The sequence below is a fragment of the Salarias fasciatus genome, chromosome 11 (genome assembly GCF_902148845.1).
Source record: "Salarias fasciatus chromosome 11, fSalaFa1.1, whole genome shotgun sequence".
NCBI classification, from domain to species: domain Eukaryota; kingdom Metazoa; phylum Chordata; class Actinopteri; order Blenniiformes; family Blenniidae; genus Salarias; species Salarias fasciatus.
This window is the reverse complement of record NC_043755.1, coordinates 20,221,009-20,365,187: the sequence shown is the minus strand read 5'-3', so window position 1 is coordinate 20,365,187 and position 144,179 is coordinate 20,221,009. Positions and strand designations below refer to the sequence as shown.

Sequence of the window (144,179 nt, the reverse complement as noted above, 5' to 3'; positions counted from 1 at the left end):
CCGCATGTGTGTGTGTGTGTGTGTGTGTGTGAGGGATTTGCATGCAAGGAAGGAATGTAAGGAATTAAAAGAAATGGCTGCATATTTGATGGAAGTTTAGGAAGAATAAGAATAAAAACAGATGAAGAAAAACCTTTTGTTTGTGGATCACGCCGTCGTTATGACAGGTCATGTGATCCCACCTGTAAGGGAGCCGTCCAAGCGTGCCGAATGGGGCCGGCGCGCGACGACCTTTTGTGCCGCGGGGCCTATAGATATCGGCGCATCTCAAAACCCAAGCCGCCACGGAAGGCCTCACTGTACGATAAGCCTCGTCAATTGAATCAACTATTCATAAGTCGGCTGTAACAGGAGATTGGCTGACAGATTTAATAATTCAGTTTTGCCGAGGCTTAACCGGTATTAGTTTGTAGCTAATGGTCGTCTTTGTAAAAAATTCATTTGAGACAATGCCGGAGTGAGAAGATACACATAATTATGTCTACTTCATTTACTTTAGCCCTCCGTGGCAATTTGAAAAAGCGTCTCCTAAAGAGTCCTCGACTGTTTAAGCATGCAAGAGGCAAAAGGTACTGTAATTTGATTTATGAATTTGATCCCACCCACCCTCTAATTTAATTCATCAATGTTTCAGAAGGAGCAATTATGCATTGTGCTACAGCTCTTCATAGCTCCATTATCCGGCCTGAATATCTTTGTCAGAGGGTGTGTAATGGTATTGCTAAATATTCCATAATGGCGAGACGGGGCCTTGTCCCTCACAGCCATTATTAGTGTGTCCTTCTCCTCAAATTGAGCTACTTTTTTCTGAATAATGGCTTTTGACAATAGCAGACAACAAGGACATAACTGAAGTTTAAGAGGCTGCGCCGAGCATGTGTGCGTTTTCTGATCTTTTGTTTCATGTTAAGAATAAATATCCCATTTGCCAAACTAAAAGCCCCGTTTGATGTGGCCTCTGCCTGCTGGTGCACGGGCTCTGGTGAGTGTGCATCCATTTCACATAGACTTTTAATTTGCACACAGCGGAATAATGGCAGGCAAAGTGTTTTTAATCTAATTAAAAATAAATTCCCGCGTATAAATTCTTGAGAGCAGAATTAAAACATTTTTTTCGTGACAATGGCTCCACTCATTCGTTGGCTCATTTCCATTTATTTGCGAGTCTTTGTGCGTTTGTTTGGGCTCCTCGATTGTGAGGGGGGGAAAAAAAGAAAACACACACACACACAAAAAAAAAAAACAAAAACGTGAGTTTAATGATGAGGAAAAACACTGTTTTGTTTTGGCTGCATGATGTGAATTAGCTGGGCATGAAGAAGTAGCCACCAGACCCTCTGAGAGCCCCCCCCACCCCACCCCTTCCCCCGACTGCCCCCACCAACCCCTCGACAAATGCTCAGCGGTCGTGAACTACATTGATCTGGGGTATAATTCTCTATGAAATTGATGGATGAGGGCAGCCATTGACAGAAAGGGTAAAGACCACTTTGAGATGTCCCCTGTGAATAAGTATGATGGAAAATAGATTGTTGAAGAAGATTTATGTTTGTTCTCCACTGCCACCAGAAGCCAGACCCCCCCCCCCCCCCACCTCCACCCTCCTCCACCTCCTTACCACCACCACCACCACCACCCTGTGCACCCAGCCTCGATCTGACCAATCACACACGTCACTGTGGTCAGATTAAACTCCACTCAGCCGGCAGCTCAGTGACGATTAGCTCATTCTCAAGAGCGCAGAGAGGCCGAAGCTGTCGAATTAAAACAAACAGAACTGCAGAAAAATTTAACCAATGAACCGTGAAGTAAATATAGCATTAAAAGCAAATACGGCGACCAGTGCTTTGCAGACAGTTGCAAAGTGGAGGGCTGATCGTACCGAGGGAGCGCCACAGCGAACATAGCAGGAGCAAAAATTCAGTGGGTCCCAGCGGAATGCTTCTTATTGGCATTTTTTTTTTCATTATTATTATTTTTAGAAATGAAGAATATTACCTAATGTTTACCATGTGTTTCTCCTCCTATGAATACATGCCTCTGGAGGAAATTATAAAGACGACATGACAATGTTTTTAAATGAAAATACAAAACTTTTATTGCGATTTGAGTGTCCGTTTACACAACAACGTTGCTCGGAGAGACTAAAAAAAGCTGATTTTTGAAAATGGCTCCTCAAGTGAAACTTTCTGGAAAAGTCAATACGAGCTACATCATTTTCAGTGTTTGCTGTTGCAGTGTAAACTGACATCTTTCGAAAAAGTTACTGTGTAAATAAGAAACATTTCTGACATGAAAACATAAAAACTGTTTTGACTTGAAACGTCATGCATAGGGGCCTAAGTGGAAGACAATGCTATCATAGCTTTTATCAAAGCAGTTTTAGAACCATATATTGTGCAATGGAGAGAAACTGAAGCAAAATCATAAATGTAAATCATGAATGTAATCAGTTATTGTGATAGTTACTGCTTTTCCGTCAGCTGACCTACTCACAGGGCCAGCTCTAGGCACAGGCGAACTAGGCTGCTGCCTAGGGCGCAGCATACGGGATGGGGGAGGGGGGGAACTGAGTCAGAAAACCTGACAAACTGAGCGAAACTGAGTCCAGTTGAGTTGTGCTAGGTAAAATCACCATTACACACTATTACCTATAAAATAAAGGCTTTCAGGTATAAATCAGGTGCAAACCTGATGCTGCATGCACACTCACACACATGGAAACTGGGGAAAAACAACAAGCATGTTTGTATGAACATGGTGTTCGGTTAATGTTGATGTTCAACACAAACGTCTGAAAAAGTTTACTTTGTTTTGTGATTACATTTGTTTTTACCAGCTCAGTATTTAGCAGAGACATTGCTGTTAGACCAGCGAGAGGCATTTCCTCAACTGGCCCCCCATGACTTTACTGTGCAGATTTTGTCATGACATCTTGGTTTATTGTTTTAAAATTGTTGATTTTCTTTTTTTCTTCCTTAGTTTGAACTTTGAGACAGATTATCTGTCATATTATGATTTTTTTCTTCTCGTGATATTCAATTTAGTTTGCATGTTTCCATGGTTTCAGATTTCGGTTTGTGTTTGTCGAGGATCATCGCTCCATCTTATGGCGAAGTTAAGAAAGTGAAGACAGATGTGATGCTGTTTCCGGTGATTGTTCAAGTCTAAACAGTTCCCAATGAGTGTGAAGGCTTCATTTGAATACATGTGGTTATCCGTAATGTCACTCATGGCGTTAGTCTTAGTTCATTACCTGCGAAATGCACTCAAACTGTGTGCAATCTATTTGCATGAGCCTGCAATTTCACATGCTTTCTGCAAGATCTTATTAAATCTTGCCCACTATGTAAAGACTTAAGTACCTGACATTTCTAATAAAAAGAGCTAATTTGCAAAAAAGTGCTATGTTTCAACACAGCAAATCCTAAACCCCTGTTCCTAAAAGAGAGAATTATATAATAATGAGCATCAATGGAGAACTTTTCACTTTCTAGAATGGAAACATACACTCGGATCATTGTCTCAGACTTCATGTCATTCTTTTAAAAGTAAGTTTTAAAGTTTCCCAAAAGACAAAGAAAGAGCGCAGAGCTCACACATTTCAGATAATCAAACAAAGGTTTCAAAGAATCAAGTGGGCCATGTCCTGTTTCCATTTGCAGGACTTTACATGTTAGTTCATATTCGTATGTTCATTCCTGCACAGGTGAGACCTTTTCATGTGTTTAATCTCCTCCACAGCATCTCGCTGAGCTGAGCGCCATTCACCAGCTGAGCTGGCTGAATGTGTGTACAGTATGTCTCGCTCCTGTCCTGGCTCCTCTGTGGTGTAGTATTGTTCGGCTGCCAGCAGTGTAATCAGATAATACCACTGAGAGGTCAAAAGCACTGCAAGCTTTAGCTTCAGATTTCTGTCACCTTTTACAAAAACAACCCAAAGAGTCATTTCAAATAGTAAATCTACCCCACTGCAGGTACACTCAGGAACTCAACTCTGAAAATTGTTTTGCAACTTTGCACATAAACTAAGCGCAAACTTTATTATAGCTGAACATGAGTGCAGGAATTCATTGAGAAAGATTATAATAGAAGGAATGTTCTGGACGGGTTTTGTAACTAATGAGAAACGAGGAAACTCTGGATGAATACACTTTAACAGTTCAAGTGAGGAAATGAATCTGGAAAAACATTGACTGATGGAATCTGACGTCAGTTTCTTTAACTTGCTTCGATATATAATTATGTAATCAGGTCCCTCGTCATTCGGTTTAAAGATAAATATCATGCTACCTTACAATTTGAAGATGGTATCCGTTAAAAAAAAAAACAAAAAAACATAAGTTTAACATTCAGCCTATTTCTTCCAATCAGTGTTCCAGACATCTCGATATTTTAACGCCACTGCGTTCTGCAGTGACCTGCTAGCAGATGATTGCTAATATGAAACTACGGACACAGTGAACTTTACTGTTCATCGTATGCTGTGTGATAAGACTTGTCGTTGTAGAGCTGCTGTCTCTGTCTTTCCTGACCACTGGGGCATCGGTTAGCTTTAGCCTATTTCAACTTAGCGAAATCCCTCATTACTGTGTGGGAGTGTCTCACTAAATCCTAACTTGGCAACAATTGTACAACAACGTTTCAAGTGAAAATGTATCATTGTTGTGTTTTCTTTACAGTTACGACAGTGTGTGCGCAGTATTTTCAGAGTTTCTGAAAAGTTGCGTTTTCCCCCATTTCTCCATTTTGGGGATAGAGTCACAGCATTTTCAAAAAGTTGCATTTCCAGTGGTTCTGAATGCCGCTGTCACCTAAAAGGACACCACAAGAAAAGTTTTCCATTTTCATGTGAGGGGGACCTCAGTCTTCCTCCAGATGTCCACCTGCTTCTTCTCATTGTCATAAGTTCATCAATCTGTTTCTTTCAAGATGTGCAAACATTCAGATTTTAGACAAGTTTCTGCAACACAGCAAACCCATCCCTCAGTCTGTTTGAAAAAATCGTAGGGTCTCAGTCTACTGTACCACTATGGCCTTTAAAGGGTTTTTAAAAGACCTTCTGTCCTTGTCTTATGTCTTTTTAAAGCAGTGTGTATTCCTTAATCCCATCTGTCATTTCGCCTTGTTCTGTCGTACCAAACTGAACTGAGGTGAAACCAAATAAACCTAACTATGACTTACACTTGGTAAACACGAGACCTGAAAAGTCCTGCATTAAAAAAATCAAAGTGTGTGCACTGGAAGGGCTTGAACACCGTGCTTCTCCATGAAAGAGGTGATTTGGGAGACATTTACTGGAAGCCTCAGCAGAGAGAAACCAGCAGGGCACGTTTCTAAACTCGTCTTTCTATAATCAAAATGTAATCACAGGATCAGAGGGAAGTCCAGCTCAAGCACGATGTCCATGTTTAACCTTTTGGTGTCGGGATCAGCATCTTGTGTGGGCTCTGTCTGTAGCCCCCTTCCCATGATGCTCTGCTAGCAGGGGTCCTCTCCCTGTGTAGCCTTTATTTACATGATCCTCCAATGAAAACATCACCTTTGGCTTCCCCGAGGGTTGCAACAGGATAAAACTAGTATCAATTAGGCCGGGGGAAGAAAAAAAAAAAAGAAAAAGAAAGGAAACCCTCCTCAGAAATGATGAATCCAAAAGTTGAGACCCCGCTTTCATCGGGTTGCCAGAGGGTAAGGAGGTCTCCGCTTTGTTTATGTTTGACTTGGCAGTCGTCGCCAAGCTCCATTTATTGTCAGGAGAATATGGGGACAGTGAGGTGTTTACCCTCCCTTTCCCTTGGCGTGCTTGGCTCCTCCCTCCATCAGCAGGAGCTACCGCCAAACGCATGATCAAACATCAGAAATATTGACCCGTCAGACACACAAACAAACCTCATCTCCATAATGCCTGACCTGTAATCACTGATGGGGTCAGGGCGGATGTTGTATCTGGGTGACCTGGACCAGTCATAAAGTGTTCAGCAAATTGGAGTGCGAGTAGGAATCTGTCTTTGATTTCCTGTTTGAAATATGCTTTTGGATCAGTTTGAGAAGGGACACAAAGTATTGACCTCCTGACTCGGAGGTCACTCCATAGGAAGATCAAACACATTAATGCCTATTTTCAGTCTTTTGAAGGAAGTTTGTGTTTTTTGTCGGTCCGCTGTAAACTTACAGTAAGACGGTATGAATAGCACAGATCAGGTCAGTAATTATCACATCATCCTTCCCTGAAAAGACAAAAACAACAAGGGTCAGAACTTGTTTTATTTTCCTTTTTGGTATTTTTGCATCGTGAATCTCATTCCTTGGTTTTAGACTGAACTCTTTGCTATCGTAATTCATCTGCACTTCCCCGTTCCACAGTAGCAAAGGCAGCAGGGAAGATATACTTCTGCTGCACCCGCTGTACAGCAGCCGCACCAGACGAAATGGAGCAAGAGGAGAATGAGTCAACAGAACGTTGGATGCATAGAATGATAAAGAAATAAACTCCAGTTTGTACTTCTGTTGTTCTTCATGACTCTGATCGTCACTTTGTTGATACTCTGCTAGCAGGTTTCGTGGATATATCCCAATTCAATTTTAGGCTTGGAAGCGTTTTCTCTGTGCGTACAGACATTTTCCTCCAGGTTGTCCTCTTTCCTCTGACAGACTGTACAGGACGTCTTCTGCTTTCACCCAAACAGCTGGAATCACTTGGATAAAGCAGTATTTAATGTTAATTAATTGATCAAGTTGTCTCTCAATATTTTAATACTCTCTCTTTAAAAAAAGACCTGAGTGGTTAAAAATCTGAAACATTTCTTTGAATTAATTAAAAACTCACTGGAGCACTGTTTCATGGCACCGTTCATTGTTTTAATTTAGATTCACATCTGTTTTTTTTTTTTTTTTTTACTGGTTTCAGGAAAATGTAATGTACAGATAAAATAAAGTGTGAATTGAAACGATCTAAAAAAAAGACCAAAAAGAGAATCAAATCAAAGTCCTGTTTACATGGCAGTATTTTCCAGTGAAAATGAAAAACTTTGATTGTCCTTTCAGTGTCCGTTTATGCAACAACGGTGCTCGTTCCCGCCGAAAACGTAACATATTGATAACTGCTCACAAGGTTGACCCTTTTCAAGATGCTCTGACTCCGTGTAAAACTGGGGAAAACACAACTTTTCTGCTACTGCACATGCACACCATGAATGTACGAAACAGTTCGTCTTCACATATGCAAGTGGAGAGACAACCACATCCATGGCTCCATGTTCTCCTGGGATTCGGAAGTTTTAGAATAAGAGTCATCTGCACATCCAAATGTCCGTGTACTCGTGCTTTTTAATGTTGTTCTCTGTCCACGTGTGTCTGTGCTTTCGTTACAAAAGTAATTAACAGCATCAACTCGTGAAGTGGCTTTCAGTTTTTGAGAAATTTCTCTCATATGAGTTTAATTTCTTAACATCAACAGCAGAATGTTGAGTTATTTAGCTTGAATTACTGAATCACACCTTTTAATCGCACCATGTTGTAGGAATCTGAAGTTCATAATTTGACTAATGGCAGTAAGAACTGAGCTTGACTCACTGTGACAGAAACCAGCGACACTCTCTCCGTGGCGACCCGCCGCTCGTTTGATTTCATGCCGCTAAGAGACGCGGCGGACAGTGAGGATGTCCGGGTGGTGAAACGATCTGTCACACGCACGCCCGTCATCTTATGCAAAGGTGTAACCCGAGCCTTCATAAGACACCGCCGCTGGAAAGAAAAAAAAAAAGGAGCGGCGTCCTCATACCGGAGGACCTTTTATATCCCTCCTCGCGAAGAGATGACACCGCCAAGATCTGTGCCGCCGAGGTTGTTGTCTTCCACAAGCACTTAATCTGATCAGAGAATTAAAATTTCAGCGAGTCATTTAATGATAGCCGGGGCCAAAGGGCCCGCAACGCCGAGCTAGGGTTTCCTGCGGTTCTGCAGTCATATCTCTGGCATGCGGAGCCCTCTCATTTTCTTACATTACCTCCTGAACGCCTCCCCGGCTCTCCTCGCGGTGATCACATAGATTTATTATGGGCCATGAGGTCATTGGGATTTTCTGTAATTGGAGTCGGGCTGAATTGCATTAACAGGTCCCCAACACTGTAAAGCACCAGCATTTACATTTAATTATCTTTACAGAAGCCTTTGTTCATTTAATTTGTAATGAAGCTCATGCTGCGATTGGGAGCAGATTGGAATTACTTCCAAATATGAAGAGCAAATGTTGCCCTTGAACTGCGGCGGTGGGTTCATGATGTCTCATTTTTAATGTCTTTTTATGAACTGCGATGGTGAGAGCGCTGCGGGAGCGCTGTAAATATGGAAATACGGACATTAGACACATTTTCTTACTGGATATTTTAACAGCTTACGGCCAGGGATTAGCTGGCATCGCGAGTCGTTCTTATCCCGTCTTTTTTGTTCTTTGAAAAATTATCTGCGGCTGGAGAGAGCGAGGGGCTTCTCAGTTACACTTCAATGAATGGAGCGTATCAGAGGAGCAACACTTTGATGAGCGTTTTATGTATTCTCAGGGATTAGTGTTGAGAGACTTGTATTACTTAAAAACAACTCCAGAATGGGATAATTTGGCAGTTTCACGCTCATTTATCCCCCCCGTCCTTTGTAATCCTGTGCAGTGGGTGTGTTCGTGCTGGACGGGGTCCAACGTGCGCGTGCAGCGACGAGATATCAATGTCAGCAGCACTTTGGGCAAACACGTCCTCGTGTGTGTGTGTGTGTGTGTGGGAATTTCTCCACCGGCGTGCGCGCTCTGTAAATTCGCCTGTACCCGTGTGTCTGGGCTGTAGACGCTTTGTCCCGTTAATGAGAGGCGTTCAGGGCCTCCACGGGGGCCTGTGGAAGATAATCTTCTCCTGTTTTGCTATGAAAGCTCTTCTGAACGTAACCGAAGAAACTCACTCAAATGGCGCGGGGGCTCGGCTGAATAATTCAGCGTTTACAATCAATTTCGGCCCCCCGCCGCTTCATCTCGACACCTCCACTGGACCGCCGGGCCTTCAGGCTCATCATGGGAATGTTGACAATTCCCCGCACAATGCATTCCCCGGCTCTGGCGGCAACATGAGAGGCTGCGGGAGCGCAGACGTTTGTGTGAGTTTGCAACTTCAGCGTGTTGAATTATTAAGCCCTTTTATTGCAGAGAAAGAGAGACTGGTGGGTTTTTCTTCTTCTTCTTCTTCTTCTTCTTCTGAGAGGCTTGAAAAGAATTGGCTGACTGCTCATTTCCTGAAAGTGAACAATTTGGATCAGTGTCAGTTTGAAGAAAAGTAAAACAATCTCAATACACAGGTAATCGCTGTTCGTTCAGTCGAACACTGTAGAAATGACTGAATAGTTAACAAATTTCAATCATCCCACTGAGGTTTCAGAGTCACTTAGTACTTTTAATCGAACTATTACTTGTTATCGAATGTAAAATTTTAATCTAACCACACAGTAAATTATAAAGGCAAAATGTAATTATAGCACTGATCATCCAGGAAATAAGTAATGAGGCAGTTTGAAGGATGTACAGAGAAAATAGTGTCAAATGAAGGGACTGAAGGTAATAAGCCATCAGCATAATTAGTAAACCATATTTGATGTCTTTGTCCCATTGTTGTCATTGAAAAAAGAATCACGCTTCCAGTCATCTGTCATTAAATTTGCTGGTATTCTTCAGTTTCAAAGTTTTGTACGTCTTCATGACGCCTGCAGAGGAATCCTAATGCTCGGATCCTCTCCTCGAGGTGATAGAAGCAGGCAGAAGCGGGCTATACACACTCAACAGGCCATGTCCAGAGCGTGCTGAGAGTGAATTGGTCTGGCAGGTGTCGGCTTTCCGCAGGTATGATTCAGTGTGAGGGGAGGGGAGGGGGCCGTCGGGGGTGGGAGGAGGAGGAGGAGGAGGAGGAGGAGGTGGTGACGGTGGAGGTGGTGCAGCAGCTATATTCTCCTGTACAATACGCTGCACTATAATAGTCCCGCGGATTACTTCAATTGCAGGCGATAACAGACAGGCAGCGGAGCGGACAGGCCGATACAGGACACCCACTCCTGTGTGGGAAGCCGTATGAATTATTTCTTGTGTGCCCACAGAGCCGTCCACAGGGGCCGGGGGGTGGGGGTTGGGGGTGGGGGTAGGGGGGTGGAGGCTGCGAGCTATGACTCAGTTTGAATGTGCAGGTAGTGAGCAGCTGGACCATAAAGAAGAGATTATATTAGAGAGGCATGAGTTCAGTGTATGAATGAGTCAAATGGATATACATGAATAATGTCGTACTGTCTGATCAGTAATCCATCGACGATGAGTCGTGATGATCTGTGAGGCTGTTCAGCTAATCGTACTTTATTAATCCTCTTGGGGAAATTCTTTTTTGTTGTTCGAGTTGCTTGTTTTTCTTTTGGTTTGCTTGTTTATTTTTTTTTCTTTCACTTTTCTTGTTGATGAAATTTGCAGTGGATCCACAGAGCTGCTGAATCCCTCTATCCTGCTCTTAACCTTTAGCATAAGCTATGTGTTCTTAATGGCTACGATTACACTAAACTCCTGTTTACTGGACGAGGTCTGTCTCAAACCAGTATCGCCTGAAAAACAACTTGAGAGACGTACAACTGTAAACAACACACATTGGTATTTTATCTCAGCTGTTATTATTTATTCCACATATTATTAGAAACAGTGGAAACAGACAGACCCTGATTTTAGAGCATCTTCCTCCAAAAAAACTGCTTCAACTTCAGATAAAACTTCATCAGCCACTGCACACAAATCCTATTTGCACACATGAGCCAGCATAGAGCCACAACCAGCACATCACCATCCATCAACTCCTGGGGAAGTGCTGTGTGTAAGTGTGTGTGTGTGTGTGTGTGTGCGCGTGTGAGTGTGTGTCAGTCACAGATACCGTATCAAGCCATCGGGAGGCCGTCTCTCCGCTCGGTGCAACGCAGTATGCGAGATTCTTTGTCAATGGCCGAATCATTGAGGAAGGTGATACCCGGTTTAGGCATGATTAAATTGACACCCCATAGAGTGTCTCAGATACGTTTTTGTGCTCTTGATACTCGGACGGCAGCTTATTCAACGTTGTCTCGCGTTCGAGTCTCACCTGTCCGGCTGACATCACCGCAGCGCAATTACAGTGAGTGAGAGAGAGAGAGAGAGAATGCGTGAGGCGGGAGGAGGAGCGAGGCGGCGTTATCAGCTCATTGCTGTTTCCCTGAAGCTACAGTCTGAGGAACTCTGGTATCACATCAGGCAGAGCCTTCCTCTGTGTGTGTCCTTGTGGTTTGTTTTGGCCTGATACCATTAGAAATCCTCAGCTCAGTGATCCCCTTCACTACTTCACTGATTGCTTGACTGAGTGAAAATAATTTCTTCCACTTCTACTAATTACAGTGATAGCCGGACGAGTCGGTGGCACACATCAGATTTGATTTACGGCCATCCTGAGTGAAGCGTGCTAAATTGCACGCTCGCACAAATAGATTTCCCTTTCATTTCGCATGTGATTTGCAAGCGATCAACAAACACCAACACCAGCAGGAGAGTGAGACTGAGGGATCCAGGGGCTGAGCTAGCATGTTTCAGTCAAGACCCCCGAACACAAGAAAGAGTCAAGATGAAGACCGGAGCATCCCAGGACCAGGACGAGACCAAGAGCCGCTTCAGGCCATCGTGGAGCATTTTCTAGTTGAACTGCTATAGGTTTAGATTTCTGGTAGAACTGAACTGTAAAAGAGCCTTGAGTTCTATATATTTAAAATCACATTACACCGAACTGAAAAGTTAAAGCTCTGGGAAAAAGGAAGAAACAAAAACATTCTGAAAATATTGCAAAATCTAAAAAAAACACACTGTAAATTATAATCCACAGACAGAAGTGGCAAAAACCCTCACACCACCACAATACCAGCAGCACCTCCACTTTAGACCGAGACCGCGAGCACCACATTCTGAAACACATTAAAAAACAGAAACAATCATACACAAGTGGTGGTAGAGAGAGCCGCTGGTATGAACCCCTCCCCCGCCGCAGGCTTTAACCTTTACTGTCATATGTGGACCTCAAAAAGAGAAACTTCCTGAACATCTGCTCCCAAGATCAGAGCTCACTCGGACTATTTCGGTGTGTGCAGTTACTCAGAGGTTTCGGAGTTCATGCTCTGTGGTGTATTTATTATTTACATAATTTAGATACAGACACTATTTATTTTCTCTTTGCTCTCTCAAATGTCCCACATATCTGAAGAGGCACGTGGTTCCCCCTCCCGTGAGACTCCACTCCGAGGGACTTTTTTTCTTCTTCTTCTTCTTCTTGAAGAACACCTGCACGTGTTGTAAATTTTATTGTAGGCTTTTTTTTTTTTTTCTCAAGCAGATTAACATTTGGGGTTCAGATGATGTGTGGGCGGAAAGAGACGGAGAAAGAGAGGAGGAGTCACAAAGACGAGCTTTGTTTATGGCCGTCTCTCTCGGCCACACGCAGGGCTTAGCAAGAGAGCATTTCCTGTCCTGATTCATCCTCCGATCCATCACTGGTGCAAGTCACATCTCTGCTGACAAAAGAAATCAAACACACCCGCCGCAGCGTGGCTCACGCCGTTCTGCGCTGACATTCTCGTGTTGCCAGATTAGTGCTGCTATCTCTTTAAATCCAACCACTTTACCGAGTTAATCAGCAGCACCAAACCCTGCTGGACATTTACTGAAAACTACACCTCGTGTGCTCAAACACTGCAAAAAAAGTTCAAAATGACTTGTAGCTGGATCAAAACCATGATCAGCGTATGTTAAAACAGCACAAATGTGACAAGTGGGACAATTTAAAACTATGTTTAAAGGGAGAAAAGTGAAAGTTGGATGTTTATAGATTTAAAATCTGGGCTGAGCTGGGACTATACGACCCTAAATCGCTCGTAGGTGTGAATGTGAGTGTGTGAGAATGCCTGTCTCGCTGTATTTGGCCTGTTTTGGACTGGAAAGAAAGGGATATTATCACTTCTACTAATGACTATTTACTGGTCTGGAAGGAAAGCGTGTGTGGTGAGTGCCACCAGATCCTCCGCGAGGTGGGTGGAAATCATACTTGCTTCTCGAAATGGATCATATCAATAATTATCTTCATAAATAAACTCACTATCTTAAGTGAAGAGCCAGCAAATAAAATGAAAATGTGCATTTCTGTAATTGGACTGTTGTTTCTAATTTACACTCGGTCCATTAATTGTGATTGAGACACTATTTGTCTTTGCCTTGCCTTTCTCACAGTTTTATATATATTGAGATAAGTCCACTATGTTTAAGTAAGGCTGACAGTGCAACCCGGGAGTGCAGTAAATTGCACGGAGACGTTCACATGGCATCTTTGCAGCCTCTGACGACGTCAGTTTCACTTTTCCCAACTTCAAAATGATCGCTCTGACTCAAGTTGATGGCCCCTCTCAGCTATGAGCCTCTATTTTTATGAAGCCGGCCACTTTTTCTTGTATTTGACAGGCTGTATTACTGCTTACAAATCCACAGAATTGGCGACTGGGTCATAATGAGTGACTGCCGCCGGAGTGTGATGGACAGTGTGGGCAGGATGTCCCGGCCCCGCCGCTCATTTCCAGGACATGCGAACGCGCTCGTTTTGCCGCGGGTAGAAGTGTAATAAAACATGTGGCGGGCTGCGAGCTGCAGCCGGCTGCGCCTCGGTGTTTGGGCCCAGCAGGCAGCGTGTCTCTGTGTGTGGCCTCCGTGTTTTGTCATCATCTCTTATGTGTTTAGGAATTGTCTGCAGCGATCTGACCGCGGCGTGTCGTCTTGTCTCGTTGAATACGGAGAGAGCGCGCCGCCGGGGCGCCCTGTTTGGGTGTAAACGCCACGCTAAAGTGCAAATAGAAAGATACGCATGTATGTAAACACGTACACAGGCGCTCCGGGCCGCTGCTTCCTCGGCTGATTTATGAAAGCCATAAAGATATAATTGCTTTGGTTACATATGGAGGATCAGAGGCTGAGCTGCCCTACCTGAGCTGTTTTCCATAGGATGGCAGCGTGGGTGGGGAGGGGATGGGGGGGTGCAGCGCGCCGGGACACGGGCGGCTGTCTTGGCTAATGGGACACTTAGACGTCTGGGCTTATGTCATTGGGTCCCTGCGCGCTGCCTCCAGTTCGCCCCCCCCTATCGCAGGGATCCAGCTCCGCCGCGATCGATCTGCGGCCAGCCTCCTCCACCCCGGCGGTCGCGGCTCAGGCAACCGGAGCCGTCAGGGTCCTGAGGCGTCCCTCTCGCCGTCTACCTCCCCCGGCCCCAGCACACACACACTCACACACGCTCGGAGTGCTGTCCCACTGCCCCTGACCTTGATCCGCCTCTGGAGCACTTTGTAGGTACATTTTGAAAATTCAGACAAGAGCTGATACTCAGATTCTCTCAGCGCAGTGCAGTTTTATGCTTACTGCAAAATAAATAAATAAATAAATAAAGGTGACAGCTATCGGAGCCAGCTCAGCAATACTAATATCACTGAAAAAGTACAAAGACAAGCATTTATAGCTCTTAACTTTGCTCTAAAACCTTCAAACAAATATTGAAAGTGATTATTTTTCTCTGAAGAATCCATGTTTTAGTAATCTTTAGCTGCTCTGTGTCTTGATTTCATCAAAAATACATATATATCAACATGTCAAACGAAGATGTTGAACATAAAAGACATCACCTCCTAAAAATACACTTGTTGACATTGTTCCAGCAGTGAGTGTCCTATAGCGCTATCTGTACCGTCATCTGCTTTCATCTGTATTTAGTCTGAGGATGAGCTGTGGAGTTTGTGTCACTGTGCTGGAGACTCACTGAGCTGACTTCATTTCTGACAAATGGCTTCTGGAAATGAGTAAATACCAAAACTAAAACATATTTTGAAGGATCTGCACATGAGAATAAGATGACTGCAGAGTTGATCCGTCACGCAGAAGACTTGCTCGTCTTGCCAATAAGAACTTATGCAGCATTTTTCAAGAACTGAAGTAAAACTCTCTGCTAGCATCAAATTAAATGAATTAAGAAAAGTTTCATGAATTTACACAATGAATGAATCTTACAAGAAGCTACTTGAGGCTACGTTTACATGACAGTGAAAACAGGAAACTATCTTTGCATTTTGGGTGTCTGCCTACGGTACAACTTTTTGAAATTGGTCTGGCTTTATCTCTATGGAAACGGAGGCAAACACAACGCTGCTAATGTGCACCACGGTCATAGTGAATACTTCTTCTGCACATACAGGAGTAGATGGACAATGACAACAATGGCAGCCTCCAGACTCTGGGTCCGTCTTCTTCTGGGACTTGGTAATTTACAAGTGAGAGGAATCCAACTTCTTCATCTGTCCATACAAACGTCCGTGTTCTTGCCGTCGTGAATGTTTGCAGTGTATTGTTAACAGTGTGCACGTGTGTGTGTGTGTGTGTGTGGGTTCATTACAAAAACAACCAACAGGACCACCTCATGATCTGGCATGTTAACTAAATAGTTTTCAGCGTTTCAGCCCTTCCCGTGTAAACAGATGAAATTTTCAAAACGATGCAAACACAAAACGTTTCTGAAATAAAAATGCTAAAATGCTGCATTTTCACTTAAAACGTGGATCTAATATTTGGACTGATTCTTTTACTGCAGTAAATGGAAAAAAGGGAAAATCCAGGAGGATCCAGGAGGACACAGTGAGTTTGGTCTGAACACACTCTTTAGTTTTCACTGCTCACAGAGTGAGTTTAATGCATCAAGAGCAAAAGAAAGTTAATTTGGGAAAGTTAAAACAGCAAAAAAAAATGCAAAAAAGTTTCCTATTCTTCAGTTCAATCATTTTATCTTCCTCTCCATCCTCTCATATCTCCTCTTTGAATTATTTGAATCATGAAAGAGGATAAAGCACATCTCCTGACAGCGATTAAACTTATGTCGCCAACAAAACACAACACATGAATGTATGTTTTGGCCTGACGGCACAAACTTTCACACTTTTTGTTACTTTAGTGCGTATAAATCACATTTACATTACATTCAAGTCTAAAATTAAGTCAACCACTTTATCCAAAGTAGGGTCACAGTGTTCAGGAGCGGATTCCAGCTGAGGTGAAAGCAATCACATTACACACACACTCGCAAGAAAGATACTTAAATCTAGGCCCCATTTACACAACATTGTTTCACGTGAAAACATGGTTTTTAGTGATTTGATTTTGGAAAACTTTACGTATAAATGGAAAACGATTTAGTTTTCAAGTAGAACCACTAGTGGGTGCTGCTGTTGTCATGAAAACAATACAAACATCAACAATCTTCACCATTTACCAGACAACGCCGTGTGGAGACCAGACAACGCCGAGGCGTTTCCGCAAAGCGCCGATCATCGCGTTGCCGACACATCTGCGTAATAAACTGCTGCAGGTGATTAAACTTTCCATGTGTGTTCCCCGCATTGCCATGAACACAAAGGTCATCTGTCATGACTCATGCCTTCTCACATTGCCGTCTGCCCCGCTGTGAACAATGTGCAGCGAGGAGGAGGAGGAGGAGGAGGAGGAGGAGGGGTGGAGGTACGAGCTTATGAGTGGCCCTCCACCTTTTCCCATCATTGTCATCTAATATTGATGCTGTGTCTTCTTAGCTAAGCTCCGGTAATGAGAGGGCTGATTTGAGATCAGGACGCTGATAGAGATGATAATCTGCATATGCTCGCTCATGAAAATGGAGAAGGGCCGTCTTGAGGTAACCCTGCATGTCTGGCCGCATAAACCCTCAGCATAAACAGACGAGAGGCAGATATCTGAAGAGCGACTGGACAAGCGAGGCGGCTCCACGTATCAGACCGACCCTCAGGTTATGGGATGCAGCAAGAAGGAAAGTAAAGCAATTGCATTATTTTTTTTTGCAGTATTCATCACTTAAGATATATTCAAATAGGTCTCTCTAAATATTTAGAATATTTGACTCTCTCTCTCTCGCACACACAAACACAGACAGCACTCGACAGGATGTGATCCTTCTGATGTTTCACAAACTCCAAAGTTTGTTTTTGTCTACATGCAGCAGCGAAAACCCATATTCCAAAAGAAAAAAGCATTTGTAATGACGCCGTTGTTTAGAGGAGTCGAAACACGCACTGAAGATGCTGCTTGTGGCAGCGGGGGGAAGGCGGCGGCGGCGCGGGGGCTCGCGCTGCAGCTTGCCTGTATTCTAATATCTGGTCTACGAGAAGCTGAACCAAGGCTCTGTGTGTGGTCCACTCTGGGTCCGGACGGCCCGGCGGATGGCCGCGGTGGCCGTCCACGTTGTTGTCTTTTCACTTCACTTTTTTCAACACCGGCCGGTGTTGCTTATAATAAAACCAGATTATGAAAACATTTCGGAGTCCTGACATGCACTGACAAATTCAAATGTCAACAAGGAGATATGACAGCGAAGGGCACCCGCAGAACTCTGCCAATACTGCGAGTAAACGGCTTCAGGAGAAGAACCGAGAGTTATTGTGACATTATTTGTCTATATTTCATCATTCTATTTTCAGGTTTGGTGCATAAACTGTTTGAATGAAGTTTCCAAGTTATTTTTCTGTCTTCATGTTTCTGCAAAGCACATCAACAGCTCCAAATATCTTGATTATAACTTCACAAACAACTCATGCTATCTTCTCAGGAACTGGCCGATGAGTTCAACTAGTTCTTGGTAGTGATGAGTCACATGATGTTCGCATTGTGGAGCACAAAAATAGAGTACAGTGCATTTTTACTATGAAGGTAGTGCAATAGAGCCAAAAGTGCCAAATCATTTGGAAACAACAAATAATATAAATTACATGGCAGAGTTCTTTATATTTTATACTGAGTTAAATCAGGTATCATGATGAACCATGACTTTTTGAGAAAGACGTGGGGATGAGAAAACAGACACAGGTGACGGATGTTTTTAACGGGTGGAACAAAAGCTTCAAAACGCTGCATCTCGCAGGCAGAGTCGGAGCATGAGAACAATGGCAGCTTCAAGAGAAATCTACAACATCAGTGTGAGGTCTGTAGAGAATGTACCGAGAACTTCTAAGAAGTTCACCAGTGTCTGACTGTTGAATATGTGCATATTAATATAGTCACATCCTGTTAGGGTTATAGCTCATATCATTTTCTATTTGATAAAACAAAATGTGTTTATAAAAAACAGTATTTGTGCAGATCTCAAGTCAGTACAGCTGATTAGCATCGCATCCTACCTGCGTCTCCCGAGTTCATCCTGGACGGATCAACAGTCCGTCACAGGAATAACTACCAGAGACAGACGACTACACACACTCACCTTCACACTTAGGGGCAGTTTAGGGTCACTAATTAACCTGACATGCAGGTTTTTTGACTTTGGGAGGAAACACTCACTCACACAGAGAGAGAGAGAGAGAGAGAGAGAGAGAGAGAGAGAGAGAGAGAGAGAGAGAGAGAGAGAGAGAGAGAGAGAGAGAGAGAGAGAGAGAGAGAGAGAGAGAGAGAGAGAGAGAGAACATGCAAACTCCACATAGAAAGGCCCTGGCTGGTATTTGAACACAGACCATTTCTTTGTGAGGCACAAGTGCTAATCACTGCACCATCGTGCAGCCCTCTAAATGAATAAAATACTTCTTTAATGATTTTGTTGTTTAAATTAAATATATCACTGTCACAGAAATGCTGATTAAAAAATGTAACTAAAAGCATCAGTCAGACAGTTTTAAATCAAAATATCTTTAACGTAAATTCTTTAATGAAACTCTGCAACTGTTAAACTCTTACTTTTTTGACAAATACCAATGTTGTCATCACTACAAAATTCTTAAGTACATTTTGTTTTCACAATGTGGTTTTAATGACAATTTATTCATTTTTAGTTATACTCACCTCTAGTTTTTCTACTACAAATAAAATCGAACACACTAATAAAGAGAAGCTGTCCCTCTGATCCCAGGATGTTCCCTGCTGTCCACAATTTAAAAATCACAGTTTGAGTACTGGTACTGACCCTAACCATAACCATTGTGTCTCCAGGCTCACGTTTTTCCTGGGGATCCCAGCGAAGGTGCAGGTCTGGGCCTGTGCGTTGCCCACGTCCGCCCCTCTGCAGAAACATCACACTGTTGTGGGTGCTAATCACGCTGAGCGGTTTAGTCTTTCATAAACAAAGCGTAAAAATTAGGCCACACTAACAATCTGGTAATTCAGTAGCGGTCGGCGGACGTCGCTGCTATTCCATTTCGGGGTGGATTATGAATGCGTGTGCGAAAGCCGTTGCCCTCTTAATGACGGCCCTGTGATATTACAGCTGCTCACAATTAGCCAAGACTCCCCCCGGCCGCCAGAGCTCCCCAACGTAAATAAACGGTGGGACCGGGGAGGTTGAGCACAGTAAGCGCTGAAACAACACGGCTGATTTGGACATCTGGTGCGGTAATAGAAATGTCTCTTCCACACTTTGACGTAATGAATAGGGATCAGAGTCCCGCTTTAACGGCGACTTGTATGGAAGACGGAGACGCTTCATGCATCACTGTTTACCCTCATGAAGGAGGTGTGGATGGGATGACTGTCACAGGCCGGAAAGGGTGATACGGGGGAACCAAAGAAAACACCATTTTCTTCATGTTTCACTGACGCAGTCCTGTAAAAAGTGATGAAGAAATTACACCAAGTGCATCAAGATTCAAAACTGAAAAATGAGAAAGACAATGACAGACATCAACTGATCTGAAACTGAAAACATGTCTCCCTCAGCTCAAACTTACAAGACCCCTCACAGCCTTGTCTCATGGTTTTAACAAAGCCCCCTTTTCACCTGAATCAACAGAGCTGACCACTGCACCACCATGCCATTTGAAAATACTGCAAAGAAAAAAGTCCTTTTCTAACTTTTTTAAAGAGCAAGGGAGTAAAGAATGTGGACTGATTTGGTCCTTCTGAGTGATAAAGTTTTACAAGATTAAATACAGGCCGGTATGTGATAAAGCTGTATGCCGATGACACACTGGTTTTCAAAAGATGTCCAATAACTACAAGTCAGAAGTTAGCTGCCTCATTTTTAAAAAATTTTCCTACTTTTAGGAAAAGTGAAACATGCCTCTGGAAATTTAATTTAATCTAACAGTGAAGAGTGCCTAAAATCCCTTCCTATGAAGTATTCACGAAACAACACTGTTGTGAATTGTTGGACAAAAGATAATATAATTATTGGAAACATTGTTCCTAGTTCAAATCAAATCAAATCTGGTCAAACCCGAGATTTAACAGATAATGCACCACTACAGGTGCCTTTAAATTCAGACTGATGGAGGAGCATTTGGGTAGTCTGGTGCATTGAAAACACACCCGGATCTGCAGTGAAGCAGCCTCTTCAGGATCATCCAGTGCAGCTTTTTTAGTTCAAATCTGTGTCCAGTTATCATGTTCACACCAGTCCTGCTTGATAGATTGTTTAGCACTCTGGTCTCAATTTGTTGGAGTCTTTCTGTGTTTGCATGCTCTTCCTAAAGGTGAGGGATTTCACACACACTCCAAAAACATCACTTTGAGTTAAACTGGAGATGCTAATTCTATGTAGGAGTGAGTATGCGTGTGTGTCTGTCTGTTTCTGTGGCTTTGCCACAAATTGGACTAGTGATCTGTCCACAGAGCACATGCCTTTACCTAATGTGAGCTGGGATGAACTCCCACAATCCCTTCAAATTGTGACGATATTAATAATCACAAATGTTCAATCAAGTAATATCCCTTTGCTTACAAGGCTTAAAGGTTCATACGGATAATCTGCTCTTTCTTTAAAGCATTTGCTTGTTTTTTATGTCTTCAAAGTGTAGCCACAACTCAAAAAATTCCTTCTCTTTTCAAACTCCTGCAACATTCATAACACAGGGCTGTGGATACAGATCGAGAGTCCAGTCCCTCTCAGGCCGAACAATAAGGCTCTTGAGAGGAACTGCGCACGCCTCTGTGACACCGGTGCTTCTTGTGACAAGTAAGCTGATCTCCATGTGTAAAATCAGCAGAGTGCCTCTTTGAGAAACCAAACAGGATTACAAAGACGCCACAATGTTGGACACTTCTGGCGCAACAGCCAGAACAAACTGGGAAACCCAAGAAGTTCTCCGTTTACATTTTTCCTCTGTCTGTAAGTGTTCAGCGTGGAAGTGGATGTGTAATGTAATGTACTGGTGTTCATTAGGTCTGATGAGTGCTCTTCTGCAGCATAATGGCCGTATAATGACAGGGGAGCGTGAGTCCATTCTGCAGGAACAAGAGCACCCAAGAGTGCAACCAGTGTTCCCTCATGCTGTGGTCGCAGATGATTATGGCCTGACATATGCTGCAAAAATAATGCCGCCATTTACCCAGAAACGATAATTGTGCATCACTGATTCAGAGCATATTTTTTCTGGATTTTAGTGGTGTCTGGATTTAGAGCTTTTCTTAAATAACATTGTTAAGTCATTTTTTTCTCATTAATTCTCTCGCATTGGGCTGACCCTCACCTGGGTCACTGGAGCCGGAGCGGCTCGCCAAAGCCTCCCTCCTTCGGCCCAGTGATCAGTAATCAGCCTGCTTTGATACATAGTTTTGTAACCTTGACTTTCAAGATAAAGTTGCACCCATCCATTGGAAAGGTCAGGAGCAGATGTTAATTAACCAAGAGGGAAATGAACTAATGGGGGTTTTCGAGTGGCATTTAACGAGACACCTAATCCCACGGAAAGAACGGTCACAGTATCACATTTTTTATTCGGTGTACAGTTCCAATGAGCCGCGATGGCGTCCGCACAGGTGTTGGACATTTACAGACACACTTATGAAGTAGGCAATGTTTATAGGTTTTTTGTGTTATGGAACAGATCTTAGAGGTGAAGACGTGTGGGTTATTAGTGTCTTCTGACCAGTTTTACAGGTTTGAACTAAACAAGAAAAGGAAAGTTGATGAAACCTGTTAAGAAGTCACAGTTCAGATCTTCAGTTGAAATGATTTATAACAGAGAATCAAGTTAAATTTGAAAAGCAATCGAGTCCATGATGCCATGAATGAAATCGGATGCAAACAATATCAGTGTTCTACCCATCCGGACAGGGTCCCTCTAGACCTCGGGAGACTCACAACCAGACAGTTAAGTTGAAAGCGTCACATGGCCTCCCACCTTCTGGCATCATCTGTCCATACAACTGTATTTATTCTGTCCAAAAACCCAGAGCAGTTCTGTTGACCTGTTCAAAAGGACACGGTCAGTGACAGTCCCAGAAAACCTATAAAACCTGAATTCACTTCCAATGACATAGAAAAGTTCCCTCACACCCATCACCAATCACTTTAAAGCACAGTGAGCAACAATTCATTGAACCAGTTAAGCTAGATTTCTCCCATATGCAGACAATCTGATGCATGCTGATCTTTTATATCTGCACACAAAACGGAAGCGACGCAGTCACTATGTGAGAGGAAGAAAGAAAGGTGAAGGGGTGAGGCGGAGATTCATTTCATGATTAAAGAAATCTCAAAACAGATTGTAGGTGTTGCTTCTTCAACAAGATGATGTGTTTTTCTAGAAAGTTTGTGTATATACGCACTTAGAGTGCATTTATTAACTCCAATTTGATTATTATGATTATCTGGTTGCTCCCAGTTATCAGATTTCTAATGCCAGAGAATGGGAAGACAGTTGAGTGAATAACAGAGGGTATAACTGTAAACGGTTTGTCTCAGGAAGGTAGAATTAGTCTGATTTAACCAGCCACAACATGCAACGAGTAGATAAATGCTTTACCCTCTTGAGGAATCAAGAACATTTACTCTTGATTGAATTTATATTACATTCAGTTCTACAATTATATTTTCAGAGAAGACATATGGCACTTCCTTCTCATGATTTCTTTCCAGAAAGAAGGCATGCTGTGCATGCAGCTAGTGTCAATAACAATAAGAAGTAAAATCTCTTCCTATTAATGTCCATCTGTGGAGTAGATCTTTAGTTGACAGGCTCTTTTGTTTTATCTGTGCAGCCTCAGCTTATAAACTGAAGACGTGTTTGTGTTTTCATGGATAAAGCATATCATGAATGTTTCGCTTTTTATTTTATTGACTCAGAGGCCCGGATAATGCAACCAGAGACTCCTTCATACGGTCTATCTGCTTCTTCAACTGGCCGAGCAGCCTGCCACATCCTTTGTTGATCACAAGGCAAGCAAACACAGACAAAACTCTTAAGTTCATATTTATACCATTTCTGAGTTCAGCTAATTAGAAAAGGAAGCAATGGAGAGCTACAACCAAACATACACACACACACACACACACATGCACGCACGCACACCCAATCTTCCTGTTATTTGTGTCAGCAGCTGTTAATGTTCCTTCCACCGCCTCGCAGCCCTCCTCCTTCCCATTGACCTCACAGATTGCCCACTTTGTGCGGTTCTGACGGCGTATCTGCCTGAGTGGCCATGACCGTCCCCACGTACACATTTGCATATGTGTTTGTGTATGTGAGCATTTAACCCCAAAGAATAAAGTTTACACACCGTGTGCACAGGGCTTTTGAGAGCTAACGTGGCGTGCAGGGCACATGTCCTCGACAGGAAGCCGCCAATTTTACAACCGCAAACTCTCCCAGTGAGCCCGGCGTCCCGCTGCTGCGAGCATCACCTGTAGTCTCAGGGAAAAAGGCAACGTTTCAATAATAAGTCTGTACTTTTTTCCCCCTCCATCCGCTGTTCTCTTGTGCTTTTCTTTTCTTGTCTCTTCCCACCTCCGCCCCCTCGGCGGCTCCACACGCACGACCCTTGTGTCGCCATCTGGTCCACATTGGGGGCTGCCACTGTCATCTGCTGATAATTACTGTCACCTGCACGTTGCGCAGCGCGGTAAACACTTGGCGTTACCAGTGGCGAGCCGCAGCGCCGTGAAGCTTGTTTAGGCTGGTGGGAGTGAAAAAGGGGGCCTTTGTGATGCGCCTTCCGCTGATCTCCCGCCGTATCGGACCAGATTTGCCATCGGAGCCATGTTCCTCATGTCGAGGGTTTCGCATGTTTACGCATCTAAATCACTGACCTTCGCTTGCACAGGAAATCCATCTGTGCTGATATACAGTATCTCAGTGATAAATACTTCCCTTCAAATATTTATAATGGGATCAGGAAGCCACGAGTGCATAATAGTTTAAATTAACATCATCAAATGCGAGAGGCTTGAAAGGCCAATTTTTCTACGCTGTGTGGGTTTGGAAAAAAAGAAGAAGAAGAAGAAGAAGAAGAAGAGAAAAAAAAGGGGAAAAAAAAACAACCTTGGAGTCAAGGGTTGCAATCATAATGATTTAATGATGGGCTTATCCTCGCTGCAGTACAGTGTAAATCCTCCCAGCCAGGGAATATAGCTTTGTCCCTTTTGGCGGTTTATCCTCCGGTGCTTCACTCACTAAATCTGCTGTTGACACTGACAATTATTTGAACCCTCGTGAGGAAGTTGAACACTCAACTGCTAAAAACACACAAAGGTTGAGAAGTTTGGAAACAATGCAGTTCTGTGGTGGAAGCCTTCAACGGGAAGACATTTTCTGGCAAGCTTAGCTGACTGGTCTCATTTTGTCACTTTGCAAAGTAAAATTTGCAAATATGATGCATATATCAGGTGGATTTTCACAATTTTAACCCTCCTGCTCATTATTTTTTACCTCTTTATCAAACTTTCTGTTTTTTACAGTGTACTGGAAGTGTCGGTATTTGAAGACAGTCTAAGAGCAGAGCCTCGGGCTGCAGGTTTCTCATGGCTGCACTTGACTGGCGTTTGAGAGAAATAGCAAGAAGATGTACTGCCAATTTCAGCAGGATGCCATGAAGTAATATCATATAATAAGCTGGACTGCTGTTACAAGTGATTCACAGCTATAAAAGCACCAAGTCCCAGGAGAATATGGACCGGGAGTCATGAGAGTCTGGAGGAAAACGTTACTGTCCACTGTGGTGCACGTGCACAGTAGCAGCATTTCAGAAAAGTTGCGGGTTTTTTTCTCTCTCTCATTTCCACAGTGACAGTCTGAGCATTTTCAAAAAGTTCTGTTTTCAGGAGCTCTGAGCACCTCTGTTGTGTAAATGAAACCCAAAAAACGACAAAAGTTTTCTATTTTCACTTGAAAATGTTTTAAAAATATAGGATGACTTTTTTTTCTAAATGCCTGTGAATGCCAAAAAAAAAAATAAATAAAAAAATAAAAAATTACGTAACGCGGCCCTAATTTCTGACTCGCCCATTAAATCCTGAACACAGAAGCGGTGAAAAAAGTCTGTGAAGTCTACCTCCAAAATTAAATCATAAATAGAGGAATGGCTTTTATATGTTGTAAAGAAACACATTTATGACTTATTTAAGGTGTTTAGAAGAAAATGGCTGATTTTGGTTAACTCGGACTTTAAAGCTAGGGTAGACGATGTTGTCCAAAAGCACTTTTTGTCATACTGATTGAAATGCTCCTTGCCCCCTGGGAGAAGTCAATACATTATCTGTACAGAAAAAGGTGCGGAAAAATCTGACAACTGTAGCGGCCACAGGACAGTAAAAACTCCGACCAATAGTATCGCGCAGACCGCTCTTAAGAAACCAATCAAATCCCTTCGCCGTTCTACCAGCCCCCCTGCGCGTACATTTCAATGGCGTGCACTGGCCCTGGTTCAGTGCACGCGCGTGTTGCCAAGGCGCTCTCGGCGCTCGCGTGAAAACTAGAACGAAGTGGCGCGGGGGCGCTGCGCTCCTATGCGCGTTGTGTGCGGGGAGTCAGAAAGGTTAATAACATTGGAGGCGATCACAAACTCCGCGCGTGTGGCGCTTCCGCGTCCAGTGCGTTTGCTCCCAACGGGAGCTCCTCCAATGGGGTGGGAGCTGGGCGGAGCCTTGGGGAGATGCTACATTCGTGCTACATGCTAGTTTTCCAAGATCGCCGACCCTAGCTTTAAAGGCTTCTAAGTCAAAAGGCTGTTCTGCTACAAAAATATGTGTCGAAATGTGTCTTAGTTACTGACTCAGTCTCTGTAGTTCCAACTGCTTGCAAAAAAATGAACTCAACGCTCCTGTTGGTAGAAAAGGAGTGTGTAGCAAGACACTTTGGAACATTCAAAAGCAATGACAACACAATTTGACATTTCTTATACTGAAGCTGTATCAAGGTGAAAAGACTCCAAAACTCAATATTGTTACACTTCTTAGATGTGTGTTTTCACTGACGAAGGAAAGGAAGTCTTCTTCGGCTCCATTTACACAACATTTTCAAGTGAAAATGCTGAATTTTCGTTGCGTTCTGTGGATCTGTTTACACTGTCACGGTGCTGGAGCCACAGCCAACGATACTTTTTGAAAACACACCAACTGGGTGGGTGGGAGATGGCGCCAATTTTCCTGGGACTTGGCTTTATAGTTGAGAGTCACTTGTAAAAGCAGTCCAACTTTGTTATCCCTCCGTACGAATGTCGGTTTTCTCGCCACTGTTAATGTTTATAGCGTATTGTCCAAAGAGTGCATGTGTGTGCAGTTCTACTACAAAAACAACTGAAAAAAACGTCTTGAAACAATGAGGCATAAACTGGGCCTTGGGTTTGTCTTTTAACCCCCTGAATTCCTCTAAAGGTTAAAGTTTGCGTTGAGGCTACAGGACTTAGAACTGGTGCTAAAGAAGTTCTCCCTGAAACAACAGGAGGAACCTTTGAGGCTACCGAGGTTAGCCTGGATGCTACACGAGTTAGCCTTGAGGCTAAAAGGAGCTAAATAAGTTCAACTAGAAGTTATTTGGACTAACGACATCGTTTTCTGCGTTTCTACCATTGTACACGTAAACGTGAAATTTTTCTGAAATGAAAATGTGAATGCGTTTTTCCGTTATCTGTCGTTCATCTTCCCAATTAGTAGAATCAACTGGATAAACATGGGTGAAAACATTAACACTTTAAACATGATTTATGAAAACACCTAAAAGAGACTGAGGTGGTGGGTTTTCAACATGTTAATACATTAACTTCAGTGAGCAGACTGTTTTCATTCACGTCATTACAGTCACCTGCTGAGCGACGGGCGATCTCACACACCCTGGGCGGCGTTTTCTTCTTAATATCAAACCAAAGGAGCTGGCGGTCGTTAGCCATCTTCATTTCATGGATCCAGTTGTGGAAATGGCAAAAACTCAGAAATCTCACCGCAACAGGTAGCCCTGTAAGCTGAGCGCCGTCTCTTCACACACGCAGGATTTCCCATCATACCTGCTGTTTTACTCGATGTGCCAGCGCACTTACCCCCATGACGTAATGGCTTTATCATATTTCCCATTGCTCTCGGATGTCGGGCGCGTTAAGAACACCGGGCATAACTCAGGCAGCCCTCCGATGCCCTCGTCTTGGAAAGTGAGTAGCTGGGAGAAAAAGTCCCTGATTGGAGTTCCTAAACTGTCCCCAGTGGCCTGAGAGCAGCTGATAATTGTGAGAGGGATAAATGTGTATATCAAATAGTTTACAAAATGAAGCCAGCTGTGTTTCCCCTGCATACTGTGGCTTCCTGACACGCACCATTAAACCTTATTAGCTACTTCCTTTAACTGAGATCCTCCTCACCCCATCTTCCACCCCTCATATTAACGTTTTTTCTGTTCCTCCAACTGGAAATTATTTGCTTTATTGTAGAGTGTCAACCTCGCGCTGTAGTTTTCTGACACGACATAATTGGCACTTTGGAATATAATCACGGACGAGAGCTGTGTTGATTGTGGTCTTTTATGCGCAAATTTCAGCAGATTGTTGATCACTTTGTTCTGCCTTCGCCCCCTCGGTGTCGCCGCGAACACGACTCATCTCTGATCCCCTCTGTCAGTCTGGGTACCTTCTCCCAAAGGTCCCCTCTTCAGCGCCACGCTCACAAGCCATTAGCTTCGAAATGACTCATAAAGAATCAATTGAAAATGATCACAATAGGAAGCGCATATCAGGAGGGGCCGCCGAACAGATGTCGGCATACACGCCGCACGTCAGACACATTATTGCTTTATGCTGACATTACCAGCGCAGCCAAATGGGGGAGATAATTACAGAAACGTTTAGATATGACAATAATTTCTTGGGATTCAATGGAAGGCAAAGAAAAAAAAGCTCGAAAAGCTGAGCTGAAAGGATCGTGAGGACAGGTTGGTGCTTGACACAGTCTCCCAGTTATAAATGGAAATACACAGAAGAGTGAATGACATAACATTTACTGAGGGTTACCATACAAAACCTAATGAAAATGATGTATAACGGAGGACTGGGAATGTTGATGTAACCCCAAGTGGTTGAAGTCATTATTTTTTGGTACCTGGGTGGTCCCAGTGAGAATAGACGGCATGATATGTGGATGGGTGGGGGTGGGGGTGCTGTCAGATTTTTGTAATTGATAGCTTCCTACGTGGACAGATTTAGCAACGGTAGAAAAAAAAGTGCAGTTGTTTGATAATATAAAATTAGAGCAGTTAACCCCTGCAGCGCTGGGCGGATTGATGGAAGCCTCGTACAATGGGGCCCTTCATGCAGGGCAGGAAGTTCTCCTGATAATTGTGGGAACCTGGGATGAAAAGTGACGGCACGCCAAATGATTAGTTATCGGGCTATTAAAGGACTGCGTTTCTCATGATAAATGTAAACCTTGCGCACAATCTGTCACAACCTATTCAAATAATTCATTCCAGCCTTTATATTTTCATCCACTGGTTTGTGTAATTTTTATAATTTTGCCGATCTAACCAAGATTGTTTTAATGGACACTAAAAAAAAATGCCAATGCTCGTGGGAAAGAAAACAATCAAGCAAGCAATGTCTGAGTTATCGATGTGTGAGATTATTTTCTTAGGATTAGGGCAAAGAGAAATAGTATTGAGAGTCAGTTTGAACATTTGTGAATACGTTCCATAAATATTTCTGTGTAAACAGACATATTTCTATATATAAGTGACATATTTCTGAAAAGAAAATACAAAAATGATTGATTGTTTGCAACACTGTTGTGTAAAAGAGGCCTAAGTTTGTTGGCCCTCAGACTCATAGATAGCGTTTTCGGACGTCACCGTTTAAAGGGCTGTCATTGAAATTCTTGGAAAATGAAAGGATTTCTTTGCGACTTTAAACAATTTCTATTGATATGAATGTTACTACAAATTAGAATGTGAAATTGTCCTTGTGAATTCCTATGTAAGGCCATAGTCTACATTTATTTTTAACTAATTCTGCATGATTTACTTGTTATTTGAAAGCCTTGTCATTATGACTTATTCAGTTCATTGAGTATAACTTTCAAAAAAGGACATATAGTCGCTTGCAGTGTTTGAGCACAATGCATATGATAGCATTGGTGTCAAACTGGCCAAACAAGCATGCTGACATGAAAAAAAACGTTTTACCATTTTAATATTGTCATTGTAAGCTTTGATTTTTCACAAGGAAATGCAAAAATCTTAAAGATTTATACTTAAGGAGGTGACGTTTGTAAATCAGCCTGCTTTACTTTTGTCATCATGACAACAATCAGCATTCAGTTGTTTGATTGTCCTTTGGTAACATTACAATTTAAAGTATTCAAGTTATTTGCTTCCTGTCAAAACATTAAAGGCATAATTTCTGTTTGGTTATTTTTAAGCACCAAAACCACTGAGTGAAGTTCTGAAAACCTTTCTATCTTCACAGTAGTGTAGAGGGACGGGATCCGGGCTGTGTGTGTGGGGTTTGCATTTTGTTCCAAGGTGAGTTTCAAATTTCTTTCACAAAAAACAAACGTGTATGAGAAGTTAAATTACGTCTCCATTGAAGACACTTTCACCCTAAACATAACAAATCTCTATCAAACATCCAAAAGTAGCAGGTTTTGAGCCACTGTTTCCCCCTCATGGCCACCAGGAGGCAGTGCTGCATCTGTCCTCAAGGATGCATGAAGAAGAATTCAGACAGGAAGTTGAGCCAAGCCGTCCTCCTCGTAGGACGCCATGAATGTTTCATTCCTGTCTTCACCTGTGAATCAGTCTCAAACCTGGACTCCATTCTGCTGCTCTGATCTTTATATTCCTGCTTCACTTCCTTTCTTCCTACGTTGCGTCTGAAATAACGTGTATCTTTCTGTCATTAAAGCTTATCAAATTATTAGTCCCAGTATGTTAATCTGAACATCTTATTATTTTTCTAACCTAACAGCCTTTGGTCTCGATGCTCCATAATGCAGTTTTCTATTGCAGGAAGATTAATGTGACCCTATCTGAGGTTAGGAAGAGATATTTCTTCCCTCTTTGTCTTAGAGGAGCCTCACATGTCCTTGAAGCCCTGCAACGTGTGATTTGTAAATGAGATAGGCGAGTATTACAGACCCTTGGTATTTCTCTCGTTGCCCTGCGATCAATTAAAGCGCGACAATAATAAATGTATACATTTAGAGGGATTTGGCCGCGGTGACAAATGATTTTACCCTTGAGCTATTGACATTGTCTGGGAATAAGCCGTCTCTGTCCCTGTTGTGTATTCTATCTGAGGGTCCCTTCCCTGCTCAGGGAGTCTGAGGACATGGCAGACACATATTCATCATTAACATGTGAGCCTGGATGCACACACACACACACACACACACACACACGCACATTTTTCCCATGCATGCACAAGCACCCCCTGTCTTAATGAGTGCAAAGTATCAGCCTCTCCGTGCACCTCTTGACTCGCAGGTCACACGAAAAAAGTTAGATTTAATCATTGTTCCTACTTATAATGGGGTTTAGAGAGAAATATTTGCGCGGCTGCTCTCCTCCCTGATACCATCTTCGGATGGAGGTAATTGGATCCCCTGTAGTCAAATGAATGATGATTGTGAGCTCTCTTATTAAGTGGGACGAGAAAATTGAAGACCCAATGTGGTTACATGTTCTTTGTTGCGCGGCTGACATTTTCTTTGCTCATTAATTTTACAGCTCTCTTTTCAAATGTTTGCTCTCTCCCTCTATTTTTTTTTTCTCCACCGTGAGCAGATTGGCCCTTGAGCGCTCCCATCTTGCTTTCCACACTTCTTTCGGTGCTGCTCATAAAAAAATTGGAAAATATATCTTTTAATCCCCCCTCTTTTGATTTTATTCATGGCTTTGATATGTTACCTAGTTCATATGATTGATTGGTGGAGGGCGCTTGATGGAATTGTAGTAATAGAAGTCATTAAGCTGGTGGGGATCTAATATTACCAATCTGCCGGCCCCTGAAAGATCCATCAATAGGTGAGATATTTTCTCTGGGAGAGGAGGGGGGTGACACATTTAACATATTTCAATAACGTAATTTTCATGTGGGGCAGGTCAGGCTGCGAGTACAAAGGGCAATAGTGTTGGAGAGTGCGAGTTGAATCGGGGCGTATGCTAAGCAAATCAATAAAACATTAAAGGCAGCATGCAGAGAGCAGCCCATTTGGTACCTGTCTGCCAAGGGCAATGGTCTAGCCACTCAGAAAAGAGAGAAGGATTGGAGTTGCTGGGCTTGAGGAATGCTCTGGCACTAACATAATTGGAAGGTAGTTGCCTTATGACTGCAAATTGGGTTTTTTGCGCTTCATCAATAGGCATTTTGACAAGCAGCGTCCATCACGGCGCATCTCACTCTTGCCACGCCGAGCCGAGAACGAAGTATCTCAATAATTACATTAAATCTCTGCCTCTCGCCCACCCCCAGCAGCTCTCTTATTGTTGAACAAGAAAAGCAATATGGTATAATTAGGTTTGATTGGGACGGCGCTGGTGGAAGGGGAAGGTAGGGGGGCCGAGGGTGGGCGAGCGGGGGGTTAAATACGTTTCCGGTGAGATTTGCAGATGAATGAAGTTACCATGGCGACGTGCATCCGTGTCCACTAGTGCGTGAAGCAGGAGGCGAGGAGGCGCCGGGCACACAGGACAACACACAACATCTGTTAAGTGAGAGCATGCCAGGAGTATTGACACTGACCCGCTGTGACACATGAACTAATGCCGCCCAAATGCAGATGTGCTCAGAGCCGCCGCAGAGACGCGGCGCAGTGTTTCACCGGGTAAGATTCAGGCTGCGCAGAGGTTTGCACGTGTGGAGTTTAACCATCTGCACAATGCATTGATCAGCGGGACACGTACCAGTCTGTAGGGTTATTTATTTATTTTTTTTTTTGTTCAACGTAAAATCACCTGACCTCTGCTTTATCTGAAAATCTTGCAAATATATCATTAAAATAATGTTTTGTTTTGTTTTTCAATATAGAGAAAAGCTTGAAAATACATATGTGTATAAAGTAGTTATTATTTTAATGCATTTGGATGCTGAAAGCCTGGAGCTCATTATGAATAAACAAAATGAATTTGAGTGAAAAGCTCAGTAAAAGGTTGAAATGGATTTGAATTAGTTCAGGCTACGAAAAAGAATGATAGATCAAACATTTTGTAGTGACTATGCCTCAGTCCTCTTCTCCCTAAGTTGAACTGAAACTGATTTAAAAGTGAAATTATTCAATCAAAGAGAAAGCAGGAGTGACACCTTTTTCAAGAGGTTGTCCTCTCACTCTCTCGACTGTCTGATACTGTTGTTCCATTTTGTCTGGTACTTTATGTAATATGTTCTGAGTTTGTCTTATATGTTTGAACAGATTAAAACGAGAACTTGTGCCTCAATGAGAGACATATTTTAAAAACATATTCGAAGACTCATGCACAATGCGAAACTATTTCATAAGGCTGTAAGATGAGTTAATCCACTGAAAATCTAATAAATTTACCACACAACGCAAAAAAAGTTGGGATTTAATCAAAGATGATGATGAAATACATACTTTGATTAAAAGGTGTATGATGATAGGTTTTCATTTGACTTACTGTAAAACAGATTTTACTTAGATTCAGAGAGGTGTGGGACACAAAAAGCACAGACACAAAAAAAGATTCAGGCTAATAATGTATTTGTTGCAAGATGTGGATGTTTTTTGTTTTTATTTTTTGTCAGCAACTTCTATGCACTCCATACAGTCATGATCACTTGTCCATATTGAATTGTGAGATCGTGTGTCAGGTATTACTGCCTGAGCCGCAGAAGGTTTCATGATTTTCAGGTGGGCCCTGGAATTCTGGGGTTTGGGAATAGCTGCTTTAGTGTGTTTTCGTGGCCAGAAGCTTATATAGTTGGGAAATTCTCACTTCTGAGTTGGAACATTTTCACATGAAAACAAGACAAGATGAAAGTAATTTCAGTAAGTAATATAAATCTCCCTGTTAAAGAAGAAGATAAAAATATGCGCATGCAAAGCTACAATCTGAATTTCTGTTGTGTGTATGATTTCAGATTTTTTTTCTCCTCAAAAAATGGTTGAAATACAATATGAATATTGACTTTTTGTCTGTAGCTTCCCTGTGAATATGAACCACGGAGTTATCACTGAGATATAAATCAGCGTGGTAAACTGCTCTCTGAATTGCGCGTCCTCCACCTCCAGCAGACCAGCAGGCCCTCCACTCCACTCAGTCATGTACAAACCAGACCTGTTGCTCCTCTATCATCATCATTACTGCTTCATGCACCCACATGTGAGAGCTCACAGCTGAACCCGGCACGTTAACGCAGCGGGGCGAGGAAAAGTGCCATCATCAGAGTAAATTATAACGCGTGAACATGAAAGTTAAACCTGCACAGATCATCGGGGAAAAGATGGACACCACTGTTCAGCTTATCCAATCTTCACATTAGTGTTAAACAACTGACCTGTAAGGAGATGGGATTTTTTTTCAAAATATTTTTCTAACTTTACACAGATTAAATAAGATTTTTGATCTACTTTTTGCTGTATACTTGTTAGAAAATTGACCAGATCAGAAAAAAAAAAAAGTAAAAAAAAAAAAAGTAAAAATATTAGGGGTGTCCTCAGATAGTCGACGATTCGACGATTCGTTCGAAGGGGCCTGATTCGACTGCCAATCACGCAGTCGAAGCATCGAAAAAATGTGATTATTAAAAGAGGACCATTCCATTACAGCTGTATGGGGGTGCTGAATGACTGATTTTACATAGAATTGCTTGGTTTTTTTCCCCAAATAAACATGATATAAAGCCTATTTGATATACATGTTAGCCTATCAAATATACTGTGGAAAAATTTACTTAACTTGTAGTTTTATTCAATATTCTATCTATTTAGTGTCTGTGAATCAACCACCATGGTGAGTGGCACAATCCCATTTTGCGCAGAGCTCATCACAGAGCAGCATCTCGGTGGTGATTTGGCTGAACTTCAAAAGTCTTACAATGTCGGAAAAAAACAGAACTTCAGACCAAGTCAAAGATGATCCAAAAAAAGTCAAATGCAAGTTGTGTCCTTTCATATCACTTCACAACAACATGGCTTTCCACCTTAAACGGGTCAGTAGCCAGATAATTGGGCTATTAAAAGACGGTTCTGTTACTCAATTCTCATTTTTAATGCTGACTTTTATTTCGTTTAATTGTAATATTTTAGGTTATTATTATATTATTATTTTTATTTATCTAAAAGGCTAATTCTATTTAATTTAGTGTTTGTTTTTGCATGGATGTCGCGCTGCGAAACGGACCGAGACAGTGCAATTAAGCCTATTTCATTTAATTTGAGCAGATAATGTGAGAAACTGTTTAGCGAAAAAATGTGAGCTTATCTGCAGAGATTATAGATACAAATAAATAACATGCTTTAGCCCGTTTGTTAGAAGTGGGTTTGGTTCTGGTCATTTGAACTATACTTCATTTGTTTGATGTTTAGAGTTACCGACACTTTGTTCCAGTCTGTGTTTCAGTGTGTAGGAAAAAAATAAGTGTTGTTTTACCTGCCTGCGCTGTTTTTTTTTTTTTTTTTAATTATTTGTATTTTTTATTATTATTAGTGCAATCAGGGCCGGCTGTGGGTATAGGCACCCTGACGCTCCGTGTGCTGTGTGAGCACCGCTCTGCACTGTGCTGCGCTGCTCCGACTCCCTGTGTAGGCACGCTCTGCAGCCCCCCCCCCCCCCCCCCCCCCCCCCCCGCTCCGCCAAACAAGATGATAGATTCGACTATCAGTCGACTATTGGCAGAATCGGACAAATCAGATTAGACTATTGAAATTCTTAGTCGGGGACACCTCTAATATATATATATATATATATATATATATATATATATATATATATATATATATATATATATATATATATATATATATATATATATATAAAGTAGTGACTTAATTTTTCTTACTTTTCCCTTTGTTCCTGATTGTTCCTTTCAGTTTTTAGTTTTTTAAACACACTGTTATGAATGAATGAATATACAGCACAATCGTGTGTTAAATAAATGGATTTTCACTAATTCAGTATAGAGCAATTTAAATTCCAACAATTTGTGTGCATGAAATCCATAATTTGAGTCTTTTTGACAAACTCTGCTTTCACTTCATTACAATCCCTGCACTTTGAAAACGGTCATCTCGGGGAGAACACACTAAAACTGATACCTGATATATGACTTTTGACATTTCCTTTATTCTGAAGGGCAACTTTAGGATCATCTCCCTCCTGCTGTCACAGATCTGTGCCTCTGATACGTGCAGCCTCAAGGCATGTGCACAGCGAGAGCCTCGGTTTGTGGATCCAGATCTCCAGGAAACTATCTCAGCAGAAATCCACAATCAGGATCCAGCTTATATTTACACACATTCTTAAGTATAAGTACAAGTTGATAAATCCCATACCTAGCGTGGGAATGTTTGTACGCACTCACCGAGCACGAGTCTGTGTACAAACTGATGATAAATGAAACTCTTCCCACACTTCCTTCCACTCCTCACGTGTGTGTTGGGCTGCATTATCAATCCCGAATCAACTCACTTTTCAGCCTCGCTGTGGGGAGAGCATTAGTGAGCTGCATCAGCAAGTGGCTTCCTCCTCCTAACTGTGGAGGTATAAGGTGCAAGACTCCTATGAGGATATATGGTGCCCTGAAAACTCCCGTTAATGGATTTACCACTGAATGTAACAAAATTAAAGGTAAGATGGGAAAAAAGAAAAGGAGGGCACGGTCAAGAGAGAAACCAAGAGACCCTGGGATGTATTCGCATATTGTCCGGAGTGCTAGAAAACCTCCTCGTCTTTGTGTCTGCTTCTTGTAAACACGGAGGAGGACAAATAAAACAACAGGAAGTGTATGACAGAACAACTCTGCTGGCTGTCCGGTTTGATGTGTCATCACAGTCGGTTTATGGATGTCTCTGTTTTTGTTTTGGAGCGGAGTAAACACTTTTAGCGGGAGATGTACACAGATAAGTGAGTGTTTGGATTGCTGCTTGTTTAGTCATCCCGCCGTCTGTTATTGCAGTTATAACGGCAGGCAATAATTGCAAATATCATTTTCATGATTTGGCTGCACACACACGATGTTGTCATGGGGTCACGTGGGGCAGCAACACGTGCGACGGCGCTCTCAGAAGAAGCTCGGGTCCCAGTCATTGATAGAAAAAACAAAGAGCCGCTCAGGTTTCATAAACTCTCCCCTCGTTGTCGTGTTTGATTTTCCTGCAGAAAAGAAGCAAAAACAAGTATCCTGCTATTTTGGAGGCATATTTCTTTAAAATTGGACAGTCTGGGGATCTGTAATAAACCTAAGTGCTGGAATGAAGAAAAAGCTCCTTTTAAAGGCGTCCACCTTGGGGAGCGTGCCACTGGAAATCCTCTGGCTCTTTTTAATACATCAAAGCAGCAAATTAATCCTGAATACAGCACATGTACAGGCAGGTAAATGAAGACAAAGCCACGGTGGAGCCCGGCCGCACGCCTCTTATTACACACCCCTTTGATAAACTTCACCTCCAGCCTTACAAATGGCTTATTGGGGAAGTGTGGGATAAACTTCTTCTTAATAAGCCTGTCACTTTACCAGGGAAGTGTAAGCAAGAGAAAAATGGAGGCAGGGGACACAGAGACAGTCTAGGTACATGCTGCTGCTGCTGCTGCTGCTGGGTTAGCTTTAGTTTTTTCTTTCTTCTTTCACTGGAACCTCCTCAATCAAAAACCTATTTTAATTTGAAAACTTTTCAATTTCACCATATATTATCAAAAGAAAACAGTTTAAAGTGAATAAAAGCATGTCCTACCACTGAATTCTCCCAAACTTCAACAATATATTCCGATCATCCTTTTAACTGTGGCTTTTTCTTTAATTTTTTATTTTTTTTTTTAAATCAGTCGTGACAATGAGAGGCGACCTATTAAGTGTTGTGGAAGATTATGGTTTGGGGCCGTGACTCAGGATGATGTGGAGCTCCGAGACGTCAGAATTGTCACCGAGCGCCTAATTGCTGTTATTATTCAGTTTTAATTGTTGCATGATGTGGATCGCTGGTTAGTTCTCTAATAAGGGATAAGCAACCCACATTTTAGGCCACCACAAACAAAGGAGTCTGGATTTATCATCTGTGCTGCGAATAAGAGACGCATCAAGTCACTGTGGCAGATGCAGAGGGTACGGGCAAAAAATATCAATCAGTCTGAAATCAGTTTGAAACTTGCTGGTCAGTACTTTTCCAATCTGAAATCACAAGGCAGACACAGATTTTTCACCTACATTCATCGTGGTTTTCTGGTTCATTTCTGCAGAATGCATGGTGTTTTTTTTTTTTTTTTCAACACACTGAAGGGTTAACAGGTGTAATGTAGCTACACTCATATTTTCCTTCAGTAATCCAATTCCTGAATGAAAAGCTCTTTTCGTTTCATCTGTGTCTGACCCGATTATTAATATTTCCTCATATGTTGTTTCATTGAGACTGAATCCCCCTCTGGGCAGCAGTAATAGCATTTCATATAGTTTTTTTTTTTTTTTTTTTTTTGAACCTTTTTTTCCACGGGGGTAAACAGAGTATGTCATACCTGGGGTTCTTTAATGCAGTATTTTAGAGTTTATGAGCCTCTATTGATACGGCTTTACAGCCGAGGTGACATATTTTATTCCCTGAAGGGCCAGAAGACAGTATAATCCCCCAGAGATGACTTCCTCGCGATAGCGCGCTCTGAAAGCTTCCTGTCACTTAGTGCGCCTCGACAGCATCGTCGCAGCGGCCATTGATCTGTTTGCTTGACTCTGCATTATTAAGATGACAATTGTGAGCGTGGGTGTGCCGCCGCGCTTGTGTCCCAACTGTAATGCATGTCTCAGATCCATTATAACCCGATTAGATGCCCCCCCCCCTCCTCCTCTCTCCTGGAAGCGCCGCTCTGTGACAGAGAGCATAATCTTTAATGGAATTTGTGTGAAATTAAATTATACGAGCATCGATAAACATAACATAATTCAGAAGAGTAAATGGGTTTAATTTATTGGATGGGCAGGCGTAATGGCACCGGTGTGTGGAGAATGGAGATGTCAGGGAGACAGGTTTAAAAGAAAAAAAAAAAAAAAACACAGAAAAGAACAGGGGTCCTTGAATGCATCATCGGGCTGTGCGTTATACGTCCGCATGCCTGACACTTTAAGTGAGAAAGATAAATGTTAACGGCGAGGCTCAGTCGTCACTGTTCTTACTGTTCTCTGTGCATTTCTGTGTGTGTGTGTGTGTGTGTGTGTGTGTGTGTGTGTGTGTGTGTGTTCAATATTCTCGAGGCAGGAATTTGGAACAGCAGGAAACTGGCAGATTCTTCATCCACATGAGTGGGTAAAGAAAGTTCAACCTTTTATTAGAGAGGACTGTAATTTAATGGGCAGGGTGCACACATGGGCCGAGCAAGTGGAGAGGGAGATGAAGACAGAGGGTGGCGAGGGGGAGGTGGAGGGGAGGGTGGAGGGGAGAGAGAGTGAGAGAGGAAGACAAAGATTAGATTGAAAGACATGAAAAGATGGTAGAAAAGCGACGGAGACAGAGAGGGAGTCAAACGGGGTAAAAAAGGTGATAGACCTGGGTGAAAACACATTACGGGATGGGGAGCGAGAGGGAGACCTGCAGTGTGTGTGTGTGTGTGTGTGTGTGTGTGTGTGTGTGTGTGTGTGTGTGTGTGTGTGTGTGTGATTTGATGGAGTGGCTCTGCAGCTGTAACAGTCAAGTGTTTGATTGCCCAGACGGGGATCGTGTGAGGTTGTCATTTTGCGTCTTAACCTTTTCCAGGGAGGATTTTTTTTTCCCCCTCCTTATTTTTTTTTTTTTGGAAGGGTGGGGGTGTGGGAGGTTAATAATCAAAAATGATCTGCTTCACTAGAGCAGATAAATAGTGTCAAACACAGCTGGGACAGAGAGGGGCTGACTGGCCACCACAGAGCTAAATTGATGGTTGTAGCTGCAGAGGAGACGTGGAAAAAGCCCCCTCGCTCCTACTGTATGACATGAATAGACTTCTAGGTGTCGTCGGGGTTTCTTTTTTTTCACCCCCCCCCTCTTTTTTTTTCTGCTCTGCCGTCTTCGTCAGGAGCCAGGCGGCGCAGATGTAAAGTCCGCGACAGTACACTGGCGCCTTTACATCGGGGGCCTTTTTCTTTTTGAGGCTGACATTTTTATTCATTATTCCCCCTTCGCCTCCCTCCTTCCCCCAGTCAGGTTGTATTTAAGGATCCCTGGCCGCGGCGTTGACTCCCAGTAAGGGATTATGTCATAGTCAGACACGCACTCGCGCGCAATACGGCCCGAAAGAGGCGCAAGCTGTCGGGGACATGTGTCATTGTCACATTTTTTTTTTTTTCCCTCCTCCTCCCAGAAGACTGTTTTTGAAAGATATACCGTTCACAAAGGCCTCTTCTTCTTTATCCCATAAATCTGTTTGTGCGCTGGATAAAAGAAGATGGACCGAGCGGGGAAGAAAAGCAAGCTAGTTTACTTCATCATCTTTCACTCTCCCTCCACCTCCACCTCCACCTCCGCGCCGCTCCTGCTGGAGCAGCAGATTTGTGGCCATAATCGAGGATAACTTACAGTATAATCTTGTTTGTTCCTTTCTTAAATGGAGCGATAACATCTCTCCGGATCGTGAAGGGAACGGAGGGAGTTAGGGGGGTATGGGGGTGGAGGGGCGGGGGGGGCGGCGGTGGAGGTCTCACAGTGGATGAAAAAGAGGGGCGGAGGAGGAGGGGGGGCATCGGGGGAGGTGGGGAAAGGGGAGAAAGGCTGTTGCACTTCTTTTCTTTATGTGGAAATCCTATAGCGCTGGCGTTTATGACCAGCTGCTTGACTGCTTCCTCCCCAGAATTTACTACACACACACACACTGACAAACACACACACACACACACACAGATGCACACGTGGTGTTATCGGAAGGAAGGACTGTAATAAATATCAGCAATATAAGAGGTCAGCAAAGGTCGATGGCGGAGGAAGATCCCCTGTCATAATTTGTTTAAGGACCCTCGTCCCGGAGCCGTTTGGAGGACTGTCGACGTTGCAGCAGAGGGTGGGGTGTTGGTGGTGGGGGGGGGAGAGTCGAATGCAAACAGTTCATTATTCAGCGAGGCGAAATGGGCTTTTGTTTAGATCAGTCACAGCCGTAAGAGCTTCCAGTGACACCGCCGTATAAACCGGGTTTAAAAATCCTTCCTGGGAGCACCGTGTTTGTGATGATTGGTGATGTTTATCTTATTAAATGCAACTGACAATCGATAGTGGAGCCCGTAAACTCAGTTTACTTCAACTTTTGACTTGTGCACTTTGGTGGAAAAGGCATTATCGGGTTTCTCAGGTCAGGGTTTATCCCCCGGGATGATTTAGAGTTTTGATTTTTGCCTTTGTTTTGCTTTTTCAGCTCAATAAGAAAAAAAAGCACGTATTGACTGGAAAAGGTGTTAGCAAAGGCTATTTTTGTATTTTTAATTACTTTCTTACAAGACAAAGTTAACAAAACAAGCTGAAGTAATCCAGTACAACAGCTTCACCATGAATTCTGCTTTACAGAGTGTGTAACTGTAACACAGCCTGTGTGTGTTATTGACAGAGGTGTGGATAACGGCGTTGGGATAGAGGCCAGATCATGCTCCAGTCACTTTATGCTGCTATTTAAAGTTATTTTACTGGCGGTCATTCCATGCTTGCCTTCCCATCCCAGCAGTTATTTATTTGTTTGATTTACGAAACAGCTTCTTTCAAACTCAGCTACTTTGTTTCATTTTAAGTTGATACACGGCCTCACTGAGCCCCAACCGGTTTAAAATGAAATGTGATCCCTCGGAATCGGATGTGTTGGTGGAAAATGTTATAATATGTATTGATGTGTTACAGTAAACAAACTGGAATCGAATCTAAAAGAAAATAAATTGTATTACAGGAGATGTTGCTGTTGAAAAAAGAACAGCAGCAGAGTAGCAACACTGAAAATGTCTCATAATAAAATATGAAAATAAAACCTGTGGTGAGCCAGTAGAGGAAACGACTCCGCTCATAACAGCTGATAAAAGAAGATGTTTTATCTGTTTTTGTCTTGAATGTTCATAGAATCATCAAGCTAAGAGTAACGCTGTGATATTTCAGTCTCTATTGAGTTTTCAAGGCATGACGAGTAGCGGTTCACGATACAATGCTAAACGTAGCTCATCCATCATCCATCCATCAATCCATCCATCCATCAAAAATTCTTTCAAATTCAGCCTTCTATGAAGTTAACAGTATTATCTTGGCCGAGTGGCAGGAAATATGTACCTCAAAATTCTGTGCTTTCATAAGTGACTGCCAATTTCAAAGACTCAAAATAACGTAGTCTGAAAAGTGGAACCTTAGCCTTCTGTCACTTCTTCAAAGTCATGTTCTCACAGAACGGTAAGCATATTGTTACACCATTAAATTCTTGTTGCTGTGATCAGAAATATATGGTGTTACACTATATATGAGCCATTTGTAAGCTGGTGATGAAAGTCGTAGAATATTGCGGACGTCACATTTCACGTGACGTTTAGTCATTCTTGCTTCTTCTTGTCTGTAATTTTAAACAGAGAAAACCTCCAATGAGCCAAACTCAACGTTTTGTCTGAGGACGTAAACTGTTATTTTCTCTAAAGTACTGTAAAGATCTGGCTGGAAGCCGCACACTTATTAAAGCCTGTTGTTTCTGCCCCTTTCCCTGACAGAAGAGGACAGCTCTGCCTGCAGATCCCTCATCGGGAGAGCTATAGAAATGTACTCCTTGTTAATTATTTAAAGGCCCGCGCAGCCTCAGAAGCTTTGCCGATAAAGCCCATCGGAGATGAGGGGTTGTTTGCTCACTGTCAGGGAATGAGACACGATAAAGAAGACGGTCTGCCAGCGCCGAGACCTTCCCAGCCTCGGAAACCTTTCCCATGCCCGTGGTGTGTCCTGATGGATGGTCCTGCACTTCCCAGGCTCGAAAACTTCCACCCCCACCACCTTCCTGAGCACACACCCCCACCCATCCCCCAGACCGTACCGCTGCCACGCCGCCGCAGCTTGGACAGGTGATACAAGTGTATATTTATTTATTTCCTTTAATACTCTTCTTTATCTCCTTCATTGTTACTAGGCCAGTGAGATTGATCAATATTTAATTTTCTGGGAGAAGGAGTGGGGAGGAATCGGGGCTGCAGTGACACTCAGGAAATCTCGGGCCACATATTGGCTTGGCTCGCTCTCATCCTCTCCCTTTTCTTCATCATTCCCTCATCTCCCATCTGGCCCCGTCCCTCTATCTCGCCGACATCTTCCCATTCAAACTTTCCTCCTGTAACTGTTCAATTTACTCCGCTGATGGAAAAAAAAAAAAAAAAAAAAGAAAAAAGAAAAAGGCAGAGGTTAACCTTTAATGTAATGAATGATCATAAAGGGAGTTTCCGTGCCTGAACAGGGCCCTTTGGTGACCTTCGCCCCCTTATGCTCATTGCCCAGTGCTTGGATATGCCCTTTAATGACTGAGCAGCCTAATCAATGGATCATTTTTCACTTTGGAGGCTGGGAGGTCTTCCTTTGTGCCCTGACAGGAAGGGAAGCGAGTCAAGAATAGACCGTATTTCCCCGTTTGTCATTTTCCACGTGTCCGCCTCTGCAGCACAGGATGTCTGCACTTTAGCGTCAGTGCCTTAATGTGGAAATCTCACACGTCAAAATAAAGAATGAGCAGTGACAATGCAAAAAAAAAAAAAAAAACCTGCATTGCTGTGGTTCCGAAATGAGGAATCGGCAGCCCGGACCTGCCAATAAAGCCTTGAGACAACTGCTTAGTCAGGTTCAACTAATCATGTCTTTTGGTCAATGGATTTGAAACGAGCGAATTGTTGTCAATGACATAAGCCATTATTGTCTTGACCCTAAAGCCCTCTTTAATTAACCCATACGTTTGATTTAATACTGACAAACTGACCCTTTTTTAACATGCACAAGTTACACGCTGAACAGATTAGGAGCCCAGATCTATGTTTTAAGTGAAATGTCTTCTAATGTTTTGATACTAATCTGAGCCTAAGCTCACTTTAGGCATCAAAGGACCACGTGTTGTGGAAAATCAGTTTTCTCTCTCCCTCTCCTTCTCTCTCTCTCTCCCTCTCTCTCTCTCAGATGCCATTTTACAAAGGAATGTTAAATTACTTTGTGGGTGAACAAATTTGAAGCATCCCTGTTTCGCTGTGTGTATTATCAGTGCCGCTGTAGATGATCATGAAAGGGTCCTGATAGTTTTGACTGCAGGCCATACGTCCCCTCCCTCTCCCTCGCTCTAGATAGAGGGCATTGGTGCTGTGGCACTCATTACACCCTCCCTCCTCCTCTCCTTTGCCCTGGCCTGGTAATCGCCACCAGAAGGGGGTAAGGAATTTCTCCGCACATGCTGGTGGTTTCTGGCTCGTTGCAACCTCTGCTTTCCATTGAGCGGAGCAGGAATTCAAACTTTTTAGAAAAAGGAGAGAAGAAATTACTCGATCCCTTCTCAGCGTGCCTCGCCGACTTCCAAATACGCTCCCTAAAGACTTTTGAGAGCAAGTGATAAAGTGTTATCAGGAGGGAAAAAGGAAAGTGAAAAAAAAAAAAAGCAAGTGCCATTCTTTCATAGCGCTCTCCCTCTCTGTGAAGTTGCACCGGCCAGTTTTAGTCAGTCTATCTGTGATCCACATAGCTGACTAATAGCGCTGCGCAGCCTGCTGTGTCCAGGGGGCTTTCAGGCCAGGTGTTGGGAGCTCTCACACCACCTGTCAGGGCCAGCTTCAGCCGCCGCACAAAGGCCTGGTCCAGCTGCCCTGCTTAACCAAGCTGATGTACGATCCCTCACAAGTGTCAAAACAGGACCAGAAGTGAGGAAATGTGTGTTTGGGATAGGGATGAGCCGAATACTCGTTTTAAACGAGTACTCGTTACGGATAATGCATTTTTTTCGAATCCGAGTACAGCCCGAGCATTGTCTGTCATTATTCGTCCTCGTGCTGATGGGAGATCCTCATTGGTCCTTCATTCTGCTCCGTGCTCCACCGAGACGACAGGATCGTTGTCAGAGAAGCCAATCGGACCTGATAAATTAAAAATGCGGTATTTTATTTCTTTGTAGTGTGCATTGTGCCTGAGGAAAACCCTATAAGGTCGAAACGTCGGGCGATTGTGCACGCTCAGGTTTTTTTTTCGGGGGTTTTTAAGTTTCGTTTTCCCTCGCGTTTTTTTTTCTTTCCTTTTTTCTCTTCTTTTTTTATAATAATTTGGACTTGTGCTCCACTGGGAGGCTGTGGTCTGTGGGAGAGAGATGATAACTGGACCGAGATCTACTATGATCGGCGCTGCAGCCGCGGACATGACCAGGAAGCTCAGCAGGGGCGTATGAGAGGTTTCCCTGGACGCCGGGGAGATTCCGGTGGGGATCGTGGGGGGAGGCATTCATACAATTAAAATATCCATGTTCTGACTCAATAAAAAATACTTTTTCTGTAAATAGTTCCTTTACTATTGTGACCAAAAATATTCAAATTTTATTTCTGAGGGTTTTGTGTGAATAAATAATCATTTATATAACTTTAAAAATATTCATGTTCTGACTAAAATAAAAAAAAAAAATCTGTACATTGTATCATTGAGACTGTTCTGTAAATAGTTTTCAAATGAAGAATCAATATAGCAACTTCTGAGCAATCCATATCAATTTCAGACTTAAAATAGTGCACCAATTTCTGCCCCAACCCGTTTCCAGTTAAACCACGCCCACTTCCGGTTTAGACCACGCCCCCTCCGAGTACAGATACGGATACAGATAATTTGGATGGGTAAACAGATACAGATACAGATAGTGGTGTACTCGCTCATCCCTAGTTTGGGAGATAGTTTCTTTGTTGTGAGAATGCATTTTGGCAATAAAGCCTGTTTTTTCAGATGTCAAAGAGCTTATTAAGCTGTGACGACTGGAGGATTTTAAAATCAAAAACCTGTTTGCAATAAGAGCTTGAGGGGCAAAAACCTGAGCTGCCTTTACACGTCAACGGTGCTCGGAGCCACTGAGAACAACTTTCTGAATACAATGTCTCCATTGAAAACAGGGAAAAAGGCTTCTGCTAGTATGTACATACATCATGACTGCATTGATAGTCTCTTTAATAGGCTTTGTCTGCTGCTTGGTGATGGCAGAATCAGTAGATTCAGGTGTGTTGAAGGACGAGCAGATGACTATGACCATGACTACAAGAGCTCAGTAATATTCTGAAAACGATGTTCGTTTACACAGAAACGACAGAAACACTGGAAAAGATGGGGTTTTCATGTTGGGGAAGTGGCGGATGCTGTAACTTGTTTTTGGTGGGTAGTGTAGCATTGAAACGCAGTAGCAGTGTACACTTAGACAAGCCCGAGTGCTTTCCAAAATTTCAACCTTGGCAGCCATTTTCAAAAAGCTGCATTTTCAGTGGCTCCAAGCACCGTTGTTGAACAAACAGACACTGAAAATGCAACAAGAGTTTGGTGCTTTCACTTGAAAATGTTGTCATGTAGACAGGACCTTTGGCATCACAGCAGTTTTTTTTCATGCATAAAACCGATATCCTCAGCTCTGCTGCTCATCCCACTAATGCATGTTCTTTACAATGTGGCAGTTTAAAGAGGAAATAAAGTATTTTTTTCTTTTTCAACAGGACAAGATCTATTGTCAAAAAGCAATGCAGCAAAAACAGGAAATAACTACGCAAATTACCCAGTTTCTCTGCTATGTTTGGACGTCTTTCCACATTAAAACATATTCACACACGTCACTTCTATTACACCCAGTGGGAAAATATTTCTTGGTGGCAACAAAGACCTTTAAGGGTTATGCAGCCTGATGAGATGCTCCTTGCTTGCCGCAGGGTCTTACATCTGCAAGATATTGTTATAGCTTTTCAAAAGGTGAGTCAACTAGACGGTTCATTCACCACAGAGCAAGTTCTTATTTAGCTTCGCCAAAACTATCCCCATGACAACTGAGCAATCTCCGCTGCTCAGGGGGGCCGAGAGATGCAGCGGCAAGATCACAACTATTCCTGAAAAACTGCGAACAAAGTCAGGGAAAAAAATGATTGTCATGTTTGAAGAAACCAGCGTTTCCTGCTAACTGGAGTCTTGATCCAAACGTGAAATTTAGATGCTCCATACATCCGACCTGGACTCCCCAAAAGTGTGATCAGACAGCGTATGAGGCTAATTTAAGATGTGGCACGCTCGTGGACGATATCAAGGCATGAACACGAGTGAGGGAGGAATTGGTGGAGTTAGAAAAGGTGCCACAAAATGAGCTGAATATATTTTTTAAAAGAGTGCTTTGTGCTGAATGTCAAGAGATTTTGAAGCCATGGATCTGACGTGTGTGTCATTTCAACAGAGAACAGCGGCAACGATACAATACAGTCCTCACTAGGAAACAGCAGCACCGGTTAATAATTAATAGCTTAATTATTTGCACAAGCACAGGAGGCAGGTTGTCTAGAAAATGACTTTATGCCATTTTAAATATTTAAATAAGGCGGCACTGCTGCAATCTTACCTGATTCCCCAAACTCCGCTTGGTGACATTAGCAAGCTGTCACTTGTCCTGTTGATAAGTTGTGTTGCAGCGTCTTGGCTGGCCTCTCCTGGTGTGAAACAGAAACAAGGCAAACGTTTAGAGGGAGAGGACAAGTGAACGGAGAGAACAGAGCGCTCCGAACAGCAAGACTGTGTATCAGAAAAGAATAGCAATGACCTGGTTTGAGCATTAAATCAAGGCAATCATGTTGATTACTTTGATTTTCAACGATGCATTTAACTTTCAATTACTTTGATATTCATAGGACAAATTCTCTTTTTATTTATTAAAAAAAAAATTGCTAAAATTCTGAGATGGATGCAAATTATTTGGACAGAGCCAACTAAGTTCCCCTGAACAGGTGTGTAAACTTTGTTCAGGAGGTAAAATAACAGTAACTATGGCCTTGTTTACACAACAGCATTTTCAAGTGAAAACTCAAAAATGGTGGTGTGTTTCAGGTGTCGACAGGACCTCAGTGCTCCAAGCCAATGAAAACGGCTTACAAGGTGGAACACTCACAAAATGCTTTTTGAAACAGTAAAGGTGATAGAAACGTTGCTACTGCGCATCTGCAGCAGGACCAAATAATTCTCCAGCATGCGTGCCAGTAGACAACGTTTGATTTCAGAGTGTCATGAATCCCAGTCCATATTCTCCTGGGACTTGTTAGATTTATAGTTGGGAGTCACTGTAATAGTAGCGCAACACTGTCGTCTGTCCATACGCCATTGTTAATATTTGTAACGTATCTGCACGTGCATGTGATTTCGTTAAGTGTGGCAAGTGCTCCCTTGAAACAAGATTTGTTGGTGTAAAAATCCTGTTCCAAAACAGAATGTTACAATTTTATATTTCATAGAACATAGACAACAGGCTCATGGAGCAGATTCCAGCTGATGATGGGTGAAAGCAGGGTGACCTGAACAGACGGAGGCAAACATTCAGATATAGAAAATAAAAATAAAAGATCAGAAGATAATCAAAATGGAAATCTGAGTAAATTAAAGCCAAAATAGCTGAGCCAGACTCAATAAGACTGAAAGTCAATCATTCACAGTGAGAGGAAGGTGGCAGCGTCTGTTAGGTGGAGGACTTTCTCAGCTGGAAATGCTCCATTAGCTAATATCTGCTGCTTTTAAAAGTGGCCCTCTCTCTGCATGTTCTCCGGGAGACTCTGTGGTCACCACACACCGTTTTACAAGACGTTATGACCTCTTAAACAGTGGCACTTTAAAGTATTCCTCTCCTGTTCAGTGGTCCACTGAGGCCAAGTTCTTGCCAGGGATTATCAAAGTTAACAGGATTTTAATGGGTCCAGAGAGACCGGTAAAGACCCTAGCAGGGCCAGGTAGGGCCGCTGCCCCCCCCCACTCCCTAATGCAGTCAGGCTGACATCCCACAACCGGCTAAATAATAAACAGATGGCCAATACCAAATATAGCCGGGCCCGGTTCAAAGTACAAAGGGACCCCAAAATGAAATGAGAGGGTATTACAGGGGAGATGCGATTTTCAGGTCAACATGTAATGTTAACCCCTCACTGGGCAAATTGAAATTTAACCTTTGGTGTTAGTCAATCATTCACAGCTGATGCTGCATGTGAACGGCTGCGGCTGGAAAAAGCTGTGAGGGGACGACAGGCGGAGGTGAGGATGGAGGTGAAGAAGTTAAATCATATTGACGAGATCTTTTTCCTCTCATATCTGGAAACCTGGAAAGGTCATCTTCAGGAATACAATAAGTTTTAAAATGGATTTCTTAAAAATGTAAAAGAACCAATTCATATAAAAACTCAACTTTAGCTTAAAAGGTTTTAGGAGCTCTTTCATGAGGAGGAACACCTTAGTTTTGAACCAGATTCCAGAGGCTTTTGGAGGACAATTTGAAGTGTCTGAAAAAAAATCTTCTTGTAAATGACAGTGTCATCCTCGTAAAGATGGACCAAACTGTGCTACGCGTGGAAAAAGGCAGGTTCATGAGAAAGTGAGCATAAAGAACTCAGTGTGGCGTTAGAGCTCTAAGGTTTGTCCTGAAAGATGAGGCCAGATAGTAGAAAGACTCCAGCAATCGACAGTAATGTGGCAGCAAGTCCTCAAAGACACATTCATCTTGGAATTAAAACCTACATTTTTTTTGTTCAGCACTTGGATACGGTGAATGCTTTAAGATAAAAACCTGGATATTTATTCTGTGCTGTAATCTGAGCACTTCAAAAATTGCAAAGGTTTACAACAGCGCTGTATACAGAACTGTGTCGTCGGCATAAAGTGGATGAAAACATGCTAGATGTCAAACTACAATTTGTCTCCTCCAAAAAAATCAGGACGGATGTATCAATTTTGACTTGGTTTATTTATCAATGCTACTTTTCCTTGTGTTATTCATCGTTCCTGTGCAACTTATAAAATGATCACCGTTGCCCTTCTAGCTCCAGTTCAAGCCTGCCTGGAAAACAAAATACCGCTCATTTTTCATAGAATTATGAAATCCAACAACAAATGAGTCAATGTCCAGTATTTGTTTGTTTTTTTTTCCTCTCTCCTCCCCACACTGGATTAATGCATTTATTCAAATAGGCTGGCCTCTTTTTCACTGTTCCTGGAGCAATAATCCATGCCCTAAACCCCCTCTGCAAGAAAAGGCTTATGATGCTAACCTTGTCATATTCAGCAGCTGTCAGCGAAACGGCCACTGTACCGGGCCAAGCCGGTAAAGTGGCCTATTCATTATCCTAATCTCATTAGTTAAGATCTGTTAAGTAGAGACTGGTTTTAATGCATGCTTTTCCCTTTTAATTATTGACCATAAATACATTGGAGTGCATTAGGGTCCGAGGGCGAAGAGCAGAGCGGCTCCTAATAGATTAGGGGACAAGCACATTATCTAAATGTACATATCTAACTAATCATGCATCGGCTATGGCCATGTGAGCACTCCGACATCAATTGCAGTTTGACATCTGACCCCGGCGGTGGCCTCTCCGAGATTGGGCCTCGTTAAGGGTCTGACGCTGTCCGGCAAGCAGCGGGAGAGGAAACAAAGCCTGACGTCACCATCGCCGCAGAGTCCAGAACCTCAGCGCTCACCTCCCCAACTCTACTTCCCATAAAGATTAAGACCTGGGTGTTATTTCTGAATGCTAACAGATTATTTCTAAATTGCTCCACGGTTAATCACGCTACAGATTAAATCATTGTGGGATCAGGTTTGAATACGTGAATAAGCGCTGCACTGTGCTGCACGTCGAGCTGCATGGTGAGATCATGGTGAAGAGGAGGCGGAGCGGGAGGTCCGCCTCGGCTCGCTTCACCCTTTCTTTTTCTCACTTTTACTGTCTGTCAGTCCTCCATGGAGCAGGTTTCAATCCAGCAACACACACACACACACACACACACACACACACACACACACACACACACACAAACACACACATGCTCATTCTCTCGGTGACGAGGGAGAGGAGTGCGCCATCCGCCACACAGAGGGGCTCTTGTACAGTTGTGAGAGGCTATTGTGTAAAACAAGAGCAAGGGCATGCTCCTTCAGAAGTATCACCCCAGCTGAGGATCATCACTGTGTGTGTGTGTGTGTGTGTGTGTGTGTGTGTGTGTGTGTGTGTGTTTCGTGAACTGTATGAGAAATATTCAATAAATGTAACACTTCTAATACAGGATCAGATCCAGTGTGTAGAGTGAAGATGTGTGTGACTCTCTGGACTCTACATGTTACTTTATACTTACTTTATAGTGAGGTTATAGCAGTAACAGTAACATTAACATTAACTAGTACTACGTTTGCTGCTAGTATTTGATGCATATTTTCAGTTACTATTTAATCACCAGTGACCAGTGACAGATGTCTCTCATTAGTTTAACTGCGTATCACTTGTATGTGGAGGATGAATGAATTAATTAATTATTAAGCACTCGTATTGGTACCCAGTATCAGCAAGTACATACATGCCATTAGAAGACTGGTATAGTGCGAATGGCAACCGTGAATAAATTGTTGGTATTGCTTCTTTAGTGCTTCATTCAATCTGCATAAAGTGCAAGTAAAATAAATAAGTTAAGTAATAAACGTTAAATGTGAATAGATTGTTATCAATGAAATAGGTGTAATCTGTGTATACACTGTGTATTTGCACACAACACCCCAAACAAAGAAAAATAAGTTTGAGATGCCTCACTGAAGTTAGATTTTGCAACTTGTCTACTTTTTAGAAAACTGCACTTTTTGGTATTTACATTATTTAAATAGAGGCGTTGCCTTTCACTGCTGAGAGGAATGTTATGATTTTTTTTTTTTTAGTCAGTCTTGGTGCTCCCATCTGGGTTAAATGCATAAAGGATGATTATTTTTGGAGAATTGTATCTATTCAGTCCGTCTTGGTTTCTGTGACTGCGGCATGAGGCTGCAGAGCAGCTGCTGAACTCCGGCAACACAATCATCCCCTCAACTGCTCGTCCAGCCAGACGCCGCTCAGAATGACGACTATTGTCTTGTCTTGCAGATATCCGGCACGGCATACTGTGTGTGTGAGTGTGTGTGTGTGTGTGTGTGTGTGTGTGTGTGTGTGTGTGTGTGTGTGTGTTTGCAGGAGAAATAAGAGCCTCAGTGTTGCTCAGCCTTAATGACCGGCCGCAGCACCATCACCAGTCAGTAAAAGCACACACGCACTGTAAGACGCTTCGCTAACGTCCAGCTCTGGAGTGCTGGACTGTCCTGAGGGGAAGATAAGATGAGATGCTACAACAGAGGTGTGAAACATAAGGCTTGTGAACTGAAAACGGTCCGTACGAGTCTCTAATGTGGCCCGCCAAAGCACCAAGGAAATTGTAGAAAATGCAAAGGAAACATTGATTTTTTAAAAACATTTTTTAAGACATTTCTTTAAGGTAGCAAACACAACTCAACACAGAGAGCTGAGCTGAGATATCAGTAACGCCACCATGAAGTTTAAGTTTAAAGATTCTGATTGCAGTATTTCACCGGTCGGCCCACTCAAGACGAAACTGAACCGTGTTTGGCGCCGCGGTGCTCGTCTTGCGCCGAGACCTTCTGGACGGACTTGAAACGCGGAGCGCGTATCACTGTCTTGTTTTACAGGGGACGCATCCCTCGCCTCTGATCCGTTTAATTACCGCAGGTGCACGGCCACATGCACGCAGGTCTCAATCACGGCCTCCATCATTACCGCGCGTCACGCGGTCTAATTCCGCCGGTGCCGATTATTGCCGGGCTCAACGTGTATGAATGGATGTCTGGGAGCAGCAGGTCATAACAGTCATATCGGCCGCATTAGCGAGTCAATACGGGCCCGGGGCCGGCCGATTTAATTACAGTATTAAACCCGGGGCTGATCGGAGGGCCCCCCCCCACCCTCGAGTGATTACAGACTATATGTCATAATTATAACAACGGCGCAAACGATGAAGGGTTCAAAGTTGTTCCCGCTCGAGGTCTGTCGCCGTTAATCACGCTGGTAAATGACTGTGAGGCGACCCGCTTTCATTACTGAGTTTCCATACAAAGACTGTAAGTGAATTAAAATAAAAAAAACAGGAGCACGCTGACATATTGTGTGGAAACAGAAAAACACAGTTTTACTCTGAAATCCGTGTCGACGTGAGGCTGTTTATAGCGGCGTGCTGGAACGACACCCCGGAGCTCACATATTCATATCTCAGGAAACCACACTGAGTGGAGGAGCGGCGAGAAAAATTAAATGATTTGCTCTTTGTTATGTTCACAGGCTTAATGAGCTGCTGCAATCACAGCAAACTTGACATTTTACTCATTTTCTTAAAACAACAAATAAATAGATGATTAAGGTTCATGTTTGTGTTGTTTTTTTTGCTTTAAATAAAGGATTACACCACAAAATGATGCGCCTACCACGTCGCCAAATAATTAATTTGGAAATTGTTATTTAGACACAATTTACATATAAATGTGTTTTTGCGTTAAAATGAAGAAATAATAGAAATACACAACAGCGATAAGTTACACCCTCAAGACTGCAATTTACAATTAAAATGTTAAACGCGCTGATTCTATTCAAGAATTATTCCTTTTTGACCTTTCTTCATTCACACAGAGAAATTCAGCTTATGGCAGCATCAGTGTTCTCACTTTTTCAGATCATACAACATAAATATTAGACACTGGAGAGCTGTGAATACTGAAACATATGAAGGCTCTTATTGATCGTAATCACAGAAGGAAAAGAATCACACAAGTAACTTTAACATGCAGTTCATTAAGATTTATTACATTTCAGCTACTTACTTACTTACTTATTATTCATACATTTGTCGGGCAAATGCTCAAGATTTGGTTGTACAAAGTACAATGTCATCTGCTCTGTGAATTCAATCTACACAAAACACATTGGAAAGTCTTTTTTAATTATCTTTGGGATTTTTTTCATTGTTTAAAACTGTTTATATCTGTTGTATTTGATTGTGAATTGGTTCTCCAAAGTTTGAGGTGGCAACTAAAAACTCTGTGCCAAATATTTCCATTAAAAACACATTTTCTGAGCTACATTAAGGTGAAACATTAAGGGTTTTTATAGTAATTTCATTTCTCTGCAAGCAAATTTCGTCCACTTTTTTCTAAAGAAGTTCAATTATAAAATTCCCAAATATTTTTCTTATCAGATTATTGAACAATAATGCATCAAAAAACTGTCAAAATTGATCCATAAAGGCTCATTTTGTAATGCTGATTGATTAAATCAGAATATGAAATAAAAAAAGAAACACTTCTTCTCCTTTTTCAATGTAATAAAGCACATAAAATAATAATTCGCCAACAGTGCGATGAGATATTTGACCATCCACTGTTATTAGCAATACTGAAAAATATATAACTGCTGTCATTAATGTGATAATAAATGAATCAGACTACATTTGATGTAAATATAACACTTTTTCGCACACTGGGATAATTGTCATATTTAACCATTGAGGATCCATATTTGGTAACACTTTCTAAATTTTGCAAAGATAAATTCTATATTTAGTAAAATAGTTAAAAAAAAATAGCTATTTTATCACAATATTGAGTTTATTATATTCACAATGCCCAAAGTTATGACATCAACTCAGTAAACCTCAGATCATCCACATGATGGCAGCAGAGTTACACCCGTGTGGGCATGTGGATGTGTTCACATACATCCACGTGTCCCTCTGTGTGTGTGTGTGTGTGTGTGTGTGTGTGTGTGTGTGTGTGTGTGTGTGTGTGTGTGTGTGTGTGTGTGTGTGTGTGTGTGAGAGTGTGTGTGCACACATGTGTACACTAACAGACGTTTGACAGCGCTGATGTGACCCGGGCTAATGAACGCTGCCGACGCGTCTGACACGGCCTGACACGGGGGACAGGAAAAAGACCCTCTTCCAGCCGGCAGGGCCGTAAATAGCCGCGCGCCGCCCCCCGCATCTTTATTAGTTGTGTATGAGCGCGGCGGCTGATGGACGCGGATGCTCATTACCAGTTAGTGTTGCTTGAGGAGAGCCAGCGATCCGGCGCCCTGTGAGGGTCGTCACTCAGAGGCCGAGCGGCCTGACAGGCAGCGCCTGCCTTACATGATATTTAACCGGATGAAAAGAGCTTCCAGTGGAGGAGTTCAGATAAATCGGAGCTGATCAGTGGAGTCAGCGGGCAGGAAAGTCATTCCTACTGTCAGATCACTTCACGAACTTTACAGAGCATCAAAACTTTGTGTGATGAAAATCACAGCAGTTATACACGAAAAAAGTCACATTCATTCCGCCCTTCGAAGGGATTTTCTTGTATATTGTTAGTATTATAAGTGACTTGCTCATTGCTCCATTAAAATGAGTTTTCAGAGGGTAAATCTTAATGCTGCTTGTTTTCCAGAGCCAGACGTGAGAGGATGTAACAAGGTGGACAACAGACCAGTCAGAAGCACCTCAGATTCTTAAACTGTAAATACTGTTGTTTGAATATGCTCTAGAAAGCAGCATTCTCCAAAACCATTTACAGTGTGCTTTTCTTTTGTTTGTATTTGTTATTTTTGTGAGGCTGTTTTTAAAAAAAATTCTTAACTTTCTCAATATGCAGTATTGAAATCATAGACGTACATCAAAATGACAAAAACTACATATATGAAAAAGATCCTCAGAGCAGTAACCAAAGGTCATGCTTCAACACACTGAAAGTATTTAAAGTTACTAAAGTAAAAAGTACACTATTGTTCATAAGTACACTTAAAAAAGTCCAAAATTAAAAAAAAAAAAAGTTTAATTACATCATTAGGGAAAAAGTATGAAATGAAAATGAGGCTAACAGATATTTCTTCTGCATTGAAGTAGCCCAAAAACTTCTTTAAAGGCTTTCTTTTATTGTAGATATATCAGAATGGGCCATTTTCACAGCTCCACTACTTCCTGAAATTAACTGTGCACATTCATTTCCTGTCTTGCATTATTGGCCAAAATGATTAATCCAGGTGTGTCTTGTTGCAGCAGTCTAATCCAGACACACCTGGATTAATCAGTTTGGCCAATAATGTAAGACAGGAAATGAATGTGCACAGCTATTTTCAGGAAGTAGTGAAGCTGTGAAAATACCCCATAGGACAAGACTGCAGACAATAAACGCAGCTTGCTTTCTCGGTTCATATTGAATAAAATATATTTTCACAAAAGGTGAACAACCTGAAAACTTTCAGAAAACAAATTTAATTTCAAAACTACTACTACTAATTACTTTTGTTTTGTTTTTTTTAGTTTTAGGAAGATAATGTGTTTTTCTCTTTTTACAGATTCCCCCAGACAGCATAACTTTGATGTTGTTAAGATAACTACCTCATCTGTTTCAGTTTCATCAAACAGTACAAAGCCCCGCTGATAAATCAGAGATAAAAACTGAAATAAAACATCTCAAAAGTGAAACCTCACCTGTTCCTTGAAGCCGTTTTCCCTCCAAATCAGGGTTTCCTGCTTCCTGTGAGTCACGTGACCAGAAGAAAACTCATGGGGATGAGAGGAGACTATCATATTTATATAAACACATCACAAAATAACATTTTTCCATTTTCATCACTGACATTTCAGTTTTTATACAGATCTTTTTTTTTTTTTTGAGACATACAGTTGTTTGATGGAAACCAATAAAAACGAGGGTGTAGTGAAGATAAAGGACAAATACAGGCTATATTTGATATTTGTCACCAATAATTTAATTTCAAGAAACACAAATATGAACATGGAAATACATCCTACTCAAAATGAGATAAATTGATTTACATTACTTAGCTCTGTTATTTTTCTGGTAAGATAACCACAATAAAATATTTTTGAAATACATATTAGCCCGATATAACAGCCACTAATTGCCAATAACATAGTGATGCAGGCCATGCTGAATGCAATAAACCCATTATTGTACTAAAATTGTAACACAATTAAAAAAAAAATCAAATTTGGTTTATCTGCAGAGTTTATATCCTTATTGAATGAACATGGCTACTATCCCATCCAGTATATCTTTTTCATCAGTAAAATGCACAAGAACTGAAGGAAAAGACTTTGATTTTCAAGGAATGCAGCTCTATTTATATATATTTAGATTGATTTCAGTTATTTCGTTTAGGATAGATGTTCCAGTCATATACTAACTTAGATTTTTGGGAAAATGTTATTATAATAATGGCTTAAATATCTTATTCCAGTATTGGCAGGCATTTCATGATGAAGAAACTGCACAGATATCTCTTAAAACTGATGAAATGATGCCCTGTTATGAGTAAAAAGACGATTTTAAAATTAAGATAAAGTATTATTTATAATGTCAAATACTTACAAAAAAAATCACACTGATAGCAATTGATGTTTTTCTTCACTTCACCTGCTTAAAATAAAGTTCATGTTAACTACAAGATGTGTGTTTTGAACTCAGGCCCCTTGTCTGTGCTCTCTCCCACCATGTCCTCAGTGGATCAGGTCACTGTTCCTCTATTCTCCCTCCTCCCTCCACGCATGACGTCACCACGCCTGCTTTTAATTAAAGGACAGTGAAGGAAATATGAGCAAAATATTTGAATTTCAATCACGATCACGTTTCTCCTCATTTCACAGGCGCTGCGCCCCAGGAATGTGCCGCTCTGCAGGCGGGGCGCTGATGGGGTCAGTCCCTGAGCAGCAGGCCTGGGGAGGGAGGGGGGTGGAGACTGAGGCCTGTCCTGAAGGACTCCAGCTCAGACTCTCTGCTGCCAGCAGGTGTTTTTAACAAAGCGGGACTCAGTGTGATCTGATCGGGACTTCTTCACTATATTCAACCAAGTCGGCGCAACAACAGCAGACATTTGAAACAGAAGAACGAAAGAAATGCATAATTCTGTGACTGTTAATCTTTGTTAAACATACTTACTTGATGCAACAGGTTAAGTGTTTCTTCTCCACCAGATGGTGCAAGAACTCCTTCAGTCAAGTCATTTAATATATTTTATAATGTATAAGTTCCACAAAAGTGAATACATACTCAAAATACAAAAAAGGAAGAAAAAACCCTTTACACATTATGAATTTATCAATATTGTAGATAATATTGTAGATACACTTTTCAGCTTTCCAATTATTACAAATAAATTATTAAATCTATCATGTACACAAGCTTGTCTATCAATGTAGCCACTCATAATCACAATATAAATACAGATATAACACGTCTAGTTTACTAATCGATGTTTGTTTTGCTATTTTTTTTTCTCTATTGATAAAGCAAAAAGCACAGCGCATTTTTAGAAGTTAAAGTGCAGTGTTGCAGTAAACCAGCAGATGGCAGCAGCAACTCACAAACCAACACAAACGAGCCCCAAAGAGCAAATCCAATCTTTTTCAGTTTGCTCAGTACTTTTTAATATCATCACTGAATGATTCTCAAAGAAGGATAAATTACAGTGAAAATGACAAAGATCTACATTTTCAGTTGTGCACATCTGACATTAAAGCCTTGGAAAAAAAAAAGGAACCCCTTTCTGTGTGTAGTTTGCATGTTCCCTCTTTGTGAGGATTTTTGCTGGGTGCTCACAAATTTCCATCTAATTTACAGTCCAAAGTCATGCACTGGAGGTCACTCTGTCATTCCACTTTGACCCCTTTATCAAACTCAGTCACATCTCCACCTCTGCCCATAACGTAACATAAAGTTGCTGCCTGAAATATCCCGCCCACCGCCGTGATTATTCACCTCACTCGTCAGTGGACATAATGTTCTGGCTCATCACAGCAGCATCATGACAGCAGCTCACCGTCACATGTGTGCAACACTTTTAGATCAACTCAATCAGAGAGAACTAGTGATATAGTGGCCTTTGCTATGCGCAGGTACAGTTTACGCCACTAATTTGCAGTAAGTTGAGGGTTTTGGGGATGTTAAAGGTGTGTTTTCCTCAGTCTGTGTGAACCAGCTTACAGCTGGTCAGCGTTCCTCGCGCCGGTACTGAGAAAGGTTGGGACGTCCACGTGAATTAAACAGTGTGGTTTGGTTTGAGAAAGTTTTTCCTCGCATGCTGGAAATGTGAAAGACCCGCAGATATTCAGACGGTGAGCCTCGGAAGATATGAACATCACAGTTAAACCAAACTCGTATGATTCAGCGAACGTTTGGGTAATCCTGAATGTTTCTCTTAAAAGATTCATAACGGAATCTTCCAAAGTCCCAGCATGCATTTCAGCAGGATCGGTGCAGTTTATTTCAGCCACTTTAATCTGATCGAGCGCCCGCAAACAATGACACTGACTGTCTGCAGCTTAGACTGATCGCATTATTTTTCATTAAGTGATCAGATTGTTATGAACACTTAATAGCAGTCGGTGGATCAGTCCATGACGCGCACGTGATCCCAGATCCAGCTTTACCTGGAAGTCTGTCATGATTTAAGAGGGATTTGTTGACTCAACTAATCGAACTTAACACTAGAGAAACATTCACCACGTTCAGAGTCTGACCAGGAAAATTATATTTTCCACCTTGAGGATTCTGCAGCTCCGAACCGTCAGACGGCGTTCTCATGTGTTCCGATGGGACAGCGTTCCGGAGCTGGACAAAGAGAAAGTGGGGAATCTGTCTGGAGGCCTCCTCGCTCGGGACCCGGCTCGGCTTTCTGGGAAGTTCTGGACGCCGAGGCACTGAGTCACTCCAGACGGTGGGTCGGCGTGGTCGGAGGAGGATTATGTCAGAGGGGGCCGGTGTGGAGTGCGTATTCTCAGCCGGGCTCGCTGGGATTCCCTCTGACAAGACCTTCGCTTTATTTTCTTAGGGAGCAGGACGCCGGGGGCAGCTTGTGCCGAGGTGATGATGTGTTAAATTATATTGTCCAGATGTATTTACACACGCCGCCACAATTACTCCAGAAGACAGAGCCATTATATTTGGCAACAAACCTTTCTTGACATGTGTGCACAGGTGCGTAGCTTGCATTGCTTACATTCGATTCGCTTGTGCACGTGCGCGTTTCTCGGCATGCTCATCTATTTTTTTTTTTCCTCTTTTTTTTCTCTCTCTCTCTTCTTGGCAGCATGGCCCCTCAGATCTCTCTTTACTGGAGGATGATGATGGGTCCAGACGGTTTCCCAGAAGCCGTGGCAGTGGACCGTACGTAGATGGCGGTGAGGCCGTGACACATGGGAGCCGCTGAGTAACGCCGCCTCCTGCCGCCAGGGCCGCCGAGCAAACACACCGCCGAGGCACGCAGGGTTTCACAATCTCATATCTTCACCGGTGGGAATGCGTCACAAACCCGAAACCCTACAAGCATCTAAACAGTGAGGCTTTCTTTCACCATATGTTCCAGTAAATACGATTCCACGTGCGAGGACGGCGCGTCCTCACAACCTGAGCAGCCAAAATATTCATCATCTGTACCCACTTTGTCCAAGCGTGGGACATTATGGTCTGTAAAATCTCACGAATTGAGGGAGGCATGTAGATTACCCATATTTTTAGGAAATGAATTTCATATTTTATATCCCACTTTTCCAAAAGGGATGAACAATATCAGTCTCATGCACTCCAAAGGTGACGGATCCATCCATTGGGAATAACTTGTGGTTCAATGTCTTGCTCGAGGACAATTTGACTAATGGACAGCAAGAGATGTGGGTTTAAAACCTGCAACCCTGTGATGGAAAGACTTTCTTTCTGTTGTGAAACAAGACGACTCCAGCTTCAACACAACATAGTGCGAAGAAAAGTTCGTCACGAAAAAAAATCTCAGTTTAAACATCTGATGTGTTGTGTGTGTACCGCATATTAAATGATGCAGTCTGGGTTTAAATACATTTTAACCAACTTTCCTGTGAGCTGGGAAAGAGATGCAGAAACAACTTATCAGCTCTCCTTGACTGAACATGCACAATCCAGCAATTAAACACAGTTCTGTAGCTTTGAGTTGTCAGAACTTACCACTACACCACCATGCCGGGTTTTTGTGCATCTCAAGATGTTTTTCTTTTTGCTTTTCGTGGGAACAGCAGTGCTTGAAAAAGGGTTAGTTGTTAGTTCAGGTTAGCTGGACAGACCGTCTCAAGCAGTGCAGCAGTTGGAGAAATCAGGTGATTCCACAGAACGAAAGAAGCAGCATTTTTTTCCCAGCAGGAAAAAAATCATAAAAAGAAATTATTTGGAGAATAAAACTATGAATAAGTTGCTTAGAAGACACACTGTTATTAGTATGAATACTGGCTTTGTTGTAGTGGTTATGGAAATTAATTAAAATTTCAACGTGTCTCAAAACTACTGATTTAACACCCATGACAGTCAAATTCATTCAAAATGCCAGACTTAACAGACTCTTTGTGTGTGTGTGTGTGAGAGTGTGTGTGAGAGTGTGTGTATTGGTCACAGTTCGAAGGCCTTACCTCGACCACTTGCACCTGGATAAAACTGACAGCATTTTCAGACCAGACTAATTAATTTCAGTTTACTCAGATTTATTTGAATCTCTCATTTGGCGAAAACAATGTTTCTTCTGAAGATGTTCGGATGGCTCAAACAACCAAACAACACAGCCGAAATGTCAGCGGCTTATATGAGACAGCTGCTACTGTGACCGTCTGACCTGGCTTCAGTTATCTGCACCTGATATGAAACCTCGGCTTATAATTCGATCCATTTGTAGATCTCAGAATAAGAAAACTGAACTCTATAGAATAACAAAATCCTTGAAGTGTGCTAACTTTTGTGAATGACTCTGAGCGTCCTCGTTCTAAACTGCACATCCCGTCTGCTGCTCTTGATAAATGGGGTAAAGCCGGTCTGTACACCCGCTGATCTCTATGTACACACGTATGACTTCAGCTGCAGCCAAGCCCAGTTCGAAAACACCGCAGTCCGCATCGCTACCTGCGTTAACGTCTGGATGTCAATAAAAACCCGCCCACAGCAGGCCGGTGGGAGCAAGACGCTGATCTGTCCCTTCAGTTCAGTTCAGTCCAGTTCACACACGCTGCCGTAGCATCGAAATACTCCACCGCTCCTCCTGCAGTGCTTTATCAATTACACAACATCCGCACCGCCGCATCGAGCTCGGGATTCTCAGACGGCGGTCAGTGTTTTCTTTAAAGGACTTTGTGAACCATTACGTTTTGAGTCACCAAAAAAGAAAAAGAAGAAGAAGAAGAAGAAAATTATGACAATGTTTTAACTGAAAACGCTGATTTGTTCTGTGGCTAGCAAATATGACTGTAGCGTTGGCAGACGCAACCAAACACCGAAATGAATCCCAGATCCCCTCCAGTCCCGAATGCATCATGGCGATTTGCAAATTGAGACTATTACTTACTGAAATTTTTTGCTTTTACAATAAACCAAGCGAGTTATCAGCAGGAACGGGAGCCAGTTTTCCTACTGGAGGATGTTTCCTGGAGAGGGATCCCTCATTACACAATTATGCTATTCGGTTTCGGCGCAGAGGGTCCAGACTGCCGCATCAGGGTATTCCTCCTTGATTGGGAAGACTGTCTGAGGTCGGGAACGCCGCTGCAGGACTCCAGTGAAAAACATACCACCGGGTCGGGTTTCCAGAGCTGCGCGGTGGAAGGGAACGACTTCAAATGGATCCTTCAGCAGGGCGGCACGTTCCCTCCCCGAGGAACGGCACTTTATTTGGTCTGGTTTGATCCCAACAGTGTTTTAATGGTGTAAAAACGACTGAGTGGGAAGAAAAACAATTTCTCCTCTTGACTCGACATGTGTATGAATATGGCGCGTTTGTGGAATCCAGCCACCCGTGAGTCATTCTGACCTGATGAGTTTTTCATCCGGACACACATTCTAATTTGGCCTGCGTGTGTGAGCGTGTGCGTGTGTGTGTGTGTGTGTGGTAGCTGCTAAACCTTGTAAAGACCTTAAAAAGCAGAACACAGCCCGATGTAAAAGCTGAGCGGTGCGATCAGGTGAAGGTCAGGCCTCGGCCTCGGTGTGGTCGCCGGGCTCCTGAGCGCCGTGCGGTTCACTCCTCATGTGATGCGTTCCCGGCCCAGTCGTACCGCAGCCAGATGGGGCTGAATCAAAGGAGGAGGCTGACTAATAACACAGTGTGAATCACAACAGTTTTTAACAAGGCTCTTTGTGCTTTGCCGCAGCAGGCACGTGTGCATGTGTGGAACGAACCGGCGCGGAGCGGATAGTCACCAAAATACTCACTTATAAATGCCTTCGCCTCAGCAGCTGGGAACACGGACACAAATAATACAAGCGGACACATTTTACACCACTGGTGGGTTTTCTCAGAAAGAAATTTCATTTTAGGAAAAATGCCAAAGTTAAAGCGTGACTGGTGGCTTCAGATCATCTATTCCTGATCAGACACTTGCAATGGTCTATCGCATAGAAACACAATAAGATTGAATATTACAGCTGATGAATCTCTGATTAATACTGGTGGCATCCGTTTGATGGATGGAGGATCATGTGTGAATGCACCAAAGGCCAGAAGTCACAGTGGGATTGATCCTGTGATCGGATAGGATGATATTCTTGGTGTAAATTAACCTGCACATCAATCTGACTACTTTATTCACTGGTCATGTAAACGGGACAGTCTGATCTGATTGGTTGCAAATGTGTTTTACAACATGCAACATGCATGGATCTATATTTAAAAAAAACCCAACAAATAAGTTTCTTGGAAGAGAAAAACTTCAGAAATGTACTGAAACCGCTGATTTTTTTCACGTTGACGTTCATAGCGACGTCGCTTTTTGATCCTTCGATGTCGGCTCTTCCTATCATTGTGAAGCAGAATTCACCAAGCGTTGGATTGGTCACCCACTAATAGGGAACGTGAGCTGGGATTAGACCGTCGTGAGACAGGTTAGTTTTACCCTACTGATGATGTGTTGTTGCAATAGTAATCCTGCTCACTGTTTGACAGGAAGCCATAAAGAAACCTTCAGCAGCCGTGATGATCTGGATTAAACAAGAGACAAAAGTGCGACAAAGTAAAACATTCTTTGTTCTGGAAAGCAACAGACCAGTATTATGAATAAAACCACCTCTTTTTTGTCTAAACTGTATTGAATTTGCCTGTTGTAAATGAAAGAGATTGTTGCTAGAGTACCAACACATTCAGAATCATCGATTCACATCAAGATTTCTCAGACTCACTCGTTAAAGACGCTTAAATCACTTTGTGTGCAGTAATAGTTGTTGGCTGTCTGTTGGACACCGTTCTGGGGTTAAAGAGGTGGATAAACCTGCTCAGCAGAACAAAGCATTACCTTTGCTCATATATCAGCGTGCCAGCATTAAATGTGTAAAGCATCCAAGCCATATGCTGACCTTGTAACCCCGTGACCCCTTGAGTCATGCCAGTAAAAACCAAAGAAAAAAAAAATCGCCCTCCACTGGACAGCTGCCATGGTTTCTAAGCAACTCACGCAAACAGCAGGAAACAAGAGGGGAGCCCACCAGAGGGGAGATAAAAAAGTTTAAAAAAAAAATAGCAAAGGCAGCGACTCGAGACAGGAGCGGAGAAAAAAGAGGAAGAAGTCGAGGTGGGTGTCGGTTCTTCTGCACTCCGTCGCTGGCCGATCTCCAGACAGCGAGTGACCTGCTGCTGGACTGTAATCCAGGATCCAGCTATTTTTACTTGTTTTATGACATGTCAATACCAACGCCAAGGTCAGATCGGAGAGTCGAATGCAACAGCGGCCCGAGTGTCACGTCCAGCCTGAACGGCAAAACAAACGGACGAGCAAACTAAAAATCCCTCTAAAGTTGACTTAAAGCTTGAATTAGAGCTGTGAAGAATGCAATCCCATAAAGCAGTTAGTTTTAGGATTGACCAATATGTTTGTGATCACAGTTGCTATTTCACCAAGCTCCTGTTTACTGGAAGAACACTGTGTTGCTAATCCGGAATTTCCTCTCTCCTACTAGCTGTAAATGTGTGTAATATCAATAATATCCTGTATTTAGCGGGCCCGCGGTGGAAGGGCAGCTTCAGATGAATGGTTTGTCTGATGGTTCCTCACAGAGCCACAGAAGGCCACTGTCACGGACAGGAAATCTCTCTGTGACGGACTGAAAATCAGGCACCAAGATGAATTTCTCTGAAATATTTGTTCCAGAAGTGGAATAATTCAATAAGCGCATGGACCTGTGGCAATAAAGTGCACAACAATAAAGTAAATAACTTGAATATGTGTCAACAAAATCATGATGCTGTTATTGCAGTTCATCCTTGCAGGAATGTTGATGTACACACACACACGCACGCTCACACGCACGCACACACACACACACACACACACACACACACACACACACGCACACACACACACACACACAATTTCCAGTGTTTTGTTTTCCACTCATATGTAAGATGTAGTTGGAGGTCACTGGGTGGGACGCCTTCTGATGGGACTTATTTTTCTTAATGCATGTTTCTGCTTTTTTAATATTCCTAAATCTTTTTTGCACTCTTTTTCTGGTATGAATTTTCTGTTTTCATAGTTTTCATTCTGTCTGTTCTGGGTGATTTGTGTTTGCAGTGTGACTTTAATAACGCACATCATCTATCCATCAATTCCGCCGTCAGCGGTCATATTTACATGACAACATCTCAAATTAAAGCACATCGCTTTTTACTGGCTCAATAGACTGTATCACCATTTTATCTAACCTTTTTTCAGGAAATGTGTATCTCTACATGATTTTTTTCATGGCTTCCAAACTCAATTAAAAAAGCAAATATAGAAAACTTTCAATTGATTTTCTCACTGCTCTCAGTTAAAACAGTTCAGAGCTCAGCCCATACTGTGGAATCAGTCTTTTAGAGCATCTTCCTCCTGCTAACGGCTCAGGTTATGCGTTGCAGCGAGCTGACAAAGCCGACGTGTGCAGAGAGAGAGATTGAAAAGTAACACTAGAGTTAATCTTCTTGTATTTGGTGAAAGTTGAGTCAAAAAAGTAACTTCACTACTTATCAGCAACTTACAGCATTCTGGTTTTTGTTAACAAAGCTTTCAGGATTTATTGGCGCAATTTCCACAAAGAGACAGGAAGGCACGATCTCTGTGGACGATTAATCCACTGCAAGCAAATCTGCAGAAAATAACAGAAGTTACCTCGAATTACATAAAGGATTTAAAAGACTGACTCATTGCAATGGACTAAAATATATGGATTTTTTTTTTTCTTGCCCTGCTTGTTTCCTTCCCTATAAAAATACTATACGGCCCAAAAAAAGTTGCTGAGCTAGCATTGTGTGTGTGGCAGCCATGAAACAAGACAGTGCTGAGCAGAGCCTCCGTGGGGATCAGTAAAGAAGCCGCTCCGCTGCGGCGCCGTAGCATAACCTGCCGTCGCCTCTCACTGCTTTGCTTTACTTTAGCAGAAAAAAATAAAAGGTCACCAGAATCAATAAGTTCCCTCCTGCTGGGAGTCGGAAAGCACACAGCAAATATTATGGCTCTTTCATTACCGAAGGCTCGGGAGATACGGAGTCATTCAGAAACTGAGAGGCCGACTTGATACGGAGGCAGTAATGCAAAGGTCACGGGGTCACGACCATTTGATGACAATCAGAGCATTAATAACAGTCTGAACTCAAACAGTTTGGCGTAATGAAAAGTGCTGGACGTCAGGGAGAAACGAGCCGCAGGTTAAGAGTTTTAACGAAGACTGAAGACTTCTGGGAACTCTCCTGGGTCAATTGGGCCGAGCAGTGGGGGGGGGGGGGGGGGGGGCGTCCAGTGAGACGACCTCTGAGGAGGCAGGGTTCACCATGGACGTCTCACCAGTCCACAGAGAGACACACACTCATCATTCACACTGATCGCCTATTTAAAGCCAGTAATTAACCTTAAATGCATGATTTTGCATCAGACAGATCTCAGATCAGCCTATTCATCATCTGCAGACTCAACACGCTTCGCTTTTCTGACTTGGACCAGGAGAATGAGTCACCTCAGAAACAGAATCAAATGGATCAAAGTGGAAAACTTTGACATTAAAGTATAACTTAATGAACATGTGCAACGTGCAGAGATGAAAATAAGGTCAGGATGAGTGTAAACAGCACTTCTCTTTCCAAAATGTCTTCGTCTCTTCACTCGGCAGCTCTCTGCAGGTGACGGTCGGCTGACGAAGAGCTTCTTTGTGAATGTTTTGCAGCTGTTACCTGCGGTTTTTCACACTATCTCATTTCATACTTTCATTTGAAATTCATCACTTACACATGATTTTAAAATTGCAGTTTAATAAAGTTTTACTCAGACGTTTTCTTTCACTAATCCACGTCTCTGAAAAATTTTATGAACAAATAAGATGGATTTTTTTCCACTTCCGACTGAATAAAATTGGTGTCTTTCACCGTTTCTGGTGGTTTTAGTAATTTCTAAATCAGCTAGCAAATTGAAAGTTTTCTTTCATTCAAATAAGCCTTAACTAATTTTGGTAATTATTTTGGTTCGACTTTAACAGCCTTTTTAACTCAGTTTGTTTTTCATTTTGTTTTTTATTCATTTAGTCGATGTTTTTGTTTCCGTTTTACCTGCTCCTATAGTTTTAGCTATTTAGGATTTTTTTTTCTTAAGCAATGATTGCATTATTTGCTGTTTTAAGCCATATAAACCAAAATTGGTCTGCAAAAGACTCCAGTCCCGTCCACCGTGCCGCCAAGCAAAATGTCAACTTTTCAAAGAAAGCATTGATTTTTTTCTTTTATAGTAGACACAACACGGCGCTGAGACGTCAGTGAACATCCGCCTCAAAGCCACGCCGTCACGGTGAGTTTGTGAAAACATGCAGAATGCAGCAGTGTTTCTGGACGTCGGACCAGAAGCTTCCATTAAATCTGGCATCACGCCGACAGACGAGTCATTTTATCTGTCTCGCCTTGTGTTGCTTTTAGAAACTTTGCTCATTTTATTTTGCCTTTTTGTGCTTTTTTTTTTTGCCAGCAGATAAAAGTCTTTCTGGAAATGAGCCCGGTATGCAAATAGAATAAAAATATTTTAAAACACACACACATATATTTAAATGTCACTTTCTAAAAGCCTGCAGGAGCCGCTGTAGAGGGCCAGTAGAGCCACATGTGGCCCCGGGGCAGCAGGTCCCAGACCCTTGAGCTATACATTTTTTATTATGATTTCTAATTAAAACATGAACAAGAGCATGCTGGGAAAAGCCCCAATCCAAATACCCCCTGTCCCCAGAAAAAGAAGAAGGAGAAAAGCACCACAATGTTGACATGGAGGATTTACCGGTTCATGGGTGATGGAAGTAACGGCAGCGGGAGTCCAGGTGGGTGGCGCCGGTGCAAATATTCCTCTTTTTAAAAGTGAAACCTGTGGACTTTTGTGGGATTAAATGTTTTTGCTAATTTGCCACAAAAGAGCTTAATGCACATCAAAGATTTGCACAATATTAATCGAAAATTTAAATATGTGTACATATTTAGAGCGATCCAGAGTGCAAACCCGTCCTGTCAAACAATGGAAACAATGTGTGACAAATCATCTCCGCGCGCTCGGTGGACAGGATGATTCAAGGCGGCCGGAGATTGGGCTCTGATTTGCGAGTGACCCGGCCGCCGGTAGAACCAGGACTCCGGCTGCTCCGGACGACAGAGGAGTGTTTTAATGTCGAGCAGCCAGGCTTCAGAGCCCCGCAGTAAAAATGGCCTTGGCATATATGCTTGGGTTTAAATCACTGTAATGGACCTGGATGTGACAGTCATAGGCTAGAAAAATGAAACCATCCACCCTCATAATCCCATAACCATTACTGGGGTTTGAAAACTGAGTGAATACACATTGGGGTCGGTGGTGGAAAAGAAAAAAGAAAAACAGCGCTTACATCATTGTGTTTTGTTTAAAACGGGCAATATGGTCCTCCTTAGGCGTCTTTGCCTGAATAATTATCTGTGCTAGAACTGATGTAGGAAAATTGTCTCACAGGTCGTGCGCCTCTGACCTATAGAAAGTGTTATTGGCCACGGGTTCTGAATTAGCTGCACATGTGGGTAAGATACAGTGCCCATGGCGGGGCTCTTATCACAACTCACACTGTCAGCAGAAGCATTCGCAGAGAAAACAGCTCTGACGGAGCGCAGTAATAGATCATTAGTTAGAAAAACACCGTTCAGACGCTCCAGCCCCGCGGAGCAGTATTCAATCCGCTCCATAACATACAACAGAGAGCATTATTACCATAGTTTTATGATTTAGCTTTCCCTCTGAGTTGGTGTTGTTTTTCTGGGCGTGCCTTATTGTATGGTTTCTTTCCTCTGTTTGTCTCTTGAAAATAATCTCAACACAGAATAATGAATATAACAATGCTTCCTGACAATAAATCCTATTACACCAGGAGGTCCGTTTATTCTCCTTTTAAATGGTGCCACGTTTGTTAAGTCCTCATCTTAAAAACAAGTTTCAGGCATCAGGAAAATCCATGGATCAAAACTCATCACATTTGCACTCATGTTGCATGATATTTACAGAATACTCACTTTGAATTCACACGACATCCACTCAACGTAGACGAGAGTCACCCGCAACAGTAAAAACCATGCATTGTCAATATCATTTGAACTGGAACATCTGTCTATACATCTGGGTTGGACACATGTCTAGGTTTTGTTCTGTTTGAATTATATAGTTTCAAAAAAAAAGTCCACTGTGCACCAGCTGTATGATGAATGTTTGTCTTTAAAGTTTAATGAAAAAAAAAAAATCTGGGGAGGAGAAAACAGTTAAATTGCACAGGTGTATTCAGCACATTTGATTTTCCATGTTGGATAATCACATATTAGCCATACAGAGGCATGTAGTGGTTCAGAGTGTATGTACCACTACATTATGATATTTAACTGTCTTCTTAATTTAAATGATGTTGTAGTCCTGAATGTGCGCCACACATTGTTTTCCCACTTGCACTGTATTGATATAGGGTCTCCCCAGACCCGAAGTCATTTTTACTCACAACCGACATCTTATTTTTCATCTGTCACACTTTCAAGAGGTTTTTTTTTTTCATTTGTAATAACACTGAAAATTTTGCAAAAACAAAAAAGTCAATTTCTCAAGTGAAGAAATTACAATCCCCAATCAATGATATGATATATTTTGCAAACTCTGCAATTTCGCTTTGAAATTTGTCTCAGATCAGTGAAACAGGTGTCTCGGGAACGCATACATATATATGAGCATATTCATGGAAGGAAAATCATCTTTCCTGCTGGTTTTGTCTTTCAGGACTTTCAGCTTTAAGTGAAGCATTTATCTCACTTATATCAAAGGAAGAGTGCTTCCAATAAATGACAAAAAAAAAAAAAAAAAAAAAAAAAAGAGCAGCATGTAAACAGTGCCTGGGAGGCGGCATGACACAGCTCCTTCCTGATTTTCTGAGGACACACTGAACTTAGTCAATGGCCGTGTGACAATGACGGCCGCTCGCCCCTCCGGCTTACGAGACAGACTCGAACGCCACTTCCCATTCAGAAGAGGAATCTCGGAGGAAAAAAGAGCCGGTGGCTAAACATACGGCGGCGTCCAGACATGCCGAAGATAGCTCCCAGCAGTTCTCCATTGTGAGCACACAAGTATGCACCTCCTGTGTGCTGACAAACGGGGGGAGGAAAAGGAGAAGTGGGGAAGTGTGTGTGTGAGTGTGTGTGTGTGTGCTGCCATTCACAACTCGCCTTCATTAGCCGCAGACTTCTTCATTTAGCCCCATCACCGCTCCGTACAGCAAAAAAAAGAGAAGAAAGAAATGAACAGAGGTGGCTGGTAGCGGCGTCTGCGGCTGCGGCGCTGCCACTTCTGATGAGAGCCGTAAACAGCGGGCGCAAACGGGTGTTTACCGCTAATAAAATGCAGCCCGATTCAAGTTCTGGCTGAAAGAAAAACTTAGAAAATAGATAATAACAGTGTAGGGCTCTCAAGATGCCAGCGTGCACTTTTCCCCGGAAATGTCAAACATGAATTATACGTTGTAAAAAAAAAAAAAAAAAAGAGGATTAAGTGTGCAGCTCCAAGGGGAGAGATCGGTTTGGGATTTTTATGTGTTGCTCAGATTCGGAGCTGCACCTCTCTGGGTTTACATGTCTTGTTAGTGTTCGTGTCCACATTAATATCTGCCTCAAGCTGGAGCGTTTTTCGTTTTCCCTCTTCCCCTGATGGCAGCATTCCTGGTGTCTAGACCAGGGCTACTCAACTTACCATTGCTCGAGGGCCACATAGAAAAACATTTCTGTTTGCGTGGGCCGCAACCTAGGTTTGCTAATTTATATGACTGAATTATGTAAAAGACATTTAAATAATGTAATTAATATTCAATAATGACATTTTAAATGCATTACAATAGAAAGACAACTACATTAGTCTTTTGTAAAACTAAAATAAGACTTTGTTGAAAATATATTACACTAAGCCTTATAGATCTATTTGTGGCTGTTTTCTGCATTTCCAATAAAAAAGCAAAAAGGTGAAATGGCATGACATTTAAAAAAAGTCAGATATCAAATTATAAAATGGGGCTTTATTCACAAAATATGAATATACTTACTACACATATGAGCACTTTTTGTAACAAAACATAAGTATTTTAAATATTTTTCAAGCAATGCGTTTGAGAAATTCACTAAATTACAACAAAAAAGCAGGTCTTTTTCCACAAAAAAGTAAATAAATTAAGGGATTCTTTACAAAAATAATTGGCCTACTCCTGCAAAAAATAAATGAAGTAAAAATGAAATCTTGTGCATCACAAAAAAGATCACTGGTGGCAAAAAAAAAAAAAAAAAAAAAAAAACAATCATTGTAAAGCATACAAACATAGCTCTGCAGGTGATTACTTTTTGGAGAACAGTGACAGAAGAAAAACACAGGTGTGCATTACTCACAGAAATTGTGCCCAACAGCAGCCCTACAGAAGGTCACAGCTAAAACAATTACCCTCACCTGAAATCAGGACGATGTATCACATTTCTTAGCAAAGTCAAATTCACGTAGGATTAATAATAAGGAAAACAAAACTTTCGGAAGTGTCTCAGTGACAGAACAGTGTCAGTGTTGTCACAGGTTGAGTGGTGCAGTCCTACTGTAATAAATTCCTGACAGCTGTCGTGGTGACGCTGAAGATTCGCTCGTTTAGGAATGGACGGTTTTTGGCAAAGAAGGCACACTGGCTTGCTATTTACCTCCAGAAAAGCAAATTCTTCCTCCCATGACGGTTGAACTTTCCTGTGTTCATCACATAACTTTAGTTTAACTTTACCGGCGGCAGCCATGAACTCCACAGCGATCAGTCTTCTTTGAGTCTTTTGTTTTCGGCAGTGAGCAAACAGCCTATTGGCGCATTACCGCCACCAACTGGTACAGCCCCACAATTGCAACACTTATCTGCCTGCTGTCAGGAGGTCAAACACACTGCCCTCTGGTGTCCGCATATCAGAAACGTTTTTTTCCTCATTAAAAGTCGATTTTTTTTTCACTGCTTACAATCAGCCGTGGGCCGCACCGTTACAGCTTGCGGGCCGCATGCGGCCCGCGGGCCGCGGGTTGAGTAGCCCAGGTCTAGACAAACAAATACGACAGCACGAAGCCCGCGGACTGGAAGAGCCAAAGATCTGATTATTTATACCTGTCAAGATCTGGTCCATCTCTTAGGTGTAAATCTTTTATGGGGCGTTCTGAGAAAAGTCGCCAAGCTGTAGCCTCAATCCGAAGCCAAACCGCTGCTAGTAAATATTACAGAAGCTGGCAGAAAACACAGCGCTCATGCTACAAAAGCCACACTTGTCATTTATGATATCATCAAGCCGAGTTGGCAGAGATTTCCATTTCTTTTTTCTCTTTTAAAGGTGATGCGCTGCACCAAAACAACATACCAGAAGGATAAAGTGGTTGAAACCGAGGAAAACTGGAACGGGGGGTTATTAGCGAGCATCGCACATGTCCTCCGCCAGGCAGCGAGAAAGCAGAGCAAGGCAGCAAACACAACGGCGACGGCTCAATCCCGACAAATGCAAAAGCAGTGTGTTTTTGTTTACAGGGACACGAGGAATGATCGTTCGCTCGTAAATCGGTCCCTGATGCTCTCGGCAGACTTGCGGCGGCCGCTCGGTGCGTGCGGCGTCACGGGGGCCAGATGTAGTAACGCCGTAAATTATAACCCAGCATTTCCACAAGAAGATGTAAAAGAAAAGACTCCAGAACAGCCTGTTTCCAGCCCCGCTCCAGATACTGAACACAGGGGAGAGCAGAGCGGCCAGCGGCCCCACTTCAAGACCACCGGTCCAATTCCAGTGAGGAGAAGAAAATACACGTCACACTGGTGGATCAGACGCGTTTATTTTTCCTCCGCTTCTTCCACGAAAATACTTCAAAATAATGTTTTGAAAAACCTGTCAAGACTGGTCTATCGAACAATAGTTTAACAGACCAGATTTTCCAGACGAGACATGAGCTGCCAGAGAATTTCAGGCCCCGTTAATAAAACAATGTTTTGAAAAGTGAAAAGGGAAAATTTTCGCTGTGTGTTGGGGGTGCGTTTACACGACAACAGCAACTTTTTGAAAACGGCTCTAAATATGGAAGTTCTCGAAAGAGCTCCGACTTTTTCTCCATTGAAGCGGGGGAAAGTTTAAAAACACTTTGACTTTGTCTAAATAGGGAAAAAACAAATTAAAAAAAATGCTTTAACTTTTTGTCTGAGGAAAACGGGGAAAAACAGAACTCTTCTAAAACGCTGCAACAGGTGCTGCTGGGAGAAACTTTTATTTGTTATTACTTTAACACCGTTTATTTAGTTATGACTTTAATAGCTGAATTATGTGTAATCTGAGTATTTACTGTTGTCAGAAAATAGTTGTTTCCACATATTTTCCAAACTAAACTTTGACATCTTCCAGATTTCCATTGTGTGAAAACGTTTCAAAAGTTTGACTTTATTTCATTCAAAATGAAGGATATTTTATGTAAGTTGTCTAAATTGTCATCATACAGATAGAGTTGGAAAATATGTTTGCTTTATTATCAGTTCATTTTCAAACAAATTAACAACAAAAAAAAAATATGAGCTTTATATGTATTGATAAGCTAAGGATATGAAGACAAGGAAAAAGAAAATAATCAAGCAAATCCTGGTGAAGGAAGGTGGTGGAAGGAATCTACAATCTATTTAATCCTACTTCCTGTTTATCTTATGATTAACATGACCCCATAACCATGGTTACATATCTGGATTCACCACACACTGTACAACACTACAACTCGGTGATATAGCGCTGTGTGTGTTAATTTGCTGGAAAAGTGATCATTTTAGCTCTTATGCTTTAAAAGCAGTGAGAACAGACCTGAGAGGACAATATAAAGAGCACAAATGTGTGAAATGAAACATGATCGGAAAATGAGTGAGTGCAGGTGTGATCAATTTAGTTAGAAAAAAAAAGACAGACTTCAAAATACTATCAAATACAATCACTTGTGATGAAGATAAATTGTATGATGACCCTGGGATTGTCAACCATCATCTGTCGGCACAAGTCTTGTAATGAGAACAGGTAAGATCCAGAAGTGTGTAAAACGTTCGTATCATGAGCTTCTGGGTAATGTTGAAAACACACAGTGACGCTGAAGAACATCCTGGAAGCTTTCTGGGAAAAAGGAGGCCGAAGCTCTTTCTTCAATTTGGATACTTCTCGAGTCACAAAGTCTTTTTTAATATGCAGTCTGTTCGTCTCATGTTTTTCTGCCTCTGTTTTTAGTTATGTATCATTTCTGCATTATGGCAAACGTTAGAATAAGTGTGATTTCAATTAAAGCCACACTTGGCAACTTTGTTTTTTTTTACATAAAGTCTGGACTCCTGGAGTCAAAGCACCGTGCAGACTAGCGTTTGAACCTCAATCCGACTGCGTTGAAAACCAAATGAAATGTTCCTGATATCAGAACCGGGTCGAGTTACTTCACCTACACTCTGAGAATCATCAGACCATCTTTTTTAATTGATTTATAGGCTGATCAATGTCCCGAGGTTCCCTTCAAGTCGTGGGCAGACTGAAGCTAATGCCGCTTTATTCAGTATCACAGGATCCATCAAGATAAGCCGTCTGACTGCCACCGAGCGGCGAGCCCCGCCGCCACGCTCACACTGCCAGGCTTTTCTCTCTTTCTCTCTCTCTCTCTTTTTTTTTTCTTTTTTCCTACCGCTGGTTTGTATCATAATTCATCTCCCAAAGTATGTGATTGTGCTTTTTCATCTTTGAGCTCGTGCTCGCACCCGGGCCAAGCCGCAGCCGACGCCAGAGAGCTACTGTAGGCAAAGAAAACACGGCGTGCAATTACTTTCCCCCTGTGCAGTTGTGCTCACGCCTGCGACCCCCCCCCAAAAAAAGGCCGTCTGCTTCTGATTATGGACGATCATCCTCCAGCTTGCCAGCTACATTTCAGACTCTTGGGAGACTCTCGCTCCCTTTTCCTTAAAACCTGGACCCCGTTCAAAAGAAATTACAATGCAGCTTGTCTAAGCTGCTGTTAATTGCACTCACGGCAGCTCGCAGCACTTCTGTTACAACGGCTCTCTTCTATTTGTCATCATTACTTCGACACTATTCGTAACCCACATTAATGGAGAGGCTATTTTAAGTGCTCTGTACATGCAGAAAGGTTTGCACTCAACAGATCCACTCATTACAGCCGCCCTCCGTTTGAAAAGCGTTGTAAAAGCGGCCATCGTTACGACTCGGGGCGTCATTCATCAGCGTGAGATTACACTGTCCGTGATATTGAAACTGCTAAAGTGTCTCTATTAAGGTAATCGCTGATGATGGCATTCAAATAGGTGGAGAAATTTACATGTCCAGCAGTGTTGGCCATGCAGATTTGAGTGGCGCTCAGGGTGCTGCAGCCTGCGGCTCTAGAACCACAGGTTTCCTCTGTATTGGCTCTTGGAAATTATACCTACAACAATTCTGTTATCTTTTTAAAAATACATTTATATACCTGCCTTATTTTGAAAAATTACTCCCTTTGCTAAAGCCTATGGCTGCCATTTAACTAAAAAAAGTAGGCGACGAACAGCTAAAACAGGGGGGGAAATGTTACAAGGTGGACTGGTTAAACATAAAGTGGATTAGCTAAAAGAAAAAGTTTGGAAAGGTCAAGTATCAAACAAAAATAGGTCAGATAAAATGTTTCACAGGACATCAAATTGTTAAAGTAGGCCAAGAAATCTGCTAGAAATGGCTACAAAAAAATAATAATTTAATTCCAAATTCAGGAAACATCAGGAATGCACTTTTTCAAAACTCCTTAAATAACTGCGTGATTTTTTTTTTTAAAAATGATTTAACATATTTTGTGGCTCCAGAAGAATTTTATTTAGTGGAAAGTGCTAAAAATATCTCTTTGGATGGGAAAGGTTGCAGACCTCGGTGCGATAAACGGTAATGGAAGTGCAATCAAGGAACAAACTGTCAAGTAAATCCCGGTATTTTCCTCTAAACTGTGACTGAGCAGGACGAGGCCCAGCCGCAGATCCATCGGGGACCGACCCGATACGAAGGAGTGGAAAACAGAGATGCTGACGATCACTGAGTGTTTGTGCTGTCAGTGGTCAGGGATGGTTATTTTGGGAGAAACTGTGAAACCTTATTTCCCCCCCAAAGAAACACAAGGAAAACCAATTCAGATCTGACATTTGATAGCTTCTGAGTTTTGATTCTAATCATGGGGATTGGAAGAATGTTTGAATAATGTTGATGAGCATATAATGACAGGACGGCCAGAGTCAACAAGCGCAGTCATTACAGTGGTATCAGTAAAAGTACAGCAATACGATGCTTTTGGAGTTCCTGGAGGACACCTCCAACCAAACCCACCACTCATACCTCTCCTTCCATGGGGAAATCAACTGCTTTTACCTCAGGAAATCTATAAAAAGGACTTTGCTGACGGTCCAAAAAGGAGAGATTAAAGTTGGGAATACTGTCTGTACATCATTAATAGTTAAACTACAGTGAGCTGTGAGGTGGTGCAGTGGATAGCACTGCAGACTGGGCGAAAAGTGCTCCAGTTTGAGTCCAGAAGGACGGCCAAGATGTACAAAAATCTCATTTCGTGGCAAATAAAATAATATAAACAGCTGCAGTAGAGTTTTTCAGCAGTAAGAATATATCACTTTTTGGCACTGACTTCACTGTAAAATATGGCTTTGTTGTTCCAGGCTGCGATCTCTTTTACGCACACACGCACAGGACGGCACGCACGCACGCACGCACACGCTCTCGCGCACGGCTCCTCCGCAGGGATCCCGGGCTGAGAGACATCATCAGGCGGTCCGGGAGGCTGCGGGAGCCGCGTCATCCGCCTTGGATGGGCGGCGCGCCGGCGGGAGGACGGAGGGTGTTTTCCAGGTTTAAAAGCGCCGGAGCCGGCCCCTCCGACAAACCGCTCCGCGTCACCGACCTGGGGAGGCTCTTTAAAACACCTCCACCGGGCTGGAACAGAGAGCCGAGCTCACCTCAGCCACGGCTTCCCCTCCTCCTCCTCCTCCTCCTCCGCAGCCTCTCTCCGACTCCGCGTCGTGCGCCCCGGCCACCGCGCTGCACGCGCCTCAAAGTTCCGCTCCTCTCCCAATGATGCTTTTATTTAACGTTGCATGAAGTGAAGCAGTTATTTTTCTCTTCCATCCATATATTTTTCGGGGTGTGACACTCGGTCCTGTGAGCTGGAGAAAGTTGCGTGTCGCTTGTTGAATGCAGGATTTCTACAGCCCGTGCGCTCATTCCAACTTCAGCTTTGGAGCCGCAGCCAAGGAGCGGACACTCCAGCTTCTCAACTCTCTCACCGCCGACATGAAGTCTGCAGAAGAAGGTAATCCGTCACATTCTTTATTTTCGATTGCCGCTGATTTAAAAAGTGAGCGGACAGCCGGTGGAACCGCGGCTTATTGCTCGTGCACGAACTGTCAAGTCGGGGTCAAGAGCTACATTCGCAGCCAAAAAGCTCTGCCAGGTTCAGTGCACAGTGGTATAACCTGCAACCACGGGCTTGGACTAACATTTAAAGTTTATTTAAATTCCTGACATCAAATATTCTTTTGTTTTTTTTTTCAAATATCACGTTTTCCTTGCGTATTTTTTTTTAATTCAGCCAAGTCAATAAAAAAAAAATCAACTTTATTGGTAAAATTATGTATACTCTGTGCAATAAATGAACCTTTTAGCCCAGCGCTTGACTTTCTGTGACTCATTTGCATCTGCACCATTAGGTGTCCCCAGATTTCTATGCAGGTGCTTCTCATCATACTGTAATGAAAGCTGATGAGTTTCCCCTGCTGCTGTTCTCTGCACTCTGCCTCCTATCAGGTCACGTCATTTTAAGCTCTCTGTTTTAATTGGGAACTATGAAATTAGACTGTTTCGTTTTCCAAACAGTGAGAAGGTCAGAGATCAAGCAGCCTTCAGGAGTTGGGGAGATGTGCGGTGTTCAGGTTGCAGTTTGCAGGCGACTGATTCAGAAGAAAGTCCTTCTTTCTCCAGTTCTTCAATATTTATGTTAGTAAAATGTGATTTAGCTCTCTGGGAGTCGGCGTTGGTGCATCTCGCCTTAACTCTCGGAGCTGATGTCACTGTCTTTTCTGGGGATTTTGAGAATTTAATTTTGTCTTTGAGGTTTGAGACGGACGGGTGCAGGCGGCGATATTATTCATTTCAGCCTCTCGGTACTAAGCCTTAAATTGGTAACAGACGAGTGTGTGTGTGTGTGTGTGTGTGTGTGTGTGTGTGTGTGTGTGTGTGTGTGTGTGTGTGTGTGTGTGTGTGTGAGTGAGGGCTGTGATCTGTGTGTTCAGGGATGCCGGGTAGCTCGCTTGACAAGGAGACGTGCTTAACCACACACAGATTCAGCAGCACGCCAAGCGCTGCTTTACTGCCACACACACACACACACACACACACACACACACACACACACACACACACACACACAGATCTCTGTTGGTGTTTTGCCACGGCCCAAAGTCAGCCATGTGTGATAAGTGGCCCCGGGGTTCAGTTCCAGAGGCTGCAGATGACTTCTGTGGGCGAGCACCTATCTCCCTCTGAGGTCCCGTCAGTCTGAGCCCGGCCTCCACCGCGGTCCCTGTGGATACACCCCGGCCGTCCTTCAGTCACGCTGGTTTGCTTGTGGGGAGCAAATGTTTTTGATCATGATAGCATAATTGAGAGGAATTGGGGAGGACAGAAAGAGCACGCTGTAATCTGTGCGATAGAATTTTCAAATGAGCTTCTTACGCCACACTTTGAGCCAGTTGGAGTGTGACTCATATGGGTTTTTATTTTCCTCTTTATTCACTTCGTCGGGTTAATTGTGATCGGGTGTGAATTGTGTTATCTCAGCAGGTTTGAAGCGTGTGACCCGAAAAGAGCAGGGTTTGAAGACCTTGCGTTGCACAAAAGTGAAAGTCTGTGTGTTTGCGTGGGTGTTTGAAGAAAAGTGTCGTACGCAAGTTCAGGAGGGTTAAAAGAAAAAAAAAAAGGAAGAAAAAAAAAATAACAGCTGCTGCAACTTCGAGCAAAGTCAGTGAGGCCTGAAGGTAGGAGGTGTGTCGCAACGGGTGGAGTGGGCAGGAGATTCTCATCTGTTCCAAACAGGAGAAAAGCATCAGAGAGGGCTGAGATAGAGGCAGACCGAGGTGCAGCGACTGGGACAGACATGAGCTTCCAGCATGAAGAGCAGGAGTTTGATTTTGGCTACATGTTCGAGTACAGCCAGCGTGTCCAGGAAGAAGAGAAGAGAGGTGGGTACTGGGGGCAGTGGTGGCCGTCACCTGGGAAATACTTAGAAAAAAAAAGTTTGATTTTCAGGTTTTTAACAGTTTGAATATTTCTCAGATGTTTAAAAGAAAAAGTGAGTTTGAACTTCCAATCTACTTGTTATTAGTTCGTTCTGTCGTAATGAATGTATCGGCCGCACATTCACCTCTAAAAATAGACCCTCATAAACTAAATTTACCTTGCCTACCCACATATTGTGCGATGTGTGACCGATTTGTCGTTTCATGTGATCCTCAGCGTTGTGGTTGACAAATATAGCGCGCTGCATCAAGGGGATTGCCCTTCGCTGGGTTTCAGAGCCAGCGCTCCGTTACCACTTTAACCCTGGTTGGCCTGACTGTTGACACAGCAACGGGCTGCTGCCAGCTCACCCCACCAGTTCGCACGTTGCCACACTCGCCCGTCTCGCTTCTCTTTTTGTTTTCCTCGCGCGGCATCGTCTGCTCGCGGTACACATCTGTGTGTAACGCTGCAGCAAACTCTCCTTGACTTAATCACAAGCTCAGAGCGATGCGAGAGTGCTGTCAGTTTTCCACAGGGGAGGGCCTAATTCACTCAGTGAGTGATGCAATCAATCAAATAAAGCATCCATCAGCGCTGCTGGAGGAATTCCTGTAGAGTACATATGACAGCAGGGCGTGCCAAACACAGCCTGAGATGAACTGATCAAACAAATGGAGTGGCTGTGCAACGTGCGAGTACACAACTACTACTGCTTTGAGAAGACTGCTGAACTTCTCCAGATGTTCAAAAAGCTGGGGGGGTTGTCAGTTTCTGAAAACACCTACTGGTAGGGTTTAAGGGTATTATTAAGGTAATAAAAAGTATTTGCCACAAAAGTATTTTAATTCTCATCACTTTTTATTGTTAAATATTATTTAACGATTCTTAATTTCTAACAATGTGCTTCCTTTTCAGATGCATACAGCTACACACCAAACGTGAGCCTGTCCCTTCCGCTCGGTATGGGCAACCCCTGCCTGGCCACGCAGTACCACACCTTGCAGTCAAGCCCGGTCATCTCGGTCTCGTCTTGCCATCAGACGAGCTACGGCTTCCAAAATGACAACCACGCGGCATCGGGCTATTACCTGCCACACGGCGTGAGACCCAACGGGGCCCCGGCTCTGGAAAGTCCTCGCATCGAGATCACGGCGTACAGCCAGTACCCAGAAGACGAGGAGAACAGCAGCACGGAGGACCACGTCATCAAACGAGGCGTCAACTCCATCGTCACGCTCACGCTGCCCAACGCAGACGGCTACCGCGATCCCAGCTGCCTCAGTCCCGCCAGCAGCATCTCCTCGCGCAGCTGCAACTCCGAGGCCTCGTCCTACGAGTCCGGCTTTTACAACTACGACAACTCCCCGCAGAACTCCCCCTGGCAGTCACCTTGTGTGTCTCCCCGAGGGTCGTCTTCGCTTCTGTCGTGCCCACACGCCAGTGGCCCCGCAGGCTCCCCTCGCCACTCGCCCTCCACCTCCCCTCAGATAGGAGCCATGGCAGAAGAAGCCTGGCCGGCGCAGCCTCGTGGCTCCAGGCCCAACTCCCCGTCCTGCAGCGGAGGCAACGGAGGAGGCAGCTGCGGCGGCGGCGGTGGCGGTGGCGGCGGCATGGGGAAGAGAAAGTACAGTTTTAACGGCACTAACTTCCGTCAGACGTCGCCCAACCAGTCGCCGACCCCGTCTCCACATGGCTCCCCCAGGGTCAGCGTCACCGATGAGAACTGGCTCGTCAACACCAACCAGTACACCAACTCCGCCATTGTGGCCGCCATCAATGCTCTGACCACAGACGGAGTGGTAGACATGGGCGAGGGAATCCCAATCAAGACCAGGAAGACCATGCTGGACCACTCCCCCTCCATGAGTCTGAAGATGGAGCCTGGTGGCGAGGAGCTGAGTCCGGAAGGAGAGCTCTGCCACGAGGACTACCCATCCCGAATGGCCCTCAAGAAGGAGAACTACTGTGGAGGATTCCTGGATGTGCCCCAGCATCCGTACTCCTGGTCCAAACCCAAGCCTTACCTCAGGTAATGTCTCAAAACTCTACCATGTGTGCTGTGTCACAGGTTAGAACAGCATCACTGATAAATTACCATGAGAAGGTCGATACCTGACAGAAATTCATCCCGCCGAATACCCAATGTTTATCTTTTTGTTTCCACATTTAGCCTTGTGTATTTATTGTGAGGTCACAATTGTTTGAGTTTATAATCTTCAAAGGCCTTATCAAAAGGCAGATTTCCAAAGTTACATGCTCTTGACTTCCAAATGCGCTCGCTTTGAAGATCAAAACTATTTCATAAATCATATTTCACAGTCAGGAATTGCCCGGCCTCTGTGTGTGTGTTTGTATGTGTGTGTGTGCCACTGTTGCTATCACAACCCCCACACAAACTTCCAAATACATTCATGCAGTCAACAGTATCATTGGTTTCTCTCCTTCAAGCAAGGTAACTTTTTTTTTTTTTTTTACATTTCTCACGTTTCCATTGTGGCATTTCCCCCTCAATCCAATAGCGGTCTTTCCTGTCGGAAATCAAGTGTTTGATTAAGATAGTGAGCAGCAGGAAGTAACGGTGACAGGCCTGACTGAAGGGGAAGCAGTCTGCGAGTTAATCAGCCGGCTGGTAACGCCGGTCCTCCTCGCCATCAGCCCATCTCCCTCCTTGTGTAGCTAATGTGATGTCATGCTCTGACTGGGTAGATAAAGCCCTGTGGGGGAAATCGGTTCATTTTAGGTCAACAAACAGCCCAGCAAGTTCCACCGAGATGCCAGAGATTGGTTTCAGCCGAGCCACCCTCCAGGTCAGAGCTCCACGTTTGCCAGGCATCCGGCGCTGAGAAATATTGTCTTGCACGGGTTTGTTTTGGTTGAGATATCTCCGTGGTGTTCACATGGGAAGCTCTGACTCTCCATCTCCAGAACAATGATGTTGAAGGAGGCCAGCCGTAGCTCTGTGAAAGAGATATCATGTGCTGAGGGAGGGCGTGCTGCCGAACCTCGACTCTATTGTCCAACTCGATTGTCTTGTGAAAAAATGTGACTGTTTTGGAGTTTTACACTTCTGAATGTCAGTATGTGTGAGGTTTGTTTGCGTGCCCCAGATATGTCTTCCGTCCCACTGTCACTTTCTTAACTCCCAGTGTCCCTCTTTCCACCTGTCACACTATAATGCAAAACGCTCTGCTCTCTAACCAGGGCACATTCGTCTTTCATTTATTTTTCATTAAAAAAAAAAAAAGGCCACTAATTATTACCACAGCCCAGGGAATTATGCACATCAGGGAATGACTTCAATTGATTAGATTATAGACCATGATGAAATGGGGAAGGATCAAGCCAGTTGGATTATAGCTAAAATGTCCCAAATTTGAGGTTAATGTAAAGCGAGTTTGAAGCATTTGGATTCAGACTTCCCCCGGTGTAGGAACCCACAGATCCCTGGAAAAAAGGCGCAACACCATAGTCCTCCGTGGGCAAATCACTTGATAATGGAGAAAACAGAAAGTGCATTTAAAAAAATCCATGTGTTCTTGTGGTTTCATTCCAAGTAAACTGGAAATGTCTTTCAGAAAGGACTAACCACACATTCAGTGACTCGAGTCCAAAAACCCTGCCTGCATGAATAATGATTTACTGTTGTGTGTGTGTGTTTTTTTTTAAGGCAAAACTACCATAAAATGTCTGCTTCACCTAATAGAAACCGCTGTGCCATGTCCCCCCGCAGCCCTTCCCTGCCAGCGCTCGACTGGCAGCTTCCGTCCTGCTCTGGACCGTACAACCTCCAGATCGAGGTGCAGCCAAAGTCCCACCACAGGGCCCATTACGAGACCGAGGGCAGCCGCGGAGCCGTCAAGGCGCTGTCCGGAGGACACCCCGTCGTGCAGGTACGTCACCCACGCTGCCGTCAGGCACGCAAAAACAGATCCGTGTGACAGACCGTGCACACTTTCATCCCGCCAAAAAAACAAGGCTGGCTTTGTGTGACTCAGACCGTGCAATGAGTTACAGCCATTACAGCATAAGTGGTAACGAGCGCACGTTGATCGGCGGCAGGCCTTCCAGCCAAAACACAAACTGCTGACGGTGATGTTTGACTGATGCTGACTGCAGGACAACATTTAGTCACAGAGTATCATCAGTGCAGCCATGACATTTCTTTAATCAGCCGAAACTTTGATGTCCTTTTAGGCTTTTTCTCAGAACAGGATGGTTGGGTTTCAATTAAAAATTAGATATGCACAGAGTTACTTGTGAAACCATGGTAAAAGAAGCCATTGATACAGATAAAAAGAAAACTCGTGGGATTATGGTTAATAATAAGTATTTTAATGTTGTACATAAACATGATGTTAATATGATTAAGACTGATTTGTTTAGATAATTCTGTCCAGTGTATTCTATCTATTTGATTGCCAAACCTGATATATTCCTCCATCAATACAGTCAGATTGGTTTTCATTCAGAGGTCTTTATCCAAAATCTCATTAATATTGAATGTACTAAATGACCAGACGGGACGGACATCTGACAACAGAGGTGTCCAACATAAAGGTCATGGGCCTAAACTGGTCTGCAATAGGCTCCAATCCGGATCACCAAACCACCAAGCAAATTGTAAATATTTTGACAGAAACGCTGATTTTTTTTTTTTAATAACACATTTCTTAAAAGTAGTGAACACGACCAAACCATGAGACCTGAGCTGAGATATCGCTGATGCTGCCTTGAAAGCCAGCTAATTACTTAAAGCCATGCTGTCAGAGTGAGTTTGTAAAAACATCCATAATGCAACAGTTTTTTGAAAATCTCACCTTATTTTGCACCAGAATGTATCAGTGGAAATTATGTTTTATTAAGATTGTAATCATTTTCTGTAGTAACTGTGTTTTTTGCAAAAATATAGACATTTTAATCATGCATGCTCTGCACTCCAACAAAGAAAAACTCTACAGTTTCAATTTCAAGGTTGTTATTTACCAGTCCAGCCTGCTCAAGGTGAAACTGTGCCATATGTGACTCCTTAAATGAAATGTGTTTGACATACCTGATCTATAAAGTTTCTCAAATACTGATGCAATTGAGCAGAATATTGAAGATTTCAGTTGTTGCTTGTGTTATGAATGTTTCCTGCACCTGGAAGTCAATGAAGTCCTGCAGCACCGTCCTCATCTCAGTTTACCCAAGGTGGGGTTTTAGTGGTGTGTGTGTGCCTGTCCGAAATGTTGAGGGTGACTTTGTCCTTCATGCATTTGATGGTTTGGTTTAAAAAAAAAAGAAAAAAACATCCGGGAGCCTCTCGTGGGCCAATTTGGGCCCACGGGCCTTATATTTGACTCCCCTGGAATAGTGTGATATATCAATGACAGCTTTCATGCATCCATAGAAAAGTTGGTGGTCCGCTCCTCCGCCCTTGTCACGTATTGAGAATCTGAAGCTGTAAGCGCCGCCGTTGTTTTGTAAACAGATGTTGTCAGAGCCGCCCGGTGTTCTTCAATGTCAAACCGAGTCGGCAGCTGTTGGCCGACGTGTCGTCACAAACTGGCCTGTCAGCCGTCAGGTTTTCTCTGTAAACACGGCTAATTATCCCCCCTCCGTTTCAAGCCTTTGTATATCAACATGCGGGCAAATCAACATCTCGCCCTCGTGTCTGCCCAGTTAAGCTTCGAGGCCGGCCAGACTCGACCTGCCAGCCTGCACCGCTGTAGCAGGTGAGGCTGCGTTTCATTAAGGTCACACCACTCTCCTACTCTCTCTCCCCGGGAGCTCATGAGCCAGGCCCTCGTGTGTTTCTGTTCGCATTCACATTGGCCATTCCATTATTTCACGCTTCATGGGCACCGATTTAACACAGATTTTTATGAGGATATTTACAAGTCCTCCTGCGTGCAACAATCAATTATGAGTAAGTTGTAGCCACGAGAAAAAAATACGTCGACAGCTGCTCTGCCATCACGCTCCCCTGCATACCTCACATTCTACACTTATGTCTGCTCGTGGAGTGATTTATACCTCCAATATTTATGGGATGTGCAGTCAATTGGGCTCTCTTGACGGTTTTATCGTAATAGTGGAGACCTCAGTTGGCAGAAAAGATAAATCTATAAGGATTAGCCAATCATGTGTTCATGCTAGAGAGTGAGATGTAGAAGAACATTTGAGGTGTCCTTTGGGGGATTTTTGAACCCTCTCCAAAACCAGACTTTTGAAAGTCTTTGTCACGCTCTCGGTCTCTGTTGTGTTGTTGTAATCTAAGAGAATAGGGCGCTGTGCAGTCCCCGGTGCTCTGCGGTAATGAGTGGCAGGCAGTGGATGGGTGAGGTGCAGTCAAGGAGAATGAGTCAATAATGACACAGGGGCATGGGTGTAGGAAGCAGCGAAGGAAGTCTGCCCGTGTGTTTGTGCTCCTTAAGACGAGAGTGTGTGTGTTGAGAGAGAGAGAGAGAGAGAGAGAGAGAGAGAGAGAGAGAGAAGGGGCAGAGGGAGTCACCAGGCAGCTGGGGCTTGGCTCGGCTGCCCCGAGAGATGCTCTGTATCCTGCTGATTAGGACCTGAGTAGCCCTGAGGTTGGCTGAGCATGGCGGCGAGGGCAGATAGGAGTCAGGGGCCCCTCAGCGCCCGTCGGGTGCCACCTCCCCTTTCCACGCACCGGTGCCTCCTCTCCCCTCTCCCCGGGGAGCCCGGGGATGTCGCTCCTTGTGAGTCACTCATCCTTCAAACATCTCCCCAAACCCACACCGGCAGGCCTCCCTCGGCTGGAACCCGGTCATCCACGGCTCCGTTTGTTTTCCTCTTTTTTCAGCTCATGGATGATCAGACACTGGTGTTATGAGCGGCGGTGACATGTGTGTTGGAAAGTAACACCAGATGAAAAAAAAAAAAAACAAAAAACAAAAAAACAGCCAGATGAAAAACAGGAGGGGAAACATTGTTTCTGCAGTCCGGAGAGACGGGAACTGACAGGTAGTCAAATCAAAATGCTCCAGTGCTCGTTTCCTGTTGTCGGCTTGTTAACGCTGAACAAACAAAGGAAAGCTGAGCACCTACAGCCGTTTGCACAAGTCAGCAAACCTCTGATTGTCTGTAATGTGTTTACCAGCGGGCTCTGGTAGTTGTAGTAATTGTAATTGCAGTTTGAAGAGGTGTGTGCAGCTCCTGAGGTAAACCTTGAGGGTTCTCAGGGATTTGGTTTGAACATGTGTTTGAGTCGGTTTTGGACAAATCTGCGACTTACTTTGTTTTTATTATCACTCATCATATAATGCTTGCAGTTTCCACTGTTCTTCAAATATTTATTGATGATCAGAGTCATGATGGCAGCTTCCAATCATTTGCACCTGGCAGCCTTATTGTGACATTGAATTATATACAGTTATTTGAAAAATTATATATTTTGTTGATTTTTCAGAGATTAGGGAAAAATATGATTTATATTCTTATTTGTAGTTATTTAGTTGTACTACTTCCTAAAAAAGAGCCAAATCGTCACTTGCTATTGGAAATTTGGGTTCAAGGTACATAAAAAAAAGTAAAACAAAATAAAATACAGAAATAGTCACTTATTGTTGTCATAGTCAGCCTTTCTGGACCAATGTACCATGTGCTGAGATGGATTTTATGGAGTGATAATTGTAGAGTATAGTTTTTTTTTTCTTTTGTTTGAATTAGAACTACCTCGTCTGTTGATTGACCCAGATTAGATGGTCAGATATTTGACAGCCACGATATGCTTGTAAAATGTTGTAGAATGTGTTTGGGGTGCGCATGGCGGTATAACATGACATCACCCTGAGCGGCCGCAGGCCAGCTGAACCACACTCAGCACCGTCCAGCTCACAAGACGGATCGGATCTCTCCTCCGTCCAATGAAAACCTCCAGATTATGACTTACCTCAACATAATACCCCTCTGCTACTACCAATGACTCGCCCCCCCCCCCATCCCAGTCATTCGTACGGGAGCTGCACTCCATCCTTTACCTTTCCTCCACTTTATTTGTGGTCTTTTCACCCCCTCTCTCTCAACATTAGTTCACTGTGTGACCCCTCCGACTGGTTTTTCACTTTATTTACTGCAGCAGACCGCAGCACCATTAAGGGGGGATCCAGGGTGCTGTGTCGGTTCCTCTCCAACTCTCCCCTCCTCACCACAGCTATGCCGGACGGACGTCTAACGGAATGAGTTTTGAAGCCTTGCTCAAGAAAAAAACCAACCTGGCCGACCGTTACTGACTGTACTACTGTGGCGTTGATTGATGGGGTTTTCCCCAAAGAGAGAAGAACGGAGGTGTTCTGAGTTGAATGGTAGCGATATGATTTTTATTGCACACGATCCAAGTCGAAGATGTTGCGAAAGCTTCCAGGCTCAGCCTCAGACATCCGCGTGTCCCTTCAGTAACGGCACACAACAACACCTGTAGAGTATTAGAGCCACACCATGCAGTGTAGTCTTGCTTGCGGCTACTTCATGTCGGATAATCACTGGCCTATAGGGCTTTCCCCCCCTCACACACTCTCTCATTAGGCCCAAAGCAGCCACAGACACGGTGTAATTCCAACAGGATGTGGCCATCATTCCCATTAACATGTGCGTGACTTAATGCCCATCTCCCTTCCTGAGCAACTGTGTGTAATGCACATCACGTTTGCATTGTGTTTCCAGCATGACGGACCATACAGAGACCTGTGGTTTCACCTCAGGGATGCGGTGGTTGCTTACTGCGTAATGTCTCGGAGAGCACTCCCCGATCCATCGCACCCTATACCGTCGCTGCTAATTGCTCATTAAATCTACCGCCGCCTCTTGTTTGATATTCAGAAGGCACGGTGCACCCAGTAGTGCTGTTAGAGCTTAGTCAGGGCTATTATTCATTGCCCAAAGGGGTATTTACGCCACTTTCAAATTGCGGTTCTCCATCTGCGGGGCTTCCCTTGCACTGGTATTGGGCTACCACTAATTACCAGTTAATACCAAGTGGAAAAAGTTGAGAGACGTGTGTGTCGTTCTCACTGGTTTTGAGGTGATAACCAGACAGCCCGCAGATTTATGAGGCAAGACACGAGTGGGTAGCCTTGCTGTTGGGGTTGGTGCGCAGCAGTCATCCGTACATTATCTTACTCAGATTCTCCATAGGCTTGGAGGACATTTCTCATGGCACGCTGCGCTGCTAACAAAGCTGTTATTTTTATATGGAATTTGGACCATCGCTGGTCTAGACATCGGCTTGTGCTTGAAACGGTGCCGCAAATGACATAACGCCACAGCACTCGACTCAACTCAAACTTTGAGGGATATAGCTGCTTGGTTGCTTATAAAAGGAGAAGCCTTTGGAGCCGTGGAAACGTTCGCGCATTAAAGGATTGCATATGTTGCCTTATGCGTTCAATATGAGGCACTGGAGACATCAGCGAGGCTGGAGGGTGACGGAGGGAAGTCTGGACGGCGGAGACAACTTGGATGAGTGTACATTTAATTGGGTACAGCAAGAGGCTGGCTGTGCGAGTGTGTCACTGCTTGACAGAGAGGGGAGCGTGATAATGGCAAAAAGCCTGAATCTGAAGCTGCATTTCTCCTCCCCTGCCTCGGCCTCACCCCCGCCCGCCGCCTCCCCCCGTTCCTTCTGTGCTGCTCCCAGCCATCTTCTCCCTCTCTTCTCCCCGATCCGCCGCGCCACGTGGACTTCTGCGAGTCATGACATTTCTCCAGGCAGTGATGAAATCACTGCAGAGGGTTCGGAGGCAGCCCGCTGCAGGCCTGCCGAGTGTGCTCACGCTCAATTCCTCGCCAGGCCAGACACGTCCAATTTACCACCAAGTCTTTATTAAACTCCACATCTACTGATCCCAGCTCTGACCGATCGAGGCCAGGTGCCGGCCGCACTGAGAATGTCACTATTGCTAATAAAACTGAAGGTTAAACTGTGCCGTGAAGAAAATACAGCCTAATGCATATTGTGTATGCGGGGATTTAAAAAACAGCCCCAGTCATTATTTCATCACATTTAATTTTCATTGAGTGAGGCAAATAAGAAAACGGAAAAAACTTTCTGTACCGGTGATGTATCTGAAACCATCCAGAGGCGAGTGGTGGAAAGCGGGAAGGGAAACGCCCTCCTCCCCCCTTTTTCTGCAGCTCACACCACAATATCATCACAACTGACCCAGACAATGCAGCTGCGTACAATTACACAATTAATGCATCAGCTGCCATATCCGCAGCGTTCTGCTGAGATCAGAAATGCCTCGTGCTACAGTGGCTCGTGGCGGGGAGGTGGAAATGGATCTAGCTGACAAAGTGGCAGAAGCTGGCACCCAGAAGCAGCTTCGACTCAAGCCTTCATTTTGAAATCGGTTTAGATTATCTCAAAGTAAATACACAGCGCGCGCCAGATCGGCTGCAGTTACAGCAGGAGGACCTCATCTGGTCAAAATTAGCAGCTTGTGAGTCCAACTTCACGGGCGGCGTCAGAAACGAGAGCGAAATGCTGAGATCACAGGTGTGTGAATGTGTGTATGGTGAGTTTATCAGAGGATTAGACCATTTCTGTGTGTTCACCTGTGTGTGTGTGACCTTGTTCTACCATCGTTGTAAGGTCAATAACTTGGAGCACATACACTTTGATTGCCTGACCTGCTTCCAGGGACTCGGCAGACATTTATTCAGGCTCTTTCAGGGTTAGGACTGGGCCGTTAGTAGTGACTGGTGAAGTCAGTGTAAGGCAGTGGTGTGGTGGGCTTCAGGAGCAGGGGCGGCTCAGTAGCAAGGTCAGGTGTAATGAAGATAGAGGATACAGAAGGTCTAATTTTTAAAGTAGATTTCAACAAAGGAACACTTTTATTGCCTATCGATCTCTATAACTGTTAATATTTCATGGGAGAAATATTAGGAAAACCCATTATTCAGCTCTTATGTCGAGGGAGAAGTCTGGATGAATGGGCGCAAGGTGGTTTAAGCTCTTTTCGGGAGGCCTCATCCTCCCACACTCTGAGAACGTCTTGTGAATGGGACCAGTGTCTCTGTTAGTTCACTACATGCGTGTCTAAATATGCGAGGAGTCCGGTTGAGCGTGGTCGTCTGTGATGATTCAGTCGTCGACCCCCTTTCAAAGTTTACTCCACAGTCTTTATTCCAACACATTTTATTCATCCTCTGAGAATAAAATAAAGCGGTACGCTCCGCGCTCTGTTAGCGGCGTGCAGTCGAGTGAGCATCACAGGAGTTTAGCAGAAGCCAAGGGGGACCGTAGGGAGGGGGTCAGGGGAGCACATATGGTAAAGACATTGAGGGAGGTCGCCCAGGGGGGACGGAACCTCTTTCTCCGGCTGCTGGGAAGAGCGGCGTCACTGAGAGGACTACCTGACCTCATTAATCACTTCCTCTCCTCTGTGAGGTCACTACGGTTTTGAGCGAGGACGCCACTGACGTTGTGCGCTACCGCAGGATGAGTGAGGAGATAAGGACCCCCTTCTTCCCCGGCATCTCTTGCGGGCCTCCTTGCAGCCACGTGGCGGTTGAGGTAATGGCTGGAGGTCACAGACGAAATCCATTGAAGTCCACCGAGGCAAAAGTGACAGACGACACAGCTCTGCAGCATGACCGGCCTGCGTTTTATTAAATCATAAGCCAGCGTCATGCAATTTAACGCTCCGGTGTTTCAGATTTGTACCTCATGGTCGACTGAAGCCCTCCCGCAAGTCCATGCGCCAGTAACTGGTAGCATGTGCGGCCATGGATAATTACTTCTGGTGACACCATAAGTAAAATATAACAAGGGGAACAGGGTCTGCTGGTGAGATCACCGCACAGATGAAGTGGTCCCTCGGGATGCCAAGACTTCAAGAAGCTCCTGACCTCGGCCTAACTCACTGATGACTAGCATGTGTGGCTAGCTCACAGGTCAAGACAGCTGCTAGAGACACTACGAGAGGCTGACGAGAAAATCATGACGGTAAGAAGTGGAGATGAATGACAGGGTCAGCTTTACCCCCCCTTCACGATATCTGAATCAGAGGCTCTGGTCAGATTATTGAAGCGTATGGATATATGCTGTTCTCCAATGACTGCTCATGCCCGATTTCCTTTCACTACAGTTAATTCTGAAAATTGTGTAACTTGGAAGAAAAAGATTGTGTTCTCCGGATTGTTCCAAATCCAAAAGATCTGTCGTCAAGTCGCACTGTAGGCATTTAATCTTTGCGTTTATTATCCAGCCGGGCAGCCATAGATCCAGTATCCAGACAAATTTGTGTCCATTAGGTGTCCGTGACAGTGTAGCGCTACTTTCCACAGCCCGCTAATGACATAGCGCTCCAGTCTCCCACCAGCCTCGCTCTTCCTCGCACCCTCATCCATTCCTGTCCTCAGAGGTAATTATAAACCCATTAATCAGATTATGTCATGGGTTACATGTGGTCTGCATTTTGTTATATGACTCAGTCTGTAAGATAAACAACGGGGGTCTTTTATTCCGCTTGGCTGTACCCCTGCTTTCAGCGTGGTCTGCAGCGATGCGCGGGTCTGCGTTGGGGTAATTGACCAATTTGTGGGATTCTTCTGACGGCCACGACTTGGAGAGTCCTGGTCTGGAGTAACTGATCCCTCTCAGTAAATGTCATATGTGGTCAAGGTCAAGTAGCCACCTGGGTGGATCCACGGAGGTCCGGGCAGTGAGACGCTAGCCCTCTTTCTGTGCTCCAGATGGATTCTGCAGCTTCCTGACACTCGGCCGGTTTGGAGAATTTTCTGAGCGCACACCAACATCCGCCCTCATGACCATCTGACCACAGAGAGAAAGTACATCCTGGGAGGTCTGCAGCGCTAAGTCTCAGTTCCACCAGAAAATCTCCTGGTTGGCAAATTATTCCGGTCAGAAATCACTCACTAAGTATTCGTTGTCCTTCACCGCACGTCGAAATCTGAAATCCTGCCTGCGTGTTCATAGTTTGAGCCATTACACACTCGGTTAAATCATCAATTTATGTTACTTTAGACACAGTCAGAAAATGATCCGGGGACACTGAATGCATATTGGCAGCCACAGTTTATATTTGAAGTGCAGTTGACCCCAAACTTGACAGCACTTCTCAAACTGTGCCGGGTCCGTGGAGTTTTTCTTCTCTTTTTTTAATGATTTGATCTTTTTATTAGTGAGGCGGTAGCGGCTAATGGAGGCCCGCTAGAGGAAGTGGGAGTTGTTTGAAGTGGTGGTTCTGATACAGGAGTCTCTTTCATCACAGTGGGACACAGTCTCGCAGCTTTAATGGAAATCATAATACATGTTCATAACTGCCTAAAGGAAAAGGGGGCGAGATGATGTCTGCATGCTGTACTCTCTGGATGCTTTGAATCACTTTCTGCTGTAAACATCTGAGTATTGTCGCTGCTCGAAATATTGTATTTCATGGTGAAATTACAGAAATGACAACGTATGGTTGAAAACTGTTATTGGTTCAGTTGCTGGACATATCAGGAGAGAACTTTGCACCTGAAGGAAGATCAGATTAGATTGCTCTGGATTCTCATTTTGAGACTTTTTTTTTTTTTTTTTTCGTCTTGAGGCTTTAACCTTTCTTTTCAAAGAAAACCATTCTTATTCTCCCTCTGCTGTGCGGGAACACAAAATAAATAAAAAAGTGCAGCACAGACCACTGAAAAAGGGCCTCCAACCCAACCAAAAACAAACGATGGGAAGGGGCTTATTTGAACAGTCCCTCTACCATGGCAGAGCTATCATTAAAGGCTCCTTTAACTAACAGTAGCCGAGGCGCATTCAATCTGTATTTCCTAAATGAGGGGTTGCCTGAGACGGGGGTCTCGAATCCCGATGCTGCCTCTCACCTGGGTCTCTTTGTTCTCCTGCCAGCTTTATGGCTACATGGAGAGCGAGCCGCTCACCCTGCAGCTGTTCATCGGGACCGCAGACGACCGCCTCCTGCGCCCGCATGCCTTCTACCAGGTCCACCGCATCACCGGCAAGACCGTCTCCACCGCCAGCCATGAAGTCATGCAATCCAACACCAAAATCCTGGAGATCCCTCTGCTGCCTGAAAACAACATGAGAGCCATGTGAGTTTCTCCTGGACCTCCACAAGTCCGCGATCCGTCTTTCCACCTTTTCCACATTTTTCTTTGCCGAACCCCTTCTTTCAAAACATGCACAGAAAACACACACTGTTCTGTTTCTTACACCCCCTTTGTCCCCCTCTTCTGGCTCCTCAGGCAGAAAGCCTGATGACAGGTACTGTACAGCCCACAACTCCAAGTAGGCTTTCTGCAATCTCACCCCATGAGATGCGTAATTTTTTAGGAAATAAAGTAAAGCACTTGACACACTGAGTTCACGGGTGACTTAATTCTGACCAATGTGTGTTGAGACTCTAAATATTACAGGCTTGCGGTTGTTGAATGGTGATTTTGTGTGTGTGTGTGTGTGTGTGTGTGTGTGTGTGTGTGTGTGTGTGTGTGTGTGTGTGGAGCCATGAAGCATCAAGAGTCCCACGGCCCACCCGAATGATGTGGTCCCAATACATTAGGCTCGGCCAATATGTGCCACTAAGACAAATGCACTGGAACTTCCCTTCTGAGCGAACAGGTCTACAGAGGAGAACACTGGATCCCAAATGGATGATTTTGATTTAGAGGCGATTACTCACAGCCTCGTAGGCTGCAGTAGCTCAAGGAGAGAAATCTTTCGCGTCAGTTGAATAAACCTTTTTTTTCATTTCTGCTGAAAAAAAGACTTATTTGATATAAGTAAAACATTTTTTAAAACAGGGAAGAAATATTTTTTGCCATTAATTCTAGTTTGTTCAACTCAGCACCAAAACATAACCACGCAGTGGCTTTTGCATCATTATTTATGTAGTGCAGGGCAGATAAGTAACACTTTAGTCGTGCAATATCAATAAAAGATTAGTTTCAGGTTCACTCAACAAGAGATTATAATCATCCCAATCATAGATTAATTATGAGGCTGAGATGTACTGGTAATTCCCCATCAGAGTCCTGATCTCAAACATCACCCTGTGTGTTTTGGATCACATGAAGAGGCTGAAGCGCTTGATTCAGTGTTTTCGACATCCTTCCTGCAGAATCCCTTTAAAACCTGGCAAGTTTACCAACAACTATTTAAGGTGCTTTAGGAGCAAAAGGTGGTCACACTCATATTTTTCTTCTGTTCATTCGTCTGCATCGTGTTAGGTTGGAAATGAAACTATGAACGCCTCTATTTTTATAGTATTTATTCACTCTTGCCTGTAGAAATGAATGCAGATCTGCTCCCTTGGCTCCGTGCAGCTCTCACAAATTGCATATCGATACATTTTTAAAAATCTGAAATATTGCCCATCTGACACTATTGATGAAGCGACTCTTATTTCATAGATAGAGGGAACATTGAAATGAATGAATTTTTGAATAGATGTCAACAATAATATGTTGAATTTCTTTCTCTGATGACTTTTCATCCAAATCTAATGTCAACCATAGGAAAAAAAAAAGGGTTTCAGAACATTTTAACGAGATCTAAGATGCTGCCAACAATACTGGCTTACCTGTAAAAGCAGCCGTATTTTGCATTCCCAGGATGATTTTTGGGTAGAAAGCAGCCAAAAATGTCTCTTCTGGTTATGAAGTTTGCAGACTCCCCCTCTGTCACTGATAACAGCCGACTGATACGACTGGGATGTTGTTCCCGACACACTTATCAACAGCAGCAAGTTGGGCTGAAAACATTCAAATTCTGAGAGTATTGTGAAGGCAGTGATCTGAAAGTGAAAAGCCTTTTGACCTGACATTTTTTTTCAATATTTGGTAACTTTGCTTGACGGAGGCATGAAGTTTGTTCATTCTGTAGAGTCGGTGCTCCAGTCGGTGGATCTGTGCACCAGCCCCTGTCCCGGGGCTCCGCTCAGGCCAGGCAGCAGTGAATTCACTGGAGTGTGGCCCAGAACTCTGTGTTACGGATAAAACCGCTGCATCTGAGTATAGGTTACATGAGGCCGCTACTTCTTCCTGCACTTATTTATCAGAAAACATGAGTAATGAATCTATTTTTTGTCAGCATAGTTGAGTGTTCTTGTAACTGTTGGGGATTACGATGGTCTGTAAGGGAAACAAACAGCTTCCTGAGTGGACAGTGGCCTTCAGGCATTGATGATTTTAGCATTTGTGTTGCCTTACCATATCATTTTCATCTTCACCACAATCTCTTTTGCGCTGTAGCACATTCAGGGGCACCGCTCAGCGATCGGATTTTAATGCTTCCCGTATGGTTTTATAAAAAAATTCAACGTTCAAGGGCAAGTTTCTTTTCTCATTGGTCGTCAGCCCACAGCTGCAGGAAGAGGAGTGAAAGTTCCCCCTCTCTCCTCTGACTGTCCAACTGGTTAAAAGAAAGAAAGATCTCTTTCCACTGAGCTGTTAAAACGCTCGCCTTGATAGCGCTGCGCACATCTCGTTGATCTCATGCAATGATTATTTGCTCGTGGCGAGTGGGAAGCAGTCAAACTTTCAGACAATTCGATATTTTTCCTTCCAAAGTAACACAATTTAAGTTCTCTGCAAATCATAGCTGTCAATAAGTATTGCATAATCAGTGAAGTTGTTTCAGTGTCTGAAGTAAGTTAAGCAGAGTTCATGAGAGTTACTGTAGAGAGAGTTGTAAAGAAGTCGAGCTTCGGCCAGCAACATCTTATCGCTAGTCGATAGAAGAGAATTAAAATGAAAGAATGAGCTTCAGTGTGAATCAGTTATGACATTTGCAGACTACATATGAACACTTCACGGAGATTCCCAACGAAAAGCATGTAATACGTGGAGAGTTCAGTGATGGTGCTCATTCTTCCACACTTTCTAAATCCTGCGCGAGATGATGCAAGAGTGATAAGGAGAAGGTCATCAGCGAAACTGCACATATTTCTTTTACTTTGTTTAACTTATGCAAACCAAAGTCAAGGGAAATTTTGATTGGTATAAAATCTGACATTTACCGTGTTCCAGGAAAAATGCCCAAAAAAGCTACCATGTAAAATAACTGAAATGCCAAACCAGATCCCATTTGTATTCCTTGGTTTTTTTAACCAGCCACGCTAGTTTTATTAAAATTCACGAAAGGCCACAGCTACAAATGATTGCCTTTTTTCCACAAAGAAAAGGGAAAGAAACCTTACTCCATTACCTCCCAAATTGTGAAATGAAATAAAGACGACGAGCTCACAGAAGGGTCTATTTCCACATGTGGTAGCAATTAACAGCAGTTCAAACCCCCCAAAAAATGTGTGAAGTAAGTCGAATGAAAGCACGAGGCAGGCTCTCTGATGCACTCTGATAGTGATTTTGTGTTCTGATGGGACCTCATGTGATACTCCTATAAGCCATGGTGTTTTCAGTCCAGAGGACTTTCTTTTATTTCTCTCTCTCTCTCTCTCCACAGAACTGCTAATTCTTAGACCGCTGTGACCCTTTAAAACTGTGATGTAAAGTCATTAATGTCCAACTTTATCTTTGATGACATGCTGGATTAATAATGACACGGTCGTGCTTCGGTGAGCTTCCAGTGCATGATCTGTAATACCAGTGGGGACTTTGCTGATGATCCTATTGCGCAGCAGGTCAGCTTGAATGGCCCAGTCAGAAACATGAAAAACAGGCTTCCATTTAAACCCGGGACCAGACTTTCTCTCGAAAATCCTGTTGGAAACTGCTTGAGTCATTTCTTGTCTTTTTAATGGGAAAAAGCCCCGAAATGCAAAACAGAAAAAAACCCAACAAACTTCACCTCTGTCTTTTATTTTGTACTATAATCTGTCTTTTTCCCCTCCTAGAATCGATTGCGCAGGAATCCTGAAGCTGCGCAACTCAGACATCGAGCTTCGCAAAGGAGAGACGGACATCGGGCGCAAAAACACCCGGGTCAGGCTGGTGTTCCGGGTCCACATCAACCAACCCAACGGCCGGACGCTGTCCCTGCAGGCCGCGTCCAACCCCATCGAGTGCTGTGAGTGTTCAAAACCCCGGGAACGACCAAAAAAGCTGGCACGCCTTCCTAGTCGGATTTCCAACCAAGTGAAAGGTGGCATCTATTGTAATCCAATAAAGTTGCCTAATATTTTATTACCTGCTGGAGCAAATTCAGTGCCTCTGCACTCAATAAGCTTTACACGATCGGGGAAACTTTGCCAGAGCAATGGCTGCATTGTGCGCGATGCCAAACACACGTGTTATCTATCTCAAGTTTGCATTTTTTATGACTGAATGCGCGAGGTATTGTGGTAAGGCTACCCCATTAGCACAGGTCCCTCTAAGGTCATTTTCCAGCCCCCACTCCTGGCACAGCTGTACTGGTGCATTGAAAGAACCCTCTGTTTCTCTGTGCATGGGTGTGATGCTATTCGCCCCAAAGGAAGCCAATTAAAGGAACCTTGTGAGACATGGCTGGCATCATATAGTTTGTTCTACTAAGTGGATGTTAATCGTTAGTTGTTTCATCATTTGTTCAGAGTTTGTAGGGGCTTCTGGTAAATACTTCAACCTCAGACTGACTGCTTTGGGATGATAAAAAATACCGTCTGCGTCTGGCTTTGAGTCAAAACACCCGATTCAGTGATTCAAGGTGACTGGCTTCATGTCAGAGAGAGCAGAGACAGGTGGTTGGCAGCCGCTGGACGGAAAAATAAACCGAACAAGGAATTGACTGTGAAAATATTGTTTCGATTGGTTGGACACCTTTTTCAGTGTCATTTAAAAGCAGCTGTTGGCAGAAAAGCTCTCAGCCCGGGGTCATGAAATCCTCATCATAAAGTTGATAAGCCTCCCTCGCTAACCAGGAACTGCTGTTCCTGCTGGATGAAATGTCGGCCCGTGCGTCCGGACTGAGATGTTTATGTGTGCGTGTCTCTCTCAATAGCCCAGCGCTCGGCTCAAGAGCTTCCCTTGGTGGAGAAGCAGAGTGTGGACAGCTACCCCGCCACCGGAGGCAAGATGATGCTCCTGTCCGGCCTCAACTTTCTCCCCGAGTCCAAGGTGGTGTTCGTGGAGAAGGCCCAGGGTGAGCCGCAGCCGTCCTGCCCGACGTCGCTCTGCTCTCCGTCTCCCGCTCGGTGGCGTTCTCTCTCGGTATCTCTTCCCGTCAAAATACAGCGGCGCTTGCCAGCGAGCCACATGTGGTGTGCATTAGGACGCTATATTTTTAACCAAAGCGTATTTACATTCGCTGAAGTTTCCATTGCCTGTTCACTGTTGCTCGCCACAACTTAAGGAATGAATCACAACCAGGGCATGTGCAACGTCTCTTTTCTCTCACTTTCCCTCTCTCGCCGTCTCTCCCCTCGCCGTCCCCGACCCCCCCCCCCCCCCCCCCCCCCCCCCCCCTCCGGCTCTGACAGTTAACCCTCTCGCTCGCTCAGTCGCTCTCTCCGTCCTCTCAGAAGCAATTTCTTCTTTCATTCAGTTTTTTTTCTTTTCTTTTCGGCCATGTGCTTCCTCCCCGTGTGGGTGGCGGCGATGATAAAAACAGTCCTGATTCACTTTACAATCGAATGACTGTGATCATTTCCTTGATTGCACCACTAAAGCAAAAGTAAAGGTCAAGCTGAGCGGAACCTCAGGAGCCTGTTGGCAGCACGATGCAGTGAGGATGACGAGGATGAGCAACGCAGACAGATAAGAGCAGATCAAGCTGAAGAGGGATCATAAAAGACGTCTCTCATCATTGAGGAGTTTGTGTGGGGAAGGATTTATCAGCTGTTTAGAAACTAATCATGTCAGTCGCAGTCACACTCCAGTGTTTCCAAGACGCTGATAATTAACTGCATTGCGTGGCGTGACCGGCCAGCGGTGTGCAGACAGACATGAGGGTTGGATGTTTTAGTAGCAACAGTTCATAGCTGCCCCTTAAATGACTTGTAAATATAACTTGTTCAAAAAAAAAAAAAAATGAAAATAACTGAAGTCATGCCACTTTAAAAAAATTCATTACAAAAAAAACCAACATAATTTTCCGAAACTATCAGCACATTTCTTCACAAAATCATTGAGTTTAATGGAACCAATTGATCAAATGGTAAAGATCAGAAACTATAACAACAGTGGCAGCTTTCACTGACTTAAAAATGGCTTTTGACACAATCGACCACAACATATTCATCAAAACTGGAACAGTATGGGATTTGGGGAATAGTTTTACTCTGAGTAAAAGGTTGGAAGGACAGAAGGTAGTTTGCGAAGCTGGGAAACTCATTTTTCATGCTTTGGACTTTGTTTGTGGCGTCTCCCAGCGGTCAGTCCCAAACTCTTCATCCTCTACATGGTGGACACCTGCAAAGTATGAAAGTTTTAGAATTTTTGTGGTCAGGCGTGTTGACTTTTCACTTTTATTGTTTGTTTTTATCTGTTATGTTAGAAATTAAAGAAAAGAAACACTGCAGGCATAGAATAAGTCTGCTATGTGATTTAACCTTCCCACAAGCACATGGTACAGTCCCCAGAAACCCACTATCAGTAGATGGAACAGTGTGAAGATGGTCCTCAAACACTTAAAATGCATATGATATGTTGATGTTAACATTAAGAAGTCCCACTCACACTCTGCATGCACACCTCAAATAGAAAGTTTGAGTAGAAAGATCAGTTTATCAATATTTGCTTCCCCCCCTTCCCCCCCCCCCCCCCCCCCCCCCATTCTTTGATATGAGTGGAGCTGATCCTCCAGTCGGTTCATTATATTCATGTGAGGCAGCTGCTGGCCACAATAACTGTAAAATTAGTTGAGAGAGCTTAAAATAATGAGCCCTCACAAGTATTTAAACTTTTCATGTTTCACTCTTTCAAGGTTTGCAACTGGAGCAGTGAAAATACTAAATATGAAATATGAAGGATTCTGTTTTTACAGTTTAAGAAGATCAAAATCTGAATATCAAAGAAAATGTAGGTTTTTTTCCCCCCCATGACTCAACAATCAGATTAAATCCTAATCTTTTATCTGTTTTACCTTTAGCTCTAATTTGGCATTTTGGAAAATGGAATTAAATCAAAGTCTACACTGAATAAAAGGGGATTTCCCCTAATCTTTCCCTCAAGTTATATTTGAATTTATCTTGATTTTTGAATGTCAGAGGGTCTTCTTGGGGTTTCCTTCTGATTCATAGGTAACAGCTGGTGAGAAAGTTTCTGACTTCACCTTAAATATGAGTCCCGGCGCTCTGGGAGGTTAAGGCTTCATTACTCTTGTCCGCGCTGACGCCTCTTCCCTTTCTGAGCGGCCTTCTCTCCAGCACCGCTGGGGTTAAGGTGGAGGACGAGCCGATGTGGGGTCTCCCTCCTCCTGCTTTCACTTACTCATCTAGGGGGATCCCCCTGGAGAGGAAAGCCCAAACACACACACACACACACACACACACACACACACACACACACACTGCCTCTTCATCCGCTGGTCCCCTCTAGGCTGTATTTCCCTTCATTCTCCAGCAGTCTCTACCTCAGTAATCTGGTTTTTACCTCATTTTCCTCCAGTTTTTACTCCCTCATCCTGCATTTCTTCTTCTTCTTCTTCTTTTTTTTTTTTTTTTTTTTACCTCTATCCTCAATACCCGCTAAAGCCATTAAGTCGTGTGGAGCTCTGCACTGGTGGGATCCCCAGCCTCGTGCCTGCCATTGACATTTCAGTGGTTTGTTTTCCGTCTCGGTGATGTCCAGGAGGTGGGAGAGAGGAAGAGGGAGAGAGAGGAAGAGCGAGAATGAAAGGGAGGTTGTCTGTCTGCTACTTAGGCTGCTTTTATGTAAACTTTAATGACCCTCCACTTCCAGGGTCTCCTAAGTCAAAAAGCCCATTACAGAAAGGCCGACACACTCTGAACACACATGCACACACAGGAACACACTCACACACACACATCACTCACTAATGGCAACTGTCGTTGAGCACGTATGAGCGTGGAAAAGTACTTAGGTCACAAATATACTGCAAAAAAGTAGCTTTTGGCATTTTAATCGGAGGATCCTGCTGTTTCATGAAGGTCCTCCGTCGCAGGATTTCTCCGATTGTTGATTTAGAAGGACCAGACTAGAAAAAGAAACCAATAAAGTCGTAATTATATTCCAGATTTCTACTGTAGCTCCGGTTTTATTTTCCTCTGGAAAAGTCCATGACTAAATGCGCCCATGGAATGGAGAGCGCTGCACCGCAGAGGAGCGCGTCTCGTGGACATGTGCTGACACAGTGGGACGCACGTGCACGTGCACGTGCACGCGTAAGGCACAGCTCCTTGTGCGGCCAGCGGCGGCTTTCGCCACCCCGATGACAGCCACTACTCTCGCTGCCATCAAAGGTCAGGATGGCTGCTCACTTTCCAGCGTTGACTCCAATAAACACCTTCCAAAAAAATGTCTTAAAGAGCAACAGACGGGCTTTTCGAGTCTCCGTCCAACTTGTGTGAATAATTATATACAGTTGGAATTATTCAGAGATCACACACAGAGCAGATGTCTTTTAGTACAAATAAGACTGTAATAACACTTTCATACATGACTTTGTTTTAACGGCTTATGCTTTTTTTTGCACTTTATGTATATATGGTGTACAGTCACTGTTAGTCATCTTCATTTCTATTTTTTTCTGATTGTAGATATGTAGATTTTTTATAATTTGGAAATCACATGCAATTTATTTTTGTTTAAAAATTAAACGTAAAGCCAGAATATGTAAACTGCTTCAGTCCAGCATCCATATTTTCCATCTATAGTTACTGTTGGCTTTTTGATTGAAATATTAATTTCATTCAAGCACTTAATAATATAAAAATCAATATTATGCTTATATGACTTTCAGTAATGTTCTGGAATCCAGTGTAAGCCGGCACCTAAAACACAGGAGTATTTTCTTTGTTTCATTCCTAATAAATCAACTTCTTATTTACAGATTACTGAATTTCTAGGAAAAATAGAGGGAGAAGAAAAAAATACATCAATGGGAACAAGAGTCATGCGAGGTCTTGTTTGGTCAGGATCTGATCCAGGGACTCAGGATCCAGGACACATGCGTAGCATATGGCGCGAGTCTTATCTCCTTGGCCGTTGGAAGAAAGTCCTGTTGCTCCACATTTCATGTTGATCTGAGCTCGGCGGCGCTGAGTCAGTGCAGCACGTGGCGGGCGGCGGATGGTAAGAACTCCCAAAACCCAAATATAGTTCAGTAAGGCTCCGTTTACGCAGCGGCGGCTTCATTTTCAAAACGCTACCGTGTGCACTGTCATAAGACTTACGTTGGTGAAAGTGGTCGTGTCTGCCCGTCTGTAATGTTTTGGCAGATCAGAGATCAGAAAGTGGGTCAGCAGCCGAAAAGTCGTGGCAACTTTTGAGAGCTGAAAGAAAATCGGTTTGGTTACGCCGCTCTAGACAGATACTCCACTTTGTTCCTCTGCCGTCTTTATTTAGTCTGCTAACCTGCGGTTGGGTTCGGTAATATTTGGCCTCTGTTTGTCTGCTTCAGTCTTCCTCCCCTCGTCTCAATGTTGTTTTGATTGTCTGTCTGCCCCAACCCCCCCCCCCACCCCCCCGGAGACCTCCCCGGTATCAAATGAACAGAGCTCATAGCTGCTGCCACTGCGGGAAACCTTAATGCAGCTTGAAAAATAATTACTTCTACTTTTTAAATGCCACGCTCGTCCCTACTGCGCCGCTTCATCACCCACAGGATACCTGATGCAAACTCTACGCACTGGCTGCACTCACGAGTGTGTGTGTGTGTGTGTGTGTGTGTGTGTGTGTGTGTGTGTGTGTGTGTGTGTGTGTGTGTGTGTGTGTGTGTGTGTGTTGCTGTTGTGCACACAGTGCGACCTGCCGCTGGCCTGCGGGCCTGTTTGCGTTGTTGGGTAGGAAGTGTTTTCAGTGAGTCATCCAATAAGGATTCCCCACAGAGGGGTGAAGCGGAAAAGACGAGACCCTCAGAAGCTTGTTTAAAAAAAAAAAAAAAAAAGAAAAGAAAAGCTTAGCTTCCATAGAAATCCTGCTTCTAGTGCACTGAAATCAGCTTTTCGAATAGATGAGTTGAATGTTGTTGGACTCTTCTTTACCCATCCCAAAAAAGCTGCTTCATTTATCGACGATGAACTTTAATTCCCTTACTGGACGAGTCTGCTTTAAGATGATCACATAGCAGGAGAGCAAGTTAATCAGACTGGAGCTGCATAATTACAGACTAAAGAAACCCCAACGCAATGTAAGCATTCTTTTTAACAGTAATTAATATTGACAGGAATATTTAACAGGCCTTGACGGGTTTTTTTTCTGATTTTTTTCTCCCCTGTAACAAGCTGAACTCATCACAGACCTTTATTAAACTTTCCACTTTCTTCTGCATTGTTGTGCTTGGTTTGGTTTCTCTGTTGTTTTTGCCATGTGCAGCGTTTTTGCGTCGGTGTTTTGGTTGGTCCGGCCCGCTCCTCTGGCACACGGCTGGGAAGACATACCTGGCGCACCTATTGCAGCGTGTGTTCTGGCTTGCCCCGCTTTCCGCGGATGGAAACGAGCCCTCGCGGCGAGGAAACTAGAAAGACAGCGATGGGAGAGGCGGGCAGGAGGAGAGAGGGGAGAGATGCAGAAAGCGAGCTGGGGAAAGCCTACGCTCTGACTCAGAGGGGAGGTGAGGGAATTCCCTGGTGAGCCGGATGGTTTCTACATCTGGTGGGATTGGAGCATTGCCTGGAGCTCAGCAGCCCGGTCTGCAGCCGGCTCCGATCTGCTCTCCTCCATCGCCGCTTCAGGCAGGAAGAGAGAATTCACAGCCATAGCCGTAATCTGAAACATTAGGACAGCATAGTATGCTACAATACCCTCAGGCTATTATTCTTCTCCTACGAAAACTCCTCAGCAACAGGCTGAAATATCTGCACTTCCACAGCTTCCTGGGTTGAGGAAAGCAGGCCTTCAGACTGCGATCTGAACTGTTTCAGACTGTTTATACTCCGCTGAACGCTTCTACCTTGGGCAAGTCTAAACACCAGACACACTGGTCGATGTATTGTACTTCTAGCGGTATGTCTAGACTGTCGCTTGGCTCTGGGCTAGGAGAACTTTCATAATCTTGACTCATAGCTTTGGCACTTCGGCGGGATAAGGTCAACCTCCAGCCTTCTTTAGGTTAGCGATTTGAGAAATTATCGTCTAATTAGGATGGCGCACTGCAGTGTTTCCAAATCAATCATGACTTATAACTGCTGCAGGAGCTTAACCTCTCCTTCCTCTCCTTTTTGAACCTCGATGGAGTAAATCTGCTTCATTGCTGAGGTCGTGCCTCTGAGAAATCAATGGGTCAATACCCTAAAAAGAAGAGCAAATCAGATCAGCTAGCATTAAACAGATGGACGCGGCTGCCCTCTAACTTTGTAACCTCACTGACACAGAAGTTTAATCCCGCTATAAAGTACAAGATTGGATCCTGTTAAGAGTGAAAGTTTGCCTCCCAAACTCTAAATGCATGTTTGTGATGTGAATCGGATCAGGAATGATCAGTCGCTCACTGCCTCGCACTTCAGTGAGAGTGAAACTGTCTCTATTGGCTCTAATACTGTTTCTATCAGTACAAGTGAAACTGGTGGAACACTTTCACTTTGAATTTCACAAATCAAAAGAAACCCAGAGAAAACACATGCAAACTCCACACAGATCTGCCCAGCTCCTGATGTCGGACCCGGATTTGACCTGCCTTCAATCACATCAAGAGACTGACCCACCTCCTCTGCTGCAGATGTTCAGCTGAGGGTCTGTAAGTCCGGACCTCCCTCAGCTGTGAAACGCTGGTCAGTGAGAGAGACGCCATCTTTGATTGCTTCCTTCTGAACGCCGCGCACCCGACAAACATTATACGAATGTACAAGTCGAGACCATCGTCCGGCCATCACTCTTCATCCTCAGATCATTTTCCAGCTCAGTCCCACACAGCTGGACCTCTGACAAAAAGATGAAATTTCACTCTCTTGACCGCCATCGTTCTCGCCCCCGGGTCAAGTCGGCTCACACTTTCCCTGTTATACACCAAGTATAACTCACTTCCGTACCATAAACCCTTCGTGGATCTACTGTCCAGTCATAATTTACACAGAAGCCTCTCGATCCGAAGCAGACCTGCGTTTCTCCGGTTTCACCGGTCCTCAGATTGGCAGAGACCAGGTGTGTTGGGGGGGGGGAAGGCAGCTGCCCCTCTGGGATCGCTTATGGGGGGAATCCCTTTGCCCTTTAGCTCCGCTCTCCGTCGGATCACCAGGTGATTGCTGTGAAAATGCGTGTAAAATTACTCAAGCATTTTCACTTTCAGGAAGCGGCAGAGGTAATATAATGGAAAATAAAGCTGACAAAATGTAAACAGGAAAGAGAAAAACACTCCTTCAATTCATTTCTGGAAAAGAGATGTTGGAAAAAAAAAAATTCCTGGGTTGTTCCACAAGACAACCTCCGTAATTACACTCATGATTCATGTTTTCCATTCGAAAATATCCTAAAGTGAACTCTTTTAGATCAGCAAAAACCTGTTGTAGTCGACACTGTGTGAGAAGAAAAACCCGCTGTGGATCAAAAAGAGAAAGTAAAAACGTCCAGGTTCACCGTCAGGCCAGCTGTCAGGGAGACCTGTGAGTGGAATTCGTTTACGTCTGAGGAGTTTGCCTCTGAACGATCGTCTGCTGGAACTGTCATGAAACCCAGCGAAAAGCAGAAGACAGGAGCATTTGTTTGACTGGGCCGGGCTGTTCACGGCGCTCCACGTCGTGAGGAAGACTCTGGAAGAAGCCTCGCCCTGTGTGCGGTCTGATGAATGAGTGTGTTGTCCTGGCAAGGTGATGCTAATCCTTGTGCGGCTCATTTACACATGTGAGTCACCTGGAGCCGAACGCACACAGTCGGTTTTTACCTTCGAGCACTGAAGCCTAAAAATAAGCTGCGGCGTGTCTGAGTGCTTGCTCACTCCTTTCTCGGGTGAGGATCACACCAGAACCTCTCCAGACTCGACTCGTACGCAGCCACGTATCGCTGCGCGCCTCTCCGGCTTGCTTGCTGTGATTCAAGGTCAAAACACAGGCGAAGGATACTGTGGTTGAGTGTGTGCATTATGAGTGGGCGGGGGCTGCGTGAAGGAGGAGGTGTTGTCGGGAACAGAAGCGTTTTGCAGATGTTGCAGGGAAGAAGAAGAAGTGAACGGAAAGTCCTGCGGTTATCTGCTGCATGCAGAGGTATGCCACAGGTGGCCCAGGCCCAAATCCATCTCAGGCTTTAGAAAAAAAATTCAGAGAGAAATATTCGCTTCGGAAAGTATTTCCTTCGTCGAACAAAGTGATTTAGAGGTGAAAGGCAAAGATCAAGAGGAAGGTGGGTAGAATAAAGTTTGAAAAACATGTTTACTGGTGCAGGCTGGGGTTGACGTCGCAGTCTAAGGTTTCCCTCTTGGAGAGTCTCCCAGAGCGGAGGCGGGTGAGATTCCCTCCTGCCTCCCCTAGACGTAACATGAGGAACGCTCATCTCCGTCTGCCTCTCCCTCCCTCTGACCTTCCCCGCGTTGCGTCTCTGCTTCCTCCTAATTGCCCTTCCTTGCAACTTTGCGCTCTTTTTTTTTTTTTTTTTTGCATCTCAATCACCTGCCACATCTGCAGGATCTCTGCTGCCTTGCCCCGCGGTCCTTCTGTGCTCATATCGCGGCCGCTATTCCCCAGTCGCCCACTCCATCTCCGTCCCAGCAAGGCACATTTCTCCATATGCAACTTCTATTTCCCCTGTTTCAAATAGAAAAACCCTTATCTGATCTCCCCGCCGTCTGTTTTTCTCCTCTGCCGTACTTTAATATGGCCATTTTGGAAAGATATATCTACTGATGTTCACTCTCTGAATAATAAAGCTGACCACCCGCCCCCACTACCGCATCTCACCAGTAATAAGCCAACCATGGCTGGAATCCTTTATTCTTTCGCTCGCCGCATGATGTGAAAAACATAATGCTCAGGGGGGGAAGAAAACAAGGGTTTTACATCTCCCAGAGCCGCTGGACGTCTGCTATCGGTTATTTGGAAGCTGATTCTGATTATCTTATCTGATGGCTTCCTGGTTTCTGAAGCAAAGCACTGCGTTTCAGCTGCGGAGTTGATACCGGCACTCTCACACACACACACACACACACACACACACACACACACACACACACTGACACATAGCAGCAGTGCCACGGTGCCCATGCTACAGCCTCACATGGTGTGCCACTGACACAAAGGCTGTTCTGTGTCACGTCTATTTCTGACAGCCATAATGACGCATCGGTTCTGAAAAAAAACGAGGCATTGGGGGGGGGGGGGGGGGGGGGGGGGTGTATGGCACTGTGGTTGGTACTGATTGCCCTAGCAGAGCCCAGAGCGTCTGTTCACTAAGGTGTGGCATGAAATCAGAGAGAAAACGCAAAGAATGCGAGCCGAGCTCGTGCGGGCCGGGCGACAGCTGCAGTAGCTCACAGGCCTTTTTATTGCATGGCAGCAAAGGAAACCTCCCAACCACAACAAGATGGAGATGACAAGAAAGAGAGATGAAATGAGAGCTGCTGCCGCTTCTTTTCTTTTTTTTAAGCTATAACACTGCACAGTTTGCATGAAGAGTTTTTTTTTTTTCTTTTTAACAGGCACAAAATGAGGGACTCGCGGAAAAAAAGGGAAACTTCAAAATAAGAGGATTGACAGAAAAATCCAATGAGTGGACATAAACAGGGCAGACAGTAATGAAGAGAGTCTGCAGTCCCTGTCAGGGATCAGAGACGAAACAGATGCAAAGTTGTTACTGAACAATCCTCTGAAGTATAATAGAAATGCTCTTCACTTTCTTTTAATATAAAAACTGAAGGCTTCTCGCTGAAGGTTTCACATGTTTTGTTGTTAAATGTGCTCGTTTTGGCCTTTTGTCCATTGCAAAGATAGGGACAACTGAACAATCCCATCAGAAAATGCTTTCACCTTGTATTTTAAACTCTTTTCACTTTACAAACAAAAAAAAAAGATTTTTTTTTTTTTTAAATTTCATTTCAAATCAAAATGTCTCACTCCCTGTGTCCTTTATAATGTCTCCAGTGAAAAACCATTGATTTTGTGTTTTCATTTCAGAACATTTCTCTGCCATTAGTGGAAGTACAGATGTTGAATTGGTCATAATTTTTCTTCCAATAATATACACTTTGATAAATGAGGCTGAAAGAAACCACAGTTCTGCACCAAGATCTGAAATAAAACACTTCTTGCTTGAACACTGCATTGACTGCAAGTCTTAAAATCATAATTCCCCTCCAAATGTGCCCTGCAGATCACGGTCCTTTCTTTTGAAGCCTGTCTGCTCTGTGATGTTGGTCGTAATGAGCCAAGCTGAGCCCTGTTTTTTCTCCCTTGTCAATAGATGGCCATCATCTGTGGGAGACGGAAGCCAAAGTTGACAAGGACTCCGTCAAATCTGTAAGTGCATCTCAGTGACGCCACTCGTTTCACCTTCCCGTGAGACTCTCTCCTTCCCCGTCTCCCTGCGTCTCCTCCTCATCTGTCCCCTGTCATGATGTAACCTTTGCTAAGGCATTACAAATCGCAACACAGACAATGATGATTAGCCGATGCAATCCTGAATGGAATTTTCACGAAAACTCTTCACCCCGGTGCAAGTAAACACAGACTCGACGTGCTGTTGATTTTGCATCGAATGCATGAATAACCGCATATGTGGATGTATAATATGTCCCTCGTGCAGACGCTCAAATGGCATAGCCAGACGTTTAGTTCACAGGAAAGTGAGTTGGGCTTAAACACCTCGTCTGTGCCTTGGATCAGGCGGCCGAGAGCGGATCGCTGTCCGGCTCTCACCTGCCGCTTTTCATGAGAGCACTCACTCCACTGCAACTCGGTCACACATTGGGATTCTGTTAATATATTGCCGGGCGAAAGGGAATCGTCAACAGGAGGACGGGAAGCGAACGTCCTCCGGCGCTCTGGACTTGATTAGGATTTCATGGAGATTCAACGGTTCTGCTTTCTAGAGCGCAGAGTCCAGTCAGAGCCCGCCCGCTTATGCATGACAGTATGTTTTCAATTGCCGATGTCTTTCATCAGCAGCGTCTCCTCCTCCCCCCGCCTCTCTTTGTAAACTAACCGAGGCGATTTACGCTCTCCCGGAGTCTAAAATAAACTGCGAGCGTTTAAACGCCGCGACTCCGGGATGTTTTTTTTCCCCCCCTTGTTGTTGTGCTTGTTTCGCTCAGGTGAGCGGCTCGGTTGCATCAGGACAGTAAATGTAAACCCGGATGCCTAATTGCTCTGCGGGGCCGGCTGATGTGCGGTGGACGGGGTCCCAGATGCTGGAAAATTAGCGGGCGTGCAAGGCTCGGCCGGGAGTGGCGGTGGTGGGAAGGTAGTGTTGATAAAGAAAAAAAAAGAGCTACAGTGTGTTTATTAGCGAATCTGACAAACAAGCAGGGAAAGACAGCAGGAAAGCACTGGGCCTTTCTTCTTACGTCAGACGGCTTTAAAGTGCTGCAGTCTGCCTGCCCGCCGGTGTTTTTATTGCCGTCCTGAGCGTGCTAACTTTCATCGGCGAGGGGAAAGCCGTGTGCGCGCTTAACGCACTCAATCAGCCACCTGTGTGTTTTCTTTGTCATCATCTGGAGGGCAGACCGGGGCTGAGCTCACCTCCAGCCTCCCTCCCTGCCTGCGCGGTGATGACCGACAAAAGCCTGCTTCCTGTCAGAGCGCACTGCTCTGGCCTGTTTGGACCCACACCGGAGTGACAGCCATCCCAGGAATTGACACAAACAGACAAATTGCTCCATGCTTCCCTCATCAGAAATAAAGCGGTTCACATCCGTCCAGACTTGCCGCGGTCGTGCCGGGGCGGGGAGGCGGAGGGGGGCGGGAGCGAGTCTCCCCATAGGAAGGCACGGCTGTGCAAACAAATAAGCCCGGCTACCTCTCGGCTCTCGTGCAGCTAAAGCCCTGGGGTTTTCCTCAGAGACAAACACGGGCGCTGGACCAACCTCATGGGCTCGACGGCTGCACACACAGTCCAGACCAGCTCATTTAGACCCGTTCCCAATCCAGCCGCTTGGAAACAGTATTCTAAATGCAGACCAGATGCAAAGTAAACATAGCTGCTGATTAACCTTCTAAACCCCCATAGGCACGTAGTCATTATAAACTCAAGTCCCGAGGCCAATCTTTCAATTCTATAGAGTTTCATTTAAATTTGAGATGAGATCCGAGCCATACCTAACATCTCGGGCTGAATCCAGGAAAAATAACAGTCTATAAAGATAAGACAGACACAATCCCCTCCGAGGAAGGTTCAGGGGTTGAGTAGCTGTCATTAAAACACTGGCGCATTTAGCTTTACCCCAATATTAATTTGCTATTCCAAATCAAGCGGTGATGATCGTCTCTTGGCTGCAGCTTCCAGGGGTCACGCCAGTGTTTGACTCTCATGCCGGATGCGCTTCCTCATCAAACTCTCAGTGGGATTCAAACCTTCCAGTCAAAAGCATGCTGCTTTGACCTCTGGGCCCCCATTTCCCCCCTCACCACACATCAAACAATAAAACTCATCTTCTATGAGAACCGTCGAATGTGATAAGATCAACTGGTTTGTATCTATAGTTTCAAAGTGAAGGTGTAAAACAAGGGTATCAAACACCTTTATAGAAGGTTTTTTGAACATTTCATCGTATTTTGCACCAGGAACTTTCTTTAAAATTGCCTTTATGTTGAGATTGTAGTAATTTTCCAAAGTGCTTGTTAGGTTTTGTGAATATATAGATATTATGCTACCATTTTATCCGTCCGGCCCACGAGAGATAAAATCGGGCTGCATGTGGCCCCTGAAGTGAAATGTGTTTCACGCCCCTGGTGTAAAAGGTAAAAGGAAGTGTTTTCCTTACTCCCGCTTCATAAAGAATTGTTACCGCTCAACAGTCCAGGGTCTCTTTTATCATACTTTTCATAATGTGTGAAATGTTTCCAGCGGGACTCAGACCTGGTCTCTGCAGGCACCCGGACCACTTTATCACGGGCCCCTGCTGCTGCAGTATGTGTAGTATGTGGTTTGGCATCGGCTCGCTGAAATAAGCAAGACCTGCACTAAAAAGGAGACGTGGTCTGAGTGGCAGCATGTGTTACTCCAAAACACAGCGAAATCCTGATCAGTGTTAATGGAGCCTTCATACAACAGCGAGGCCACGCAACGCCACAGATGCCGGGTTTTGAACTGAAAACAAAAGGCTGAGTACTCCTGCTCGGTTCATGAGAGAATGCATTGGCAGACAGTGGTTGTGTGACGGAACCCAGGGAGTAATTTCTAGAACAGATCTGGTGACTTGGATTATGGGTTGTATCAGGAAGCGTCTCGTTTCTCCCCTGTGCTTCAGAGCGCCCTTGTCGTGGAGATCCCTCCCTACAGAAACCAGAGAATATCCAGCCCGGTGCACGTCAACTTCTACGTCTGCAACGGCAAGAGGAAGAGGAGCCAGTACCAGCGCTTCACCTACCTGCCTCCCAACGGTAATCATCACCCCTCCACCTTTTCATTGGCAGCGACACAAAGAGACACTCGTGCTTCGCGCTCGGTCGCACGCTCTGCGTCTGTCACTGAGGGTTCGTCTGACATCCTCGGCCGTCAACGCGCCGCGTGACGTTCGCGGCCCTGGATGTTTTTGACACGGCGCCCCGGCAACGCTTGGCCGTGAGCGGCGAGCGAGCGCGGCGGGCGCGAGGCGTGTTTACTCTGTAGTGAAACCGCGTTCCGCAGCCATGAGGTGTACGTGCTGAGTGACAGCGCCTCCGAGCGCTGTCGATGCCGAGCAGTCAATCTCCCGACGACCCGGCGTTCACACCTCGCCTTGTGCAGTGTCAACCCCCCACCACCCCACCCCCCCACCACCCCACCACTCACCCACAATTACACCTGCACACACACACACACACACACACACACACACACACACACACACACACACACACACACACACACACATACACAAACATCCAGGATCCAGCCAGCACTCTGGCCTGTCATTCATGTAGCAACCTGAAAAAGCCAGGAATACCTCTGTGCGTGTTTATCATGCGCCCCTGGCCTCAGTGTTTATAGATGGCTTTCACATTGGAATTTGAAGAATGAATCAGAGAGAGTTTAGAGAAGAGCTCAGCCTCAAAAACTCCATTGTACGCTGCAGGTACGCAGGTGGATTATCAGTCGGTTCCAATCTTTTGTGTATGAATTGAATAAGCATGTTTCTTGTTGCTTGCTTGCGAGATCGGAGATTCTCAAGACACTGAGAAACTTCCTGCGACCTTCCGAGACTCTCCCACCCTCGGCTGGTTGGAGAATTCCAATCAGCAAACCAGCGTCTGCACTCACCCTCGTGATAACCAGTGAAATCCATTAGATCAAGACAAAGGTATCTTGTTTTCATTGATCAGTGCCTAATGGGCCTGATGCTGCGGCAGTAGCGTGCATCGTGTTGTGAGCCTACAGCTCTTAATAAGATGTGACATTTTGATTATCAGCAGATGTATTTATGACCGCGGGAGATAAGTGATCAGGGTTTTTGGCCAAGGCCCTGAAAATAAGTGGAGCAGGGCCCTATTTGGAGATGGCTGGTTATGCGATGAGCCAGAGTGCACGGCGGGTAACTGGACCAGTCGCGGGACAGACAAACTGTGACCTTATATAGCGTATCCATTTCAAATGCTGCGCCTCCGCAAAGACAAGAGCATCCTGGCTTCTATCGTGCACCTCTAAGTCATTTCCCTCAGCATCAACACAGCTCTAATTAAAAGATGACTTGTTGTGTTGTGTCTCTTTCGCTGCCAAGTAAACCGCAAGCCGAGTGCGGACCACACAAGCGGGGCCAGCGTCTTGTCAGAGAGGCGTAATTAACTCTAAAGTGTTACAGCCGAAGATAGCCTGCATCTCAAAAGCTGTTGAGCTCTATTTTGAGATTTGAAAAATCAAAGGTAACTTATTTCTAGAAATAAATGCACGGCATATGAGGTTATTGCAATGGCAGGTCCGCTTGCGACGCTTGAGGTTTGAACTGAAACCCACTTGTGTGTTTCCAGCACGCTTACTGTCTGACGGGACGACACAGCAGCAGAACGGCAAACAGAAGTGCATCTCCTCCGCTGCATTGACCGGTTTTGGTACTAATGTCTTCTTGAGAAGACTGGTAAAATAGCACCATCGTAGCCTTTAAATTTAATCTTTAAAGTTTTCCTTTGTTATAGCTCAGAGTACACCACGACAGAAAATTACCTCATTCTCGGCATGAGGCGCATTTTAATGATAGCAAAATACAGAGAAATATCTGAAGAACCTCTGTTCCTGTTGCATTATTGGCATCACCGATATGTCCGCCCAGGTCTGAGTGTCCGCTACTCTTGAAAAATTTGTTTATCGAACTGCAAACTCTTGACAGCATCATGAAAAATGCCAAACTGCACAGTAATGTTGTGCATTATTAACTTCAGATAAATATCAGCTCCGATGTCTCTGAGTTAATCTCAGCGGCTTGTTCTCGTTATTTATTTCTTTTGTTTGTCCCAAACGGAGCTAACTCCCAGATTATAGAGCATCATCTTCCAACCAGCCGATGACGATACTTCATGACTGAATCTGTTCCCAGCAGTTCTTCAGTAATGCAGCTTTGTTCCTTTTGCAAGTGACTTTTCGGGTAACTAGTAAATACTGCAATAATGTTAATAAAGTTTCTGTAGCTTGCACGGTGCTTTCATCGACAATTGCCACTGTAGAGTACCATAGTTTTCCAATTTTCAAAAATGTAAACTGGAAAACTTTTTAAATTCTCATTCATTGCCCTTACATGCATCATAATAAACCAGTGTGTGTAGATTAAAAAAAGAAGTAAAGTTGTAATTAGGGTAAAGCTGTAGTGCCATGTAGTGTTGATGACTGTCTCAGTGCAGCAGCGCAGAATGAAAACAGTCCTCGTGAAGCTGTTTGCTTTTGAGGCTTTCAGCCTGTGTGTCAACATCGGGTGTCACAGGCAGCATTGTGGCCAGGTACTGAGGGTGGGCTGAGGCCGGGGAGTGGGCGGGAGAACACATACACACTCACACATACCCGAGCAGAGCTGTCAACGCTACTCTTTTTTTTTATTTTTTGTCTTTTTGCTGGCTCGTATGAAAAGACTCTTCCTGCCCGGCGTCCCACTTCAAGCACAGTTGCGGTCTCTGACGTTGTTTAGAGAGAACATTTCTTTAACACTCCGGTGTCTGCTCGTCTATAAAAAGGCAAACCGACCCTTAAAATAGCCCGAGTTGTTTGAAACAGCGGAAGGATGAAGCAAACACTCTCTGGGACGCAGATGCTCGTGAAAACCACCTTTATTTTCCGTTTAGGTCACGTGACCGCCTTGTTTTTTCGACTCTGATGTGTGGTTGACACCTATGGTGGATGAATGTGAGAGCATTTGAAGAATCCAACAAGTCAGAAAAACAACTAAATTAAGAAAAGAAAAAAAAAACTGTTTCTTCACTGCTGTCTCAAAGCACAATGAAGCGGTAACTGCGTTTGATCCTTGATTTGTTTTTTTTTCTGGACGGAGTGCAGCCATGACCCACAAGCCCCGACCAATAGACTCAATATGAAAACTCAGAAACGCTGTATTGTCCCGTCATAAGAAGCAAGCAGTTGTATGCAGAGCAGAGTTACAGAGAAATGAAACAGGATGTCTACACTCTTCAACGTAGGGTTTTGTAGTGGTTACTACTCTTGCGTCACGGGGGGAAAATCCCCGGTTTGAGGCCCGGTTCGGGGCCTCTCCTTGTGCGTGAGTGTACTCATTTCACAGGTCAAAAGCGGCCGTCAAGATGAATCTGTGACTCTAAGGTCACATTTGCGTCATGTGTCATGTGAAATGCCATGGTTTTTGCATTTTCGTTTCAGAAACATTTTGCATTTACACCACAGCGTTTTGAAAAGGATGCCTGTGGACACTGAAATGGTTTAGATGCTGAAAACAGTGTTGTTTTCATGTCGGGCCACTAGTTGGTGCTCTTGTTTGTTTTTGTAGTGAAACCACACACACGTGCACTCGACAGTGCGCTGCAAACATTAATGATGGCGAGTACACGGACATCCGTGTGGACGGACTGTGAATGTGTGTGTGTTGTTTGTACGTCTCTGTCCTGTGATAGACTGGTTTAATGCACTGTGTGTATTCTGCCTTCACCAGTTATCTGAGATCTGTGATTGGCTCGAGCACACCTCGATCCAAAATTGAACAATTGGATGGCTTTTCACCATTTTAGTGTCAAAGAATGACTTTTCAGTAAATTTTCCCCTCTTTAGTAGTAGCGAGAGTAGTAATCACCCTCTAATTCTCAATGTAAGACGAGAGACAGTGAAATCAAAGTAAAGCCAAAAAGCAGATTTCACTCTTTAAAAATCCTTCTCAACTCGCTGTTAAACAGAATGACGAGCTTCTCTCACCTCACCTGAACTGTTCCACACCGTAGACTGAAGAAGGATTCTCATGTACCTGGAGGGAAACAAAAAATCCTTTTCTAAAACTGAATGGAGTGTTTTTAGCTAAAGTCATGCTTGTTAGTTCAATTGGTGACTCCCATTGCTTGTGTTTGCTTGGCTAAATGTTTGTTTGTGTGTGTGTGTGTTGGACAGACCATCTGTCCAGGGTGTACTCTGTGTGAATAAACAGCAATTTACAACATGTTCAATTTTATCAACAACACCGTTCAAAATGAAGTGACTCATGAAACAATAAGACAAGGAATCCTTTGTGAATTACGAGTCAAAGCAGGAGTGTTTTGAGGCTCTCTAACTTTTAAAATACAGAGGAGAAAAAAAGCCTCTATATATTTTTCTGGTTTCTTTGAAGGTTATAGTTCCAAAACTAAAATAGATGTATAGATAACTCAGATTTCAAAGTGCATGGCTATTTTGATTGTGAGGAGAATTTTCCTGTGCCCGTGTATAAAGCAGACTTTGGATGGATGGATATACCATCGGCAGCCAACGTTTTTGAGACGTATGTGTTCAACTGTCGCCGCCTTGCTCGCAAAAAAAAAAAAAAAAAAAAAAAAAAAAACAAGATCCCGGCTTCCCAGGCTCTCTTCCAGTCATTCTTGCGTGCGTTACCATGTGACGTGTTCTTCTTCAAATAAGAAACAGTAGTCACCAGCCACATTAAAGAGCCCCCTGCCCACCTCTAAAACAATTTTTTAAAAAGTGCTGGCAATGACCAAGGCTGAGTACGGAGAACTTCTCGGAACCCCTGTACTTTTACAGGCCGTTTGGAGATTCCTCTGTTGTATCAAGTTCTATTCTTAACACAAACTTGTGCCTGCTCCCCTCCTCCGACGGCGGCTTGGTTTGTGGTCAGAGCCGGAGAGCCAGAAACATGTTTTGTGACACATACAGGAAAAGTTAATGAACCACACATTGTTCTTTTTTTCGGTAAATATTTGCACAGTCATGTTTTTTTTTTTTTTTTAAATGGGAGAAGGACAGGCTGTTTCTGTCTTGTCTGCAGGCAGCTTTGGTTTCTGTCAGACTCACCTACGGTACGATGAGGGCCACAGTATGCTGGGCGGCCAGATTGGCCACACAGTGGGACGCGGCGCTCCAGGTACCTTTGAGATAATGAGCCACCACCTGCTCCACGGTAAATGTCACCACAGATCCATGCGGCTACAAGAAGATGAGTTCAGCATTTCATTTTCTTTTTTAACAGAAATGATATCACTGTAAATAAACAAGTGCTGAAGACTCAAATTTAGTAATCGTATTTCAATTTAGTCTTTCAAATCACATTCACAGACAAACAATGCTGTCCGTATTCCCATTGCTCTCGGAGGAAACAAGTGCTCAGTAAAATACTAAGATCATGCCTGATCAGTTTAATACAAGTGGACAGATGGGGGAACGGCCAGAAATGAAGAAAAAAGAAGAAAAAAAACATGTGCGAAGCATCAGCTGTCTGTGGGCCGTAACCCACAGGTTGAGAGGAAATGGAAGCCAGCTGAAGTTGGGGCTCGCTTGGTGAATCTGTTTTCTCGACAAAGTGGAAAGGAGACACACAGATGGATGAGGCTGGAAGGGTAACAATAACAGAGGATAGATATTAAAAAAAAGAAATCAAACCCGAAGTTTGTTGTTTTGAAATAAAGCAGATAGTGGTTTGACTTTCTATTATACATGAAATGATTTTACTGTTCATTATATGTTTAGCTATGAGCTAAACTCATTGAAAATGCTTGTCCTTTGCAGCTCCAGTAGTAATGTGATTACACAATTCGATAACATCCCAGATCAGTCACCATAAATCACCGTGAATTGAATTCCCATGTTGGTTATGGTCACATGCAGGAAATCTTGTGACCAGTAACAACCTGTTGCTGGATCTTCAGAGAGGGAATTAAGACACGGTTTCAGTTGTCACCAGCAGACCTGTACTTGTATTTATCGGTTTCATTTACTTTGGTCTCACAGCATTTCCGTCCCATTCAGATCGACAGCCCCTGGCGAGCACCTCGGGTTGCTTGGTGACTCTCAAGTGCCTTTATGTGGAAGTCATTGTGTGCCACATGGTTAATACAGCACCTGTTCTTTTATCCAATGTTAGGTGGGGAGCTTTCAGGCTTTCCGTGACCCTAACTTGATTTAAGCTGGCATAAACTGTGGGTCAACAGCACCTTAGCTCTTAGCAGAACAACAAAACCTTTCAGTATTCAATATTTCACTTTTCTGAGGAACAGTTTAGTTGAAAATAGTTTGATTTAGAATGTTATTCTGAATTCCCTGACTGCAAAAGCAGCTCCTGAAGTGAAGTAGAAAATAGGCGCATTTCTGTGACCGTTTCCTTTGACAACACTGACATCACCGTCTTAACTTCCTGCTATCAGCATTCACACTCTAGATAAAAAGCGAGAGTCCTGAGATGCAAACTGAAGGAAGTGACTGTGGATGTAGTAGCGACCACGTGACTCACTTGTTAATCCCCAGGTTGTAGAAACGAAGGCCCGTGCATCACGGGACTCGACGTACGACGCTCCCCCAGACACCGGGCCGGGTCCCTGGACTTCCAGAGCAGACAGAGCTGACGTAAATGTGCTCCCTGCTGCGTTATCGCTGCGCCGCAGCTCAGCTCCCCTGAGGCCACAGGCGCGATTGATGTCTTTTCAGATCCAACTCAACCAAAAAAAAAACAAAAAAAAAAACTACACATCGATAAACAGCCTGCCTCTTATTCGGCACCCTGCTGCATCAGTTACACCATTTGCTTTTATTGTTTTTCAAAGATCTTCTGGGCGTAAAATCCAAAACACATTTCAGGCAAACGTTTCATTTGTCTTGATAACTGTAAGTCAGTTGAAGCAAGTTTGACCCAAACTCTTAATGACTGTTATCAAACACTCACCACACCCATTAACACATTTTAACAACGTGCAGATATAGAAACAGTGCATCCATTGTGACTCAGAAGCCTTTGCTATGCATTTGGGTGTCTTAACCCTGGCCTATTAGCTCTGTGCTGGCACAGTGTGTGCATTTGGACTTATATAATAACCCAGCAGTGAGCTTGTTAATGTGGTCCCTCTCCAGCTTTCAACCCTGTCTGCATAGGTACCTCTGCTTCGTGAGACTCCGGACTGGGACTCCAGTTTTTCAATTAATAGAAAACCTTTTTTGACAGTAAAGAGGAAGCATGCGATACCTGTCAGTCACGACTAATCAGGAAACAACGCAGACAGTCTGTGCTGTATTAGAAATCAGACGAGAGGAGGCAGGATGATCAAGTGGGGTCACTGCACTCTCCTGCATTAGCTGAGGTCTGAAGCTCCTGAAACCACAGGCACAGCTCTGCAGCCTCTTAAGAAGCTCAGGCAGCCTAATCAAAATCAAATCATCTTTTTTTTTTTTCTTTGCTCTACCCCTATCTCCTGGTCCTGAGAGAAACAATTACTTGGACAGAGTTGGAGGAAACCTGGGGGTCCCGGGCTCTACAGGCAGCAGCAGCAGCAGCAGCAGCAGCAGCAGTCCAGTGCTTTAAAGTACTTTTATTGGATATCAGAGCAGAAGGAGAGTCCAAAGAAAATAGGTCTTATTCATTATTAGAGCCAGCTGTGGCTTTCCACACTGATGACTCATCCATTTTTCTTTCCTCCCTATTCTTGTTGCTTTTTTTTTTTTTCATGATGTGGTAAGGATGGGTGGTGGTGGGGATTGGGGTGGGGGGTATGAAGGTTTCTCTCCCCTTAGAGGACTTAGCCAAGTTGACACAGAGCCCATATCCACTGGTGGTTGTTTGTTTGGATTATGGATTGAAGCGCTGCCACGGTTGTGCCTGCTCAGTACTCAGCTGCACTCAAGCACCCAGGGTGCCACGTGGATTCCCCCACACGTTTTTTAACATCTCCACCTTTTTTTTTCTACTTTTTCCCCCCTCAGTGCCGATAATAAAGACAGAACCCAATGATGAATATGATTCTCTGGGGACTGTGGGGCTGTCCATGCACTCAAAGCCCTACTACAGCCAGCCCAGGCTCACTCCCATCATGCCCGTGGCCGATCCTGATGCCTGCCTGGTGGGTGTCTATCCTCCCTGTGCACCGCGCCACGCCGCCATGCCGTCGTCATCGCCCAGCTCCAGCCCCACCCTGCACGACCTGTCCCCAGTGGCATACAGCAAGTGCCTCCCCAACAGCCCGAATCAGGCGGCGCCGACGGGACCCGGGGTGCCCCTCGTTCAGGAAAGCCCCGGCCGCCCCAACCTTACCCAGACACCGTCGCCGGACCACAGCGCCTCCCTAGGGATGTTTCACTCCCAGGGCAGCCCCAGTCACCTCAACAGCCCCGGACCACACGGATACCATCCAATCTATGCCAACAGCAGCCCGTCGTCCTCTCCGGTGTCCCACCCGTCCACTCCCGGCGGGCCTGCAGAAAGCCCGTTTGTTCCGGTCTACAGCCCCGGTCAGGCACAAGCAGCAGCCAGTTCAGCCCAGGCTGGAGGGAGCTCACCTAGTCTACTACCCGAGGAGGCCAGCCCGCCTTCAATGGCCGTCACGGTCAAGCAGGAGCCCCAAGAGCTGGACCAGATGTACCTAGATGACGGTGAGTAACTGCAACGTCTCAAAATAATCAGGAGTGTTTTTTTCAAACTTAGTTTGAAGTTTCTCTTAATGAGCCCTCTGTCCACAACAAAAGGGCCTCTTTACGAACACATCTCACATTTTTATCACCTTTTGCTTATCTCCATTCCCGGACACATAGCCGCGCCCTTCTGCTCCCAGTATTTCCTGATAAAAATTCTTTCAAAAGATTTACGTCACATTTGTTTAATTTTAGACACAGTGGATTTATTTGCTTTTGGTGGACTGTGCAGCCCAGCTAGTGTAGTCGGCTTTACTCTGAAGCAGTAATTACATTGATGGGATTCTGAAACAATCTGTCAAAACATCAGAGTGCCGAGGTCAGCCGGGGAGCAGCAGAACAAAAACAGCGGCACACGCGGAGCAAACCGAACTGTTGACACAACGACTAATGAAGGAAGCAAAACAATGGGTACGGGTTTCCTGAACCAGACCGTTTACCACCCCCATCCCTCCCCCCTTATTCTGGGAGGGATATTGGGAGGCGGGAGGCAGGGACTTTTGTTTTCCCGTCTCTTTTCCCGACGGGCCCGACACGGCGCGGCTGTCGTCATCAGGAGAGACCGTGGGGTCACCGGTCTCCCTCCGGCAATGAAACCAGTCACACCCAAGGGACCATATGGTTGAGGTTATTGCCTCCTGTGTCCATATCACATTGGGTTGCTCCGGTCAGTAACCTGTTATCTGTGTAAGCAGAGGCTCAACTTGTTGTTTTGATTTATATTCGTGGAACATATCAGTGGCATGTAGCCAGGTTGATATCTGAAAGTCTGGAACAGAGGTAGAGGGAAGGGAGAGACCTCTTCACTAAACTCCAGAGTTCAGCCCTTCATGTGCACATTTTCTCCCACTCACTGAATGTGTGTGTGTGTGTGTGTGTGTGTGTGTGTGTGTGTGTGCTGCTGTGCTTATGAATCTTTAGATAGTTTGAATGCAGACCTGTCCTCATCTTTTACTGACTGAACTGGTGTTGTAGTTTGTAGTGAAAAGACTGATGTTGAGATGTTGAGGAAGGATAGAGTGTTGAGGTAAGAAACTTAGTTCTGGCAGTTCAATTTATACCATTAGTTAAAAAAAAAGTCCTCACAGTGATAGCTTGACAAACGTTTGTGTTTGTGTGTGTGTGTGTGTGTGTGTGTGTGTGTGTGTGTGTGTGTGTGTGTCTCTACGCACCGGTGCACACACATATGAGTGTACATCATGCACACTTCACTCAACAGCCCTGGGAGTTGAGGGGTGATAGGCATGAGGGGAGCAGGGGAGTTCTGCTGTGGAACTGTAATTGAGTTGAAATGCAGCTGTCAGCATATCTGTCAGTCTTGATGAGTCCCATTAGTCCTCAGCTCATAAACAGACAATACAGAGACGGGAGGGATGTCTGTCTGTTATCAGCTACATAAACTGATTTCTAACTTCTTCTTTTTTTTTCATTCCTTTTTTGATTTTTTTTTTCTTCTTTTCTCATTTCCTTGAGTTGGTATCAGTCCTGGATCATCTGGAAATTTAATTTGAAATAGCAAAGCTCGTTTCAGAATCTTTGTTGCTGTTTTTAATAGTCGTGGCAGGCAGAAGCTTTTATTTCAGCAATAATTGAATGAACTGAAACTAAATCTTTATTTCACCTTTTGTAATAAGGTTGGCAACGGGTCCTTTTACACCAACAGCTTGAAGTTATACCGAACCTCTCTGGCGGTGCTCGTGCCAGTGAAATCATATAACCTTGTTTCTGTTCCCCGCTACTTCATCCACTGTCACTTTAGCGATCTCTGTCTTCCGCTAACCCGGTGGCCAAACGTCTTCAGACAGTGATTACAGCTGCATTAGCGACGCGCAGGAATGCGTATTGATTGACCGAGGACAGGAAAGCGGCCTTTTGCAACCCCGGTGCTCCGCCGTCGTGCGTCGACGAAATATCTGTGGCGAGCTGGTGGAGTCCTGGTAAGTGTGCGGTGGTAACGGCATACCGCGAAGGCATGTGGCTCTCCCGGTCCCGGCCCTGTCCCAAACCCCTCGAATGAGCCCGAAGCTAAAATAAATACGAGGGGAAAGGCAGCCCGCGGGGCGTCGCGCTCCTTGTCCGCACACATTAGAAGCGTGCGTTAGCGAGCGCGGCGCTCCATTAGAGAAGCAAGACAAGCGGATGACCTCACCGCGGCAGCAGTGATTTAAGGCCAACCGTGTCGAATAGCGTTCCTCCCCAGCAATTGGGGGGCCGGTGATTTGGAGTCCGCGGGAGCACACTTGATCTTCCCCAAGAGTGGTGCACCTCCCACGCTCAAACGCTGAGGCCTCCGGCTCTCATCAGCCAGAGGAAATGTGTCTCCCCGGCCAGGCACGGGTTTTAAAGAGCCCATGAGAAATCACTCAACTTATCAAGGTTGAGCTACTGTACCTCGAGGACCCGGGTTAGTAAGGAAGGGCTCTGAGACGTAAACCCCCCCGACTGCCGTACACAGTCTCCACTGTAAACTGCTAAACTCTTCCCTCCGCTGTGCTAGAAGCCCGCTAACTACAGTGTGAGGAGTGAGGCGATGCTTCTGGTGTCTGCTGTGAGGTTTTATGGGAAGGATCCAGTTGGCGGCCAGATCGCTGTCGGAGCGCCCATTTTCGCTCTGTGGCACGTTGGCTCTCACCTGCTAGACTCTCAGTCAACGTGGCCTGATGCGAGGCCGCCGACCAGGGAGGTTCGCGTGAGGCGAGAAGAGCGATGAAAACGCCCGCCGCTGCAGGACTGCATTGTTGACTCAGTGTCGTAAACATCTCATGACACGGCTCACATAAAAAGCTGTTTTCAGACATGTCGGACTGACGCACGCCCCACTATCTGTACTTTACAAGGCATGCGTCTGCTAAAAAAAGAAAATGGCAGTCAGATGACATCAATGTATATAAAGATAGAATTTGTGAAAAGAAAAAATCAGTGTGAATCATCCTGCTAACTGTGCTGATTAATCCCAAAGAAGAAAGCCAAAAATGAGCAATTCTATTGAAATCATACCTCCTAATAATCTCAAATAGTCACTGACTTTTCTATGCACAGTTAATTTTTAACAACTTGCATTGCAAAGCCTTTATATGGAGGATTACAGTTCCCGGTGTTTATGGGTGTTTTGCAGTGGATGTGCTGTGCAGAAAGAGTGTGCCGGCTGTGCTCGGCGCTCGGTCCTGTGAGGCTGCTGCCGTGTGTCCTGTCTCATTAGCTGCTGTTGTGATGGGTGATATCATGAAATGCAGCTGAATGCAGCAGCACACAGCAAAGGGAACCAGTGCTAATCAGACAGCCAGATTTCTACCAGCTGCCTCTTTGAGAAACAGAGGGCCCTTATTCCCCAAAAATAAGAAAAACACGGGAGCGCATTGCAGCCACTGCCCATTTCTGACAGTTGACATATGTGCTCTGATTGCCTTGTGTTGCAGGGTAGTTTTTCTTGTGATTGTTTCCTCCTCCAAGCAATGTTGCTGTGTTTAAATCTCTTCAAGGCTGGTTTTCTCAAACTGAAAGTTGAGTTGTTGTCGGTCCCTCTTTCCCCTTTTCCTCCTCTCAAACCGAACCCCCCCCCCCCCCAAAACAAAAAAGGCATTCTAACCTTTCCCGAGGATCTCCGTCCACCGCCGACCCTTCTGAAGCCAATCCGAGGCATTCCTCATGGAAACTTTTACACATCCTGGCAACTTGCCCAGACCCCAGGACTCCGCAAAAACCCTAATGATGATTGAGAGCGCGTCCGCACCACGCTGAAAACATGCTGAGTCGCTAACATTGGAGTGTGCCGCAAGGCCGGATTGGAACGCGGGGGGAGGCAGAGGACCGGGAAGATTTGGATTGTTGTTCATTAAAGTGTCTAATGGGACTCACTCAGGCAGGGCTGGTCCTGAAATGTAGTGTTTACACAGTATGGATGCATGCATGCGTGTGTGTGTGTGGATGTCTTCGTCTATTATTTGGTGGACTCAGCGAGGAGAACAGGTTCTCTGAGTGACAGTGTGTGCTTTCTCCACAATCCACCTCTGACCCCCTGGCCTTTTGGGAGCAGGTCAAGCTCAAGCTAATTGCGCTCCGGACGAGAGGTTGGCTTGTGGTTAAGTGCAATGCTTAGAACGTTGTCTCCGTCTACACGTAGTGGTATTGACGGGTACAAGGAAAAGCGTGATGGCTTCTTTATTATTTATGACCACAAAGAGGATGTGGATATTTTACTATTGTTGTTATTGCTGTCTTCTCATATTAGGAATCCCGTTTTCCTGGCAGCCCTTGACATGGTGAGGTATAAGTAAAAGTTTGGGCTTGCTGGAGAAGTTTTATAGTTATGGGAAAAATTAATAGGTGGGTGCACTCCTGGATTGGCCTTCGAGAGTCATTGACCGCCTAGGCTATGGATCAACAACGGCACTTTTGGGATCTGCAATAGATTTGATTCAATTTCTTCTCATTAAGATTAAAAACCATTACTTTTACTGTGTGAATTGAGCAGCTTTGGCTCTTATTACCCATTATCATGTACTAAAGACTGCGCTAAGCACTTGAAGCAGTGAGCTCTGTTGTAAACAGGAAGATTTGCTGGTGCTGGACAATTGTTTGATATCATTCGAGTGAAAGAAACTTTTGAGCTACTTTATCTTTCTGCTACTAATAACTCTGGTTTTGTAGCTCATATTGTGGAGCAGAATTTCTAGTAGGACTCACACTTTTTGATTTAATAGTCAAGACACTTGTTCTCCCAAGCAGGTAGGGCTGATTTATCATTCCGTGGTGAATTGATCATTTGTTTTTGACCCCAGAAGCTGTTTGCTACCCACCATTAAAAACAGAGGAGTTTGGAAGTGAGGAGGATTCTGTTTATCAAACGGAAGAGAATAGGATCAATCACAATAACACTGTACTGCGCTGTGTTTAAAAGTTTAAAATGCCACATAAAGAAAACATTGTCAAAGATTACATTGAAAGCGGCTTGGGGCTCTGCTTCATTTGTGTACGAATAGCTGGAGCAATGATTCCGAAATATATATTCTTTTAATATCTTGAATTATTTGATGGCAAATAAAAAAAAACATAGATTCTGTACCGCGCCAAAACTCACCTGGTGTTAAAGTGAGTAAAGTGACTAATAGCACCCAAATTGAAGCCTAAATCCTACAATATGTGTGTTTCTGTTAGGAATTTTGAGTAACTCTTAGGAGTTTTGAGTCTCTTGAAACAGAGAAACAAGTGGCAATCACTGTATTAATGAAACACAGATAATATGATGTTCTCACAGAAAAAGAGCTTTGCAGTTTAGTAGAAGTCCCCTGGATTACCTCCTGCTTCCTTTTACGACTCTTTAATCTCCATCCCACTGGCTGAACATGAGAGCCTTCAGATTCCTGGTTGTGATCACAATTCTTTTTCAACCAACATATAATGAAACCACCTCAATTATCGACACTATTGTCCAAGATTGCTCGCAGTTTAGCAAATAATTGTATCTAAGTGGTTACATATGATAGTAGCAAATGGTTCACCATTCTCCCACTTTGATTCTCTGCTTGTGAGTTCTCAGTACGTTAGATTTGATAAGTGCAGCAATGAATTCAGTGTATTTATTAGAGTACTCCATGCTTTTTTTTGTGTGTGCGTGTGTGTGTGTATATACCCCAAATCCTGGCAGATATAAGCCAGAGGATCTGGTTTGGTTTCAATCGCTCCGTCATAATATCCAGAGTCACTAAGAAAGAATGTGTCTGCTCAAAGGCTGCAGCTAAATTCTCTAAACAAATTGGGTTTCTTTTGTGTCTGGGCTCCACACACGAACATGGAGCACATGTCGACGAGAGGCTCTCACTCCCGTTTCCAGTGGCTTTCGTGCGTCGCGGTGCAGATTTGTAAAGATTTGCCTCTTATTTTCCACTATTATTTCAAGCTTGGGTTAAAAAGTGACACACTATGTGGAACTCTCTCTGGAAACCAATTACCTGGCATTTGATAGCACGGTGGACCTGAAGTATACAATCAAATATAGCGCAGCGAAGCCGCACGGCACAGTGGATGCTCCCCTCTCCAAACACATCGCAGTCTGTTCATTAAAGCCGTATTACTTCACTCCGCCGTACGTCATGCGTTGCTTATAGTTTCTCCTGACACAGCCGTTTAGAGGCTCGGTTTATGTGGCGCGCATTCTGAGGTTTGGGAAACACGCGTTGAAAAGCCGCCGAGCCGCACGGATCACAGCGGGTCAGGACTCAGACAGGGCCTGCGGCTTGGCCCAGACTCGGTGTGTATATCTGTGACCGTGGGGCTGCCACCTCACGCCAGACGCTCCCATTACCCAATCATAACATGACAAATGTCGGCGTGGTCGACCGCTCTGGCGGGATGATGGCCGACTGCGTCTTCTCCCGTGCGAAGGTTTGGATGGTTGTTATCTGGGCCTTGGCGGAGGCAGCTATGAGTTCGTATTCGTCCAAGCCCCTATCTGTTTATTTTATGGCTCGCATTATTTGATTTTAGAGGCTGTTGGGGACATTTATTGCTCAGAAGGGAAAAGGCTTTTTGTGGCAAGTGTAGAGTCCAGGCCCAGTCCTGCTGGATGAGGCCTGGTATGCTCAGTTGTTTGTGACTCGATTCTGTTCTCACCGCAACTGCATTCACCCCAAAACACTGTTACTCTGCGGAGACGGCTGATCTCACTGGGAACACCACAAATGCTGCGTAGTCACAGAAACCTTCTTTTTTCTTTCTCTCTCTCTTGAATCTTGGATATTTGCTCCTGGCATTGAAAAACATGAGCACATGGAAAGCCGATCCAGCCCCGGCGCATGCTAAATCCTCAACAAGTATGGTTCATTTGCTTTAAGATGCTTTGCTCTTAAATATTCTAATGTAGGAGTGTCAGACACGCGGGATGTGGTCCAAATCCAGCTGCCACATGGCCCTTTCTGGCGAGCGGGATGAGCCTTAATGGCACTGTTTTGAAGCGGTTTTACACCGTGTTGTTTTGAAAGACAGAACAAAACACTACAACCAAAAACTGAACAACAAATGGAAGAACTTCTGTAGTTAGACAGCAGTAAATGTGAAAGTTTTCTGAACTGAAAATGTAAAAATGATGAGTTTTCACTTGAAATTTGGGGCAATGGTGCCAAAGTTTGAGCCCACTCTTTGCTTCTCGCAGTCGTGTTTAGGAGATATAAATACCTGCGACATCAGTAAACATGAGCGGGTCTCAGTCTCAGGCCATGTTTGAAACCCATCGGCTCAGTGAAAAAGTATCCCGTAGCGAGGAATGCCGGCGGAGAAGCCCCCGTCCGGCCCGGCGGGCCGGGGAAAGCCGTCTGGCTGTGCAGCTGTTGGCAGAGTCCGGTGTCTCTTCTGCCGTCGTGAAAGTGAGACGAGGATGGAGGAATCAACACAGAAACTGAAAGAGAAAGAAATGAAACTGTGAAACGGTGTCCAGTCCGTCCTCAGTTCAGGTTTTAGACGCTTGGCAGGTTGATCTTGGCTGGAAGTCATGTAGCGTTTCGGTGGCTGCTGTGATCATTGATTTGTTTGTTAGTGTTGGCAACCTGCTGTTTCCAGCTCTCTTGTTTCACTCAGGAAGGGACTCGATGCCTCGAGACCTCAGGAGTCGTCGGCAGGACGAAAACAGCGAATAAAAACAGTGTCACGGTGGACAAAAATAGTGGTCTGTATAAACAGCGTGATTTGAAAATGTGTGAGCGACTGAACTCCTGGAAAAATCCTCACCGAAGTGAAAAAGTGTCCAGAAATGTAGCGGGAGTGTTTCTGAACAGAGACGTGTTCGCTCACTTTCAACTTCTGGAAAATTATTTTAGGGGAAAAAAAAAAATCTAAAATCTATCTCTTGATGTCTGATTATGGCTGTGTGTTACGAATTAGACACGAGTTTCCAAACTCCGTGTGTCTCCTTGTCGGCGCAGATTCGTTCTGCTGTTTTCAAAACACGGCGTTTTAATTCAAGACAGACCTCAAAAGCATAGATTCATCCATTTAATCGATCGATTGCCAAGATGCCACATGAGGTGCCACCATGCATTGATGTAGGAGTGGCATGTGTTTTCTTAGAAAAATGAAATATTTCAGGAAAAAAGGGGCACCGGCTGTAATGCATGATCATACATTGATGCTCAAGATCAACTGTGTGATCACTTTGCACTCAATTCACCATCTTGTGGTGCAAATCTCATCCAATGTGTAACTTAAATATGGTTGGATCCTCAAAACGAAAAACCTTCACCTTGTATATATCATATTTTATATTTCTACTTCTTCCAAAAGCCCAGTGTTTTTTCATTTAAGCTTTTATTTTTGATTTATTTACATACACTGCATTGGACCTAAAACCCACAGATGCGAGCTGCAAGACAAGCTGGGGTTTTTTGGTCACGCAATTCGTATCATGTCCTCGGATCCCGAAGCATCGAGCGAGCACGAGAAGAAGCAGGTCAGCCTCAGAAATGGAAGAGACAGACAGACAAAGCCAAAGAGGGGAAAAAGTGAGGTGGAAGAAAGTAGCATGCACTCTTGGTGATTTGCCCTGGCAGCTTCTCTACACTGCCCCTGTTCCTCACACACACATGTGCACGCACTCACACGCACACACACACACACACACACACACACACACACACACAGACACGACGTGCTCTTTCCTCGGCTAAAGCTGTTAAAACCCAAACACTAAAAGTCAAAGAAAGAAAAACACGGCCCGAGTTAAAGATCACATTTTCTTCCTCTCCCGGCAGCGGCGGCGTGCGGCGCGGAGACGTAGCGAGCGGTGGGTGAATGGGTTTACTTCAGGGGAGGGAATGATCATAACCACTGAACTGTAAGTGTCCTACTGTTGACATGTGACCCATGGCAGTTATAAACCTCAACTGGTCCCCCGACTCTCTGATTACACTCAGCTGAGCCCAGTTCTGCTCAAAACAGCACGCTAACAAACGGAGAACTCTTTTTTTTTTTTTACTCTGTAAGCCATTTTTTAATTATGAAGTCCTCAGAAAATAAATGATGAAAAGCTGCATCAGTAGACTCTCGGTCAAGAGAAGTGTGTGTGTTTCCTGAAGAACTTTCTTGCGTTTGCCAATAAAATATCCTTTTATCAGTTGAATATGATGTAGCATGTGGTGTGTAACCAACCTAAAAACCCACACAAATAGAAAATAATGGTTTTATTACAGTTGAATACAATTGTAAACAGATGCATGAACTTTACATCGGCCAAGTCGTATTATAGTTGTGGTTCTAGCTGGTACTTAGTATTGAACTGGGACATCTTTGTTTGTATTATAAAGCCATTTATCCGCATTTACTTTTTGCAGCTTCATGAACAATTCTTCTTAAACATGTGTTCAGTAGTGAACTAGACATGGAAGTTGGGAAAGGCTTGCTTTAGTGGTTTTGTTCTTTTTTTTTTTCCCTCAATTAAATTGAGAAAAGGGGGTAATGGAGAAAGACAGCAGGAACAGCGCAGGTAAACTGCAACAGTAGCAATTTGAAATATATGGTGTTCTACACTGATATTAATCATTCTTTAAAAATATGTTTTTCTCCTTTTTTTTCAAAAAAATAAAAACTGATTGGAAAGGTACTTGTTTTATTATTATCAAAACATAACAGCATAACTCAGAATTACAAGAAATCAACAACTTCATGATACTTTTTGGACAGGAGATAATAACTAAAGAGAAAAGTAATTCTGACGATTTGTCCGTGGAATTCCAGAGTTCGGATCTAGAAATTTGATGGAAGAAGTCGATGCTTGGAGATGCGACGGGGTGGTGGAGGAGTCTTTCGGTTCCTCGTTGGGTCTGACTGAATGTGTGACGATTAGAGGAGAAAGTTGTAAAACGGGTGTGGAAGTTTTGATCATTGTGAATGAATTTACACATAAACATGGATGCTTGAAGAGTTTTAGCTGAAATTTGTGAAACTGCATTGAAAGGTTTATCCTAACCTGACGTTGACCCTCTCACCTATTGGGTTTTCTTCTACATAAAGATGAGCTACTTCTTTCTGCTCATGTCATAAATCGTGTGTGTGAAGTCTGCAGGGAGAAGGAAGTGAACAGCTCCACTTCCAAACTATATGTGAAAAAAGAAAAAAAAAACTCATTTTAATTAGATCAGTGTAATTTACTGCACGGCGGCGTCGAATCCCAGTTCACGTCTTTCACCTGGCGGGTTTGCTCCCTGAGCCGCGGCGGCTGGTAAATCAGTAAAGCAGCACGAGCAGAAGCAGGTGAAAATGTGCGTCTGTGATTTACAGGTGACAGAAAATGTCTCTCCCACTTCACCTCCGACTCGCAGACAGACTCCAGATGGATGCGAGTCTGTCTGTCGACGGAAATCAAAGAGAAGCCGTTGGGGAGGAGATAAGTGGAACTGGCCAAGATTGCCTCTCTCCGGCTTCCAGACTTCTACGTGAATGAGCCCGCGATGCGCCCCGAGGAGACCTCCTCCTCCGTGTCCTTGAATCCCCGCAGGCGTGGAGGATTTAGAGTTGCGGGGCCGCACTCGGGGTCAGCAGACAGAGCGTTAATCAGATCCCGCTCGGCTTCAGACCAGAGTTGGAGGAACTCGGGCTCAGTGGGGATGAAGGAAAAGGGGAGGCTGTGTTCTTCTGCACAGCGGGAGTTTTTGAGGATTTAGTTACCTTTAGTCCAGCTTTTACCTTTGCTGAAAATTTCAGATGAAGCCTGCCGAAGCCCTTTGTCCTGGTAGCCATTGTGTTGGATCAGTGTAAATTTTTCTTTCAACCCAACACGCAATTCAGAGCACACCAAGAGAAGCCTGAACTTTACTGTTAGATGAAAAAAAGGGTGTAAAAGGCCGGCGAGACTCCTGGAAAAGGCCTGCGTTTGATCATAAATATTGACGGTGGACCATCTGGGTTGAAACTACAGCGAACGCCTCGATATTCAGCTAGCAGAATGAACAGAGTGACCAATGACCATGAGAAACACACGTCTGCACCTTCTACTTGCTAACAATTCCATGAAATTCGTCATTTGTGAATTAGTTGAACGTTCGGACAGAGTTTGACCCACTTACGTGAAGGTGTAAATTTTCATGGCCCCCAAAGTTACCGATCTATTCCCTCACCTTATTCAATAAGTTTTTACAGACCTACATTTTTGTTCCCACGGTGACTTTAATCCTCACGGCTCAACGCAATCAGGTCGGTGCTCCCACTAGGGCCGAGCAACAAGAACAAACACACGTAAGTTGTAGTGTCAGACTTTTCGAGGACAGTGCATCGACTCACTCTAAACTCAGTTTGTGCTACTTGTTGCTAATAAGAGCACTTGACATGACTGAACCCCAATCATAGTTTAACCTTCTACCTATAGAGATAATCTAATGATGTCTTAGCATCTTAAGGAAAATTGGATAACATATTCCTTTGTCCTCGTAAAAATCATGTCTCACACACACACACTGAACAACAGGAAAGAGCCTCCCTGAGCCATCCTTCAGTGATGGATAGTCAACAATAAAGCCTGCTCTGAGGTAAGTCTTTTTGGACACAGAGAACATCGTTTCTCTGTATAAAAATAAAAGAAAACAATTCTGAAATCCCACATTTGAGCTGACAGGCAGCAGGTGATTTAAAGAAGCAGACTACAAATGCAGTTGTAAATCGTCTCATGTGAAGGTGCGCGGCCAAATTTTTCAACCAAGCGTCTGCGGTCCTACTGAAGCATGATGGTTTCAATATGCTCCTACATGCAGGGGTTTTTCTTTTTTTTCGCTGCGTGCCACATCCAGAACCAGTGAAATCTCGAGCCGTCGGCACCAGCGTATGCAGACGACCATCCGTTTCTAATTCAGAATCAATCGCGGCCGAGTTTATCAGATGGCTGAGTTATTTTACCATAAACCCATTGGTAATGAGCCATGCGAAGACTTTTAATCTGCCTCCTTTTATATCATGAGATGTGTGCGTTTCGCCCACTTTGGTGCATTTTTAGGGCCTCTGTGTTTGCTTTCCGCGTTCATGCATCGCTGGCTGCGCGAGACGGGCTTCTTGATTTCTCAAAGTCTGGAGTCACACGCAGCAGCAGCAGCTCTTCAGCTTTTTACTTTTATGTTTTCTTTTGATAAGCACTTTGGCATTGTTCCACAGCAGTCTAAGAAAGGCACTTGAAAGGAAGGAGCGGTGGAATGGAGAGGATGGGAAGCACCGTTTTTGAGAGTGCGGTGATCATCACTTCAACCAAAGCATGTGGTTATGAGATCAGTTCTGGGTTCCTTTGTAAGGTTCTAGTGGCTTGATCCCTTTGTCATTATTATTCTGTTGTAAATTACTGTAGACATACCTTGTTTTAGTCACAGCCTGTTTGAGAAAAAGTTAAAACTGAACACATTTACACAAGTAAATTCAACACAAGCAGACTGTGAGCTCTGAGCAGCGAGTGCAGAGAAGTCCGTGATGAGGGCACTGGAGAGCAGCGCCAACGACGTAAACACCTCCCCCTCATCCTCCCCGAAGACCGACCTCGAGAGAGCACACCCGCGGCCTCCGGGGCCCGGGAGGAAATGAGAGGGGGAGGAGGCAGCGGGGGAAGCGACAGGCTCGCTGTTAGAAACACAGCGAGGTGAGATAGGGGAGAGGCAGCGCACACCAGGCGAGATCAAAGCCGAACGTTTCTGCGCCGCCGCGGCCAAAATAAGCACATCAAGCAGTAGGACCTGTTAGCTTTAGATTTCTAATTCGGGATGCCGCTGATTTATTGTTCTCCAGCCTGACTTGTGAAAAATTCGCCCGTGTTTAAGTGATTGTAATCTGGGCGCCGCAGACACCTCAACCCTCGTTGGGTCAGCCGTTTGGTTTGGCAGCGCGTCCGATCCGTCCGACCGCAGAGGGCCGTGAAGCACGTCCTCGGTGTGGCACATCACAGACAAACAGGTGAAGATTAGCGCTCAGCCCCGCTTTGTCTCTCCACATGAGGCGCGGAGACGAGACATCAATGTTTTTTCTCCCTTTCTTGAGGCTGCCCCAGCTCACTCGTCCAACTGAGCCAAGAGCTCTCGTCTGGGAACACTAACACACACATTGATTAGAAATCTGTTCAGCGACATCAGAGGACTTAGTGTTTACACCCTATACTTGATTTCTTTTTCCTCTTCATTACTCCAGACAAAGAAACCACATTGTCTGGTCGGATCCCTGCAGCGCCTCAATGTGATCCAAGTCAGGTCTGAAGTCTTGAGCTGGTTTGTAAACTGAAGGTGACACAGAGGATGTCTGTGGCTCTCACCGCTCTCCTGTTGTGCATCAGCTGCACTCTCCTTTCTTCAGTCCTATGAGCAAAATGTCATTTTGCAGGATTAGTACATTTCCGATTTTTTTTTTGGGAGAAAATTCACTTATTCTTCTGTTTTTCATTCAGACTTGAAGACCAAACTATAATGACCAGCATATTGTTAAAACTCTAAATGATCCTCGGAATTTAAGATGTGCTCACATCTGTCAGGTTTGCTCTGGTTTGAAAAAAAAAAAAAATGAAACAGCACTTATAAATTTTCGAAGTGCTGTTATTCCAACCCACTTACAGAGCGCACTGACAACCCGACCCTGCAGAAACCTGTTTTTCAGAATGGTCTCCAAACCGAGCAGCCGCTGCTGGGTCCAGAAGCCTGAGTGAACAAAGACGGGCCAAAACAGAAAGTGACATGGATCAGAAACACTTTCCTCCTACAGCAGAGCTTCGCTGGCGGTGGTTGAGAGGCAGAGAAATTCCGACTGCTGTTTTGACTCTTTCATACACTCCATAAGCCTTTGGAGAGCTCTTCGCTGGTGATCATCACAGTCATCCCTCTACATACATGGCAGGTAGAATCCTGATGAACTGTCTTCTAATATGCTGCTGTAGAGTGTATTACATCCAGTAAACTGGAAAAGAACTTGAAGGAACCTCGCAACACACTATTTGAAATTCAGTTTATTATGTTCAGTGGGTTCCTAAGTGGTTCACGTTTAATAGAAACACTTAAAGTTAGTTTTGTGACATAAATGAAGTAAAGGCTGAATCATCTTTTTTGAAAACATGCTCAAATTGATCGTCATGGATACATGGGTGGATGGATAAATGTACGTTTGACCCCACTGAATATCCTTTGAGCGACTTTCCTCATCTTTTATTTGCGTCTGGCAGCCGGACAGTGCAGCTTTTTTGGTGTAGCCAGATTTATTGAGTAGATCAAACAGAAACCTTTAAAGTAGAAGAGGCAGAACATCTCCTCCCGCACAGTACTGCTTCACTCTGTCACATTATTGTCTTTCCATGACTCTCCATCTAAATCATGACTTTCGCGGCGTCGTCTCGGCAACGCCGAGCGAGGGTTGGCCGCAGATTGTGGCGCAGCGGTGCCTCCGCGGTGCGAGGCAACTACTGCAGGGCAGCTGTAAAACCTGAATTCTCAATGTAACTTCAGCTGTGTCTTAAAGCAAACTGGCTAACGCAGCCCGATCTCTCACTCTGCCTCTGTTTCTCTCTTCTCCTCCTTTCCCCCCCGTTTCTCCAGCCCCTCTGTCAGTTGTGGAGACTGAGTGGTTCCACATGGGAAAGCCTGGGGCTTCACACATCAGCTTAGCTGTGGGGATGAAATATACTGTCTGTACATATCATCACATCATTAGGCCCAAAGGGATCCCTGCGATGGATTAGGAGCTGTCTACCTGCGAGGCTCGGATGAATTTATGAAGCACTTTATCATGATGAAGCATGAGTGGAACGCTTTGTCTCCTTCCATTTGTGTTTATCTGTGGGAATAATGATCGCATCTCCTTCTCTCTTTTTCGCTCATTCCGCTTTCACGTAATCCATCATGACTCCTGCCCGTCTCTGTCGGGTATGTGTGTGTTCCGACCTTCGACCCCCTTCCCCTCCCTGTTTTTTAACACTGCTGGTTATGAGCAGAAGATAAGTGACACTGTCCGAGCCTCTCCGCTCGGCCCTGTGAGCCGCCTGTGTGTGTGTGTGGGAGGCAGCAAATTGTCCATTAAGTGTTTCTGCTGAGGCCGCGAGAGAAGATTTGATATAGTGGGGAAACAAAAGTAATATGCAGGAAATTCAATTGTCTCTCTCCGGCAAGTTTGAGCTTTAGTTTGTCTTCCCCACCGAATCAATTTCACATGAAAGCACGAGGTCAGAAGAGGTTTAACAGTTAGTCCATCTCCTTTCGCTCCGGCACCGAGTTGATGCCAGTGTTTATCAATGTTTACATGAAAGAGCTTCGATGACTCAGGCGAACTTCCTCATCTGCCGCCGCGACTCCGAGCGCCACAATAGAAGGAAGCCACCTCTTCTTTCTCACAAAGCTGATGTGCTGCTACAGGAGGCACCAGTAAGCACAGGAAACATCCCCCTTTTGCTACAGCGTGAGGGTCCTTGACCCCAGCGCAGCTGCAGTTTATTCATGCAGTGAAAGTTAGAAGGAGTTCAGGAAGGTGCCCTCCACTCCTCCAGTATCAAGAGACTCGGAGTGAGAACAGGAGTCGCTGCCAGGAAGCTGCCGTTACAACCTCCAGTTCAGAGGTCGTGTTTTGGATAGTCAGCTGAGGGAAGCCGAGGTAAGGTGAAGTCAGTCTCGGCCGCGCCGTTGCCAGTCAGGCCTCGGTTTGACCGGAGGGGGATCGTGTTACGGCAGCAGGAACCTCCGAGAGGCTCTCAGGCCTGGAGGCTCTGCATCTCCCCAGACCACAGGGCATCCTCTGTTCTCTGAGGAAGCTCGGCTGTTATCGAACCCCAATGCACAGCGCTCTCCTCTAACAATGCTAACTAAATCCCCAGTGCAGGTCAGGTTCACGCTGAACTCTCAGAGTAGCCAAATGAAGTCATAAGGCCCGTGCTTGGATTACTGGACAACAAGGAGGCCAAGTGCAGGCACCGTAACTCCTCTGTTCCAAAGTGTGTTAGCAATTGTTGTGTAACTGAGTGTGGGTAATCACAGACAGACTTTTATGGCTGGGTTTTCAGTAGTTATATTACAGCTTAATGTATGTTCATTTCTAAATTGATATTTTTCTTAATAAAGATCAGCTTACTACTTTATACAACCACTTCTGGTTTGCACTAGGTCTTTTATGGACTCCAGCACCGAGTGCCTGAGACCAGAAATAAGCACTATTGGAGGGAAAAAATGGTTATAAAAGAGAACAAACAATACAAATTGACAGATTTTTGGATCCCACATACAAAACAAATCAAGGAGACGATTGAGATAGGTTACTGATCATAATTTATGTAACTCAATATTGAACAGTTTTGCCACAAAGAAAATACGGCTGAGTTGTCTCTGCACAAGTTCCATCCCAATGTGGTTGTTTTCTGCTCCAGAGGTTTGCATTTTTAACCCTTTACCGAGCAAGTGACCAGATTTGGTAATTTATACATCTATGTAACATTTTTAATGTCTAATGGCATTAAAAAGTCACAGGTTTCCATAAATATTTCCACCAGAAAGGGCTAAATGGTATCATCCTGTTGATGAATTACCAAAAAATGAAACAAATCACCACTAAATATGCCAGTTTCTTGAAATTTCTATCAGACTACTACATAAAAACGGACAGTCTGGAGTATTGCATGAAAAGAAATCCTGAATATTTGTAATAATTTAAAGAGAAGTGCCGTTCAAGGTCTTGGTGCAAACATCTCTTGGTATGTTAGCTGGGCTTTAAGCTGCAACACCTGCATTTAATTCATCAAAACATAAGGTTAAAATTGTTGTTGCCATGGTGACTTTCCCCAACGACAGAACCCAGGCTCAAAGTATTTCAATCTCACTCTATGCTGATGATACCTGCTGCAACAAGGCTCTTGCAGACTACTTCCATTTTTTTTTTTTTTTTTTTTTTTTTGCAGCACCAGTGGATCTTATTCGCACACGGGAGTTTATAAAAGCTGCAATTATCTGCATTGTGCTGCGCATGCTTGAACATACCTCCTAGCAGGTCCGAGCACATCATCTCCCATCACAGTTGATACAGACAGGTTATTTTAGTGAGGGCAACATTTATTCAGCTAGTGGTCACACCCAGTGGAGAGAGTGGGGGGGGGGGGGATCTATCAAATTGGTTATCCCTGCCCAGAAACACTGGTCAGTCCGCATAAAGCAGCGGGATTGTCCATTGAACCTGTTCAGTTGGCATCACATTAAGATGCAATCCATATTTTAGTGTCACTCGCCGCATACCTGCCTGAAATAGATCCTCCGGTAAACCAGTGCAGCTTTAAGAATAAGTCCCGACAGGTCTGGACTGTGGTTTACTGATTACACAGCTAATAAGGGATGTCATCTGTCTAACTAGCAGGGTTTGTATTTGGCCTGTTCCCTTTTTTTCCCTTCATCAGCAGGGGAATATTTGAAGCTCAGTTTTCCGCTGTTTTTGTTTGTTCGTGTGGAGATCCTCCCAGTTACCGTTTTCCATTATTACCCTGTGCAGTAAAAAAGTAAGTTTCCATTGGTGCCGGCACAGGTAACACAACATTATTGCTTTAAAAGCATGTAGAGATTCTCACAGGTGAAAAATCAGCATCAGCCCTCACTTTAGAAATCCAAATTTGCCGATGACGTCTTGTTCTATACGCATGCCCATCCGCATTATGCAAGGGGCTGAATTCTGGCTGCCAGATTAGACTCCGAACAAAATGTTCCCCGACGTGTCTGACTGCCTTCCTCCTTTGCTGCATATTTGTGGTTATCTAGTGATTTTCTGGAAGGTGAGACACACTCCGAAATGACAGTTTGTCTTTAAAGTGAAAAATAGGAAAATAAGCGACGACAGAGATGTGACACAAGTTCTTGGTTCATTCGACGAGGACTGGAGATTTTAAAAACTGGTTAGTGTGGGGTTTTTTTTTTCAGGTTCTTCGAACATTTCTCAGTTTCCACGAAGTTCTTGCATGTGAACAGTGAGATGAACCATTAGGCAGCTATAAATAGCCTCTTGGTGTTGTCTTGGTGTCTAACTGTTGGCCACATCCTGTTTCTAAATTCTCACTCTGGTGCCATAGATGTAAAAACACAGGGGTCCGTGCTTTACCTTTCTCTTCACTTTATCGCTCATTTCTCTGGAATGGAACAACCTCGGGCATGCCAGTGGAAAATATTAGTTGATTTGAGCGCTGAAAAATAGCACCACAGTTAATATGTGGGCGGAGGAGACGTCACAATTGTTTTACAGTGACTAAAAAGAAGAGAGGAAATCGCTGCTTTCACTCAGACGAAACATTGAAAAAAAAAAAAAGACAAAACAAATGAAAGGTACATTTGTGGGGGGGTTTTCTTTTTTTCTTTTTTTTTTGCCACCGAGCAGTCGGGTTTTCCCATCTCTTATTGAGAATAACCTGGAGCTGTTTTCTCACCTCGGCCAACAGCGATGTTAAAGTGGGATCATTTAATGGTTACATGTTCTGCACTTCCTTTATGCCCCCGCGATGACGGAGCTAAAAATAACCGCAGCATGTAAATGCCTGTTTAGCCCCGGGCGGAACGGGGTTCAAAACAGCCAGCAGTGTTGGCACAGGTTGGGTTTTTCCAATGGGAGTTCCTCCTGTTTGGGGAGGTAAGTCCCAACCAGCCTGTGTGTGTTTGTGTGTGTGTCATTATGAGGACATATAAAAAGCTGGGTATGCTATTATAAGTACTTTTAAATCAGTCACAGTTTTTTATTAAATCACAAATGTCTACATTTAACCAGGAGCTTTTTCCCATCCTTTATTTATTTTTCAGTGTATTTTATTTAGTACTGTGATATTTGCTGTAATCTTGAATAACCTCATTCTTAACTTGCATAATTGAGAGCAGCAAAAGTTGGAATATTTCACCTTCTTTTATATTTTCTAAAACTATAAATATTTTTTTTGTAGTTAAAATCTTCATTTGATGCTTTACACAAACAGAGCTGCATGATAAAGTGAAAGAAATTGTAAAATGCCTTTTAAGCTATAAATATTTTGCAGTGAAGTTAAAAAAAAAACTTACTGCAAGATGCATTTACTCCTACAATTGCAATACATTTTGATTTGAATAAAATCAAGTCAATGGTGAAATTCTTTAAATTCTAATGCTCTGAACATGCTGTGACACTTCTTGTGGATGTTGGCCATTTCATTAAAGCGCTGGCATGTGTGGGCATTAAAAAGAATCCGTCTTGTTTTCACGTCAGTCAGTGCCGATGCCTCACCGTCCACTAAACCGTATCTCGTGATAACAAACTGCAGGCCCACTTTGAACCTCGGTGTGGGTGGACTTCCTGTCTCAGCTCCGACGGTGCTTTCGCCAGACTCTTCCCCTCTCCGTCTACATCAGCTCGTCGCGCGCCCGCGGGGCTCCTTGTTTGTGTGGAGCCTCGGCCCTCGGGGTGCTCGCCATCTTCCCAGTCACTTCCCTCTGTTTTGCCAAAGAACACAGAGCAGATAAAGGCAGGGGACTGATCCCTGTCTGGCAGACTGTGGGAAAGGCGCGGGCAACAGGAACAAGTGCAGGAAAGACGAGGCCGGTGACTGAAAAACAGAGATGAGTGCATGGAGCTGATATGGAGCTGGTAACGGCATTGATATGCTTGGATCGCAGCTACTCATATCCAGTATTTCTCAACTTGACCTTATCTGCTCCAGGTTTTCAGTGACAGCTCACCATGTCAGACGGTAGTCCACCTTTAGGGTTCTGCAGAGAGAAAAACACAGTTTACCAGACCTGCAGGCTCAAAGTACACCAACTTTTTAATTAATCTCTCTACAGCATGTCAAGGGATCAGGGCTGGATTAAAATATTAGTTGGACCCAGGGCAAAAATTCTCTTCTGGGCCCCTGTGGACACTTCTCTTACTGTCTGTGCAGTTTATGCAAGTTTTTCTATGCTTATACCAGCTGTTTTAATAAGATAGAACCTATTTACTTAAACAAAATGAAATGATAAACATCTTAAAACCCAATATAGATATGATAAAGGGGTTAACTAGTAAAGCAAAGGGACTTCATCATATCTTTATTGTATTATTTAATGATCCTACGTAAGGCCATCGCCATAAACAGAGTTTAAAAAGCTAATAAATTGTAACCGCTGGTATTGAGATTAAGTCAGAACTCTTGGATCGTGCTCTCACTCATTCAAAAACTGCATTACCACAGTGCAATACAAGTATTATGCTATAAAGTTTAGAGCCAAACTTGACATAAGTCTACGTGACGTCATTGGGACCGGACTTTAGAGGGATCTTAATGTGTTCACTGTGTGGAAGGAACCTGTAAATGAATGCGTTCTGCAGTGAAAGGGGGTCAGCGGCACACTTGGCCCAGTTGGTGGTGGTTCAGGCGTGACAGGTTGTTGGTTAGTGTGGAGATTTGTGAATGTAAGTTTTATGAATTCATTCACACCTACTTTTGATGCTCATGTTTCAATGGCATGAACTTTTCAAAAAGTTGCGTTTTCGGTGGATTCCAACTCCATTTTCGTGTAAACAGATGCCCGAATGAAATGAAAGATTTTTGGTTTTTCACGAGGACTTTGAGGAAGTTAGATAATTGGTATCCATGAAAACTTTACAATGCAATACTTCCTACAGTCATTTCCCAGTTTGTAAAATATACTGTAATATGTTGCAATAATTTTCAAAATGTATACAGATAAGTGCCACTTTTAATATATTGGAAAGCAAATCTCATATAAGGAAATGTACTCCCTTGATATTTTCTAATATACAGCAATATATTTTTTTCACTTCATTCACACTCGCACCCATTTACACCCTGTCGCACTGTATTTTCCTTAATACCTGTAGATTTCTGTAGCTCATATAATAACCTACTCTCTCTCTCTCTCTCTCTCTCTCTCTCTCTCTCTCTCTCTCTCTCTCTCTCTCTCTCTCTCTCTCTCTGTTGTTTTTACAGTTAACGAGATCATCAGGAACGACCTCTCCAGCATCTCGGTGCACACCCATGCATAGACATTCAGATGTCTTCTACAGCAGCACACACTCACCTAAACACACCCAACACGCACACACATATGAGCACACACATACAGGAGCCAAGGAGAAGAGGACGGCAAAAGCCGGAGATCCAGATAATGAAGAATGAAGTTTTTGACCAGGATCTCCAACTCCATCACCGTTGTCATCCTCTTCTCTCCAAGACTCGCTGCAGACTCACACTGACAATCACTGGCAAGCTCCGTTTCAATAAATGTGTTGTATTTACAAGAGATTTAAAACAAGACAAAAAAAAAAAGAAAAAAAAAAAAGGGAAGTGCTATCAGGGGCAACGTATACAACTACACTTGCCTTAATTCACAGCAGATGATCTTTAGTGGACCAAACAGCTCAATGAGACTGAATCCGTCTTCTGTCTTTAACGAGTGACAATCGTCGTTTCGAGTGTGATCTGTCTGTTCGATGCATGGACGAGCTAATGGGGACAATAAGTGTCAGGCTTCATTACTTTGGTCCATTTGTTTGTGCCGTCAGTCCGCCACAACAACCGAACCGGTGCCTTACAAGCAGTGACGTTGACAGCAGCAGACACACAAATGCAAATTGTGGAAGTTTTTATATGATGTTTTGTATCATTTCATTGATTTGTTTACAGGTAAACAGATTTGGAGAAAAAAAAAATGGCTGGAAAATGCATCGGGAGTATGTGAATAGATTAGAATTGTATTTTTCTTGCGTCCTTATTATCTTTGTTCATTTATACTGAATGTTATGTATGATATTCTTTTGTATAAACATGTATTTGAATATATGTATGCCTTATGCTTATTATCACGCAGTTTGCTACTTAGCCTTCTGTTCCTTTTTCCATTTGTGTTAAGCTGATTATTTTGTATCATTTTTGCTATATATCCCCGCATTATATGCTTTTCACCTTAGTGCCTATTTTTTATCACCCTTTTCGTCCCCGTCTTCCAGTCCTCCACCCAGACCACGACACAACGATGCAAAGACAATCAGAGGATCTATATCGTACATATCCTATGACAACAGCTCCTGGCTTTCAGGGGCTCGTGAAGGCAGGTAACTGGAGTTTTTCCTCTTCTTCTTCCCCAGCCATGAGCTCATTCAACAATGGTATGCTTACCTGCTGAATTGAAATGAGAATATTTGTGGACAATGTGTATTTGTCTGTTACTTCTTGCACTGCAGGTTTGCGTGTAAATAGGAAAAGGCTCAGATTTAGTCGTCGAGCTGGCAGGACTGTTAACTCACAGCTGGCAATAATTGATCTTTCTAAACCAAAGGATTTTACCTTTGGTGAAATTATTGTCCACTTTTTCCTTCTCTTTTTTCCCCCCCGACTTTAGCCTGGAACAGTCTCCCCCCAATACAGAAGATTGAAAAAAAAGAAAATCAGAAAACATGATGCACTTTAATGTAGAAAACAGCAGATTTTCCTGCCTCAAGACCAAAAATCATTGACTGTAGCGTTAGGAAATGTACCCACTCCAGCTCTTCTCTCACACAGCTGCAGTCTTTTCCATGTTATCTGTCTTTCTGAGCATGCAAACTGTAACTAATGTTGGGGATCATTTAGCTGATAGTAGCTTCCTAATACATTTTCAGACATATAGTAAATAGCATGACTTAACTGTATGATTAAGGTTTCTATTTTGTGCCTTACTCTCTTTGTTTGCTACAAAACTGTCGCAACTCTGTAATGCTTTTCTGTGTGGGCACAAGGTGAAACATATTTCTCTTTAATATGGAATATTTATGAAAAATGAAATGTGTTTTAAGTGCATTCAATGTGTTCTCAAAAATGAATTAATAAATGGTATAATGGTGACCATAAGATGAGTCCTGATGTTTGTCACAGATGATCTTCGTGTTTTGGGAGGAAACCAGAAGCCAGGGTTTCAGACCAAATCAAAGTCAACTAAAGTTTTTCACTTGAAAATGTATCTCAGACATGGAATATACTGAAATATGTTCATTGTGAATTCTGTGTTGATGAGCACATTTATGGTTACAGTCCTTTTAGAGACATAAGATAAACTGCACAAACAGTATTTTCTCTCGTCCTTCTGGGATATGGTCTTATCTCAAAGAGTGAAAATTGACAAACGAGTTAGAGCTTTGCTCCTAAAATCTGCCTCAGATAACTTTTTAGATCTCTCACAGTGTGACTGCTGGTGCAGCCCACCTGCCAAATAATGGAAACACCATAAATGGCACAACATTCAACGGGACATTGGATCTACGCTCTGATAATGGTTTGCTGTTTCTCATGAAGGCAAAACTCAAGTCTGCATCCATCCATCCATCTTCTATATTCTCATGTATGCTGTTGAGGGTTGTGGGGTGCTGGAGCCAATCCCAGCTAACTATGGTTGAGGGTGGGGTACACCCTGGACAGGTCAACAGTCCATCACAGGACAAACAGAGTGATTTCACATGTGTGTTTTATTAGGCTGTGGGGGGAATCCGGAGCACCTGGAGGAAAGGCACGCACACACCAGGAAAACATGCAAACTCCACACAGAACGGTCCAACTGGCATTAGAACCCACTGCGCTAAAGTGTGGTGTAATTCTACAGCCGCATTCTTCATTTCCACCTTCTCCTTCAAGGTACACTTTAAAGCTGCAAGAATATTCTTAGTTGACTTACTTCACCTTGAAATGGCTGGAGGCTCTTCAGAC

The 144,179-nt window shown here is 44.0% G+C and overlaps 1 protein-coding gene across 3 annotated transcripts; it reads left to right on the top strand.

Moving 5' to 3' along the window:
* Positions 1 to 77,215: 77,215 nt before the first annotated feature.
* LOC115396936 (nuclear factor of activated T-cells, cytoplasmic 1) lies at positions 77,216 to 141,819 on the top strand. Of its 3 annotated transcripts, XM_030103020.1 has the most exons (11): positions 77,216 to 77,384; positions 80,267 to 81,380; positions 83,082 to 83,241; positions 93,216 to 93,418; positions 97,177 to 97,349; positions 98,259 to 98,399; positions 108,761 to 108,816; positions 111,765 to 111,897; positions 119,831 to 120,496; positions 129,274 to 129,305; positions 141,432 to 141,503. In XM_030103020.1, exons 1-10 carry the CDS (start codon positions 77,267 to 77,269, stop codon positions 129,297 to 129,299), a joined length of 2,790 nt encoding a protein of 929 aa, XP_029958880.1. In that variant the 5' UTR covers positions 77,216 to 77,266; the 3' UTR covers positions 129,300 to 129,305; positions 141,432 to 141,503. The 3 variants fall into 3 exon arrangements, with proteins under 3 accessions (XP_029958880.1, XP_029958879.1, XP_029958882.1); XM_030103019.1 differs by lacking the exon at positions 129,274 to 129,305 and having other exon boundaries at positions 141,432 to 141,819; XM_030103022.1 differs by lacking the exons at positions 119,831 to 120,496; positions 129,274 to 129,305 and having other exon boundaries at positions 141,432 to 141,819.
* Positions 141,820 to 144,179: the final 2,360 nt, after the last annotated feature.

Coding starts and splice junctions, on each gene's coding strand:
- LOC115396936 (XM_030103019.1), top strand. CDS start 77,267: ATGCAGGATTTCTACAGCCCGTGCGCTCATTCCAACTTCAGCTTTGGA. Junction 98,400..108,760: donor GTTCGTGGAGAAGGCCCAGG/GTGAGCCGCAGC, acceptor CCTTGTCAATAG/ATGGCCATCATCTGTGGGAG. Junction 120,497..141,431: donor CCAGATGTACCTAGATGACG/GTGAGTAACTGC, acceptor TTGTTTTTACAG/TTAACGAGATCATCAGGAAC.